Consider the following 144,179-nt stretch of genomic DNA (forward strand, 5'->3'; position numbering starts at 1 on the left):
CCTGTGATGATCCACCTTCTCAAGCACTACCTAGAGCACCACCCTACCACCATCCACCTGAAGTTAATCCCTCATAAAATCCAATCATTCTTCCCACCTTTTTTTCTTCTAACACTTATCCACATTCCAAGTATTTTCCAAAACCATTCATTTACTCCACGATCATTCACTTGGACTCCTTCTTATTCAACGAAGTTGCGTCAGTAGAAAGTTTTGGAGCTTGATTCTGTTTGGTGGTGCATTCCATGTTAACTATTTATGGAAAGATCCACAATTGTTTAGATTATTGATATATGGGAAACTGCATGTAAATACATATATATCACTTTAAGTCTAGGAATCGACTTTAAAAGACCCGTTTTAAAACAAATTTTTACAAACCTGTTTTCAAAAATTTGTTTGGGGAGGGGGGTGTTTGGTTTTTCCATGCTTGATCACTAAACTTCCTATTCTTATCCCCACCTCGCTCCCTTTAAGAGTATCTAGATTTCTCTTTGTTTGTTGTTTTGATGTTGTCTTTTATTATTTTTAGTAGATAGGATGTTACGTTGTTAAATTCGTAGTTAACTTTGAATTTGGTAGTTAAATGTTGTTTGAATTTCAATTTTAATATAATGTTGTTATTTTCAAATTGTGCATGGATTTTATTGTTAATCCCACCTTCCGAATTGTTTGGGGGTGGTATTATTTATTCTATCATGATTTGTAGAAGATCCTCCATTTTAGAGTTTGTTTTGGAGTGAAGGTTGAGAATATTGTCATAATTGGCATACCTATGATTAGATGTGGTGGTATGATGAAATCTAAGAGAGTTTAGAAGTTACTAGTCTAAATCCGGTGTAAAAGATATTAGGGTTGTTATAGAATCAAGAATATGAGTTGTTTCCGTTTTGGTTCGAAATTTTATTGTTTCCGGAAATTGCCTTAAAGCTTTTGGCAACTTACCGATTCGTTTTAACAATTCAAAACCTATAAAACTACATTCATTCTACACTCACAACCCACACTACACCTAACTTCCATTTTCACCTTTCACTCCCACGTTTCCCACGTTTGCGTGCATTTTTCACGAATCAACACCTCGGGCCGCTTCCCGGAGGAGCAGGCTTCGCCGCTCTACACTTTTGTCGAAATTTTGTTCAGAGCGCCCGCGCCAAGCCAAGGGTCCAGCGACTTCGCGGCTCAAACACTGGAATTCCAAATACACAGAGCGACGACTAGCGCCCTAGTAGCCTTCGGCGCCGACTTCCGTCGACCAAAAATTCCAGTTTTCCGCGGGGTTGTTCCTGTTCATTCACAGCTGTTCTAGAGCGTAGTTCGAGATGACATCTCCTATAATAATACCGAATAGTCTTTCAAAGATTTGTTTCAAAGCACTACTTATGGTGCTTGGTTTGTGAGGTGATCACACACGATGCTGGGAACCGCTTATGGTTCTTGCTAGCATTTGTTCTTGGACTTGCCATGCCCGCTGAAATACAAGACCCATGGTGCTATTGGGTAGATAATATGTATGTCTACACTTATGAGTTTTTGCATGAGTCGTATGGGGCAGGCATTTTCCGTATCGAGGACCAAGGGGAATATAACGTCGCCCTTGGTAGCCTGTCCATGAACATAGGAACTGTTATGTTTTGGATCATGCTAAACATTTTAGGGGAATGACATTTTTCTTCTGTGAATGATGCCACTTGCAGCGTCTTCCTTGCTTTAGCCACGGGACGTATGTGCCATGACCTTCCCAGAACTTTGATGTCTAGTTTAGCACGAGCCCATAGCATGAGGCATAAGTATCTTCTTATGCCTATATTAGTTTGCCGTATTATACTATGTTTCTTCCCTATTTTTTGTGCCCGTTTCACGGACTGGGTTGGGGTCGACATTGTGAGATCCACCAATTCTATTATTCGATCTTTCCGTGCAATGACTTGGCAAGGGTGGAGGATACAACCTCATCAGGTTGCACCTTACACCCCATCCGACCAAGTGGCGCTTAACAGGTTAGGATCCGTAGATGATAAATGGCGGCAAGCTTGGCAAATTATAATGGCATGGCAGGATGCGAAGGAACCTCACTTCTTTATAGAAGAGGAGGATGACGAGTAAACGCTGGAGTGGAGGTAAGTTTTTAGTTTCAGTTAGTGTCTGCTTATGTCCCAAGCAATTTAATTCTGTTAACCCCATAATGGGTGGAACTCTTATAGAGTTGCGTCAGTTTTTTTATTTCCTATATTAGTATATTCTAACCTTGTTTTGCAGATGTTCCGAATTTCACGATTTCCATGGTATTTTTTTCTACCCTCTTTATTTAAATGCTTTGAGGACAAAGCATTCTTCTTGTTTGGGGGGCATAGAAATACGTGTAATTAAGGCATCTGTTAGGATATAGATATGTATAATATGCATTTGTTTTCAAGTTAAAAATTTCAAAAATATAAATAAATAAGTTATGCTATACACTTAGGAATATTGGTATTGTTTTCTTTCTCTATGCTCTTAACAATCTAGAAGTCTCAATGTAGTTTTGCATCGAATAATTGTTATAAACTTAGGTTAATATGTAGGTAATAATCTTTGCATCTATCTATAAATATATTACATGAGTATCTATGATTGTTAGTAGTAAGTTTCTGAAATCTAGGCTAGAGTACTTATTCTACAAATCCTGTGAGAATATAGCCTAAAGCCTTATATGAGTTTTAAATATTTGAGAAATGACACAAAGGAGAAGTAAAATCCGGATAGAGAAACCACACGTCCACTTGCTTGATCACTATGCCATATCCTAAGCGAGAATTTAGGCCCTCTTTGGATCGATATAGCCAAAAATTCAAACCTATGAATTATTTTCCGCTAGTTAAGCCCCCTCGAGCCTTTCTTTAGCCTTCCATAAACCACAATTCCTTTACCCTGTTACAAAAACAAAACAAAATAAAAAATTCAACTTACCCAATCTAGAATAAGTCTGAGAATAGAATGAGTGAAGAAAGAAGAAGAGAAAAACCTGTGTAAACAAAAAAATTAGTTAGTTGCTTCAGAAAAAAAAAAGAAGTTTCCATCCAAAGAAAAGAAAAGAAAAAGAAAAATAGAAATAAATAAAAACTCCAAAAATAGAATAAAATGGAGTCAAAAGCCAAAGAAAAGAAAAAGAAAAATATGGCTAATGATGGAAACAAAGTATAGAAGCAAAAGAAAATAACAAAGTTTTCTCTAAGTTATATAATATGAAGACTCTATTATCTCGGACTTGTCCTTTTGTATATCCATTTCCTTCCTTCTTAAACCATCTCCTAATCCCCCTTGAACACCTAATAAAGACCTCTAGCTCAATTAGGAATAGGTTAGTGTGATAGTAAGTGGCAGTTGTGTTTGATCGACTCCGCTTCCTTTGTGTGTCATTGAGATTGTAAGGTAAAGTGTGCCCCTCGCGACAATCGGAGTAGCAAAATTTGAGCGGAAAAATCGAGAGTGATTTTTGTCTTGACTTTTATGTGAGGACCTACTTAAGGACGCTTATTCGAAGTTTTCAGAAACGGACCTGCTAAGCATTTCATAGCATTACTCATTGTATATATGTTTATTAAGTAGATGATTGATTATTATGCATATATTAGCTTAGGTTTCGACATGATTATTATTACGTATTCAATTGCTAGTGAGATGTATAGATAGTTGAGACATGAATGAGGAAACAATAGTTTTATTTCTTAGTCGTTGTAGTATAGATGAAGTTTGTGAGTACCTTCACTGGAAAACTCTCACGAGGCTATAACTCGGCCCACTAGGGAATTCCTAGTGGTTTTAAGGCCTTGTTGTGATATGGTCAATGCAATCGCACTCAAAAAACGAGTAGATAGAACTCCATTTTTGGTCACTTATTCTAATTTCTCATCTTTGCTTGAGGACAAGCAAAAAATGCTTTGGGGGTGGTTTGATAAGAGCCCAAAACTGTAGTTTTAACCCCTTAACAATCATACTTTTAGACCAATTATGTGAGTAATAATTAAGAGTTAATACCGATTCGTGTTTTATGCATTTCGGGCTTCAAAGTCTATTATGTGCAGAAATGTGCCACTTTAGCGAGATAAAGGAGCAAAGGTCGGTTGCTAAGGAGTTCTGTGAATAAAGGCCAAGATTCAAGGAGACAAAGCCTTTGTAAAGCCCGGTCAAAAGCTGAAAAGTCAACACGGGCAGAAAGAGTGCACAAGTCAGCAGAACTTCCGAAGGCCGTATCTTTGGACTCAGATCTTGGAATTGGGAGTAGCTTATGTCAAAACGACCGGCTCGAAAAGAGATTTCCAATGGTCTAAGCCTTGGCCCAATCAGAGGAGCAGAAGTGGACGAAACATCTGTCGAAGCCAACTGCAGCTAAAGAGCCCATTTTGGACTAAAGAAATTGGGTTTTGGGCCCGATTTTCCGGCCCAAAACATGGCTCCAAGCCCATGCACGATTTTTGGATCTGGAAGTATAAAAACAAAAGCTTGACTCTTTGTTAAGGGCAGTTAAGTTAGGAAGCTAATGTTAATGGAGTTTAGGGTTAGAAAAAAGTTAGATCTAGATTAGTTAATTACTTAGTTTTCATTCCATTAATTAGTTTCATTCTTTGTTTTAGCTTAGTTATTTAAATCATTGAATATCATTCATTAGATAAATAAAATAGTTGTTATTCATTCAATCATATCTTGTTCTTATTATTCTATTAGATAAATAAAGTTAATTAGTTCTCCATAATCTAGTTTCATTTTCATTTATTTATTAGCTTAAATCCTTAGATTTACTTATTTGTCATTATTAGTTTAATTCAATTATTGCATGAGTAGTTTCAAATTGAGTTTAAACAAAAAAAGTTCAAATCTTTATATTATGTCTTGTTTAGATTCAATTGTTGGGAATGGTAGAATAGAAAATTCACATCAAATCATTACTCTCACTATTGTTCCTTTTGGGTTTGATTAGTTAAATTCAATTTAAGTCTTGAGGGTTTAAGAGTGGAACGAATCCTGACTCTCTGATATTACTTCATTATTGAGAGTAGGAATATTGATATAAACACGTATTTACGTATTATGATTATTTGTGTTTATGCATAGATAGTTAGAATACGTAAAATAACTTTTATCATAAACTTTTAAAGTTAAAACAACTCCAATGTGGAAACTTGAGTTAAAGTTTGGATCTTTACTTCTAAAACACTCAAAAAATTAAATAAGCAATAGGTTACTCTGAAGAGGAACCACTAAAGTGTCTTCAGAGTATAAGTTCGTGCCATGAATGACTAACAGAAGCTTATAATGCTAGAGAGAGAATGAGTAAAGTGGAGGACAAGTAGTTATAACTTGAGATTAATGAGCCGCATGAATGACCCAATACCTCATTAATGAGGCTATGAATCACAAAGAATAAAGAATAATAGGATTACAATTTTGAATTTCAAGCACACCTTGTGAACAAGCTTCAAATCCAAAATATCTGGTTGGAGGAAAACTTTGTGAACTTTTGAGGAAGAAGATAAGTTTCCCTTGGGACGCGTGTAAACAGTAATTGAGAAGAACTGGAGAAACACAAACCATATACTAAGTTGAATTTTCAAATACTAGGTTAAATCGAAAGTCAGAACTAGGGAATCTCTCCCATGCATTTAATGCATGGAAGTGAGGTGTCATGTAGGGGTACAATGGGAATTTCAGTTCCTATAGGTTAAATGGGTGATTTCACTTTAATTTTGAATATTTTTTGGTTTTTAATTTAAGGGACTACATAGACAATTTACATAATCACTAAAGGTCAAATATGAGAATCTATATGGGCCCCAAAAGTGGGTCCGACGTCTTATTGTGGAATAAAATATGTGAGTACCGATTTTGGTATGTTTGCTAACTGGGGGTCCGATTTTTGAAGTTGGCCTTATCGATTTGCTAGAAACAGGGAACTCTGTAACAGCACGTTCATACAATAACCGAGTGAGAGCTGGATCACTAGAAGACTGCATTCGCAAATTTAATATGTCATAAGGTTAGAGTTTCTTTGGTAGGCCACAACAGATCGAATAGTGGTTTGCGGACGAAATTTGTTCTTCATGTTGAGCACAAGCCTTATACAACTCCATAGCCTTTCGATAAGCTGAGGAGACATAAGCAGGCATCCCATCAGAGTCATTTGAGCTAATTTTAGGTGTATTCCCTCGTTCAGACACCCAAGACTTGTAAGGAAGAAGAACATACCCTAATGCACAAAGTGTTACAGACATTTGCAGTTGATGATCCGTGTATTCAACCTTGATGTTAATTCAACGTTTGCTATTAGCGCTAGCTTTGTTTGTTTGATTATTTAATCACCTGGCCCACTGTGCTATGTGTTGGGTTTGTGGAACCGTCGAGCTTTGCTCTGGTGTCCGACTATGCTGCCTTCTCGTTTTTCAGTTTGGAGAAGAGGGCGCACATCGCGCTCTCCTATGCCTTGTTCAAGGTGTTCCCCGCGCTAATACGCCTAGAGGTTGGAAATGAAGAAGGCGCACATTACGCTCCACTATGCCTTATTCAAGGCGCACCCGCAGCTCCACCTTTTCGGAATTTCGTCAGCTTTATGAAATTTCGGCCCAAAGCCCATTTTCTCACCTTTTTCTATGTGTACCTATATAAAGGAAATATATTAGGGGACACTTTGAGAGATTCATTTCATGGGAATTGTGGGAGCTCTATTGAGCTAGGGTTTGAGTGAGGCCTCTTGTTCTTGATTCTAGTTACCTCTTGTAAACTCTCTAATCTTTACTATAAAGGAAATTCGGCTCTTGTGTGGACGTAGGTAACATTTACCGAACCACCTTAAATCTTTGTCTCTTTGCATTTACTTCCTTATTTATTGTTTGCTATGAATTGTAATGATAAATTAGTGGTTTTGCTTTGTTAAGTTTGTTGTGATAACTACCAAAGTCTTGGGTGGGTGATTTCCTTGGTGTGATCTCCAAGTTGAAGTCATTTGGGATTGAAAGTAACTAGGTTGAGGTGTGACTTCCTAGTGAAATCTCCCAACAAGTGGTCTCAGAGCTTCAGGTTGAATCATTGTATACAAGGTGTGTGAGGAAAGACTCCACCTTTAGCATTGAGAGCTAGGTGTTTGAAGAAATTCCTCTGAGAGGTTCTCCACCGTTGTTTTGGTTCAGTGGAAGTCATGACGACCGACAAAGAAAACTACAAGATAGAGAAGTTTGATGGAACAAACTTCGACTATTGGAAGATGCAAATTGAGGACGTACTCTATCAAAAGGATTTGTATGAACCTTTGATGGGAGAGAAGCCAACAAGTTACAAGCAAAGTGAATGAGATTTGCTAGATAGAAAAGCATTGGCGACAATTCGATTGAGTCTCTCAAAGTCGGTGGCCTTTAATATTAAAAATGAGAAGACGGCGACGTCTCTCATGAAGGCACTCACGTGCATGTATGAGCAACCTTCGGCCGCGAACAAGGTCTATTTGATTACCAAGCTCTTCTCCATGAGAATGTCAGAGAATGATTCCTTCAAGGAGCACTTAAATGAATTCAACCAAATGAAAGACCAATTGGAGTCGGTTGAGATTACATTTAGTGATGAAGTGAGAGCATTGGCGATAATAGGACAAATGCCTCCAAGTTGGAAGGCTGCGGTTGAGGCTATTAGTGGCTCGGCGGAAATGAATAAGTTGAAATTCGACGATATTGTTAGTATGATACTAGCAGAGGAAATTCGAAGGAGTTCGGATGGGCCTCGACATCGAGTTCGGCTTTGAGTATCGAGAGCGAAGAGATGCATGTGCATAAGGGTTGTGGTAGATCGAGAAATAGAAGGGGGAGAATGAACTCTCATGCCCCTAGCAATGAGCCTAGAGATGATAGAGACGATAATATCATTGTATGTTACAATTGTGGTTTGCCTGGCCACTATAGTAACCGATGCCAAGCACCAAGGAATGACAACTACAAGAAGAATCAAGAAGCTAATGTAGTTGAAGTGGAAGATGATGCTTTGATATGTTCGATGGAGAACAATAAGGAGTCTTGGGTTTTAGATTCCGGCGCATCCATGTGACCTCAAATCGAGAGTTCTTTGAGAACTACACCAAAGGTGACCATGGAAAGGTCTTTCTTGGTGATGGCCAATCTTGTGCCATTGTTGGCAAAGGTGATGTTCATGTCAAGTTGGAAGACAGGACATGGTTATTGAGGGATGTTCGACACATTCCGGATTTGAGGAAGAATTTGATTTCGGTGGGCCAATTGGCTAGTGAAGGATTTGTTACAATCTTCACGAGGGATACTTGGAAAGTCTCTAAGGGTTCTCAAAAAGTCGCTAAAGGCGACAAGGATGGTACTCTCTATATGACCGCACACGACAAGGATGGTACTCTCTATATGACCGCACATGGGTGTGGGTCGAATGTCGTGGCAAATGGCAAAGAGGATCCGAATGTTAATTGGCACTGCAGACTTAGCTACTACTACAAAATGACACGTATACCACGGTCAATAAGAACGTTTATACCACGGTTCTTCCAAAAACCGTGGGAAATACTTATATACCAAGGAGGAAACTTCTTTGGTCATTGGTTAACTAGTATATGCCACAGTTACATGAAAACCGTGGGATAAGTTGGGCCATATACCATGGTTAGTTTTTTTTTTTTTTTTTTTTTTTTTTTTTTTTTTTTCAGCATGAGAGTACTCCACATCCCTACTACCTTAAACAGAAACAGTGGTATATAAATTTTCCACTTTCTACCGTGGTTTATGCCAAATAGTCAAATACAAGAAAAAAAAAATACACGTACGAAACTCACTCAAATTGGATTCCCGCTATTCTCTCCCCACAACTTCTACAGTTCTACGACTCTTAACCTTTCCAACTTCTACCACTCTACCACTTTAAGTGGAAGACTGTTACTAGCATTATTATTAAAAAAATCTGGAGAAGACGAAAAACTTGTCTGATGGCTTTGGATCCACACTCCATCAACACGGTCCACCAGAGAACTCATCCCCCGAAGGTTTTCCATGGTACAAGGATCGCCACACAAGTGAAGCCGGTCCGAAACCGCCATCGTACAATTTTTTCTGGAATCGAGGATGTTGGAAGGACCCCGGATCTTTCAGTCCTTGGGTCGCATCGAAAGAGCTTTACAAGAAGTTAGCTAACATGTTTGGTATAGAAAGATCGAGAGATGCTCAGCCATGTGCTCTACAAGAATGCAAATGGTGCGCTATATTAATCGGAGATGAACCTTTTAGGTAAGGTGTCATTTTTATTTGCAATATATTGTTTATGTTTATGTGAATTCAATATCGAAGCCGCATTTCCATTGTGAATATGCATTCTCAACTCGACAAAGGTTATTTCACTTTGTATCATTGCAGCGAAGTTCGCAAAAACTACAAAAAAGATCGACGATTCTAATGGATTCAGGCAATGATAACAAAGGAAGGTAGTGAAAGAAAGCTCAATTGTTTAAATGTATAGTTGAATTATTCAGTACTCTGTACTGGATCATTCTTCTTCCTAGAGTAGTGGGACAAACCGTTTGATTCATTTTTGAATGTCTGAGATTACCTCTTAGGGTAGTTATGTTATGAAATTTCTAATGAAAGTCGAACTTTGAACTACTGCAATTTGAATTTGGCTATGTCATTGGCCATTTTATTCGAAGAATCCATCCAAATACGAGTCATTAAATATTTTGCAGAAGGTTGATCATAGGGTTGCAGACCGAGGGAAGTGGATTCAACTCTTCTTTTAAGAGGGGGGCTTTAAGCATTGTTGCTTAAGATGAGAAAAATTACTTTGTTATGGATTCCTTTTAATTTTTGTGGTATAATATAGAATTCCAATATGTTACATTATGAAACTCAGTATATACCGCACTCTGCTAGAATTGTTACTGTTTTTTCTCTTTTCTAATGGACACCTCACACTTAGCACATGCATGTACTGAATCCCCACTCCTTTGCTTGTTGTCAACTGCTTGAGCTTACTCTCTATTTGACCTGCACAGATCTAGGAGAGAGACCTTTTTAATTTAGGATGTGCAAGAGATGGAGGAAATAGAGTATTCCATTTTTGTTTGTTTTCATTAGCAAACTTATAGGCAGAGGGACTTCGACTAGGAATTGAGAAAAAAGCCGGCAAGCAGAAAGGAAGAATGGATACTTTAGCAAATTTTTAAGGGAATGAAATGTCGATCACATCCGAGTGAGGGGAGAAAATCAACCTAGTTTTGGTTTCTTTTAATTGGTGAAAAGGGAACATGTATGGCTCCGGCTCGAGCCTTCAATTGCACATCATTACTCATGTGATTGTATGGTATTAGAGTTGGTATCCTATAGTGGTAGAGTTGGTATCCGTGAAAATTTTAATGAGGATGAGTTTTAGCTATGTTGGACCCTCCGGTTTAATTTATGAGTCTTACCTTTTTAATTTATGAAAAAGAATTTGAAGTTTGTTTTCTTAGTGCACTCAAAAAATTAATTGAAGTTTTTTTATTTATTATTATTATCTTTTTTTGCAATGCTTGATAGTTTAATGTATATTTTGGAATTTGTTGGGAAGATGGAAATGTTGTACGTAGGCAGGCTGTGTAAATTTTGTTATGCAGGTTCAGTTTTTAAGTGGAAGACTGTTACTAGCATTATTATTAATGTATATATATATATATATATATATATATCCATGGTTTGGCATAAACCGTAGTGTTTAGTATAACCATATACCACGGTATTATAACACATACACTAGTATAAACCACGGTTTCAATAGCTTATATGCCACAGTTCTGTTGACAACCATGGTATATCAAGGCCATACAAACCACGGTTCTTTGAAAAACCGTGGTATCCGTTAAACATATATACCACAGTTTTGCTATTATTATATACCACACCACCTATTGTCACGGTTGCATAACAGTGGTAAATATATTTATACCACACTTCAAAACAGTGGTATAAGTGTCATTCTGTAGTAGCTATAGTCACATGAGTGAGAAAGGAATGAAAATCCTTCACTCCACTGGTAAACTCCTGTTAGAGTCGACAGACTTTGACTTCTGCAAGAATTGCATGTTTGAAAAGCAGAGAAGGGTGAGTTTTCAGGAAATGGGTCAAACTCTGAAAGCTAGGAAGCTTGAGTTGATTCATACAGATGTCTAGGAGCCAACTGATGCCTCTTCACTTGGCGGAAAGTTATATTGTGTGACTTTCATTGATGACCATACTAGGAAGGTATGGGTCTATTTCTTGAGACACAAGTCCAAGGTACTGGAAGTGTTCAAGACATGGAAGACCATGGTTGAGAATGAGACATGCTTCAAGGTGAAGAAGCTGAGATCCGATAATAGTGGAGAGTATATTGATTCAGGTTTTGAGAAGTATTGTGCTAATAGTGGCATCAAGATGGAAAGGACATTGCAAGGGACACTTCAGGAGAATGGGGTCGCAAAGCAGATGATTAGAACACTGACAGATATGGCTAGGTGTATGCGTACACTAGCAGGCTTGCCTGAGCAATTCTGGGCAGAGTGTTGTTAACAGTGCACCGCACGATCGGTGAGGACCGTCAGTACCTTTGGTTTTTAGGATTCCAGAGGAAGTATGGAGCAGGAAGGATGTGAACCTTTCCCATTTGAGAGTGTTTGGGTGTGAGTCCTATGTGCACAATAGTGACCAAGCTAGGAGTAAGCTTGATGTCAAGTGTACCTTTATTGGATATGGCGATGATGATCTTGGTTATTGTTTTTGGGATGACCAAAACCGGAAAATTATTCGAAGCAGAGATGCCTTGTTCAATGAGACAGTTTTGTACAGGGATAGAAAAGAAGCACAGCTCGTGGAGTCGGTTACAGATAGTGGCACTGAGTATGTTGAGTTGAAAGGTTCTGATGTGAGTCATGGTGTTGTGGAAGTTCCACAGTCAGATGATGATAGTAGTGACTCGGATGAGGAGACTACGCCACCAAGTCCATCTTTACCTCGTGCACTAAGGAGGATATCCAGGCAAACTGTACCGAGCATGAAGTATCCTCCCTCCACCTATTTATTTACTGATGATGGTGAACCTCATTGCGATGATACGGCATTGGAGGTTGGTGATGCTAGCGAGTGGGAGCTTGTTATGCATGATGAGACGAAGTCCGTCATCTTTAGTGTCACTTGGGAGTTGGCCAAATTACCCAAGGACATGACTCTACATAGCAAATGGGTGTATCGAGTCAAGAAGGAACATGATGGTTTCAAGAGATATATGGCAATGATATTCTCCCCAAATACTTTTCAGTTAGTGTTTAGTATTGTTGTAGCGGAAGGTTTAAATCTTAAGCAGTTAGATGTGAAAACTGCTCACCTCCATTGTGATCATGTTGAGGAGATTTACACGCGACAACTGTTGGGTTTCCTACGGAAGGATAGATAGAATATGGTGTGCAAGCTGAGAAAGAGCTTGCATGGTTTCCAACAAGCCCCTAGGCGATGGTACATGCTTTGCACGCACCCGGATATATCCCATGCAGTGGGAGTTGCTTGGAGGTTTATGGCTAACCTTGGCAAACATCATTGGGAAATGGTGAAATGGATATTATGTTATTCATGGAGTACCACAGAGACATGTCTATGTCATGGTAGGGTTGTTGTGAAGATGAAGTTGAAGTGTTCAACTTCGTCGGGTCTTCGTGCTTGAAACTCATGATGGATGAGCCGAGTGTTTCATTAGTAAATTGGATTTGGATTGAGTTGTTACAATTGAGATGTGATGTGCATGTAGAATCTTGAAGGTTCCAAGTGGGAGATTGTTGGGTTTGTGGAACCGTCGAGCTTTGCTCTGGTGTCCGACTATGCTGCCTTATAATTTTTCAATTTGTAGAAGAGGGCGCACATCGCGCTCATCTATGCCTTGTTCAAGGTGCGCCCCGCGTTAATGCGCCTGGAGGTTGGAAACAAAGAAGGTGCACACCGCACTCCACTATGCCTTATTCAAGGCGCGCCCCGTGCTCCACCTTTCCGGAATTTTGACAACTTTATGAAATTTCGGCCCAAAGCCCATTTTCTCACCTTTTTCTATATGTACCTATATAAAGGAAATAGATTAGGGTTTTGAGAAAACTTTGAGAGATTCATTTCATGGGAATTGTGGGAGCTCTATTGAGCTAGGGTTTGAGTGATGCCTCTTGTTCTTGATTCTAGTTATCTCTTATAAACTCTCCAATCTTTACTATAAAGGAAACTCGGCTCTTGTGTGGACATAGGTAACATTTACCGAACCACCTTAAATCTTTGTGTCTCTTTGCATTTACTTCCTTATTTATTGTTTGCTATGAATTGTGATGATAAATTAGTGGTTTTGCTTTGTTGAGTTTGTTGTGATAACTACTAAAGTCTTGGGTGGGTGATTTCCTTGGTGTGATCTCCAAATTGAAGTCATTTGGGATTGAAAGTAACTAGGTTGAGGTGCGACTTCCTAGTGAAATCTCCCAACACTATGAAGTTGGCTTACTGTTTTATAAATTGTGTTTCTCTATATATTCAATTGTCCATGGCCCACTAGTATGATACAAAGGTTACAAACTGTAAAACAGATGATGATGTTTAAAGTGATTTGCATATTAGTAGCTAATGTACTAATTATTTATTTGTATGATACATTTATGTAATATTGAACTTAGCATCTTTCTAAAAAATAGTTTGACACATTTCCTGCTTATATATGTGTTTCCAAGTGTTTCAAAAAATATAGTTTGGTTATCCAAAGAAAAAACAGAGAAAACGTAATTAAGTTTTATTATTGAAGATAAAAAGTAAGAATTTCAGTTTTGCATTTTAGTATATATATATATATATATATATATATATATATATATATTTCAAATTTGCCTATTAGCTATTCTTTTTTAACAAAAAATTGTGAGAGTTTAAAAATACAAATTTTCTTACAAAATGTATAAATCAATGTTGATTGACTTTGAATATTTGGGTGAAAATCCTGGGTTCGTCCCTAGACATTTGTCGATGAAATAAACTTCGAACTAGATAGACTTGTTTCTCTTTTGCCTCAGCGTGCATGTCATCAAATACTCAATGTTCAAAATTCCGAATGGAATGTTGGAATTATGTAGGATATTTCGGTTTTAAAAAAAATTGGAATATACAACATAGGGTCGAAATATTAATCATTCTGAAATCTTGTCGAAATCAATATTTCACATGGGTCAAAATATTGTCAATTTCGATTTTTAGATTTATCGGAATTCCGAGAATTCCAAAATCCCAAACTATGTCAATACTATCTATCTAGTATGGTTTGCTCGTATGCGTTCCAAATCCCATAGCCTTTACTCCTTTAGTAACACTAGTACCGACTTGATATATTATAATTTGATTTAAACATGATTTTATGAATTAGTGAATGAGCTAACACTCTTTGTATGTAATAAATGGTATCTCACATACTTACTTATTAATAAGGAAAATTCAAGTTCTCAACTAAATATTGAGCATGAATTCAGCTCAGTGAATGCATACCTTGTCGCAGTTGTGTAGACTAAAGCAGCAGTAACCCCAGCATTTTCAGCTGCAGGTGAGGGACATACAGTTACCACAGGAGATTTAGCTCCAGTGTCATTGCCTGATGCAGATGAAGGTACAATAGGAATGGATGGTTCCCCAGAAGTCACAACTTGGAGTGGATCGACAACAGCAGCGACATGTACTACAGGAACTGGACTTGATACTGCAGATATTGCAGAAGATAAGATAGGTGATGTCTCCTCCGGTGAGACAGTGACAAAAACTGGCTTGAGAAACACAAGAATTTCTCGGGTCGCCAAAGCTGAGTATCCCCTCTTTCGACTTGTTCATGAGCCAACTAAGCATTTTCAAATTCCAATTAGAGAGAGAGAGACCCCACGGTGGGGGTGGGTTAAGAAAAGAAGCTAAGGCCAAATTGCTCATTAAGATTTTCTTAAATACCTTCATTTCATCAGGCAAGCTCCATTTAGATTGTCTTGCAACCTTGTTGTAATAGTACCTGGAAATATCAACATATTAAAACCACGGATTTTTATGAATACAATAGGCTAAAGCACAATCCAAACCGTCACTTTAAGATGCTTCTATATTTTCTTCTTTTTCTTTTTTCTTTTTTCTTTTTTCTTTTTTTAGCGGAGAAAATGAAGATGATAGAACAAGACAAAATGGGAATTACATTCTAGCTTACCAAACCGGAAGAAAATTTATACATCTTATATATTTTTAGACCAAAAATGAAAGATGGAATATCACTCACCTTCTTCCATCTGGAGAAGTAACTTCCTTCCAATCAGTGGATGCATCTGCCCTCTGTCAAAACAACATAACCAAATAAGTAGAAATTATCATGCAAGATAAAGTCCACCACTATTAGTTCTAAACTTGAACCATCATTGACTTTCGTATCATCTTGTAGGAGTATATAAATGAATTGGAGAAGGAAGAATGTAACAAGACAAAAATCAACTACTGCAAAGAGAAAGAAATAATAAGCAAACACCAAACTCTGATCTCTAGTGCATTTTCTACTAAAGGAGTCATAATAACTACTAAAATATTAGTAAGTCTATTGTCTACAGCAGTTAAAGCAACAAATATTACAACATTCAGTCTCATTACTAATATCTATTCCAAGAAGGAAGTCAAGACTGTGATTGCCTCTCTTCATTAAATTTTTTAAAGCATACACAATGATACTTGAATACTTAACATGGTTTGTCTACCCTAATGAATCAATGATGCCTTACAAGGAGTAGAAGGGTATATTTTTGCTAACTGTTAGGCAGACAATGATCCGCCTGGCTCACATCAAAATTCTTTCTGAAGTATTATATAACCCATTTTTTATTTTTCTGCCCCAAATTGCCATCTCCAGACTTGACTCCAACACAATGAACTTCTTGTGGGATGATTCAGAGGACAATGTAGGGAGTGTGGGGCTTTGTTCGTCTCTAGATATAAACTTAGTTAACATACTGTTAATAGTAGAAAATGGCATAGGGACGGTCTATATTAGACTGTAATTTCCTCTGATTAGTTCTTAACCCCATATCTCTTTTTGAAAACAAAACAGAACATACAAACAAACAAACAAACAAACCGATCCTCTAAAATATTCAAATAAAATTAAATAAATGATTCCCAAATCAGTAAAATACTACTTAGTACAACCTGTGACATCTTTAGAATGGCCTCTCAACTCCTTGATGATTGAAGGTGGCTGGGAGATGCTACAAACTATCAAGGTTCCGTCAGATGCACCATATGCAAGTAAATCCGAACTCATGCGCCCAAACTTCAAGACCATCACTGAAAATAACACCATATTAGTTTGCATTGTTTGAAACAATAACTTGCCCGTCACATATGATCAAGCCTTAAGAAAAATCGACAATGAAAGAATTAACAGTTTCCAAATCAATCAAAAAACACCTGAAGATTTACAGGTGTCAAAAATACAGTGCATTCCCACAAAGGAATAAGCTGGTTCAACCTTCCGAAATAGATGATCAGAATCACTTAAACTCGAGCTGAAACTTGTACGGTGACTAGAAGCTTGGTTGAAGCCACGTAGATCCTGCATTGAGGGGCACAAAATTATTATATAGATGACAGAGGAAAATACAACTGCTATCCACAGATTCAAGGAAGACTAAAACAACATGTTAGTCAAAGTCTTGTCAATGGAAGGATTCTGATGAAAACACACGTACACGTAACAATGCATACATACCCTGCTAGAGCTCCAACTTTCTTCACCCCAAATGTGGTCGTCTTTGGAGCATGTGAGAAGCATTGTTTACACTTTATTAATAATAATCAAAATAACAAGCATAATATCTAATAATTACATGTGAGAAGCATTGTTTACACTTTACCTGTGTGCATGTGTCAAAGAAACAAGGGAGATTGTCGTACTAGCATTTCTCCCTCTAATAGGGCTTCAATAACTTCAAACTCAGCACCCTTATAGCTTACCTAGTAAGGAATCGAAACCTTGGCCGGCGCGGCAACACCACTCCATTGTTTTTTTTTTTTTTTTTTTTTTTCCTTTTCATTCACTTGTTATTGATTTCTCCTTTTTAGACCATCGGGGTTTAGATGAGCGGCTAGAGCAAAAAAAAATCCCACTTAAATTTTTGTTATTTCCCGCTTAAGTTTTCGTTATATTTTTAGCGAAGTGATTTTTGTTTTTGACAATTTAATTATTTTCCCTTTTTGTTTATCAACTCTGTAACATATACACAAGGGTTAGAAAATATACAAGAAACGTTACATAATATTTACCAACGGATACTTGTATTGCTAATGTTTGCTAAATGTTAGTCCATTAACTACCGGATGTATATGTGTTGGTAATGAAAAATCTCAATGGTTGCAAAATAGCCCAAATGGGAAGACCTCCTGGTCCTTAGCAAGATGCTAAGATAGGATTGCATAAGCCCATTACTAACCAAATCAATTCAAAGGCCTGCAACAACCGTGGGCACAAAAATTATCACTACTTTCCTTTATATCATGTAACTTAATGAACACTCCAGAGTGAGCTTTTAAGAACAATGCGCAACCAATCATCTATATTGATTAAGGAAGATAAGTATTAAGGAAAACACAATTTAGTATTAAATAGATCTAGAATATAAGAAACTTTAACAATTTTCAATCGTGCAACGCCTACACATAATGGACCCCTGCTAAGTTTGCCCCTACATATGAATTTCTAATTGAATTATTTAGCAACCAAGGAAACAATAAGCTCAAGTGCAAGACAAGTATATATGGATATATACCATGTCAGGCCATGATACATTGTAAATAATAAACAAACGCATCTCCGACCAATTGAACCCCAAACAATAAGTGAGCTTCGAAAACACTAGGCTTCACGGAGCAAAAGACAACGAGGACTTAGAAGTTGTTATAGAAACTCAAGTGCACTTGGCTTGGCTCGAGTTGAATTAGAAAGCAAAGAATTCACCATTTTGACTCGACACGTGGCAATCTTTTAGCCTTTAAAATTTCAAGATCCTGTGGTTGTCTGGATGAGTGATTTTGTATGTCAAACATATATGTCCCTAGAACCCATTAAAGTGTAAAAAATCCTCGGTAAATAGATATAACTTTGAGTTATCAATTAATCAAAAGTTTTGTATGCATGTAATATTTTCTAACAAGCAAACACACCAAACATGCAGAGTTTGGTAAAAAATATAAATAAAAATGAAAAATGAAAGGGCAAAAGGGATTGCAAATGATGCAACTTTCATCTTAACCATGCATATGGTAATAACTAAACTAGTGCACAGGGAAACTCATGAACAGGAAATGAGAATCTCTAGTAGCATTGCCGAATCAGATAACAATTTAACAATTATTTTCAGACTTCCCAAAGCATATCAATTGTCTTCCATGACAATAACTTAGGCAGTAAAATGTTGAATGTAAAATAGACATTGGTTATACCTTTTGGGAAGCTTTGCGGCTTCTTCACATTTAAGTAACTCTGCATACAAGCCATCGATGGCTAACAGTTCCTCATGGGTACCCATTTCAACAAGCTGTCCTTCCTCCATCACGGCTATATAGTCAACATTTCTTATTAGGCTAAGACGTCGAGCCATGATAATAGTTGATCGCCCCAACCTGAGAATATTTAGAGCCTCCTGAACAGCCCCTTTTGCTTCAAAGTCAAGGCCACCAGTCACCTCATCAAAAAGAAGAATAGATGTATTTGAAAGCACTGCTCTGGCAACAAAAGTTTAATCTTTTGTTTTTCCGTTAATGCCAACCCAGCTCTGCCCACCTAAAATGCATAAAAATAGAGGAATATCAACAAAAGAATAATTCTTCCATTAATAACTTAATTAATACCAAGCATTAAGATACATGACTTTGCTATGATAATAGTCATTATTTAAGATCTCCCCACTCAGAGGTTTTGGGGGTGTTCTTTGCGAGAGTTTTCGAGTTTTTTTTTATTGCACTCTTAACGAGATGGGAATATCTATAATTCTAGGACTTCACAAGTTGATACTTTGTATATTGTCAAGATGGAAAATGTGTCGTGGGTTGCATCTTTACTTTGTATATCACATATATTCTACCTATGTTTCATAGCCCTTCTCAAGGGAGTTGATAAATGTATGTGCATGCGTTGTTTTAGCAGCTTCCTCGATCTGATCGGGCGTGGCAGATTGTCCGTACGCAATGTTATCTCTAATGCTCAAACTAAGTAAAGCAGGCTCCTGTGTGACCAGTCCTACATGGCTTCTTAACCATTCTAGTTTAAGACTCTTAATATTCTCACCATCCAACAGGACTTCTCCTGAAAGCAGGCCAAAATGTATTCAATATCAAGTCTGATAGATGATATAGATGAAACATAACTAAAAATTAATAATAATAAAAATTAAATAAATAAAATATTAAATCAATGAAAAAAAACATGCCAACAATGTATGAGAAAATGTTCATCCAAATATACCTAATATAGGATCATAAAACCTCTCCATGAGAGGAATTATTCTACTTTTTCATGAACCATTGTGACCAACAAGTGCCACAATTTTTTTTAGCAGGCACAGTCAAGTAAAACCCATTTAAGATGGGAATTTCAGGACGAGAGAGGTATAAAAACTCCAATGTAGATGAGAACATTAAAAGCAACAGGCCAGCGAGACTTCCAACTCACTCGACATATCTTTTAATATTATTTGCCCAAGACATCTTCTGACCACTCATTCTCAACTAGATCTTGCACACATTTATAGAAAAAAAAAAAAGGGACACCTAAAATGGAAAATAAAAGGTCAGATCATATGAAATGTTTATAAGAAAATAAGGAAATTTCATAGCTACTCCATCAAGATATAATAACAATGTACTAAAGAGTCACTCATGCAGATGAATAATTTTCTTTTACTCACAAGGATTTCTAAATGCTTGAGGAGAGATTTTATATTATATTTTTCTTGTTATTTTTAACTTTGTCATTATTTTTTTTTTACTTTTAATTTTCTTGATAACACAGAGACAAACATGCAACCAACTTGAAATATATGAATGACTAATTCTAGTAAATATGGTTTTGACATTCAAGAGGTAGAAGTTAAGGTTGAGAAAGAATCGCTGCTGTGCTTCTGTGTTACCCTTTTCCCCCTATGTGAGAAACTTATTCACCTGTTCATGTTATTAAACATGAGTGGTTGAGAATCCTATGCACCGATACACCCCGCGTACCATAGCTTTTCTATTGGTATATAATAGAAGACTTTGTTTTGAATGAAAAGACTCTACTAGTACTGAAGCTATTCTATGAGATGAAGTTTTACAGTAATACACTGCTAACATTTGTCTATAAAATGCAAAGAGCTCAGAGCTAAAGTTGGAGTGTGGAACCACCATATTCATCACAAATATGCTTTTACTACCCAGAAGTATAAAAATCAGATAGAACATGCAAATCTTGCTGCTAAAAGCATAAGTGTCATTGTGTCAAAATAGCATTGAGCTGAGATGTCCTTGTTTCCAGCAAGATATGAAGCCTCTTATGGGAATGTAAATTTGCTAATAAAATATGGGATGGCTATTGAAATGGTTCAAGAATCTAGCAATACTTCACCAATTTTAACGAGGCTATATATCCTGAACTAAACAAACGAGTCTATTCACTTAACAACTATGAAAAGCAGTTGTCTTCCATTCAATGGTGGTGCTATGGAAACATAAGAATTCAATTATTTTTTCAGTAAGAAATTAAATGTTCAATTGAGTTTTGCCAGAGAATGATTTAATCTTTGTTAATTAGTAAAGTTTTCCTAGTTAAAGGGCATTCCAATAACTTGCTTATACACCGAGTTATATATAAGTCAAAGCTTGAGTGATATTAGGACAACTAGTAGAGCACCTATGCTCACAAATACTATCGGTGACCTCCAATCTAATGATAGGTTAAGTTTAAACTTTGACGACATATTGAGAAAAATTATTGAATTATTGGTTAAGGTATATATCAGTTTAAGATTATAATGTAATTTCATATTGGTTATCCAAACAAAAATTAAAGAGATATTAAACTTGTTCAAGCATCTTAAACATTCTGTTGTGAATAGGACAATGTGGAAACAACGTTACCCACAACAAATAGATCAATCCTACACAAGGATCGATCCTTCACATTAGACAAGACTTTAACACCCTCCAAAGTAATATCCCAACACTTCTCAATATCAAATGACAAGCATATAAAGTAAAACAATTAATATAAAGGAAGAACAAACCACAAGACGAGATATATCGTGGTTCGGCAATTTGCCTACGTCCACACTGCGAGTTCCAAGCTTTCCTTGATGTCCAGAGTAACAGATTACAAGTCTCTCAATTCACTCACAAAGAATGAACACTCCACTCACAAAGAATTGCTCACTTATAATCACTATCTTTTTTGGTTTTGGTTAAGTTAGGTTTCTACAGAAAAAACCTATATTTATACTATTTCAGAAAACTTCCGGAATAAGTCAAATTCGAGCTGAAATACGGTGGAGCGCGACTCGCGCCCTTGTCTAGGTAAGAGGGAGCGCAGGGTGCACTGAAGACTCTGGATGTCAACAAAGGCATGAGCATGACCCGCGCCCTTGTCAAGGCAAGAGGGAGTGCAGGGTGCGCCCTATATGAGAAAAGCAAAAAATCACCCTTTTTCTTTACATTCTCCACCTCGGTGAGGTTTTAACATATAAAACTGAGCCGAACACATCCAGCAAGAACACATCCAGTAGGAACACATCCAACAAGGAAGACTCGCAGTCAACTGCCCCGAAGGGCCATGCCCACAAAGGGCTCATTCAAGCATGTGGGATTTGGAGCAAGTCCAAACAGTGTTGGAACTTAACTCCGGTGACAACCTTTGTCAACATATCAACATGATTGTCATGGGTGTCCACTTTCTCAAGTGCGACATCACCATCCTCAACGACATCTAGTATAAAGTGATAACGGATATTAATATGCTTGGTCCGAGCATGATGAACCTGGTTCTTCACCAAATGAATAGCACTCTAACTATCACAATACAAAACAATACTGTTCTGCTCAATACCCATATCATCCAGAAGACCTCGAAGCCATAGTGCCTCTTTCACTACCTCTGCCACTGCCATATACTCTGCCTCAGTAGTGGATAGAGCAACTGTAGCCTGTAGCATAGACCTCCAACTAACCGGTGCAGCATGCATCATAAACACATAACCAGTAGTCGATCGTCGTCAATCTAGATCACTTGCATAATCTGAATCCACATACCCACTGACATAACAAGTGCCTCCACCTTAACTAATCCCACATCCAAGGTACCCTTCAAGTACCTTAGTACCTATTTCATTGCCTCCCAATGCTGCTTCCTAGGATTTGCCATATACCTGCTTACAACACTAACTGCCTGTGAAATGTCTGGGCGTGTGCACACCATAGCATACATCAAACTGCCCATAGCACTTGCATAAGGAACATTAGTCATATGCTTTTGTTCTTCCACCGAACTAGGTGAGAACTTAGTTGAAAGCATAAAATGCCCAGCTAAAGGTGTGGAAACCGACTTTGCATTCTCCATACCAAATCAAGAAATTACTTTCTGAAGATATTTCTTCTGAGATACAACTATCCGTCGCTTTTTCCTATCTCTGTCAATCTCCATGCCCAATATCTTCTTGGCTCCACCTAAGTCTTTCATCTCAAACTCAGAGCTAAGTTGAGATTTTAACTTGTCTATCTCCACCATGCTTTTGGAAGCAATAAGCATGTCATCCACATAAAGCAGGAGATAGATGAAGTCATTACCACGAAGTCTACGAAAGTAAACACAACAGTTATACTTACTTCGGGTGTACTCATGTTGCATTATGAATGTGTCAAAATGCTTGTACCATTGCCTGGGCGATTGCTTTAACCCATACAATGACCGATTCAATTTGCATACATGATCTTCTTTCTCAGCAACAACAAACCCTTCAGGTTGTCTCATAGAGATCTCTTCCTCCAAGTCCCCATGCAAGAAAGGAGTTTTCACATCAAGTTGCTCTAACTCCAAGTCAAAGTGAGTAACTAAACTCAATAACACACGAATGGAAGTATGTTTGACCACTGGGGAAAATACCTCATTGTAGTCGATTCTTTCCTTCTGTGAGAAACCCTTTGCTACTACTCTTGCCTTGTACCCAGTACTGTCGGACTCAAGAAAGACCTCTTTTTTTCTGAACACCCATTTACTGCCGATAGTCCTTTTGCCTTTTGGCAATAAAACTAGGTCCCATGTGTGATTTTTATCAAGAGATTCCATCTCTTCTTGCATAGCAACCAACCAATCTTTGTAATGAGCATCTCTAACAACTTCCTTGAAACTATCTAGCTCATCATCTTCGATATTCAGTGCATATGCCACTAAATCCACCTGACCATAGTGTTTCACCGGCTTCTCATGCCCAAACTTGTGCACTTCTTTAACTTGTCTCTTTGGCCTAGGGTCAGCCAATACAAGTTGCAGACGCTCTTGCTCTTCTTCCTGTTGTTGTGTGGTTCCATGATTTGGTACCTCATCATGAACCAACCAGTCATCTGCTGCATCAGACAACTTAAGCTCAGTGGCTTGAACTTCTATAGACTCACCATTCTACCCAGCTCTTTTCGGCTTACTGAAAGATAACACGGAAGTCTCATCAAACATAACATCTCTACTGACCAAGAACTTGTGGTCTTCTAGACGCCACAATCTGTATCCCTTTACCCCATTTGCGAAGCCTAAGAATATGACTTTCTTAGCTCTAGGATCTAGCTTGCCCTCCCTCACATAGTAGTAATTAGCAGTTGATCCAAACACTCGCAAAATACTATAATCAGCTGGGTTACTTGACCACACCTCATAAGGTGTCTTGCAATCTATAGTTGGAACTGGTGACCTATTATACAGGTAACACGCCATGGACACTACATCTGCCCAATACTCTTTGCCTAGAATGGCATTAGACAACAAACATCTCGCTCTTTCAAGCAAGGTTCTATTCATCCTCTCTGCCATTCCATTCTGCTGAGGTGAGCCCCTGACTATCCAGTGTATGGCAATTCCCTGTTGTGCACAAAACTCTTGGAAAGGCCCATAGGTATACTCAGTACTATTATCAGATCGTAGTGTCTTTACCTTCCTATCTGTGCGATTCTCAACCCTTGCCTTCCACTTCTTAAATGTCTCAAACACTTCATCTTTCGTTTTCATCATATACACCCACACATAGCGGGTATGATCATCAATGAATGAGACATAATGACGGTTACCTCCCTTTGAATCCACTCTGGAGAGTCCCCAAACATCCGTATGCACATAGTCAAGGATTCCTGTTGCCATGTGCTTACTTGACTTGAACTTGACTCTGCACTGCTTCTCATTGACGCAATGCTCACAGAACCCCATACTTGGTTTCTTCAAGTCTTTCAAGAACCCTCGCTTGCACAACTCAGACAAACCCTTTTTACTCATATGCCCTAGTCGCATATGCCACATCTTAGTGCATTCAGAATTATCACTACATGCAACCACTTCTACATCGCCTATCACCGTACTACCTGTCAAAGTATACAAGGTTCCATGTCTTTGACCCTTCATAATAACTACAAAGTACTACCTATCGCCTAAAAACTTGTGGCTTTTGCAATCCAAGGTACCAAGAGAAATAAGGTTTTTCTTCATCTCAGGAACATGTCTCACATCGGTTAATGTCCTCACTACACCATCATGCATCTTGACCTGTATAGTTCCAATTCCTACCGTCTTACAAGCAACGTTATTACCCATCAAAACAGAACCACCATCAATGCTCTTATAAGAAGTAAACCACTTTCTATTTGGGCACATATGGTAGGAACACCCGGAATCAAGAATCCACCTTTCGGCCATATAGTCTTGTGTGGACACACAGAGACTCAACTCGTCCCTTTCAGAGCCAGAAGCATAACTTGCCTCAATTTTTGCCTTACCTTTCTTCTTACCATCTCTCTTCTCTTTCTTCAGGTGAGGACAATTACTTGCGTAATGTCCCTTTTCATCACAATTATAGCACTTCACATGTGTCAAAGGCTTCTTTGACTTGGACCTATACTTCTCATTGCTTGTAGAAGCCTTTTCATACGACCTTCCTCTTGCCACTAGCCCTTGACCTGCATCAATGCTATTCTCTACACAAACCTTGTGTGTGACATCCTGGGAGCCATCTTTCAAGTTACACACAATAACCCAAAAAACAATTTCACTTCGGAATTTAATCGAACACCTTGTCTACTTAAATTTCGAGCATTAAACTCAAAATCCTAGGTCGTATACATACGCTTTGATACCAATTGTTGTGAATAGAACAATGCGGAAACAACGTTACCCACAACAAATAGATCAATCCTACACAAAGATCGATCCTTCACATTAGACAAGACTTTAACACCCTCCAAAGTAATATCCCAACACTTCTCAATATCAAATAACAAGCATATAAAGTAAAACAATTAATGTAAAGGAAGAACAAACCACAAGACGAGATATATCGTGGTTCGGCAATTTGCCTACGTCCACACTACGAGTTCCAAACTTTCCTTGATGTCTAGAGTAACAGATTACAAGTCTCTCAATTCACTCACAAAGAATGAACACTCAACTCACAAAGAATTGCTCACTTATAATCACTTTCTTTCTTGGTTTTGGTTAAGTTAGGTTTCTACAGAAAAAACCTATATTTATACTGTTTCAGAAAACTTCCGAAATAAGTCAAATTCGTGCTGAAATACGGTGGAGCGCGACGTGCCCTTATCCAGGCAAGAGGGAGCGCAGGGTGGGCTGAAGACTCTAGATGTCGACCAAGGCATGAGCGCGACCCACACCCTTCTCAAGGCAAGAGAGAGCGCAGGGTGCGCCCTATATGAGAAAAGCAAAAAATCACCCTTTTTCTCTACATTGGAGGTGACATCGAGATTTGATAGGACCTGGGCATACTTGCCAGGCCTGGGCCTCCATGGCCATGGGATAACTAGTACCGATATTGTCCCCACTTACCCACTCATTGGGCTTGGGCAACATCTTGACCATGGGTGTGGGGTTTTATCAGAAAAGGCCTCGGTACTAGTTAGTGATCTTCCCACTTTATCAACCCATGATGAACTCATTTCTTCTCCCATGTGGGACTATTAGATTTCAGGTTCACAATACCCAACATATTCAAAGAAGATGATCCTCGTAATATAACCTATTACAAATCCATACTTAAAACAACATAAACCACCAATAGGCATTTCAAATGCGGTTTCTCTACATCAGTGCAAAACACATTAAATAAGTTTGATCAATAATAATTACAAATCAACTCACTAACATATCCTCTATTCTACTATATTCATTTTTTCTGTGTGTATACACTCATTTGTTAAAGCTTTTCCAAATATTCATTTTTTTTATTTAACTATGCATCAAATAGTCGCATTCTAAATAGTCAAAGTTTCAAATAATTAATCAAATTAATACTGAGTAGCCACACCAATTCAAAAAAAAAGAAGATAAAATCAACTAACTAGAAGAAACACTAAATCACTAAATACTCCATAGTTCTTCCAACCATCCAATAGTTCTACCATCTAAAGAAGAAGAGGAAGAAGAAATCTCTGCATTACTTTACCAGACGCGAATCGAAGAGAAAACTCCCACTATAACTTTGTTATTCTCCTTGTATGATTTTCTGAAGTCATTCTGCGTTAAGAAAGGGCAAAGTTTTGGAAGTGGGACGTGAGAGTATATCTAATTCCTTTTTTCGCTAATAATAATCTGGAGTGATATACCTTTTTTACCCCTTCAATGAACACCTAAACAACCGGTTGTAAGTGGTAAAATGAGTGGCCAAAAAATGTGCGTAGCAAAACATCTTGCGCATTGAAGAAGCCCCCTTTTAAAATACGTATTGGAATTTGCAAGAAGCCCAAGAACCAAACTAGGTTGATGATTTATACTAGTATCGAGTTAGAGGAGCCGACTAACATTTATCTCCACTTAATCCTGTTCAACTCGGAATACTAGTATACTGCTATGCAGTGGGGGCTCGGAGAGGGAGAGTGGAGAGGGGAGAGAGAGGTTGAGAGAGCGTGGAGAGAGAGAGGGAGAGGAACGAAGAGGAGAGATGAGGAATGAGGACAGATAGAAACCAACCAAATCACTTTTTGTCCATATAGTCCCTGCCCAGAACGTTCGGCTTTCCTCACTTGATTATATTTGGCTAAATAAATAAGACTCAGCTGGCGCCGCGACCGATTAAAAAGTTTTGCATGGCAGATCTCGTGAAATCCCTAAAATACCCCTACATTTGGCCAAACATACCCAATTTTGGATAACCTTTTAGGAAAGTAAGTAGAAGTGTAGAGCCAACATGCCCCATATTGTGGCTACACATCCATGGAAGAACAAGTCCCACCTCAAGATTTTGGCAAGATGAAATATGGGTATATACCCCTCTTCTTCTTTTTTTGTCCTTTATAAAATTTGTAGAAGTGGGTTTTGATTTTCGGTTGATGGGTTTTTTTTCTTTTCTTTTTGTAGATGTAAGCATTATAAAAGAAGATATAAGATACGAGCTCCTTGTTGCAACAAAATCTTCCCTTGTCGACATTGTCACAATGAAGCCACGGTAATTTTAATACTATTAATGACCAAAAAATACATTGAACTTTGCACTTGGTTTCAAAATAGACAACGTACTTTTTTTTTATTCAAATAAACATTGTACTTTCACAAAGTTTCAATTTAGGCATTCCATCCAATTAATTGGATGTCCAGCCGTTAAAATTTTTTCCAATTCTAATTTGCCTATGTGGCAATTGTTTAGACCATGAGGTGACATTTATTCAACATTTCAACACGCCAACTCATCAAATTACAAATAATCGACATTTTGACACGCTAACATTTTGATATTTCGACATTTTGACACGCCAACTCATCAAATTACAACTGATATATCGGTCCAAATGCTGATATTTTGAATTGGTGTGTCAAAATATCGAAATGTTGGCGTGTCGAAATATCAAAATGTTGAAATGTTGGCGTGTCGAAATATCGAAATGTTGATCAGTTGTAATTTGATGAGTTGGTGTGTCGAAATGTTGAATGAATGCCACCTCATAATCTAAACAACTGCCACATAGGCAAATTAGAATTGGGGAAATTTTTAACGGCTAGACATCCAATTAATTGGACGGAATGCCTAAATTGAAACTTTGTGAAATTACAATGTTTATTTGAATAAAAAAAAAATATGTTGTCTCTTTTGAAACCAAGTGCAAAGTTCAATGTATTTTTTGGTCATTATCTCCTATTATTAATGATGTTTTAACTATACTTCATGTTTTGTGTATGCTTTATTTGGATATTTGATTGTATTAGAGTATGCTGGACAACCCCAAGGACATACATGAGATAGTAAGGACTGATGTTACCCAGGTGAGTTCTGTTTTTTCTTCATTGTTCTAAGTGTTTGAATAAACTTCTTAAGTTGTTGTAGTGTTAAGTTGTATAGAGCCATGTGTATATGAGCTACTCTTTACTGTATAAAGATGTGTATTACATCTTCTTCCATGTTTTGAAAATAAGAACGTAGGATTGTGGGACAATAGGAGAAGTTTCACTGGTTTAGGAAGGTCAAAGGTGGTTTGTGTATCCGAAAAGGTCTTAAGAACAAGATTGTTTCTTAGTAGGCTAGATGACGCTGAATTTACACTAATTAAACAATGAGCAAACTATGATTATTGAGAGACCTACCCTAATGCGAAAGCGGGTAGACTGGACGTGTGTGGGGCAGAATGTGTTCTTCTGAAACAGTTGTCACATACTTTTGTTGCTTTAGTATTACACTTATCATTTTTGATCTGGCCTTTTCGAAATCTAGAAAGAATCAAACAATCTCCTCATGACAATCAGAAACAGTCTAAAAAATGTCAACCAATAGTGGAGAGAACACAAATGAGGAAATGTTCCTGGCTTCCTGGACTGAATAGGTTTAACCTAGTTATATTTTATACACATTGAAAAAAGATGTGGTTGGTTAGTTAATTTATCTACATTTTATCATGAGAAGAAGGTCTAACAATAGTTTGGTGGAATTCTAGAATGAGTGGAGAGACTCTTTCTGAGACTTTGTGCTTACATGTTGTGTCCCAATTGCTAGAGTTAGTCAGTTGTTCGTAATTCAGAAGCTCTTTAAATTTATTGTTTGTTATATTGACTTGTGAATTGTGATGAAGTTTAATTGATGAAAGCTTTTTTCAGGTTATCTGTTCAGTTTGTGACACCGAGCAGCAGGTGCTTATTGAGGTCTGAGTAATTTGCCTCTTCATCTGTTCGTTCTATGATGTCTAAAGTTGATTTTCTAAAGCTCCTCTCATTTCCAGGTTGCTCATATTTGTACAAAGTGCGGTGTTTATATGGGGGAGTATTTCTGCGGAGTGTGCAAGTTCTATGATGATGAGCTACTCTGCCTAGCAACTTGCCATCCTTTTTTCTTTTAAGAATTTGACTTTGACCGTAACCTGGTTTGGTTATATTTGATTCTAACTGTAGCGGTTCCTCTCTCATTACAGACTACGAAAGGACAGTTTCATTGCAATGGGTGTGGGATTTGCAGGTTAGCCGAACAATGACTTGTTGATTTATTGCTTTTATATAGTTAATAGCCTGGCCTGATTTTTGGAACCTCTATCAGAGTCGGGGGTCGCGAGAATTTCTTTCATTGCGAGAAGTGTGGTATGAGCTCTATGCACTGAAAAATAAGCAAATCTTCTTGTTCTTTTGTTTGAAACATGTTTTAAGCATCTTATTTTGTTGAATAGCTTAATATGATTTATCTGTCACCACATGTTATGGCAAATTGATATCTCAAACTACCATATAGGAGAGTCAAAAATAGCATTTACGGCAGAATTGGTTAAGCTGCTGATAGAGTGATAGAGTTTAAGGGGAGATCCTGTTGCTTAAAGTAGGTAGTGGCCGACTTAGGATTGTACGAAATCGTTTATGATATGCATGTTCTTATGCTTTGTCGTGGTTCATAAGCTCCAAACCACTCTTCGGATTGGAATTTCTTTTCCTCTTCCCCTGATTAATATTTTGTACGAGTACACAGGATCTTGCTAAGCAACCAGTTTGCAGGATAACCACTCGTGCGTGGAAAATTCTATGCAGAATCACTGCCCTATCTGTTACGAGGTTCTAGTTTACTTTTGTTCACACCCATCCCATTGGCTTCTTCCTTTTTTCTTTTGGGTTCTTTGTTCTGTTTTGTATTGTTTTGTTTTCTTTCCTTCCGAAATCCTAACAACTCGTCCATATATCACAGTATCTTTTTGACTAATTGAAAGCAACAAGTGTTATGAAGTGTGGTCACACCATTAATATGGATTGTTTTAAAGAGATGGGGAAGCACAATCAGTGAGCTTTCCCTTTTGCATTCGAAATAAGTTTGACTTTTATTATTTATTTTTGAGAATGAGCCTGATTGTGATTCATTCCCCAGGTATTCTTGCCCCATATGCTCCAAATCAATCTTTGACATGTCTAGCTCTTGGAGGAGAATGGATGAGGAGGTATAAAACTTTCTCTTGATTGTTACATGGGAAAGGGATACATGTTAATTGCCAAAGTATTTGCATGCAGTGGAAACTAGGGAAGTTTGTCCGAGACAAGCTAGGTTTCTAGAACTCGTGGCTTATATGCCTTAACAGAAACTAGATTTCGTTCTCAATAACTACATATATAGATAGTCATGTTGATTTCAAGAAGCGGATATGATTTTATAGAACTAGTTTTCACTGAACTTTGTAATACCGTAGAAAACAAAACATATATCTTTAGGTCTTGCTACTCTCTGTTAACGCTGTACTACCGAGTTTTCTGTTTGCCCATTGTATATATAACAAGGGCTATTGACCTCATGTTTGGTGGTAAAATGTCCGTGTGAAATTTGCTATGTTATATTTATTATTGATTCAAATCCTTGATTACCCTCATAAATGTGAGCATGTCAATTGTTTCTTAAATTGTTTGTGTATATTGCATGTCTCTAGCTTATACGTGTTGCTATAATTCAATTGTGAACTTTTATGAAATTCCATTAACTTGGTGGTTAATTTCCATTCCTAATTGTTTGTATTAGGTATGCTTGATTCCTTTTCAATATTATCTTATTTCTACAATTGGTGGAACCAAGATTCAGATGAAAAGTCCTTGTACTGGAGTACCACTTCATCTTAATGGTCAGCAGATGAATCATTGAGTTGAAATTTTTAAGATATTCTCCATGTCTTTTTTGACCTGTAGAAAGCACATGATTAAGTTTTAGGGAGTTCATTTGTTGGTTATATAGAAAGAAACTAGTTTTCGAACCCGTCCTACGAACGGGTGCCACATTATCTAGGGAATTGGAAGGGATTATTGATCCATTCGTGCTTACAGTAGGGAAATTGTTTAAGTGTTTTGGCAATTGAACATAAGTAGTTAACATGTTTTCTGTTTATTTATTCCTTGTGCCTTTCCTATTTGTAATGTGTGAGGATCTGTATGTAGTCTATTCACATTCTTAGTGATGCATACACATGTACCATACACACCCGCTGGTGGCCATATCTAGGTCCATACAGTCCTAAAATGTTTGTGTTATCGATTGGGTTGGTGATGGGCTTTCTTTCGCATTACAACCCTCCAAACCACGTTTTTAGGCTATTCCCCTTATATCACCTACTTGTCGTTTCTTCTTTTTTCTCCTAATTTCTATTTTGACTGAATTGTATATTTTACGTTTGATTTGAGAGATTTAGTGTGTGGTTGTTGCAAACACATAAATGGATAGAAAAGTCCAAGGCTGAAGCATATATGCTGGCTACTGAGGTAGCTGTGGATATTGTTAAGAAATACCAACTGCTATTTTGTTAGTTTTAGAAAGTTGGTCTTAGTTTTTTTTGTTGTTGGAGGGCTTTTTTTTGTTTTGAATTGTAATATGTCTTGATATTTTGCAAGTTTGTGTGTTTCAGTTAGTTGAATTATTTTCTAGCTTATGGTTATCACAGTGTAATTTTTCCTGTCCTTTTTCTCTCTTTGAATATTCGTTTCCCTCTATTAGACCTCTCAGACTCAGTGAATAGTTATTTTGTTTTGATATTGTTCTGTTGCTCTGTAGTAGAATTGCAAACTCTTGACTGAAACACAAAAACCTCTTCAACTTGCTTCATTGGTTCCAACGGTGCCAGCTGCGGAATATGCTATTGAGTCAGCCATTTTAGTTATCACTTTTCGAGTCCGAGGGACTATTGCTGTAGAATTTATTAATAGCATTCAAGGTTAAACACGACTCCTAGAGAGTTACAAAATATGAAGTTCTATTCTCGTTTCATTCTCTTCTTTCTTTTTTTACTTGGCAGGGGCAGGGCCTTTGTTTATGCTATTCTATCTATTTGTGCATCAAGTTCGAAGAAAGTCTCAATCTATAATGAAGAAATGATAGTAGCTCGTCATTTTATAGGCTTTATCATATTAAGTCGGAAGAGTTTAGATAATACTTTCAAAGTGACTCTCGATAGTAGAATCGAGGTTATTCAGGAAGAATTGCAGCAATTCCCCAATCCTAACGAAGTCGTTCTTTGGAATCTAATGAACAACAACGACTACTTAGGATTAGCTTGCATATTTGTGGCACCGTAGTAGAATCATTACTAAGGGCACGCTGTGCGCCTAAGTGCATTTATGACGACCTTGAGGCTTCGAGCTGCCAGTCAGTTTTGTGGACTTATAAGGCTATGTTATTAGTCTATGGGCGATGTGGAAAGGCAACTGAAGTGGAAAGGCTTTTTAAGGAATTGGGATCCAAAGGCTTTTTGCCGAATGCAGTTACATATAATTCCCTGCTTAATTTATGCATTTGCAAGAGAAGGAAATGTTGGGAGGGTGAAAGAGATCGGTGAAGAGATGGTCCAGGAAGGTTTTGGGAGGGATGAGATGACTTATAACTTTATGATCTATATGTATGGGAAGCGAGGGCATCATGATCTTGCCTTCCATCTCTACAAAGACATGAAGACAGGAGGACGTAACCTCGACACAATTACTTACATTGTATTTATTGATTCACTTGGAAAAGCTGGTAAGATTACTGAGGCTGCAGATGTGATGTCAGGGATGTTGGATGCAGGAATTAAACCTACTTTGAGAACTTTCAGTGGTTTGACATGTGGGTATGCCAAGGCCGGGATGGGGGTTGATGTCGAGGAGACATTCAATTGTATGGTGAGGTTTGGAATTAAACCCACTCATCTGGCATACTCAGTTATGTTGGATATCTTGTTGAGATCTAATGAGACAAAAAAGTCCATGACATTGTACCGAGAGATGCTAAGTTGGGGTTTCAAACCATATCAAGGTCTCATAATTAGAATGTTAAGAACAAAATTCAATTCATAAACCAAGAACATAAATATCTCTAGTAGCAAACAATATGATAGAAAGTTCCTACTTCTAAACATCTTTGTGACTAACTTTCACATCATACTCAATTAAAAAAAAACAAAAAAAAACATGGTTGATTTTCAGAATGCTTTTAACATGGTTGATCGGACTACTATGTTGAGAGAGGTTCATATCCGTTGCCCAGCTATTTCCCCTTGGGTTGAGTACTTGTATTGTCAACCTGCGAGGTTATATATGGGGGATACCTACATATGGTCTGCTACTGGGGCAAGGCGACCCTTTGGGTCCCCTTCTATTTGCACTGGTGTTGCATCCCCTGATTCTGCGGATCTAGTCCAGTTGTTAGTTGTTGCTACATGCTTGGTATTTAGATGATGGGACTCTGATTGGAGATATAGAACAGGTGGCGACAGCTTTGAGTATGATTCAGGAAGAAGGACCTTCTTATGGGCTGGTTCTTAATGTGGCTAAAACTGAGCTATTTTGGCCATCATTGGATCCACGTCACTCCACCCCTGGTCTCTTTCCTTCAGATTTGTCCCGTCCTCAGCAGGGAGTCAGATTGCTTGGAGGTGCAGTCAGCATTGATCCATCCTTTGTCAGGGGCCTTGCTTGCAAGCGTGTTGAAAAGGTTGGGACTTTGATGGACCGTTTAGCTACATTAGACGATCCACAGTGTGAGTTAGGTCTCTTACGTGCTTGTGCTGGGCTCTCTAAGTTGGTATTTGCGATTCGTACTTGTCCACCATCCCTTTTTAGAGAGGCAGCTAAGATGTTTGATCGGCATCTCCGCAGTGTTCTCCAGGGCATTGTGGTTTCTGATGGTCCTAACTTCGGTGATTTGCAGTGGCGTTTATCGACACTCCCATTACGTCTGGGTGGGTTAGGTATTTATTGTGCCACTGATGTCTCTACTTTTGCTTTTGTGGCCTCCCGTTGTCAGACGTCTGAACTTCAGAACCACATTCTTAGGAGTTGTGGGTTAATGCCTTTGGATGAGATTCTTGATGTTGCTAGCAGTGCAATGAGTCTTTGTCTACCCGATTTTGACCTCAGTTCTATGGCTGGGAATGCTACCGTCCCCTCAAAACCACAAAAAGTTTTGGCAGAAGCGTTCTATAGTAAGATTGTTGTTGATCTTGAGAAGGAGCTTGTATTATCTGCTCGTCAGAAAGCAGTCATTGGATGCTTGCAGTCAGAACACGCAAAGGACTTCCTACTTGCTATTCCGATGGAGGGACTTGGACAGCATATGTCGTCAGTGGAGTATCATTCTATTCTCCAGTACCGTCTCATGATTCCTTTGTACTCTAATGGTGGTCTATGCCCTGTTTGCAAAAAGAGTAGACTAGATGCTTTTGGAGACCATGCAACACACTGTAGATATTTTCCAGGTTTCAAATACCAACATGATCATGTCAGAGATATTTTATGTGATGCATTTTGGAGGGCTTGGGTACAAGTGAAGAAGGAGGCTCCTGTGAATTTTCTCACTGATCCGAATGAGGGAAGATCCATACTTCGACCTGCGGATATATTGATATTCAGTTGGTTTGAGAGGAGACATGCATGTGTTGATGTAACTGGAGCCTCTCCGTTGGTAGGGCTTGGGAATGGAGTCTTTGAGGTGGGGGGAGCAGCTAAGAGAGCAGCGACAGGGAAGATGGAGAAGCATGAGGAAGCTTGCACGGCTAACCAGCATTGTTTCATTCCGTTTAGTTTCGACACTTTTGGTTTCTTGGAACAACAGTCTGTTGAGCTTCTCAAGAGACTTCAGAAAGTTATGGACAGTAATGTTATGACAGCTGGTTCTAACGAGTTTGTTTTTAGAAGAATATGATTTGTTATTTAGAAAGGACTTGCGGCGTAGCTTGTTGCACCCTTGTCCTAATTATTTGTAAAATTCTTTATCAGTATCAATAAAATTTCCACTAAAAAAAAAAAAAAAAAAAAAAAAAATGGCACTAAACCAGGATCCTAACAAAACCAAAGCAAATTATGTACTAATCCTCATGGTTTTCTTTTCTTTATTCTGAAACCATTCTTGTTCTCTTTGTTGCTTTTGTCCTTGTTTTGGTTTTTCTCCATGTCCTTCATTTCTTTTATTTTTTCTTCGAGACAATATATATTATCTTTGTTGTGTTTATCATCAACCAAACAATCTAGCATAATATTTCTGAGGATGTCAAGTTGATTTTGTTTCTCTTCAACCTCTTTTCTTTTCTTCATAAGTTCTTTGAAATTGAAGTCTTCAATTTCTATATCACGTTCATCCTTTATAAATTGTATTACATGAAAAGCTGCTGAATCCTCTGCTTTTGCAACAGAATATGTAGTGTTAGCTTCCATCAATTTCTTTAACTATGACGTCTTCATTGTTAAAAAATAAGTCTTTTGGTACCTTTAATGTTACAGTGCTTTTGAATCGTCCATTCTCTAATTCTGTGTTGTAGACCGGATCTTGTTGAACGTTAAGTCCTGCTTCTAAAATTTCCTTTAGCAATTTTTTTTTACATAAGTTGTAATTTTCATACACCATTATCTGCGAACAATATACAAAAAAAAAGTTAATATGTAATATGTAATAAAATATACCTGACATGCTGCTCTGAAAGTTGGATAAACTTTTCCATTAACAGTTTTAATATCTTCATAAGTCAAAGGACCTTTGACGATATTCAACAACAACCGCAGATAAAATCTCTCTCCTGAAGTGGGATGTGCATAGTAGACATGTCCAATTTTCTTCCCATTTTTTCTTGGCTTCCACTTCCTTTTCTTTTTATCCCATACGAATTTAGTAGGAAAATCTACATACGTAAGAGCCCTAGCTAATTTTGGATACTCAACATTTGCTTTAAACCACTTTGTGAACTTGGTTTTTGATGAAGATTTCCTCTTTACTACATCTCTTCATCATCTCTCTCACTATAATAAACCAAATGCTCACCTTCAAGATGGAATGGTAACCTTTCAACGCCTGGTCTTCTGTACTGAATATCAAATTTCAATACTCTCCAAACCGCTTCAAAAGCAAATAAGAATCGGCAGTGTAAGAAATTTGCAACTTCATCAACGTCGTTTACTATTTGATGATTACTATCTTTGTCTGTAACCATGTTTTCAACAATAATTGCAGTAGCTCTGTCCCTTCCATTGTTAATGTATTTGAAAAGGTATTTGATTGATCTTCCCTTGTTGCAGTGTTCCACATTAATATGAGCTTGGTACTTAACTATCAAATCAACATATGTGAGCGTGTGGTAAACCTCTCTTTTGGAATTCAATAGTGTATAATGCTGCAAAACATTAACAAAAACCGTGTTTATTAACATCTCATAAAATATTTTGACTTTTTAAATTATTTAAAATAGTATAGTATATAGGTTACCTGCCTAAGCCTTTCCAAATTTCTTGCGCTTTTGTAAATCAGTCATCAGTTCATGCAATTTCATCTAAAAAACTCTTGCAACAATATCGAGAAAGTCTTCTAGTTTATAACCAGGAGCTATTATGTCAATACATCTCTGGATTTCTGGCCATTTAGGGTTGCATGTAAAAGTAATGAAGAGATCTGGGGAACCTGTGAGTCTGCATATTGCAATGGCATCTTGATAGTTCTGTACCATGTACCGCGGACCACCTGCGAAAGATGAAGGAAGAACTAACCGTTTGCCTACAGTACCAGGCCTCGTGTCACCAGCAACAACTACATCTACTAATCCTTGAACAATTCTGCACGAATCGTTATTTCGAACCCAATCCATTTTATTTTGTTCAACAGCTGTATAAGCATCTACACAAAGTTGCTATCTCAATTTTTTCCCACGAACTATATATAGTCTGGCCTTCATTGCGTCTGAGTTGTAATCTAAAAGCATAGTATTCTCTCATGCTAATATTTTTTTCTTTTTCCAACTACTGCATTGTTTCTATATGGAATGTCAAGTCTGTATCCATCTTCAGCATGGAGGAACAAAAGTGGATACTGCATTGCCATGAAACTTGGAAGCAATTCATTGATTCTCTTCAAGCCAAATCCTTTCTTGTCCACAATAACATCTTTGTGCTCATTAAATTCATCACCATTGCCAACGATTAGACCAACTATCTCATTTTATGATGGCAAATTATAAAGTCTTCCATCTTTTTGTCTTCTATTAATCAATTGTATACTGACGTCAGCCACATGACATTCTTTAAATCTATCCCTTGCCATTCTATAAGTCTTGGTGAGTTCGTTGGTAACATTCAACATATTTATCAATCCTTGAACAATGCTAGAATCTAAAGCATATTTTGGATTCCTCTTAACAATTTTCTTACTAAGAGAGTTCAACCTGTGGGTGACTTCATTTTCAGTATTATGTATGTACAATTGTGCAAACCTTGGACGTACTCCTTCAGCTAGAAGCAATGTTCCAATTTTGTGGTGATTTTGCCCTTTTATTTTATAAACAAATGGTGCCTTTCCATCATTAACTGAGCTCTGAACTTGTCCACCAGTAGATGTGAACGCGAACATTGAGTTGTAAATGCTGATGTTTTCCATGTAATTTAACGATTTTGACCCTCCATTGCAATCCAAAAGATTCTTCAAAAATTCTGGAGTATCTTTTAGAAGAGGCAATTAAACCTTTCCATTCTGACAACATATGGAGAATTTGGGATTAATAGGTTTTTTGCTCCTATCATTCCTTTCTTCGTACCAGACAATAGCTCTACAATGAGAACATATGGATATTGGACATCCAAAATCTAAAGGCTCAAAACAACTTCCTGCAAGGCAAAATGTTAATTAAAATTAAAGATTTTTATTATAATAAGAATATAAAACATTGTTGTATGAAAATTACTTTTATGTGAGACATCTATTCCACGTGAAATGGAATCTTCAGTTTCATTGTCCACTTCAATGTTGGAATCAGATCCACTCATTTGTGATAGGTAATCATCATCACTTTCATCGTCAATGTAATTATCGTTTCCAATGCTCTTCAAATTCAGCATATCTTATCGTTTAGCTCTACTTATTTTAGCTTCTTCTTCACTTGTTCCGGGCATAAAGATTGTTTAAAAAATAATAATATGTCATTTAATAAAGTATTTTATGCTATAAGAACAATAAATTGAATACATAAGAAGAAAATATTTACCATTACGTTTCATTCTACTAAGATGATTAGATTTATAACTTCTCTTCTGTGTTTTTCTCCTCTGTTTTCTTTTGACTGGGGTAGACTTTGTAGTTGTTGTTCTTCTAACTGATACTTGATGCTGACCTACAATTTAAGAGTAATATTAGTATGATGAATATATAAAGTACTTGTCAGAATCATTGTAAGTTAAGACATACTTTCTTGTGAAGGAACAATGTCACCAGAAGTTTCTTCCATATTATTAGGCTTGCTGGTATTCTTTGGAGAAATTTGAATCTCTACTTGAATTTCATCCGAATCTTTCTTTGCATTAATTAGTGCTTTTCTTTTAAACTTAGCACGCATGTTGTGAAACCAAGTAACTATGTTTTTTTTTTTCTGAAACATTATCGTGTTGATTTAGTTCAGCTTTCAAATTGTTAATCATCTCTTTATTTGGACTTCCATTGAATTGATCAAATACTTGATGTTGTTTTTCAAGTTGGATTGTTGGTTGTGTCCATCGCTTTCTGCTGGATAAATTCTCGTCAACCGAAATCATGTAGAACATAATACTGTTGGAAGCCTAGAAAGAAAAGGAGTCAGTTAACTCAGAAGCAGCCAAATGTGTTGTGTTGGACCAAGTTTGAGTTGAACATTGTAAAACTCGATGCTATTTGGAGGTGTCAGTGTGGATAAATCTGGAATTGGTGGACTGGGGCGTATTAGTAATGGGGGTGGTCAAAGTGGTGAAGCAATAGAATCAGCAAAATCGCAGCTTGTGGAGAGTTTCTTCAACAGTGAGTAAAGCCAATTTGCTCAATCTTTATATAATACTTGACATATATTACTTTATAAGCAACTGACTTGTGTTTATTCTGATGTACTCAGCTGTTTGCACATATTGTTTCCGATTAAATCTGTGCTGAAACCCCTAGGCCACTTTGTAGAGTTCCCAGTAGCGACCAATTACCCATCTATATCTGCAGGAGAGTTTGTCGAGCTAGAACTTGCAGTGATCAATTTGAAAGGGAAAGCAGAAGGCGAATCCATTATGGCAAACAAATCCAGGATGAAGTAAAGGCTTTTCCTTTGCCATGCATGAGGTCGAAGCATGAGAAAACATTTTGTTTAAGTGTGTTTGTATTTCTTATGTACCAAAAAATATGTATTAACAATAAAAAAAATACTAACCTTTAGTGGAAGGAATTTGGAGTCCTTTCAAGGATGGTGTACCGGGAAAAACCTTCTCTCCAGGAAAAAAAACGAACCTTAAGGGAATATTGATGTGTTTTCTTATGATTTCTTTATGTATATTGGCGTATGCTTTCACTTGTTGAATGCTTCGTCAATATTGATGTCTTTATATATATTTTAATATGACAGCATTTGTGTAGCATAAGAATTCTGTTGTTGATACATTAACTAATCCATATCCATATCTATTAACAAATCCATATTCCTATCCAATAACTAATACATATCAATTAACTAATCCATTAAGAGTTGGACGGTTAGTGTTTTAATGTAATATGCTAAAAATACGGGTATAAGCAAATTTAAACAGGTATAACCAACTCAAAGCAATATGCAAACAATGTAGCATTGTTTAGCACTATAAGCTTTGCCAATATTGCTAGAGCAGTGACAAAGCAAAATTATGCATTTTTTATCGAACTTGTTCACGGGATACCCCAATGGCAACTGTAGACGATTGTATTACACGTATATTTGCTGAATTGCTGCTTGCATTTTTTGTATGTGAACATGGGTTTTAGAGAAATGAAGAATTGCGGGTTTGAGCCAGACCGTGATACATTCAATACTTTAATTAGTGCTTATGGTCGATGTGGCTCAGGGATTGTCGCATTAAAAATGTATGATGAGATAATCAGAGTGGGATTTAGACCTTCAGTTACTACTTACAATTCACTTCGAATGTCTTTGGACCACGAGGTGATTGGAGAGCAGCCAGGCGTGATTTTGGACATGAAGAGCAAGGGTTTCAAGCCTAATGAAACATCAACGTCCTTGATGCTTCATTGTTATGCAACGCCAGTGTGTGTGGATATTAGAGGGATAGAGGCAATTGAAGAAGAAATCTATAGTGGAGAGATCTTCCCAAGTTGGATGCTCTTGAGAACTCTCGTTCTTGCAAATTCCAAGTCGCGAGATAAGGGGGGCATGGAGAGAGCATTCAAAGAGTTAGGAAAGAAAGGATACAAACCTGACTTGGTCCTCTGCAATTCAATGCTTTCCATATTTGCAAAGAACAGGATGTATAACCAAGCACATGAAATGGTGCACGTAATCCGTGAAAGTGGTTTGGAAACCAGATCTTATTACCTACAACAGCTTGATGGACATGTATGCACGTGGCGGAGACTGTTGGAAAGCGAAGAGATCCTCAAGGGGCTCTGAGAAAGCTAAATTGAAACCAGACCTTGTATCTTACAACTCACGGGATCAAAGGGTTTTGCAAGGACCCAGGACCCATGAGGCTCTCGAGAACAATGTCGAGATGATAGCTATGGGAATCAGGCCTTGCATTTTTACGTACAATACTTTTGTTGTTGGATATGCTTGTAAGGGAATGTTTGTGGATGTGCATGATGTGATCAGTTATATGATGCAGCAGAACATTTGAAAAAGTTGCAACCACAATAAAAAAGATCTATCCAAATGAAACAACAACTAATATCTTTAATCATAGAAACATGTCTGAGAACCTTGTACAAAAAACATCAGAATTGTCCACAGGAGTAAAATTTTATACCAACAGCCAACCACATCCATTAATTAAACTGTTGACATTACCATTACATATTAATGACACCAGAAATCTTTCCTAACCATAAATATTTTCTCAAAGTTCATACTGTCAATTCCAAGTTGGTTCATTGCAGTGACAAACTGTTTATGGAGCTCAACTGACCACACTACACGTGGTTTCTTAGACGTAGAAAGGTTGTCGTTTTCCAATTCTCCTTCATCTTCTTCTTCTTTAGCATCTTTCCTCTTCTTCTGAATTTTCCAGTTGCCATCGGTTCCTTCATTAGCAGATGAAGCATATTCAACATCATCACCAGCTCATTTATGCCGATCAGTTTCCTCCATGCTAGCTGATTGTTCAGGATCTCTACTTCTACTCCACCTTTTTCTAATGACATGCTGCCATACATTTTTCAACTCTTCCAGTTTTACAGGCTTAATCAAATAATCACAGTTTCCATGCTTAACTCCTCTTATTACCGCACTTGTCCTCCGGTCAGCAGACATCACTGCAAAAAGAAAGTTTGAATTCGTCTATAAAGTGCAAGAGCTGACATCTTAATAATATGAAATGGTACTCACTGATAACAGGAAGGTCCATTTCCAGTCTAACGTGTTCAAGGAGTTTGAATCCGTCCATATCAGGCATATGAGCATCGCTTATTAACATTGAAATCTAACTTATAATGAGTAATGTTTTAAAGAAAGTCAGAAACAGAACAAAAAAAAAATAGAGAAAGAAAAGACATTTTTTCTTACACTGATAGCTCTTCTGCTCAAAAGCCTAGAGTAAGAGGGATCAGTTTTCCTAAGGACAAATGAAGCAATTGCTAGTGCTGCAGCAGTTTTAGTAGCTACATCTCTATTTCCACTCCACCTTTTTCTAACGATATGTTGCCATACATTTTTCAACTCTTCCAGTCTTACAGGCTTAATCAAATAATCACAGGCTCCATGCTTAACTCCTCTCATTACCGCACTTGTCCTCCCGTCACCAGACATCACTGCAAAAAGAAAGTTTGAATTCTTCTATAAAGTGCAAGAGCTGACATCTTAATAATAGGAAATGGTACTCACTGATAACAGGAAGGTCCAATTCCAGTCCAACGTGTTCAAGGAGTTTGAATCCGTCCATATCAAGCATATGAAAATTGCTTATTACTAAATCGAAACAACCTTCCCTTTCTTGGAGAAGATTCAAGGCAACAGTTGCCTGACAGCAAGTTGTAACTACTACCCAAGTAGAAAACTTTATTCAAGGCATATATTTGGTCTGAAACAGTTAATATTGGTACTTCCAAATTTTATCTAGTAGCAAAAGCTTTAACTTTCATAGCTAATAGGGTACTAACAAACTCCAACATCTTCATGGTGCTCTAAATTCTTGTAAGCCTCCAAAGGTGCAGAGTAACCATGGATCAATGAGAAAGTCCGGTAATGGGAGGCAGCTAGTATGAGACCAAGAACAACAAGTCTGAGGACCTTAGCAACTTGTTTCCACAAAGAGTGACACAATAAGCAACTATATATTGGGTTCAAAAGAAATATCTTCAAAATCTAGGCAAACCTCACCGTCATAGTCAGGGATGTCAAATTTTCTTACTTGCCACAAATGCAATTGAAGCACTCCTACATAATTTTCACCTGTAATTAATTTATGGTTTTTTATTTTCTTAACAATATGGGAATGAAGTTTAATAATATAACCAGTTCTAACTATAAAATGTTATGGTAGGTCAGTTGTCTTGCGCAATGACATCCATGAACCCCCTTATTTGGTTTGCCTAAATAGTATGAGGCTCTTATTATATTTCGTTAGTTAATTATCATACCTCATTCTTGGCATCCCAAATTCCAACACTTTTATGTGTCTTCCCTCTATGAGGTATCTTAGATTCGCGGGTTGATTTGAAACCTTAATTATTGGGAGATTGCTTGTGCAGTGTCCCTTTTACCTAGCCTTACTGATTTTCATCAACCCATCTGGTTGGATAGATGTGGGCGGCATGAGGGCAAGGGTGTAGATACTCCACTTAATCCTATAATTTATTCATCTTTTTAAAATTTATGTGTTTATTCTAGGCATCTGTGTGTGTGCGTGTGCATGCGTGCGTGAGTGCATGTCGATAAGGTTGTGGGGCTGTGGCTGTCGGTTTGCAGTGACTTACAACTTGTAAAGCACCTAAAGATTTCTATTAAGAAAGGCCTATATAACTTTGTATAGCGTTAGGGTAGTCTCTACCAGTTCCTCGAGCTCTCTGATAAGCAATACCTTAGAATTTGCAATAAATTTTTGACAATAAGAAAGAGCCCAATACCTTAAAACTCCTATAACCAAAATCCACCGAGCATATGCTCCTATGTTACACGGGTACGACTGAGACATGGCAGGGACACTCCAGAGACACGACATTTTTAGTTAAAATGCGGAGTGTCCGACACGGTACAACTTCAATTTTGAAGTACCTGCGCAACACAAAATTATGCTCCTATTGCACACAAACAAATGCAGAATAAACCACTTGCTATGTTAAGATTTCCTTCCCTTTGTCTTATGTAGAGGATTCAACCATCTCTCAAGAACAAATTTAAGTTTTTCCATGAAAATCTAAATTTTATCGACGTCCTGCTATTGGCATCAACATATTTCAAATAAAAAACAAATATGCATGTATAAGACATTTTATCCTATGTTTCATTACAACTCTTTGACTATATAATTTGTAATGGCTGAGTCTGCCCAATATGATCTATCTGAATCTATACAATCGATTGTAATTCTTCTTTTTGTATGTTTCAACACAATCATCATGGGGTTAACACCGTGACACTGCAATACATTATAGGATGCTAATCACACTACATGAAATATGTCAATTTGGATGATTAGACCGAAACAGTCTAAAAATTCACATGCACGTCACAGGATGAATCCACAGGAAGTTATAAATCTAGTTTAACCAGTGAAAACACAAAGATATCAATAGATGCCACAGGTCTATATAGTCAATCTGAGTTTTTAACCGGCCCAAAATTAGAGTTACCAAGTTATCAAAAAAATTGGTTGAAGTGTAAGAGACCAAGTGCAAGTTAGAAACAGCTAAAAAAAATGTCGATCACAGTGTGACGACTGTTTAAGTTGTCCATTTCCAAAAAAGAGAAACAAAAAACCCCGTAAAGGGGATTTATCCAAAAAAAAAAATCCCAATTGTCATAAAAAGTTGATCCTTATTAGATCAATGTTCAACTTAATACCTTCTCAATATGAGTAATGAATATACGTGCAATTTATTTTTTAACATTTCAAAGAGTTATGCAAGACATTTTTGGGTATCTACGGCTAATAAAGGTAAAATGTTGGAGTACCGAGGTCCATCATTTATTTTTTGTTTCATGTCATTTTTCAATAAGTTTAATTTCTATCTACGATGGAATTCCCTAAAACAACAAAACTTCAAAACACCCCAACTATCCAACAGGAAGTCAAAACCACACCTTAATAAGTTTCTTAGACAAATGAGAAAAAAGAACATACCTACCTCAACTGTTTGTTTTATTCTCTCCTATACGCAGACCACTTCAATAAGTTGGTATTGTATTCTGCACTTCCTCAACTCTGAAGTTGAGAAACCATCTGTTCATTGCCAGCTCTCAATATATTGCTATGAATCAGCATGAGTACCGCTAGCTAGGTGTAAGACATTTCAATATCTCCATAAATGGTGCCTTCATATTAAGATAGTGATTTGATCAAAAATAAAATGGAAAAAAGAAGAAGCAAACGTCAAATCATCCCTGTAATACTGTTGTAGGTCCAACATAGTAGATGCCATATACGCTCTCGTACGAGTAATGTAAAATTAACCCATCACAGAGAACTTTGAGCACCATTTTAAAAAAAAAAAAAAAAATAAAAAAAATCTCTACACCACCATCTTTATATATATAAAGATATCCCCTAATTAGAGAAATCAACCATCCACTGGATAGGATAAACCCCAATTATTTATACTAATGAGCTAAGAAAAAAATATATTGTAAAAACAAGGAAGAACTCATCACGTTTGTAAGAGGATGCAAGAACTTACAATAATGAATCCGTATATATGTTGGTGTTAGCTTTGAAAAAATGAACAATGACTAACATAAAACATTCAGGCCAGATTTTACAACACGGACCCAATTCGAACTACGGAATTAATAATTCTCGACAAATCAGCATTAACCATCTTAGTCCTTGGTAAAACATACCCCTTCTTCTTCTCGAAAGCCTTATCAAACGACCCATAAATCTAGTTTTGTAGCTATGAAAATGACTCAACGTGTGAATGAGTGAGAGGAGAAGTAAGAGGTTTTGGGGTTTTGAATGAGTTAGCGGAGAAGAAAGAGGACCTGGGGTTTTCGTTTTAATTTTGATTGACTCATCTTAGTTTTTGCAGACGCAGAAGAAAGAGGTTATGGGGTTTTCGATTTAATTTCGTCCTGATTTATCGTAATTAGTCTGGACACGTGGACACTCTAGCTAAGCTTCCTCAATTGAAGAGGGAGGAGCTATAATATATATATAAATATGTCTCCCAGTGATGCGTTAATATAGGGTATGAATGATAGAGTTAACCTTGTGTAAGAACAAATGGGGTGGTAGAGCATAGGCTTCCCCAAAGATCAACACTGAAACCCTGATTGTTTCCTTCAGTGATAATCAATGGCGAAAACATCCAATAGAGCAATTCTGGAGTGCCATATCAGCAATGATTTGTCAAACCTCCCTAAAGTCATAAATGAGTGACATAATACACAAGAAGCAAAAATAGGAAAGTTTAATCATTTTTTTAATCCATAGGAATGTTTATTAATGAAAATCGAATTATCATAGAAGAAATAGGAAAGCTAGAATGTTGGATTCCAAGGGATTTAGAGTCTCTGGAGCTTGACTTTGCCTAGAGTACAGTTATGTAATAATACAAATTGACAAGTTGGCCTCTTCTTTCTTCTTCATTGTCATATTAAAAAAATGAATGTCTGGTTTCTTGTTTGAGATATATGGTTTACTTACACTGATCTTACTTAATCTGTCAGGTTGAAGCAACTATCATGCCTGAGGAGTACCGCGATAAAAAGGTGCTTTCATCCTTGTGATTTCAAATTATAGGAAAGCTATATTTATGACACCTCATCCCCATGTTAAGGAAAAAGGTTCTATTAATTCTATAAATCTCTACTAGTAGCATATCTTATAATGATCGTGGCCTCTTAAATTCATCCGGTCTTTTTCTTACGCATAATGCCCCTGAATAAATAATTAAATCAAACACCTAAATACTATTAAGAATGACTATTTGGTCTTTTTACACCCATGTAAATTCTTAGTACCGATATTGTCCTTCAATTAAAGTGTTGTTTAACACTGTTTAATAGGGGTAATCGGTCATTTCATGAGGTGGTTAATTAAAAAACCAAATCCATGCCCATTTTAAATTGTACGCACACAATAAATACCCACTTAATATTAATTACGTGTCATTAATTACCATAAATACACAAAGCCCTTTCACTTTCCGTCTCCCTCTCAATCTCCACTCTACGTCTCTCCCACTTTCTTTTGCCAACAGTAAAAGATAACCAAATGAAAAAATTCATATTTTATCTTTTTTATACAAGCTATATTAACATTTTTTTTTTCTTCTCTTAGACGGTTCACTTTTCCTTTTTGCCCGGAAAGTATTGAGATACTTTCGGAAGGATGGCCATAACTAGTGGAAGAAAAAAGATGGAAAGACTGTCAAGGAAGCTCATGAGAGATTAAAGGTTAGTGTTTCTATTTTTTTTTTACAACAATATATCATAACATAAAAAGCTTTACTACTTCTTCCAAGATTCTAAATTCATGTTTACATTTCTTTTTATGTTGATAAATTGTGCTTCTTTTATATAAGTAAGGATAGACTTGATTGGAACCCGATTGCACCTTTCAGTTAGTCATAAACTGATTAAATATTTGTTTTGCAGTTTGTTTCACGTTGATTGATTAAACAACCAATCTTTGCATTTTTAGGCTGGAAGCATTGATGTGTTGCACTGCTACTATGCCCACGGTGAAGAGAATTAGAATTTTCAAAGACGCTGTTATTGGATGCTTGAAGAGTAAGAATGAGGTTCAATTTTTTCCTTTATTATTAGTCTTAGTTTTGTTTTAATTTTTTAAATTTCATTCTCTCTCCCCCCCTTCCAAGTTTTCGAATGCTTTCTTTTTGAAGTCCCTATTTTTTTACCTTAATTTGGAGAATACTACCCAAAAAAAAAACAAAGAAGTATATAGTGATGTCTTTTGTGAACCTTAACCACATGGCCTCATGAAGAATTCCCCCTTGTAACATTTTTTTCTATTTATTGAAATATTTGCAAAATGAAGAAAATAAGCCACCCTTTAGTAGTGAAGACAAATAAATATTAAATGCACAAGTTGTTTTCTTAAAATGTTGTGTTCCTTCATCTGATGGACATTCTGTTTTTAAATAGTGAGACTTTGTATCTCATCAATGAGTTTCCGTGTTATCGAGTAAGATTTTTGTAAATGTAGAACTAATGAAATATTTATTGTTAACTTGAGCGGTTATGTGGTGCCATCCATCTGATTGTTTTTTCAAGAATCGTATTGGTAATAAAATTTTGGGGAGTATAAATTTGATGAGATCTTGATATAGTCTAACCATTGTTTCTTCTTTCCCCTCAATCTCTCACAATGTCCCTTATGGTTTCTTCCCCTATCTTTTCGCTTTGAATGTGGCATCACCTTGAATCTCATGTAAGTTATTTATGATTTATGATTTATTTTTGATTAGTTTGATTTTTCTCCTTTCTCCATTGGCTAGCATCTTCAGGCCCAATTGAATCATTTGAAAGTATTGAATTTAACAAATTTCGGTTAATGATACTCACACTTTCTCTTCTCTCCCTCTTCTTTCTTTCTCGAGAATCAATTTCGATTTTTTTTATGTGAGTCTTCGGATATATTTTTTTATCCCTACATGTATCTTTATTGTTCTCTTCTTATATGTTTCTTTTCTCTTTAGCACATTGTGCCTCTAATTTGTTTGATGCTTCATATCTTCACTAATAATTGGTGTTCATTTGCAGCTCAGTAACTACTACTCCTTCGAGGTGGTTCTATACTGCAAGCCTCACTTTGATCAACTCTTTAAGAGGACTGGAATTGAAGTTTGGACAAAAGTTTTGAAAGTGTGTGGTACTCATCAATTCGTTGAATATGATGTTATTACTTATTAGTTTCATCTCATCACTGCTCATTTCCTTTCTCACTTTTTGTAGGTGCTCCTAAAGCTGTTAAATTTGACAAATATGTTGATGAGGTACTAAATTACAAGATTTATCCCTTGAATTACCCATTATCCTATATATAAAAAGCTATATGCAAACATTAAACATATTTTTGAGTTCATGCAAATTCTTTGTACGTACAACACTTTTTAAGTTGTTTCTGGTTGTGGATTGAATTGCACAAGGCCATGCCAATAGCAAAGTTTCAAATATGTTCGGTGGAACTCAAGATAAGTGTATTGCTTGCAAGAAAACCGTTTACCCAATTGAAAAGGTATTAGGAAAATGCTTATCAAGTTTTACTATCTTTATATGTATTGTTTAACTCAGTGGCAATAGTCGAAGCGTAGGTTCAAAAAACCAAATAAATTACACATTTGGGAAGAGACCTTGGTGTTATTACTATTACCTAAGCTTCAGGCTCCCCAAACTGATTACGCGAACAAGAAAAAAATGACCGTTTAGTACCATGAACTTTGGTGGTTTTATCAATTTGGGCCACGAACTTTTTTTTTGAGCAAATTGGGCCATGACCTTTGCAAAATCTATCACGTTAGGCCACCGGTGTGTTTCCGTTACTTCAAATGCTGATATGTACTAACGGATGCAAATGTGGCTTAACAGAAGCTTATGTGGCTCTGCTGTAATTGACACCTAGAAACAGCTGATGTGGCATGATGATGTCATAATGTCGTCATCGTAAAATCACGCTTTGAATTTTGAAATTGACCTAGAAACATCTGATGTGGCATGATGATGTCATAAGAGAGTCTTCATATGCTTAGCATCCCGCCTTTCTTTCATCCTTCTATGAAAAGGAGGGATAGACCTATGCAAATGCAGATAACAAAACCAACAACAACAACAAAAAGAGCATCAACAAAAGATAGACACTCAAAAGTAGAAGGAAGAGGAAGAAGGATACGTATGCCAGCAACATGTGCAGCAAGAATATTTCAGTTAACCAGAGAACTTGGTCATAAATGAGATGGTGAAACTATTAGATGGTTACTTGAACATGCTGAACTAGCTATTATTGCAGCAACTAGAACTGGAACCATTCCTGCTATAGCTATGTCTGTAGGTGGAACTTTAAAGATACCAACTACATTTCCAAGTCAAGAAACACCAACAACAGATATGAATAAGAAGAAAAGAAAACGTCCTGTTACTAGTGATTTCTTTGATCCTATTAACGATGGGGTTTCTGTTTCTTTTGGTTTAACACCTATTCAAGCAAGTGCAGTTTCAGCAACAGCATATCACCAGCATCAAGGGCTTGTTCCTATGTGGGCTTTAGGAACTGGGGGTAATGTTAACGTTAACATGGTCCCTTCAAACGAGAGGGAGATGCTGATGAGAAGCAGGTTGAGTAGTAGTTGTAAAAGCTTCTCTTGTGTTCCTTCTTCCTCGTATCTTTATCCTCTTTTCACAGCTAAGAAGATACCATTTCTCTCCACCAAATGGAACAAGTCTACAACTAGGACAACAATGGAGAGTGCCAGGAGCAACCGTTTTGGTGCCATTAGAGCCTCCTCAGCGGCTCAGCCTCTCCAGAATGCCGACGAGCTTATCGATTTCGTGGAGACATTCATATTTGATTGCGATGGGGTTATATGGAAAGGCGATAGTCTGATCGATGGAGTGCCCCAAACTCTTGATATGCTTCGTTCCAAGGGCAAGATATTAGTATTTGTTACAAACAACTCCACCAAATCTAGGAAACAATACGGAAAAAAGTTTGGACAGCTTGGCCTTACCGTCACTGAGGAAGAAATTTTCGCTTCATCTTTCGCAGCTGCTGCTTATCTCCAGTCCATTAATTTCCCCAAGGATAAAAAGGTCTACGTAATTGGTGAGGATGGCATATTGAAAGAGCTTGAACTTGCAGGATTTCAGTATCTTGGTGGTCCGGAGGATGGAGGGAAGAAAATAGAGCTGAAACCTGGTTATTTAATGGAGCATGATGAAAGTGTGGGTGCTGTTGTTGTTGGATTTGATCGTTATTTCAACTACTACAAAGTACAGTATGGAACCCTCTGTATACATGAAAACCCAGGTTGTCTTTTCATTGCTACAAATCGTGATGCTGTCACTCATTTGACAGATGCTCAAGAATGGGCAGGTGGTGGGTCCATGGTTGGTGCTATTAGTGGTTCCACTCAGCGTGAGCCACTTGTTGTATGGAAACAGTCAACTTTTATGATGGACTACTTAGCCACCAAGTTTGGTATTCTCAAGTCACAAATATGCATGGTTGGAGATAGATTGGATACAGATATTTTATTTGGACAGAATGGGGGAAGCAAAACCCTTCTTGTGCTATCAGGTGTGACGAGCCTTTTTATGCTTCAAAGTCCAAACAACTCAATACAAACCAATTTTTATGCCAACAAGATTTCAGATCTTTCCCTCAAAGCGGCAACCGTCTGAGATTTTCTGAATCTTTTATAACAAAGGGTTGGTACTTGATACTGTATATTAGGGTCATCATCCTATTGTTTATGAATGTGTTGTGTAAACCATTTTTGTATGAACTTTATAAAATGGGGTACCTTTTTAACCCCAATAAGGATGAAATGGATGATTACCTGGGAATTTATTCAGAATTAATTGATTAAGAATATGTTGCAGGTGCATATCTGAACTGAAACATGGTCCCTTCAAACGCAACTTTTTGGATGATACCACCACCAACATCTATTACTGGACCCTCAAATCAATGAGTGCTTACACCACAGGGACATTTTTTTTTTTTTTGAGACCAGCGGCGTAGCGCCCTCTCCTCATCAGTTGAGTGCTTTCACGACTGGACCTCCATTCTTCTTCGGAGGAAGTGTCGAGTGCGCACCAAGTAGCTCCTGCTTTGCGCCGCCGCTTCTTTTTTCTCCATTGCCTACGTTGATGACGATAGTGTTGTTGAGTGTTGACTACTGAATTGTTGTCCACATAAAATTTTAATCCCATGATTAAGGTATCAAGTAAATGGAAGGTGTGGAATCCTCATAATCCGGTGGTGGTGGTGGAGGCGTTGGTGAGGAAGATGAACAGTGATTTTTTTTTGGTTTTGTTGGGCTTGCGCCGAAATCAATATGTGGGCTTATGTGAATTTGAAATTTCGGTGAAATTTCGGTGAAACTTATGTGAAATTTCGGGTTTGAAACACTTTGAAATTTCGATGCCACGTCACCGGTGATTAGGTGTGCACTTCAATGGTGACACGTAAGCATTTGGTCAAACACATATACATCCGACACGCCACATAAGCATGTGAAGTAACGGAATGATAACGGTGGCCCAAACTGATACAAAAAAGAAAGGTCATGGCCCAATTTGCTCAAAAAAAAAGTTTGTGGCCCAAATTGATAAAACCACCAAAGTTCATGGTACTAAACGGTCATTTTTTCCGCGGACAATAATGCTAATAATTTACCTAAGCTTAAGGCTTCCCAAACTAATTACACGGGGCAATGCTAATAATTCTGTAGGTTGACTTGGTTCTAATATTATTTCATCAAATTTTACGACAATAAGAATGATCATACCAAGATAGAAACATCATAATTAATGCCTGCTCTTACAAATAATTGGTAAAGGTGAAAACATGGAAATGCCCACCAATACTTGACTTAAGTACTTCCAATTCACTTGGCACCAGTATCATGGGGATTTCCATTGTGTCGCCATGATACCATCAACTACTGATTCCCAACCTAAATATACTATTAGCAGTTGTACATTAGCAGTTCTTACATATACTAATATTAGTAGTTATATGGAAGAACTATTCATAACCTCGAGTGTATGAATTCTCTAATTGTATATATGGTAGTTCAACTTCTCTGGTTCACTACAAAACTTATAGTAAGAACCCTTTACAGGAATGATGTCAAAATGGTTGACATGATTCTTTTGAGGCGGTCAAGAAGGTTGGCACAACAGGATGCTTTTTGAGGTCATTCTAGGAACATCCTGAGTGCTTTGTTTGACTGGTTCATATGTTGATGGGCAGACGAACAAGCATTCCAATATATAAAAGTGCTTTCTTATTAAGTTGTACAAATTCTTATGCTATAATTTTTTATTTATTGGTGCCGAGTTATGAGCTATCCTTCTAGGGAATGATTTGTTCTTACTATTTCTAACTGAAATGTATAAATGTAGATGATGGACAAATTCAAGAAGAACATTTGTTGCAAATGTTATCTAGAATGATACAATGGATTGACCCACCTCATTAGATTTCAGCCACTATTGAAGATGGAAAAACTGAAAAGTTCTATGTTGGGGTCAATTTGAGTTGTCAGTCTTTGTACTATTTATTACCATGCTCACAATTTCTTCTGATTTATCTCAATGAAATGCTTGATGGTTGTCGTGCGTTGCTTTCTGTAGCCCCTCTAACTACTCCCTTAGTGTTTGTCAAGCTACTAAAATCATTAAGGTTCGGATCATCCTCCTCGATATAACACTACTACAACACTTCTCAATACCATTGCTACAGTAACGTGTATATATATACGCTTAAGAACCCGGAGGCGCCAAGCCTCTTAGAGCTTAAGGAGAGTGTCAAAGGTAATTGAGGTGTAAATGTGTAATCCTCAAAGTTTATCTATCTTCAAGGTATGATTATCCAACTGAATAGAGTCACCACCTATTTATATCCAACATTCAGATATTAAATCTCAGTGATAGCATTCAATTGCCCAAGTCTTTCTGTACAACAATCCTTTTATATTATTTTCTGTTGTTCTATAGAACGAAATGGTAGATTATGCAGACAGTGAAAGTTCTCATGAACGTGAAGTTAAGGTGGGAGGTGCATCGAAGATGGGAGTCAAGGACTCATGGATATGGAACTGTCATCTGGTGGCTAGTGCAGGTTGCGCAAAGCGAAATGGGGTAAGTCTCTTGGAATACTTATCAGATTTATGTTTTGCTTATAACTTCAGTCTACTGTTAATGAGACTCCATGTAGAGAATAACACTTACAATCAAGAGATATCTTCAGACTATTGGGTGATTTTTGTGTGTTTGGGTAACCATTATGCTATTCCAAGTTGTTATCACTTTCACCCACTTGGTTTGATGTTTTTAAATTCTGAACTTAAAATAAATCATTTGGAATTTGTACAGGATAACAGATCTAAGTGCAAAGCAACTGATGGAGAATTGCAGACATGTTCTATGGGTATGAGCCTATCTCGATCTCTCTTTTAAGTTTACATCATTTTGGCCTCTCTCTCTCTCTCTCATAATTAAAAAAAATAAAGGGATTTGAGATACCCCTGTTTTGCATTTTTTTTTAGATACCCTCCTGTTTTCAAATTCATTTGATATACGGCCCTACTTACATAGGAAATTGACGTGGTGGATGATACATGCCATATATCATCCTCTTACACAATGATACATGACATATATCACGATGATACAAGACATGTATCATCTGCCACGTCACTGTGTCGGATAAATGTGTCATCAGTAGGATATCAAATGAATTTGAAAACAGGGGGGTATCTAAAAAAAATGCAAAACAGGGGGGTATCTCAAATTATCCCAAAATTAAAAGATCTGGATAAGAAAACCATCAGTCTATTTATCTAAATTAGGTTTGGTTGTTACTTTCAATTCTCTAAATCATGCGAATTTCTTTTTATTCATTAATTCTTCAAATTTCTATTTTTTTTAGATCTCGATTGGTTGATTGTTTCATTTGAGTACTAATTATTTGATGAATTGATAACATATATATATATATATATATATATATATATATATATATATATATATATATATATATATATATATATATGAATTCATCTGTGCTTGGATTAATTCACTGCTCAAAAGTTATTTTTAATATGAAATAGGGTTGGTCATAGATTGTAATAAGGTAATCCACCAATTTAAGAATCATGTAAGAGTGCGTAATTGTAATCTCTTTGACTTGAATTTTAGATGTTTCAGTTAACTTCGTGTTGGTATCCTTTTTAAAGAAGTCGATTTGGGGATTTGATGAGATCTTTTTTGAAATTGGGATTTGCTTTATACGTTTAGTTTCTAAAATTGAGTTTTGGGTATTGCTTAGAACATGTAGTTTTTGAAATTAGGGTTTGGGATTGAATTAAGAAGTAGGAACTAAAATGGCTTTCAGATTTTTTTCCCCCAAACTTTATGTTTTTAGATTATATTATGAAATATTTTTTCATGTTTTCTATCTGATGTGGCTGTTCGCTTCTCATTTCTTGATTAGGAATTATTTTTCTTGGCCATGGAATATGATTGTTGTTGTTTGTGTTGTAAACCAGTAACTAAAAAAATCAATATTTACTTGCCGGCAAATGTTATTAAGTTTCTAATATTGTTGGAATATGATTGGAACATTTCATTCATTTTTTTCTTCAAATTTCACAGAGTTCTCTTTTTAGCTTGCAATAAACACTACCCTTTTGGTGGTGATCATGTTGATTCTTTACTGGATTCAATGTACTTTTATTGCGGCCTTGCAGGTTTCCTTCCATTTGGGGGCAACAAATTTTGCACTATTATATGTACTATTTTTCTAAGCTTCACTATTGTTTTTTTTCTTCTTTTATATACAACGTTCTACTTTATAGCATCCTATCCCATATTGATCTATGCTTGCTATTTGTAATGGAAACTACTCTCATAAGAACCTTTACAGCCTATTTTTGAAATACATTTAATATCTTATGCTTGCTCTTGCGTAAAATCTAAATGGGAGTCTAAATAGGTTTGATATCTACATAGGTTAGACTATAAAACCTTACCTCTATTTCTTAATGGGAGTCTAAATAGGTTATGGAGCATTGATCGTTTCATAACCATGTGAACTGATAGATTCTACTCCATGAACCCCTCTTGAATCTCCAGTACGCAGAGTTCCAGTAGCCCCTAGATCTGCGGTGACACGAGGAACTCAATTGAATTACCATAGGTTGTTAATGGCGAATATATAAAACAAAATAATAGTTGCTGCCTCTGCTACACTGACATATTCATACTATGCATTTTACAAGAATGGGCTAGGGGGAAAGGATAGTGTCACTAGCCATGAAATACCTATAACTCTATAAGGGCTTGTGCTATGGCGTTGCATAAGTTGGCGTACAACGTACTCCTCAGTCAAGAAAAAAATGACCTACAAGTAGCAATATAACACTTGAAGGCATGTAGTTACCATTACTGATTTACTTCACCCCCCATTTTTTGTGTTATTATTATATTGGATGTATGGTTTTATTGAGATGGGTTTTTGATATTTGCGGAAGCGTTGCAGTTGGTTATATCATAATGTAAACCTAGAGCGAGTGGATTTGTGCGAGAATAGCGATTCATTTATCATATAGTAAGCTTTTTTTTTTTTTTTTTTTGGCTTAATTGAATGCTTAGTACAATGGTTTAGTGTCTCACTGTTACTTCACAACTTTAAATCGTGTTAATCAATCCTTGGCGAGTTGGCGAGAATAATGTTGGAAGCCCATTGAGAGAACCTTAAGTTCCATAGTAATTGAGTACTTGGTCTGTTGGCCATTTGCATTGGTGCGTGCTGTAATATGACAATTGGGTATATCAATTCAATGGGCGCACCCAAAAAATTGCAATGGAATATTAATAATTTGCACTTAATGTTAATGTTGTCGGAGTTTGGCATTTTCTCTGTTTACCAGGATGATTCATGCTTTGGTAAATAGTCACATAGTACATAGTAACATGGCCAATTCTGCTAACATCAACCCATCTTACAACTCATCCCTCCTTGGGAACCGATGGTGAAGCCTTACATAATTTGGTCAAAGCTATTGAGATATCCCATAAATTTAGTCATTTACTTTATGCACATGACCTGATGATGCACAATCGATTGAGTGAGCAGAATATGATATTTGCTTCAATCAAGTTGTATATTTTGTCTGTGTGTGTAGCAATATAACACTTGAAGGTATGCATACTATTTAGGAACTTAGAAATCTGAATGTGCTATGCACATTTTCAGAATATTGCAACCAAGCAACTTCCCAGTATGAAGACATTTATTCCACTGCCATATTAGATGGTGGTGTAGTGCATAACTGCATATTTCTTGAATTTAAAGTTGTTTCTCATCTATTTTTTTGCGCCAAATTGTTTTGTAGGTAGTAATCATTCATTCATGGAGCAAACATACTTTGAATCCTTGAGAATTCTATAACATAAAAACATTAGAGCTTAGGTTGCCTTTTAAATCTATTTAAAGCATTGGAATTTTACACTCTTCGGTAAGTTTTGTTTGATATCGCGTGCATAGCACGTGCATCTTGCTAGTAATAATAAACATTAGATATGACTTGCCATCAGTACTTAGTAAACACAGAATTTTTTCATATTTATGTTTTTGTGACAATGAAAACTCTTGTTAAATAAAGTGTAGTCTTGTACTGATGAAGGCTTGCTTTTGTTCAAGATAACGCCTCCCAGCCATTCACAAAAAAATTTCATCTGAGTTGAACTTGTTTAGGATTTTTTTATCAAGTAATTCCTGCTCATGCATCTCGTCTTTGCAAAAGTTATTCAATTGACTTATTGCTATGTACCCCACTACGTACAACGCCAATTAGATTGAGTCTAGCGACTGCATTTTTTTCCTACTGTTATACAACAAACTTGACAACATTTATAGATGTCCCTGAAGTGGTTTATAGGAAAACAGGTGCTAACCACATGGTTAGGAGTATCACGCACCAGTGCATGTTATATGGTGGTTCTACGTCTTGCAGAATCTCAATTAAAGTGTCTTTGTCAAGCTCTACATCAAATTAATGATTTCCTCTTAATAAACATGCCTTGTCGTATGATGCAGGTCTGGATCCTCTGTAATGATTGCAATGCCACCTCTGAAGTCTTGTTTCACATATTGGGGCTGAAATGCAATCCCTACAGATTTTACAATACCCGGAAAACTGCTGGGACCAGTATCTCCTCGGTAACTGATACATGACATCCACTCCTGAAAATCTGAAAGAATTGGAGTGCACAAGTGTTATTCATTCATTTCGCTAGATAGGTGTTTCTTTGTAAAGCCTAATATAAATATGGGAACCCAATTTTAGTCCATCAGGGATCAGGCCTAATCATTCCTCTTTTAATTCATTCCGGACCATTGAGTTCTATTAACGTAGGGCCGTGGCAAATTTTGACTTGAATATCATTGAAACCTTGAATATGTTACTCATCCTTACTGTATGATATAACTGATATTTTGAAACAAACATATTGTTCATTTTAGATGGCGGGGGTGGGGTGGGGAAGGGAATGGGAATTGGTGATGGTGTAATCTATGAATGTTGTTATCTGTGGTGATCAACTGCATACATAGCTGCATGCCAGTATGCAAGTTCACATCCTGTTTGCATGTAACAGTTTCTTGTATATCACTATATCCACCAAGGTCCATATAATTGGTAATCTTTGGAAAGTGTCAGTATCACTATGCCATAAGTGACTAGCTTTTTAGTCTTTTACCCGCCTTTCTGAGTCTTGGAGTTGTACCTAAAGCAGGTTTGGGTCAAAAGACGTGTAATTAACACTAAACCACCGTTCCAAAGATTTATTACCTTCAAAACGGTTCTCAGTTTCTTTGGTTGCAACTTGTCGAGTCTTTGGAAGTCATAATGATGAGGTGTTACTGTCTTTCCAATAAAACTGAAAGACCTTCTCAGGAAAATTGAAAGAAATTACTTTAGAAACGGAAGTTAATCCAAGGTAGTTGCTCATGCTGGTAAGTGGTAACTCGGTACTTATTATTCAACCTTTTCAAAGTTGAATCTTCCCTAGATGCATCTATTCCCTATTGATAAACTGGCACGCCTAACAGCAATGGAAAGTTGTAGGCAAAGACAATGTCATCTTTATTAAGTTAGCAAAACAATACATCTTTATCTCAATTAGTAGAGTACACCATAATTAACCTGTAACTTTAAATTAGACCAGTCTTTTTTCTACCACTAAATACCCTTGATTACATATAAAAATAAATTATTCAATGCCTTTAAAAAAGACTACTCCATCATTTCAGTTTTTATTTCTATTTATACCCTTAAGTTATAACACACTCACAAAGGAGTTTTGTGTAAATTCAGGTGGAAAACTAAATGCACGCAATATATGAATATATGAATTGTACGCCTATATTTATTTAGTTATTTAATGGAGACTTTAATTACCATAAATATACCAATCCTTTCCCTTTCCCTTTCCTCTCAATCTCTACGTATCCCACATTCTTTTGCAAACAGCAAAAATGAACACCCCCCCCCCCTCCCAATCCCTCACTTTGTCTTCTCTTTCTCCACCTTTCTTATTTTCAGACTCTTAGATATAAGTTTCTGGGTTGTAAAAGATTTTTCCTCGAATTCCAATCCATCTCACTTCAATTTGATTCCATTTTGATATACAAGTAAGTACCTTTGCATTTTGTTTCTTTGTTACTATCAAACCCCAAATGTTATTTTTATTAGAAATACAATTGACTTGTTTCAGGTTGGATAAAATCCACTCAAGGATGTGAAACTACTATTTTTTGTAATGGAGCGCTATTTTGTCATGGGGTTTTTGAATTTAAGTACAGTAGTTCAACATGTGCGGTAACACTTAAGCTCAAAATTAGGACTTGGTTGCTGGGAAAGGCTTCAACAAAAAACAATACAGATGTTGGAACTTGGCAGCAATAAGGGAAGTAGGCTCTCCGCACTCATACCATTGCAACCAACATTGAATAAGCTCATAATAGTAAGATCTTATTTATTAAAACTTTAATTCAACCACACATGTATATAGAGTGTAGTGAGAGAATATTAACCAGATAAGTATTTTATCCAAACAAATAATATGAACAACCTCATCAAATATATGCAAAGAAACCCTAAAACTTACATCAAGAAGGAAGAATAGAGCTGTAAGCCAATTTCTTTCTCTTAACCAATCAAAGCATTTTTCAGAAACCAAGTCATTTGCTTCCTTGTAGGAAATACCGTGTGGCTGATAACTGAGATCTCCAAGAAATATGACCAAGTCTACTTCTGATAACTCAAGCTTCTGCAACATCATCTAGAGAACAAAAAACTACACATGCACTATGAAAATTAAGATTTACACATTTTGACCCTTTTTATTCCATCCAAAACAAAAAGGTATGGGAGAATATGGGAGTGATAAATAGAATATATAAAAATAGGAAAATCAAAATTGATCCTACTGATCCTACTGATTTATTGACACTAAAAGCATCAATTTAGCATACAGTGCACGGCATAACAATTTCAGTCCACCAAATCCACTACTAAACATATTCTTAGCAACCGATATATCCATTTGCTTATACACAATTACTAAGACCAATTTGAAATTTTTCACATTCACATGTGAAAGAATCTATCACATACTATTTGCAAAGAAAATCCAAATCTCACCTAAAAATAATAATTGCAAGAAACATAATGTATAGTTATAATGAATTTTTTTTTACCCGAATTGGTTAACTTAAGAGCTTGATTATGCACAATCAAATCTTGCTCTCAACCTGCAGTTTGCGGAGTCAAGTAGTAAGGAAGGATGTTGTTGAATTAAATAGGGAAAGCATGAAATTGAAGGAAAAAATACCCAAATTGGTAAACCTGCAGGAGAAGGTGGTATATTAGAATGGGAAAAGACTAACGACCACGAATGAAAAGACTTCTAATCAAACTAATAAGAAGCAATGTTTGTGGGGCTCCAGCAAAATAGGCAACAACAATGGAAAAGCTTATGGCGATATCATGTTAGTGTACGGTGTAGTAACCTAGAACCTTGCATTTGATGAGGATAGCCTTGAGATGCCTAGACTACTTGTAGTAAGGTAATCACCATTCCTTATACATGTTCCCATGCCTCAGTCCAACTAATGCTCCTAATTAAACACATAATAATAACATAATATTTTGAAGGAGAAAGTTTCCAAAATATAAGGTACTCATTTTTCTCAAACAATTGCTATCATAAGTTAAACACCAAGAATAAATGTATGGTATGACAAACAAACACACATGCAAGGGGAGAAACAAAATTTGGATTCTACATTAACCTAAAAACGATGGAAATTAACTTACAAAGCGAGGCATTTTTATCAAACAATGTGAGTATCTCAGCATATAACGTGTGAATGCAACCTTTAACTAGGATTCAGATACCAATATAATTTTATAATCATCAATGCTTTTATAATGGCAGCGAGAAGTAAACCATGAGCAAAACAAAACAACCTACTAAAACAACAACTCATGCCAGTTTAAAGAAGGTGCTGAATCGATGAGCCAACAGAATGGTACTCATTTAACTTACGTCCAAATTTCCAATAAAGGTGAAACAACCACAAAGAAAATATTGTTCCAAGTATAAAGGTAAAGTCGTCGTGCGCATAAATACCTCAAAGAAAAAAGCTCCATAGACCTCGCCGTAAATAAACCCGTTGGCTTACCACCAATGAGACCATGTCCATTACGTTTTGACGAAACTCTTAAGTAGGGTGTCGAGTTGACTACATGGCTGGTATCTTGAATCAGCCGAGTCTCCAAAGATATAGATTTCTTGAACTAAATCTTCCTAAACCACCACCAAAAAAGATGAAACAAAGACTACCCATTAAAGGATTTAAGTAAGGGGATGGACATTAATACTTATTTCTCTCATATAATATATTTGTTTTACCGCAAGGTGAACCCTTACAAAGGAATCATATTCTTCCCATACCAAGATCTGCTCATAAGTATCACCATGGCTTTTAATCATTGTTAGCAAGCTCCTTATAAGATTCCCATTGATGGCCTTCAATCTTTAAGAGATAAAAGTTCACATATGAGATTCTAATGTAAAAGACGACACAAAGGGTTTGAAAGCAGACAAATCACCTTAATTCATTTGTTTGCCCACTTTCTACATGCTATGGTTAGGGGGTGGTCTTACTCTTACAATAAACTTGCTTGGCTTGCAACTACATATTCCTACTACACAACCCCGTATGAAACCGTCATCAGTTTTTTGTTTGATGTACTTGGGCGAATGTCTATGCCAATGACATGTCAGATTCATTCAATGCAATAACACGAACTCATATCAGGTTCTACATGCTTTCTCTAGATTGAAGTTATACACAAAGAAAACCAAATTTATAGAAACATAGAGAGATAGGGCGGAGAGATCATAGCTTGAGCAGAGAGATTGAACTTCATTAGATGTCTTCACTTGCCAGAAAGGTATGACCATGTATGTGTGGAAGGTGCAGTGTGCATTGAAGATGATGTTTTGCAAATAGAATAAATAAGGTGCTAAGCCACTAAGGTCATTTACCAATTCAGCATACGCCAAAAATTATAACCACTTTGTTTGTTATGCTCAAGTAGGTTGCGCACGAAAGAACGTATCAAACGGATTAAGACAAATTAAATAAACAAAACATATGTTCAGCCACATTAACAAACAAATTATTAAAATGAAATAGAAAGTATTTCTATTGGTAAACCATTCTTTCCGAATATTTCCAATCAAATTGCACATAAACATTGCCCATAATAAAAAGATCAAACTACTTACCTGGTTCATAAAATTGAAGACAACCACTATTCATTCAACGATTCTTGCTATATACCATATGAAACTGCTGAACAAACTGTCATAGCACACCTAGCTAGCCATCCATCTGCATCCAAATGGAGAAGCTAAAACTCTATCAGTTCAACAGAAAAATAAAAATTGAAGAGAATAAAATTGAGTTTGAGCAGAGTATAAGTGTTCTATATAGCTCTAGCTATTAATGGTTTCCGGCAAGATGCCAAGATATATGGCGCTCTACCTCACTCAAAATAAAGTCTGTTAATTTTTTATAGTTGGTCATCATATCCAGTTATGTCCAAGACTCCAAGATCTCAAATATGATATCAAGTATACCCTCAAATGCATTGAAATATATGACAAAAGTCATATGAGCTACTCATCTTACCGAAATCAATTCATATTAGTACTCAGTCGTTACTAAAATTCCAAAGATCATCTCTATTCCATAACATAGTGCAGTTTGGTGTCACACTAAAGCATTCCATCTTAAGCAAAATTCTATTACAATTGATGCAAGCCCCGAGTTTTCACAATGAAATAGCTTATTATTATTGACGATAATGACTTACACAAAAATGTTAAGTGGAGAAGAAAGAGTCCACAAAAAGAAAACGTTAAAGATTGACGTTGAGAAACCAAAAGAGTGAAAGAATTATTCAAAGTAGGGTGAACACATACTGAACCTTCAGGGATACTTTAATTCAATAAGACATATGAAGTTCATTCATTTTACCTCTGTTTCTTTGAACTCTAGCAATGGGCATTTGGAATAAGATATGCTTGTGTCTTGGCTTGTCTTGCCTGATTTTTCAGATACTCCCTTCTAAAAGATATTTGTTGTTTCCAAGTTTAGAGATATGTCCAAGTTCAGAGCATTGCTTTAAACTTGGCCATAGTCGAAGGAGCTATAGATGCAAAGCAGATGACCTGATTCTCTTTTGAGGTTATCAAATGGCGTCCTATACACTTTTTGTAGTACCATGAAGAAGCTTTAGCAAACTCCCTAAAGTTGTTCTTTTTTTAGGCTAAAATGCAGACTCATTGGTCTTGAATCTTGATATCCTAACGAATGGTTCACCACCACCATACCATGTTTACACTACATTGACAAAGAAATTTTGCCAACCACAAACTGACTTGAATGCTTGTCACAGCCTTAAAATTAAACCCCACCACCATACAATTTTTTTAGCTTATGGTATCATGAATTTAAGACTCATATCTGCATGATTTTGGAGAAATTGGTCAAAAAATATGAATAAAAATAATGAATGCAATTTAAGATTACAATTTACAGAAAAGTTTTCTTAAATGTTTCTAGAGATGGAGCTAATATTGATGGATGCCAAAAAACAATGCACTATAAACACTTACTAATATACAAATGGATACTCCTACAGATCGTACACTATCACATGCACAACAATAGTTATTTTAACCATGACCGACATGGTTACTTTACCCACCATAAGTTGACACAATCCCATCACAACCAACAGAGAAATTACTCAAAAATTAGAATTAAAAGGATACAACGATAAGCATTGAAATGGATCAATTCTTAACGATCAATGAAGATAATAGTCATATACTTGTTTGTGGTTCACTTTAAACGGGAAGACAATGGAACAAAATAAACAGTGTTGAAATGAAAACAACGATATACAACATAAGAATAATACAAAACTCTTGAGTAGGTCAAGTAGTAAGTGAAGTTATAAAAACAACTATGGCATACAATGATACAACGCATACCTCCTTTAAGCACACCAGCAAATGAATACTGCATAAAACCCTATTGTTCATCGAGTCATCAAGCTAGCATTTAGTTAAATTTTCTTTGGAAAGATTAGTGAATTCATTCTTCGAAACAAAAGATATAAAGTATAAGTAAGGGTAAAATATGTGAACTTTCGGATGGAGAGAACCGCTGGCCAGTTATGAGATAAAAAAAATAAGAGTGTCAAGGTGATCAAGAAATTCTTTAGTACACATGAAAGACACGGTGTATACAATATGTATAATATTCTACTCTTCCCTGCTTCAAGTAAGGCGCCAAAAAGAATCAATGGTGAAACACATAGCTAGCTAGCTAGCTCATAAATAAGAAGAAACTAATGTATAGAAAGAGTATTTGATAGTAATCATTTCCTTTTACCTTTCTTAGGCCTTCACCCTTATCAACAAATGTGGAGGTATTCCCCTTCCCCCAGAAACTTCAACCAGAATTGTCACAAAAGTTGATAAGTAATAGCAGTTCATACAAACTGTAAAATATGTTACCATACGTAACAATTATTAGATCGACATCTTACCAGAGCTATCTCCTATGCTAAGGACCTACCATTTTGAGAAGCCGATCTTATGAGAAGTCTCACTGAATGATAATACAGAGTGAATTGTTAGATGGACAAAGAGACAACAAAAATAAGAAATAAATAGAGAGAGCTGAGAAGGCTGAAGAAGGCTGAAGAAGAATCTCAATGTCAAATTCAAGTAAGAGAACTAACTTTGTCTTGACTGAAAAAATGGGAAAATTACAGTTCAGAGAACGCGTCACACACCACTCATCTGCCCAAACATTTCCTTATATTTCTCTTTTATAACTTAAAATTCCAATCTACTTAATATGGTATAAAATCTGTCAAGTTTGGACTTTGGAGTACAACCCATATTCACATATATTCTCACATGGTCACATGTCCCTTCAAACCATCATCCATACTCTCTTCCACCAAATTAGGAGATCAGTGGCTGAAAATGGGAAGCAGGAGGTGTTGGGGTTATCGGCATACTCTCTTATAGTAAGTTATGGAGTGGATCCACAACGCACTCTTCAACAACGAAGTAACCTCTATTGCAAACAATCACACTATGAGCTATGCAAAGTCTGGCATATAAACGCCGTGCTTCAAAAAAGTTAATTAAATGACGCTTGTTGAATAAGGAAGAGTTTAAATATTAAACCTGATGACTTAACTATATTTCCGTATGTTAAATGACTAATTGCACTAATGAAGAAACTGAGACCTTTACAATTAAATAGAAAATTACTTCCAAACCTGAGAGTCCCATAACATACCCTAATATCGCGAACACCAAGTGGACTGGTTGCAATCTTTGGCCGAAATGCATTTGGATTACGCTCTAGAGTAGCTTCGATAGCCTCCTGCTTGGCAGCCTCATTCTCAACGTTGTTACAGCAATTTACACAGTTACACCCATCACAGTATATTCCTGAAGCAAAGCACTCACAAGTACTGCTTAGCAGTCATTAGTTTTCTTTTGAGTAAGAACCATAAGTTGGCAAAAAAAACAGAGAATAAAATACCAACTAAAGAAAGAAACAAAATAAGTTATCCGAGGAAAAAAACTGGTAGTCCCAAATTATATAGTGCTGAAGTATTGGCAATCGGTAGGAACTTTTAGTTGGGCAAGGCTCTGACTACACCAAATTTGGAATCATGGATCTCCTAATAATTTTGGTAATGGATAGACGACAAAGCTAAAATGCCAACTCATGATCAGATTAAGAAATTAAGGATATTTGTGTAAATCTGTAACTTCCACAAAATAGAAGATCACAAATGTTAATCCTTGCACAGATAATAGTTAAAATGAGAAACTCATCCAAGATGAATAGCTTTATTATATGCTCATCTGAGGGGATTGTTTTTTTCCTTTTGGGTAATCTGTCGCATTTCTATAGGAACGCCCTACCCCTCCCACCTCCTTTTCTTTAAAATAAACAGAGTTGTATCATTACTCATCACTACAACAACTAAAACCTACTGTTGTTTTGTCAGATTTGGTAGAGTCCTGATTCATCTAATTCTTTTAAAGCAAAATATGTTACCAATCTAGTCAGAGAGAGAGAGATTTTTCACTAAAAAGGAAAGTTTTAAATGCAAGACATCATATGACAGCTGAAAATTAAAGAAACCAACTAATACTCTCTTCGATCGTAGATTAAAACTAATCAAGTAACTGGTAAGAAAGAAAGATGACTTACTGCATATAATGCTTCGGAGTTGTTGTGAAGAATATCGAGAACAGTTATGTAGGATTCCAATTTTAACTTCAATTTTCTCCGTGAAAATGTGAGAAAATTGCTTAATAACTTCCTCTAAAAAACTAATGTTGACGTGCTGTCAAACAATACGGTACTGAATCAAACTGTACTTTGTAAATCTACCCTTATGGATATCCACACAAAGCTCTACGTACTTGAACATTATATGTTCAAGCGACTTGTTCCATGCCCGACCGATTTCTCCTTGACGTAATTACAACATGGAGTGATTGCAAGGCAGCTTGTTTCTGCCACCAATTTAAAATGTGATAATGACCCGATCAAGGCACTATCTAGTTTTTGGACACAATAACACATAATTTCAATACACCATAGAAGTAGTTCTTCTAGAGATGGAAATTGTGTTCCAGACTATACATAAGCTTTTTTCAAGTTGTAAAAGAAAGAAAGTGCTCGGTTTATTGCTCCCTTCTTTATCTTTATTAATTTATTGTATTATTATTTCTTTGATAGCCATTTTCCCCTGTCAACTACTTCTACATTCAGAGTTGTTCTTCTCTTACATATTCCAACTCGGCAATAATTTCCACCAAGTTCTTTAGACTACATACTCTGATACGCTCAATTATGTTCCGGTGTTTGTGCTATGTGATATTTTGGCAATGTGATAGAAAATGTAGTAATTGGCATGATATCTAAATTATAAGATTTCCAATTTGTTTTTTCCTTGCAGAAAGTGACTGAAGTGTTGCAATAGTTTGTCAGGAGCTTACTGGTTGGTTCGACATTTCCGAGTGCACCTAGCAGGCTAGACACAAGTGTTTGCTAAGAGTCCATAATCTCCACTTTGAGATGATCATTTGCATACTATTGCTTCATCAAATAACAACTTCTTTTACAATATAACATAGCATTCCCCTTGCCGATGATAGATGTAACGCCCGTATTTAAAAAACATATTTAGTTATTAATTTATTAATTAATTTATTTATTTAAAATTTAATTGGATTGGATTTGGAATATGTGGGCCTGATTTCTGGGCCCGAGTCTATATTGGGTTTGGGTTTCAAACCCAAGTATATAATCACATTGTTCTAGAGAATAGGGTTTTTAGAGAATAAAATAATAAAAATGGAGGCGGCTTGTTTGCGAGAGCGTTGGAGCGTGACGATTCGGACTAGGAGGAATTCGTCGAGCTGTTAATTAAGGTGAGTAGATTAGTTTTTCTATTTCACATATAATTTTACTGTTCAAAGTTTTCGCTCATTCTTCTGTCTATTGTTACTGCTCGTTATCCAGTTATTATTCGACGTCCTGTCAATCGTATTGTTAAAACTCGGTTGAAACTCGGAAGTTTGATGTTGAACTGCCGAAGCTTGGTTGGGCCGTTAATGGCGGCGCGAACCCAGACATACTGTACAACTTAAATACTGTTGTGGTTGTTGTTATTTTGAACTTTTGATTGACGGATGATTAGTCGTAGTGGGTGTTGGAGTATTGGAGAGTTGGGTGGGCTGTTAAAGCTTGGAGAAAGCTTGAACAGTTGTTAATGGCGCCCAGAGAATTGCCTAGTGGATTTGATTAAGTGGGGGTGTGTGAGGGTTGTCGAGTGGGGCTGTGGGAAGCCGTCGGACGGTGGTGAATGGAGGTCGATGGAATCCAGATCTAGATTAGAGGAAGAGTATTGATTTAAGGAGTTGGGGTTTTCACTTTTGTTAAAGTAGTGGGGGTTTTTCCCCTGAGCATTTTCGAGTAGGTTGGGAGGAGTGGCGATCGGAACATGCAGTGGCAGAATCGGTGGCTGCTGGTGGAGTGAGAAGATGACACTGTTGCTTAGTTGGGCTTGGGCCTGAATCTATTTGGTTTGGGCCAGTTTCAGTTTTTGGGTTTGAAGTTTTAGTTGTTGGGTCGGACCAGTTCAATTAAGTTTTAGACCAGTTTTAGTTTTAGTTTTTGGGCCCGACTTCAGTTGTTTGGTTGGGCCAGTTCTATTTTTTCTTTCTTTGGGCCGAACCACTTAACTGTTTTGGGCCAGTTTCTAATATTGTTTGGGGCCAGTCCTTAGGACATAATAGAGATCCAAATGGGTCTTTCAACATTTAGGCTTTTGGGGCCGGGTTCTAAGGTTTGGGCTTGGCCAGTTGGGTCTGAACCATTACCTTAGTCATGAGCCCATGAGCCATGCACATTGACCTTAGCCATGAACCATGGCTACGACCCTGAACCTGTTGAACATGGAAATGACAGTTTGACTTTGACAATGACGTGTTGACTTTGACTTTGACTGTTGACCATTGACCATTGACTTTGACCGTTGACCGTTGACTGTGGAATGTTGACTTTTTCCAATTTTTCACATATTTAAGAATATGGACAAATATAGTAATAAAATATTGTTGAAATTGTATAACCTTGTTTGTCATTATCTAATTAAGATTTCACGTAAGTAGTGTGTAAAGCATATAAATATTGGCATGTAACCAGAGGGGAATTCTGATAATAAGACTTAGATATATATGTTTTTATGAGTATTAAACTACATTCGGACTTACATTCATGGACTTTAGATTTTTGGGATTTGATTGTGGACTGTCGACTGTTTAATTGTGCTACGTTTTATGTTGTAAATTGTATGGACAAATCAAATGCTAAAATATTGTGGAAGCTTGTATAAATTTGGTTGTCATTATCTAAGAAATATTTGACGTTGATATTGGGTATATTTTGACACGTGACGAGATAGAAACTTTAGGAGATATAATATTCCTAAAACGCTATAAAAATGTTATGCGATACGTTTGAAGCAACTGTGACATTATATAATATGTTGGGATATATATATTAAATGCAATAGTTTTGGAGAAATAAATGTATAAACACTCCATTATTTTATCTGTGAGATACTAGTAGAGTATTTGTGGATATTTCCCACGGGATTGTGGCATAGTGCAATAATATATTGGCACGTGACAGAATGAAAATGGTTACGAGATATATTGAGATATTTCTAAATATTGTGGCTTAGTGCAATAAGGTATTTGACCTGCACGTGATATAGTGAAATGATTCTGAGATATAAATGTATGACACTTGAATAAATTACGTAATGAAAATCCTAGAACCTAGCTACCACAACTCATGTGATAAGATTGGCCCTTCTGGCATTTCAGTGAATCTGAATGACCCTTCTGGCATAAGTAATGTGATTGGCCCTTCTAGCGTTTCAGTGAAGCTGAATGGCCCTTCTAGCGTAGCCGAATGGTGACTTGATTATTCCGTTTACAAAATTAGAACGAGACGCGTGATATTTTATGCCGAATAGTGGCAGTACTCACATAATGGCTTTCGTGTGAGGGTTACCTGGTGTGCGGCATCCCGCTCAGGGTAGTTACGCACAGAGTGGTTCATTATGTGAGGGGAGGCATGTGGATGCACATGTTCGGCGTTGGGAAGCGATTGTGGTAGCCAGGGAAACTATATAAGACATATATACGATGTGATTTTAGGGACACGCAAAGAAAGCCTTAATTAATATAATTATGGTAATATGTTGTTTAATAATATATCTTTAGATAGATGATTGTATATGGTTTTGCAGACGGGTGGGTCAAACTAATTACTTGTGCAGAGACGACCCATTCTATAATTGAGCATGAAATGAGGTAAGTATAGAATATGCTTGGCTGGTTATTAGTTTGGTTAGAACCTAAGGTGCTTTGTGGAGGAACTAAATGCCTTTTTATTATGCGTATGGTTTGTTGTGTGGTTAGTAGGAAGTTAAGGCACCTCAGTGGAGGAACTACCTACCTTATTTATTGTAGTTAAGAATGTTGTATTAGTTGTTGGAAGTTAAGGCGCCTCAGTGGAGGAACTAACTGCCTTATGGATTGAGTATGTATATGTATAAGTATATGTTGTATTTTAGAGCTACTCACACCAGCATTTTTATAATGCTGACCCGATTTGCATGTTTGCTTATCGGGTGTGTTCATTAAATGAGCATAGTTGATAAGTCTTGACAAGTTTAGTGTTGAAGAAGGTTGGTTGCTGCTTGTGGTTTGCGTTAGCGTCGCATTTCAAGATAGGTTTTGTTTTCCCTTTAGGTGAAATAGATTTTCAGTTGAGACAATGTTATTTGTATTTTCATTTGTAAATTTTAAATAAAGAGTTATTGAAAAGAGATTGGTAACCTAATCTTATTTGTGAATTTTTGTAATGAAGAGGAATTTTGTTTAATTGAAATTTTTATTGGTTTTTAATTATCCGCATATATAAACTGTTTATGGGTTTTTGGGAGTTGAGAGTGCGTCACACCTCGAAGATCGAAGAGTCGGGAACAAATGTTGTTTTTCCGAATTCTGTCGAAATTCGGGGTGTGACAATAGAGCTCTGCACAAAATAGACAAGATTTTAGTTGGATACCAAGTATCAAATCCATTCTGGATCAAGTTGAAGTTCTATCTTTTCATGACGCTTGCTTTGATAAATTGTTGTGTAATCACTACAAGCCAGTTATAGTTCATTGCAAGCCAGAATATTGTATATCTGTCTTATTGGTTTTCTTCACTTAAATATCAGATGATGCCATGACCAGTGTCTGACCTGCATTATGTGTTGTTCCTTTTTGAATATGTAATCCTCAACTTATAATTCACCAGGAGGTTTCCGTATGAACTATATGTACATGTTTCTGCATTACAGTTGTACAGTTCATGTGTACACATATGAACTATATGTACAGGAGGTTTCCATGTTGTTAAACTTGAGTGGAACTTCGTTGGAACGCATGTGTTTCAATCAGTACTAATTCATTATACAGTGCACAATTATTTTTAACTTTCCATATCATCACAGCCTCACAGGGTATCATCGGCTTCATCACCATTAAAAACTTAACTATGTGTCTATGTTCACATACTCTTGAATGAGTTTTATATTTCATTCATGTGCAGAGCACGTGTTTTTTTGCTAGTTAAAATAAGTAAGATGTTAAGCAGAAAAAGTTTTCAACTAGACCTGATAATTAAAAATAGAGTATAAATGGCTTATAGATAAGCTTGACAATAAATATTCAACCAAGTTTAATTTGGGGGAAGGGATTGGTTTACTCTCTAATGTTTATTCACTTTTGTACTCTCAATAATAGCCATCAGATATCAGATGGTTGGAATCAACGTTTGAAAATCTGCTAATGTGTCCCTTTGAAACTAGATAATCTGACCCGGTTAGAACCGAGCCACTTCTACGGCTTATATGCGTCATCCAATTGATTCAGGTCAGTGGAAAATTTGTAAAGAAAAATGGCCAAACTTTGCTAATGAGCAGCGCAATGTTTGGCTTGCAATTGCAACCGATGGGTTTAATCAGCGTGGCATTCAGTCTACTAGTTATAGTTGTTGGCCTGTTATCACCGCGGCCTTACAATCTCCCCTTCTATGTGCATGAAAGCAGAGTTTCAGATGTTGTCTTTACTTATACCCGGTCTAAAGGCACCAAAAGGAGACATCGATGTTTTTCTTGAACCATTGTACGATGAGTTGAAAGAGTTGTGGGAAGGAGTGCCGGCTTATGACATGAACAAAAGAGAAAACTTCACTTTGAAGGCTATGCTAATGTGGGGTATCCATGATTTACCTGCATATGGAAACTTAGCGGGCTACGTAACACATGGTTACAAAGCTTGTCCTGTTTGTGGTGACAATACTTCTTCCATATATTTGAAGTCTAGTAGGAAAAATGTATACTTAGATTACCGTATATTCCTTAAAGGTAATCACCCGTTCAGGAACGGCAAGTACTTGGGACTAATGGGTAGCAAGAAAGAAGAGCGTAGAACTCCTCCTCAACGATTAAATGGCGATGTACTTTTGCAAACATTGAGTTATGTGAAGTATAAACCTAGTCAGAAGCGGAAGAGAGGTGGTCAAATTGTGGTTGATGACAATGAAGGTAATGAAGTTACATCGGCATGGTATAGAAAGTCCATATTATTTTTTCTTGTTTACTGGATCTATCACAAAGTTCGTCATGTTATTGATGTGATGCACATTGAAAAGAATGTTGCAGAGCACATACTAGACACGATCCTTAATAAGAAAGACAAATCGAAAAGATCTGATCCGTGCACGAGAGGATATGAGGGAACTTGACATACACCGGGATCAGTGGATGCAAACTGACCCTGCAAGTGGGAAACAAGTTAAACCTACAGCACCGTTCTTCCTAGATAAGGCAGAGAAGATGGATTTCCTTAATACTTTGAAAACTTTGAGGCTCCCTTCAGGTTTTTCATCTAATATGAGTAACATTTGTCAGTCTTGATCCGCCTGGTTCGCTTGTAATGAAGTCACATGACTATCATGTGAATATGCAATATCTTTTGCCCATGCTACTTCATCATGCTTTTCCAACTCATCCTGATTTGCGGAAAGCTCTTCATCAGATAAGCTTATTTTTTAACCTTTTGTGTTCGAAAGTTGTAATTCGGAAAGAAATCCAAGATGCCAAGTACATGGTTGCAGAGGCGTTGTGCGTGCTGGAAAAGTACTTTCCACCATCATTTTTTGATATTAGCATTCACCTTGTTGTGCATCTAGCTGATGAGGCATTGATGTGTGAACTAGCTCGAGATCGTTGGATGTATCCGTTTGAGCGGTAAATAATTCTTCTTTCAATCCCAATTTTTTTTCCTTGCTTTAAATAAAATTAATAAATGCATTCATGGGTTTATCACTTAATTAGGTCAATGAAGGAGTGCAAAGATATACCCAGTAACAAACGATTTGTTGAAGGATCGATTGCAGAGTCGTATCTTGTCTCAGAGTCTGTTAGGTATGCAAAGGAGTACATTCCAAATTCACAGCCCAAGAATCACAAAACCACTGGTCAAGTGTTTCTAGATGAAAATGATGAATATAGCGATGAGGGTTCTGTGCTTGAAGGTAAAGATGTGATTTTGTCGAAGGAGCAATTTGTACAAATCCGTAGATGGCAACTTTTCCGTTTGGAAGTCGATGGACTTGATGATCACTACAGGTGTTAGTTTTTGGCATGAATGTTTACTTCCCTATTAATAAATTCACACATATATACTAACTTCTTTGAATAAATTGTAGTGAGTATCGTGAGTCTTTGCAATCTAGTTCCCGAGGTAGCAGAAAAGGAATAGCAAAGACATAAGTAGAGATACAAACAGATTTTATTGACTGGTTATATAATAAGGTCTTTGTTAATTAGGATAGTAAGTTATGCTTTTATGTTATTTTCACTTTTTGAATTGTGGTATGTTCTCTCTGTAGTTGTTGGAGAATGGCGACACTTCATCTGAATTGTGGTTCTTTTCGAAAGTATCGCATCAATGGTTATGTATTTTCTACTAAGTCTCACGATGAAACCGTTCTTACGCAAGACTGTGGTGTTTGCATGAGTGCAATTACTGCATTTACATCAAGTAGGAAAGATAAAAATCCTATCGATGCGTCTGCTAGGTGGTATGGAGTCATCAAACAGATACTAGAGGTGAATTACACAAATTTCAAGGAAGTGGTGTTTTATTGTGACTGGGTTAGGGTGGAAGATAAGACCAATGGATGTAAGCTATGCCCAGACTCTAACTTGGTGGTGGTAAATTTTAATCGGCTCAAGAGTTCCGACAAAATGTTAGATGAGCCGGCCATTTGTGCTAAAGAAGCCCATAAAGTGTTCTATTCAAGGGATTTGAAATATCCTGATTGGTGGGTGGTCATACATTCACCAAGGAAGAATAATAACTAGCGAAGTGGACAAGCTAGAAGCACCGCAACCGAAGACTTCCAATCTACTCTTTGCAGAGAGCAACCTCATTTGAGATCACTGTTAGAACCACGTCGTTGATTGTAGTGTGCAATAATTTTGAAAATATGTTCAAATGCCTGCCTTCCTTTTTTGATGATCATCTTAAGATTTTCTAGTAGTTTGGAAAATTAATTTTGGATATTATGGTTACTTTGATAGTGCATATTCTTTTATTTCTTTTCGTTCTTTTTGAATAATTGGTTATGTCATATTTTAAGTGTTATGAAATCCTTAATAATTTATTTTCAAATGTTGTTGGAAATTGTTAGGCTATTTTTAAATAATGGAATCAGGTGGTACAACTGCACACCCTAGTGCATCAGATGCCTCTTCTCCCACAGGTCAATGTACTTCTCAGTCATCCAAGAAGACACAATTAATGGGTCCCTCTGGGAAAGTGCTTGTTGAGCTATGGCCTAATGACCAAATTGTTGGACAAAATGCAAGCAAGTTCAAAACTGCAATAGGGAACGAAGTGAGGCTTAATATCCCTATCAACACCAAGGATTGGAGACTAGTGGATGATGGCTTTAAGGATGCAATTTGGAAAGCCTTGACGGTAATTATTTTTATTTATTTATTTAATGTGTTAATTAAATAATCAACTTTACCATTTAGCTATGTATTAATATATTGTTTCTTATAAATTGTACTCATGATAGGAGGAATTCGAATTTAATGTCGAAAACTTTGAAGCTCGTCCATTGGTCGAGACAAATTATTCTCAAAAACTTAGGACACAGAAAGCGACATATAGGTCAAAGTTTTTGGGGAAAGCTGAAAACATTGAAGCAGACTAAGGCAAACGCCCCCACCGCTATTAATCCAGCTCTTTGGGTAGATTTTGTCGACTATGAGCTTCAAACTAAAGTAAAAGAAAGGAATGCGAAAAATGCGGCAAATAGGGCCATGAATACTATTGGTAGTACTAATGGTAGGAGAACCTTCTCCCAAAGGCATAATGATCTGGTACGTATCATTTTCTAAATTATTAAGCCTTTTGATTATGTATATAGATATGAATACTATTGTTGTCCTTTTTGAACCACTATTACTAAGCAATGATTATTTGCCTGTAGCAACAACAAAACCCTCAAGCAAAAATAACTCGAGTTGATGATTGGCTTAAGGGCCGTGAACGCAGTGATGGAACAATTTTGGAAAGTGCTCGGGAAAAATATGTGAGTAGAAGTTTTACTGCTATCTATTTGGTAACTTCAGTTTTTGATTGCTACCGGGTATATTTTAGGCTATTTGATTGCCCTTTTTTTAAAAAAAACAAATAAATGCAGGATCAAGTGAAAGCAGTTAAAGAAAGAAGACTAGCATCTGGAGAGACTGACACGGGAGACATCGACTCCGATGCATTGGCTGAAGTACTTGGCAAGGATAAGAAGAACCGTGTTCGTGGAGTTGGTTCTAATATCACTAGGAAGCAGCTACAACATGCTGCTGTCGCAAGCGCTTTACTCAACCAAATGGCTACTACATCAGTTGCAAAGGTTGAGGCCGATGTGGCTACATTTAAATCGAAGGTCGAGACAGACATGTCTGAGGTCAAATCAATGCTCAAGGTCAGTTTTTTCTTGGCAATTACGGTTAATGGTTAGAGTTAGTAATATGTAATCCACACTTTAAAATTATCATGTCATCATCTATACCCACACAGGTTCTCCTTCAACAACAACTAGGCAATACTACAACAGGTAATAATGTGACAGCCAATGTCGAACCACATATGGATGTGGCTACACCCAGAACTGAAATTGGTTCTAGTTCCGCTCAACACCATTCTCCAGCAACCCCTCAGAACTTGACTCCTGCTTTTGGGTTGCTTGAACAGCCTAGAGTCACATTACTAGATAAGTTTGGTACAGAAGTTGCTAAAGGGTCTATTGATGTAAGTGCAAAAATTTGTCATGGCAGAATTCTGGTTGGTGGAGAGAGAAGAGTGTATATTGATGAAGTAATGGTTCCCGATGCTGCTGTTTATGATGGTCCACAAGATGGTAATGAAACTTTGAATGCTTGGCTTGAAGGAGGGTATATAGCTTGGTATATAGCTTGGCTTGATGGGCGATTGAAGTATGATTGATGTTTGTAGGATTGATGTTTGTAGGTTTTAGACCTTTTGTGGATTTCTCTACTTTTTGCTCTTCCTGCTTTAGTTTAAGCTCAAGACATATATTTTTATGTGGTTGTGGTTGCCATGACTTGGAACTTTTTGGGTGCGTTGTCATGCCTTGAAATTTTTATGTGGTTAGTCTTGGGTAGTTGTAATAATATAACAAACTCTTTAGCTGTCAAATCTTTTTATTGGTTTTATGTCATGACTTGCCTTGTTGTAAACAAACCAAGGCATTTTGTGTATTTAAGTTTCTGGTGCAGATGGCAGATGTCGAGATACTTAGAGCAATTAGTAGTCAGCCGGGGGATGCGTAAACCCCTGGTTAGTTTTTGTTTATTTTCTTCTTTTTCTTTCTATTAGCTATTTTAATATGAAGTTCTTATTTCATTTATATCACTAATAAATGTGTAATTTTTTGATGCATGCGAGGTTCATAATGTTGGAGAAATGCTGTTGAGTGTCAACCTTCCAACACAAGTAATAGTTTTTTAGCGGGTAGTGAAGGCACGCAGAATAGGCAGCCCACCTTCTCCCTCTCCCTCCATCTCGAACTAATACCCTTCCTCCATCTCGAACTGAATATTGTTTGGGAGGGTCAGGTGATGATGTTGGTCACTAACAATAACAGTTTTGATCTCTAGCAAAAGGATGTTTTCTTCTCTGCTGCCGAGGAGGTCCAACAATCCGTTGATATGTATGTTCCGCCAATCTTGTTTTTCATGTCTCTCTTTTTGTTGATTTAATTGCATATTGTTTCATTCATTAGTTTCTGTCCTTTGGGTTTTGCGAATGTTTCTAGCTTAGCTTCCAACTTCTTTGGATGCAAAAGTATATAACATGAAATTTTATTTGGCCCGATTTTAATATTTTAGGACCAAAAAGTAAGCTCGTCATTTCGAAATTCTTAGCCTTGTCAACTTCCTTGCAATTTTCAATAACTATATGTATCTTAAGCCGCCCACCGTTCTAAATGCAATTTTCAACTGTGATGATGAAACGTACTGATTTTTCAATAACTGATATTCGGGGTTTCAATTAGCAATAATCTTTTGGGGTCATTAATTTAATTTGTTTTCTTGGTCTAGAATGGAATCCATGTATAGGATGTGGTTACGCGGAGGAAGGGAAGGACAAGAACTTGATTATTCAGTCGACTTACGTGGGGAGCTTCAAATGGCCTTAGGAACTGCAAAATGGCAGGTTAATCTTACACCTCAAGTCTCTTTGTTCTTAGAATTGTTGTGATATCTTAATTTCTTTGTACTAATTTTAATATGGTTGATGAATTAGTTGGAGGAATTTGAGAGAGCCGTTCGATTGAGTCATGGATATCGCTCCCAGGACAATACAACAAACAGCACGAGGCAATTTGTTGATGCCATGGAAGATCAAATATATCGAGTTGAAAAAGCCTTAAGAGAATCACTCAACCAGGAGAAACAATCACTTCAATGGGTACATTTAGATGAAGACGAAAGAGATGATCTTGCAGCATTTCTTTCTGGAACGCCAGGGACCTCCCAAAGTATTTCCGAATTTTTGAATCTCCTTTACAATTACCCTCCAGTTGAAGCCGTTCTGTTCAGTGGGTTCCACTTGGTTATCATTTTCAACTGGTCGATTTTCATTATCTCCCTGATTCTCATCTCCAGGTTATCCCTCAGCTTGAGCAGCGTTTTCACCATCTGGCCTAGCAGCACCAAGAGCATTCTCAGCCCTAACAGGAGGTTGTGGTTGTGGAGGTGCCGCTGCCCTATGCATGCCTTGTGAAAGCCACTATATCAAAGGAGTGAGAGCTCCAGTCTGATAGAAATAAACCAGTGCTACGAAAACCAGAAGCAGGGCAAGTCTCTGTTTTGATCCATCTTGGTTGAACACAAAAATGACAACAGCCAACTTCAGTATCAGCAGCAAGTCAAGTTGGAATGCGAAGTGAAATCTCCTTACAACAACTTGTCTTTGTGGTGCATGTTGTTGCCGCCCCTCTTATCCATGCTCGTCAGTAATCGCTCCACCCTCAGCAGTAGTTCTCCTTGTGGGTACAGTGTAGTTAAGAGGAATTAGTGTGTTGGAAGGAATTCCAGACATCGGAGGCATAAATGGGAAAGTGGGCACAACATAAAGACTAGCACCAAGGTTAGTCTGTTTTTCTTGATTTTGCATAGGAATTAAACCTGGCACAAATGCAGGGCACATGATTGGAAACATCATTTTGATATCACCATTAGGAGATGTCGAGAAACTAGCTGGCACCTGAGACTGCTTCGTTGATTTGGGTATTGAGGACGAAGAATTTGCACTACACCAGATATTCGAAAAAAAGACAAGACTACCGACGCCGTTCTTTAGTCTGTTATGAGCACGCACCACGTGTGTCGTTGAAGTCCCCATGAGGCGTTGGATCAGAACCCATAGATAAAAAGCAGGAGAGGACAAAAAGAAAAAAAAAATCACTTTTCACTTACCATCTCTCAAACCCTCGCTCTCAAATCTCTCTCGAATTGCAAATCATTCTCGAATCTCAAATCGCTTTCAAATCACTCTCTTCTCAATCACATAGCATCTCTCTTCAGGTAATTTTGATCACTTAAATTGATCTTTTGATTTCGATCCCAAATAAATGATTTCAGTTTTAATTTCGATCACTTCAATTGATGTTTTGATTGATATCGATCACTTCTTAATCATTACAGATTGTTCACTTTCAGCTGTTTGATCATTGTTTTAATATCATCAGTAAGTAAACAAACCTTGCTATCGTAGCCCTAAATTTTTGTATAAATGTTAAATGTTTATTTTGGATATGTTTTTAGCTTATTATTGATTGGTATTGGTTTTTTGTGATGTGAAGATATGAAATAAAGCTTGAAATGACTTGAAATGTGTTGTCTCCTTATTAGAAAACATTAATGTTATGGTGGAAATGACTAGTAATGGTTACAAAAGTATAAGTTAGTTATAATTCAATTGCATTTTGTCAGTTGTTTGTTGTATTGTAAGGTTTAGGTTCTGGAAAAAAAATTAACGAATTTTAGTTGAACTTTCAGTGTGTGTTTAGGAATTTTGGAGCTTCTCGAAATTTGGAAATTGAATTCCAATGCTCCAATACAATTAACGACTCGAATTAAGCTTGTTAATACACTTCTGTCAGTTGTTTAAGATCTACTTCCGGGAGATACTGAAAACACACAAACTATTTTGTCTATAGACTGCAGCAGGAGAGCGTTGTCTTGATTCTTGAAAGTTTTTTTCTCATCACCTGTAAAACAGCAAGTTTGTTGTAATATCTCATTTCTGTTTTTGGTATTTATTCTTTTGTTTAATTTTTTTCTTCCTTCAAAGTGAAAAATGGAGATCTAATTAGTACAGTTCTTTTTATAATGAATATTCGTTGACTTACAGAATCTTTGCAACTATTTGTATATCATCAAGGTGTTTGCTTAGTCTAATTGTTGATTCTTGAAGTTTTTATATTATCAAGTTTGTAAATCAGACACTTCGATATCTAATGAAGCTTCACTTAAGTTGTGCTATTTCAGCAGGGTATTGTGGGATTATAAGAAGATTAGGTGCTCATTGTGGGATTATAAGAAGATCAGGTGATATCTTTATGGGTTGATGCATCTAAAAACAAACTAGTTTTTTACTTTATCCCATTGAATAGCTAAAGATTTAGGGGGCGCTTTTCATTGATGGTTTCTTCTTCTTCTTTATGTAATTAGTACCAAGGTGGAATTCAAACATCAAGGGAGTTGTATTGCTAAAGTTTTAATTGAAGAAGAAAAGAAAGTCAAGTTGATTATTGGCAGATTTGAAATTGATTTCGACTAGACTTGATTCAGGTGAGTTGATTCTCATGTTTTCTCTGCTAAAATTATTTGGGGTTGATATGTTTCTAAAAGTTAGAAACTTGGGTTTGTAGAGTTTGAAATTATGACAAATAGGATAACTTAGTTTTGTTTGTCTTTCCTTTTTGTGGTCTATTGTGCTAACTTGTGTGGATTTATGTGTAGGAACTAGGTTTTGAGGTTCAAATAGAAGTTGTAGAACTCTTACTTAACTTTGATATCCAATTGGATTTGTTTTAATCCAATATATATAGAAAAAGATACAACTGTTTTAGCACAGCTATGTTAACTAGGATTTTCCAGCTCATGTTCTATGTTTAGTCAGCTTCCTTAAAATATTTATGTGGAATTTGCTTGATTGGTCTGAACAGAAGCTGTAGAATTTCGAGTGCAGTTTTATATCCATTTTGGTTTGTTCCATTCTAAGTTATATAGTGATAGTTATGACTGTTTTACTTCAGAGTGATGAATTAGTTCTTGTGCTGACAGTTCAGCAAGTTCTGTCAACGTCTGTGATTTTCTGAATAAAATTTAGCTTTCAAGGTCTGAAGGTAAGTTGTAGTTCTGTGAGTCTAGTTTCAAACCCAATTGGATTTGTCTCTTTCCAAGCTATATTGAGAAATATACGTCTGTTTTCGTTCAGGGTGGTTGATGAGAAATTTTCTGATTATGTAGCATGTTTAATTGTGTTGTGGATTTTTAGGTATTAGTTTGTAAAGTTATTATTTATGTGAACATATTTATTAGTTTCTTATGTGTCGAGAAACTAATTGGCCTCTTGACGAGAGGAACTATAAGATGGTTGAGTTTGAGTTTTCATTACTATTGGGCCGGGGGATCATCTCACGAGTCATGTCCTTGTTGGTTGTGCTTTAAAGCATGACCTGATTTTGACCAAAACAACTGACAGCGCACTATGTAGAATTATAGAACAAAAAATAAAAGAAGAAACCACCTTGAAAATTCAGATCCTCCAGTTACCACCACAACAATTACGCTTCAAAAATTCTTGATGGCTTTTGAAGAGCATGTTGTTGGTTTGGTCAAGGTGGCTTTCTATTGTTTTTAGAATTTTTTTGAATCATTTTTGGTGTTTGATGTTAAAATTGTAACTCTACTGTGATTTTATAGATGGACAGGATGGTATATTTTTTAATATCGAGCTTTGGAAGGATTGGGTGGTGGATTTTTTTGTTTGGTGTTAGGAACTGTGTTGTTGTGTGCAAAAGAATGAACATGTACTGCAGTTGACGATTTCTTTGTAATTGCTTATAAAATCTGTTCTTTTGTGTATTCTATATTATGCAATGGGTGGTGTTTGTTTATTTTCAGGTTATGGGTGGATTTGGTTGTAGAATTTCCAGATTCCTTTTATTTTCCGCTAGGTAAGCAGGAGATTTGTATTAAAAATAAATGAAGGTAGAGTTTACATAGTTTGTTACCAAAAGGTAGGATAGTGTATCCTCCTCATGGCGCTTGCCAAACCTAAGTACTATAGGGGGCCTCCCATTTATTTATCCATGGGGGCCTTCCGTTATACAAAATTTTCTCAGCAGTACTCGTTCTTACTCTTGTCCATGAATGGACACTCCTCCTGATAGCTAGTAGACTAGTGTCGTTTTCCATTGCGAGTAGAGTCCGGTTCTCTGAATTCTCTGAATTGCGAAACACAGTACCTAAACCTGCTAGTCTTGGGTTTCCTCTTGAAGCACCATCATAATTAAATTTGATAATCTGAGGATCTGGTGGATACCACTTACTCTCTCTTATTCTTGCATCTCTTCTTAGCCTAGTGTTAACACTCCATGCAGTAATGATATTCATGTCTGCAGTAACAAAGTTCATCGATTCCTTAACTAGTAGATTTGAGTGATAGACATGTTTTTTTCATCTCTTAAGTACAGCCATACAGACTAGGCTATTCTAATAAAAAATACACTTCTCTCTGTGAAGCCATAAAGTCCACGATTTGTTATGCTTGACACAGAAACAAAGCTATTCCTACTGTGAATCCTTGAAACTGAGGCTCAGAGCAGAACTCAATGGAAGATTGGTGATGACCTGCATACAGATTTGTGGAGGGACTATTACTTTAGCCAATGAAACATGGAAGCCTCAATTTTTTTACTAACTAACACGGATTCAGAAGTATGAAAAGAAGCTTGCATGAGGGCCAAGAATCACATGGCAGACATTTATAAAAGAGTTATGGAAAGCTTGCGCTAAAGAAGCAAACATTTTATAAATTATGGTGAGCTTTTTTTAGCTTTTCAATTAACTTGTTATAAAGATTTGATGTTTTTTGTATGGTTTAGTTGTTTTGTTAGAATTAAAGTTTATTCTATTGTCATCCCAAAATAGAGACGAGATTTATTGTCATTCCCGATTTATTGTCGGAAATGGAAGGCCGATAAAGACTTTGTGAAGTAGACTAAATATCAGTCCACTGTTTGTTATTTTATTGTAGTGATGTGAAAGCTATGGTTTGCAGGCTCAAGAAGATGGTTATGATTGGAGATGGTGCTACTGACCTCGAGGTAAGAGAATTCTTCGAAACCTCCTTTATACCCATTTGATGTTTGTTATAAAAGTAAAATACAGGCTACCTTGCACATCTTCAAATTTTGGATACTAGGGAAATGAAATAAACAAACTTCTCAGTGGAAGTGGACTCTGACAAAAAATTGAAAAAAAAAAAGAGAAGGAACAATAGTCATTAGTGGCATGCATGCTAGTCTGAATTCTCTCAATACTAAAGCCCCATGCTACAAACACTAAGTGGTAGAAATAGTTCCTTGTTAAGCAAAATATAGGAGAATGTATAACAAGGGGGGGTGGGGGGGAGGGCTGGTCTTATCTATATTTTTATTTTGAAGTACTTTATGGTTCTAAGTCGCGTTTTAGTCTTAATGCTCGACTTGCTTTAACAGGTTGTGGTTTCTGTGTTAAACCAACTGGATTGTTGTTAGATTCATTCAACAACCAACCATCTATAATTAACTTCACAATTATCTAACCTATAATGTTTTAAGCAATCTTGTTATTCATTTGTTTAGTGTTTGTAGTATGTAAGTTCCAGAACCGTTCACGTGATTATCTTGAGCTTGAGTTGATCCAAAGTTGCTAGTGTCGGGCCGAAATGACATAATGCCTTCTACTTCAATAATCTTGTAAACCTTTTAGCATCATATGGTATGTCTATTTAACTCAATTTTTTTCATCTTTTTCCCTTAATTTAATATTGGTTTACTTTGTGCAATCCTAATTATAAAAGAAGGTACATGCGTAGCTCTTTCTTTTAAAGTACTGTAATTATGAAACTACTATAGTCTTAACTGTTCTTTTGAAGCATAAAAAACTACGAAGATATAAATGAGACATGCAAAACTTGCTTTACTTACATGTTCAATTCTTACTGATCTCTCACTAAACTCTCTCCTCCATCCTCTATTTTTCTATTGACAATTTTTTGATTCCCCCTTCACACGTCATGCAGAACCGATATTAAGATATCTGGTATGAACACAGGATTGAGTAACTATAGCTTGTGCGGTATGGTAATGAATATTTTTCAGTAGGTAATGAATATTGTTTGCAATAATGCTACAGGAGCCCATCTACCTTCCAACAAGTTTAAGTGGATTTTGCTAATCTTAGAGGAGATGATGACCCTGATCAGGAGGAATAACTAAGTCATTATGGTTATGAATTTGGTTTTGTGTATCTATTTCGTACAGTATCTTGAGCTTTACTGGTATGATATTTTTGGAACTTGAACACTTTCTTCTTGCCAAGGCATTTCCGCGGTAATTTATCATTTAATTGTTTTTTTTTTCTTTTCTAATTGGGATATATTTCTAATTATTTTTTTGTGTTACAGGAGAAGATACTTGAAATTGAGTATATAAAAGCTGCTGTCCCTAGGAAACAGGAAGACCCTTGTTTACATGATGATTGGGTCAGTGCGGTCAACGGTAGTAATCCTAGGTAACTACATACATACATACATGGGTTGTTACTATGGTTTTTCACATTGATATCTGCTCTTGCATTGGTATATGATAACAGTAATGTGATTCCAATATATTTGCCAGTCTTGCACTTTTTTCATTTCAACTTCAAGTTGATACTGAATTTTCTTAAAAAGTTGCACTGACACATCCTCTGTCAGGTTCATCTTGATTGGGAGCTACGACAGTTTTGCAAGGTGTTTACAATATTATTTTAAGCTGCTCTTCTGTCTTTCTAATTCTTTTAATGGCTAGTTGTATCATTTGGGGCAAACTCAAATTGTGAGAGATTATCAATGTGTTATTTCTCTTTTTGCCAGAGTATGGAAATCTGATGGATTGTGTACACATGTATTGGAAGGGCACAAGGATGCTATTACTTCTGTTTCTCTTGTCAATTCCAAAGGTACACAGGAGAGATATTTATCATTTCATACTTGTAAATCTCTTAAGTGACATTGGCGCAAGTACGTCCTATAGGCATCATTGTAACTCTGGTTTAACATTTCAGATCAGGAAGATGAAGGGATTGAAGCAGAAGAAGGTCCATCTGATGGAAATTCAAGTGAATGGTGGAACTATTATTCACTTTGTTATAGTTTGGGCTTCTACAGAGATTTTGTGTTAGGATATAAATTGATCCAATTGAATGGGCATGTACTGGGCTTTATCTATATTTAGGCTTTGTTCTTATTTGGGTTTTTATAGAGATTTTAGGCTAAGGAAGAATTGGGATCAATTGACCTGGATTGGGCTTTGTCTGTATGTAGTAGACTTTGTTCTGATTTGGGCTTCTATAGAGATTTTGGGCTAAGAAAGAATTGGGCTCAATTGACTTGAACTGGGTTTTGTCTGTATGTAGTAGGCTTTGTTAGGCCATGATTTAGTAGATTTTGGGCTAGGGGCATTTTTTGGCCCTGATTTGGCATTTTTTTTTTAAATGAAAAAATAAAAAATGACACTTGTCAAGTGTTGTAGAAAAAAAAAAACTGCAAAAAAAATGGGTCACCATTTGACACCGAAAAGTGTCTTTTTTTCGGAAAAACGACTCAACTGTCTTGTCTTTTTTCAATAGATATGGTGTAGTGTTGCTTCCATCGTCACCATTATTATTGCTGATTCAATTGATGCTTACCATTTTTTCAGATTCAGTACTGGAGTTTCTGGGACACATTCAGTTGCTACAGAGACTCCCTAGTTCATCTATCAAGAAGATGTTACTTCATATGGGATGGAGAGGTAACATGTTGTTTATTGATGTAACTGTTCAAGTTTATTGATGTTGCTAAATCAATGATCTTGTAGGTATTGTAACTCCTGTTCATGAGGCAGATGTAATTGTTTTGTCTAAGGTATTTACTTTCTTCAATACCAGTGTTATTATGTCAATTTTAGCATATTTACACCCCCCACCAACACATGCACACACCGAAAAGCAAGGACGAGATAGATTAGATTCTGATGCATTGTAATTTGATGATGGCAGCTCACCTGCTTGGTGCTGCCTAATAATAGATACAGTTCTTTAATGAAGCCAAAATCGATATGGAATGTTGATGATACACTATGCTCAATGTTGGAACATTTACTGCAGTTGGAGCCAATAGACGTAAGTTTCATTATTCGATTCTTTTACCATCTCGGTATTAGGAGAGGATACAAAAAAAACCACAATCTAATTAATTTATATATTAGATGAACACAACTTTTTCATGAGTAAGATATAATTTACCAGTATTGTGATTTGTACTCATCCTTTTTGTTTCTGTCTTTTTAAGGTCAACACTTTTCATGGATTCACTTTGCGAGATGCTCCGAGGTTTGCACAAGTTTTTGGAGGACAACCGGTTGGGCGGTCCGTTTCTAGTCTTCGTTTTTGTTACTTCAGGTTTGTCTCAACTCAGTATATATCTCTTTTCAATCTTATCTTTTGGAGTATAGTCGATCGAGAAGAAACTTCGATATTAAAATTTAAAAACATGCAAGTAGCTTTCAAAATCTAACAAAGAAAATAATCCATTTTCCATCTAAGAACCGAAAATTTTGATATAAAAATACTTAAACTTGTTGAAGAGTTAACTTTCACAAGAATGACTACTTCAGCGCTTGAATGGACACAATAAGATTCTTTTTGAACCTTCCTTTAGAGTGCGTGCCTCCCATTTCTTTCAAATCCTAGATCAGGAACAACTACAAATGCAACAAACTCTTTTTTTGCTTTTATCTGCAACAAAATCCATTTTAGATCATCTGCCAAAGATCTGTGGCAGAAACAAAGATCCTTAAAATAAAAGAAGAATACTATACAGATCTAGTAAACTATAGTGAGCCAATAGTAGATTTAGTGATTCTTTGCATAAGGTGCACATGGCAGCGATAATTTCTCAAATGAATTTGCCTAAGTGATCAACGCTACCAATACATTAATATCTAGTTGATGTTTTATTAATAGATAGTTTTTTTCGCAGAATTCTTAATGCACTGTATCTCTAAAATGTTCTGCGATTTGCAGGCCTTGGCTGCAGCATCAAAGACTGTTGATTGCCTTAAGTTTGTCCATAGTTTGTAGAGTCGTTTTCTTCTTGCTGGGGATATTAAAGGTGAGTGCATTTTCTATGCCTTAGATTAAATAGTCACCAGGGACGCCGTCACCAGCCGGTGAGATAGCATCAGTAGCTATTTATGATGGACCATAGTATCTTATTGCTTTCCTAAGCCACGTTTTATAAGCAAAAATGACCTCATCAGCGTGGTCCTTTTCAAGATATTGCTTTCAACACTATTATTGGAGCTACCAGTGCACCATTCAAATCAGAGTACGTGCTTTCAGTGACAATAATGAGATTATAGGTTATAATCCCAGTGCAAAAAAATTGGTCGGCATAAGTAGGTGTCTACTTGTAACCCTTGTGTGGTTCATGAATAAACCTTTATTAATTTGTATCCTTAACATAATCTTGACTTATTTCTTTCACTTGCAGTCAAAATTGGACGGCCTGGCTACCGGGTAACTAAGCAATTTGATGTGGAGACAAAGCAGCGGTCTCTTCTCTTCTAGGTGTTTATCTTTGTTTAATACTATCCGTTTAGTTAACTTCTATGACATTTTTTTACCAGTATTCCATCCTAATGCCTTTGTCAAAAAACATTTTACTAGAGCTAGTAAAGTCACAAAAACCATTGTGGGTCAGCTTGAAGTGATTTGTATGGACTTAAAGTATGCCTTCGTCCATAGAAATTAGTTGTTCTTATCCATAAGCTTTATTCAAATAGTGGTCTAATAGTTGAGGAAGTGCTACTGCAAGAGCTGACATTAGCCCACCACACTAACCTACTCATAATTTCTTCAGTTCTCACAACCCGATGAAAAGTTTCTTAAGAAATTTTGTAATGTTTCTCTCACTTTTTTCAGTTCTTGCCAGGCTTTGTCAAATAAGTGGTGATATCGTGGGAGAAGTTATGGGAATTGCAGATGTGCACCCCTGAAACTGATGGGGGAACACTTGAGAGAGCAATAACAGGCGAGCAGTGACGACCAATACAATGGGATATTCTATGACGGCATATTAGACATCCCAAGATTAGGTTAGGTGAAGTCATTTCTATATAAGTTTGATTTGTATTGGTGTCTATATTTTTATACTAATTAATGTTTAATTGATTAGTGGTTTTGTTTTTTGTTATTATATGTTGATTAAGTTTGTGGAATGTGATATCTCTATAAGATGGAATATTCATATGTGCTAGAGTTAGATGTGGGGGTGAATTTTTTAGACATTTTGATCTGCAAAATAAATAAATATATATTTTTTTACTAACAAAACTTTAGTAACAGATATATCGTTACAAACATCGATATAAATAGCAAGTGGCACATCTATTACTAACGGATATATCCGTTACAAATATCGATATAAATAGTAAGTTGCACATCTATTACTAACGGATATATCCGTTACACTAATCGATATTAATAGCAAGTGGCACACCTATTACTAACGGATATATCCGTGACATATGAAAATTGATTTCCGCTAGAAAAAAGTAACTAAAGAAGCCAAACGTTACTAACACTTACATCCGTTATAAATGAATAGATTCAACAATTGGCTATCCGTTACAAAGAATTATAGTAACGGATATAAGTGTTACTAAGATTACTTTAAGTAACGGTTATATCCGTTACTAAATTTAGCCTAAGTGACTGTAACACCCCAGAGCTAACAGATATAAGCGTTAGTAAAAATATAAGTAACGGATATAGCTGTTAGTAAACACCTTTTCTAGTGTAGTGCCTATTAGGAAGTACTCCTTGATGTTGCTCTCGGTAATACATTGAATGGCTGACCGAGCTTACATAAAAAAAAATAAGATATTAATAGCATAAACATAGGAATAATCTTAAGTAGAATTAATTGTTAACGATGTTTCGTCCAAAAGGGCATCGATACTCGCTCGATTACCTAATTGTAGTCTACTTGTAAGAACAGAAGCAGAAGGTCATATATCAAAAGTATTAGTGGATTCTAATCTCTTGAATTCCCTCTCTTATAAATTCTCAATAGTTTAGTTAGTTTAGTTTAGTTTAGCATTAGAATCTAAAATCTCTAAAATCATAGTTTTTAATCCCTCAAACCCCATTTCCAGTCCTGTTCTTCACATAACATACACTTAAAAGTGGAATGATACCCTACTCATCTTTTACTTATTGAGGGATAATTAGGTTTTGATACGTTTCTATTTTGTTGAACGACCATCATCCATCTACATCATCTATATACCATCTCAATAACACAAAAAGAAGCAAAGTCAGTAAGTCAGAAACGTTTCAGCTGTTTTATCGGGAGTGGATTGTCTCAGTGGAGCAGTAGGAACAAGTTCACGGTTATTGTTTACGGGTTGATTTTGATAGCCATAACCTGGATTAGCGGGAACAAGGTTGCGGTTGTTTTGGTACCCTATATTGGTGGTGTTGGGAAACTAACTTTGCCCTTTGATCATTCACATTAATAGAAAGAGCATCGACCTTTTTGGTTAGGGACTCGATCAGAGTTTTTAATTTTGGATCGGGTTTGACCTCGAACATAGACGTAACTTTGGTAGGAGTGTCTTTAGAAGATATAGAAGAATCAGTGTTACCCCAATGGTTGTTTTGTGAAGCCTGTTTCTCAAGAAAAGTGTATGCTTCAATAGCGCCATTATCCATGAAACAGTCGATGTTCATGATATCTAATGTTTCCTTTTGATGGTCAGAGAGACCATTAAAGAATGACCGGACTAAGACAGCAGTGTCGAGTTGATGATGGGGACATTCGAGAAGCAGATCAGTAAATCTGCTCCATACTTCCGTAAAGGATTTCTGGGGATGCTGGCAAAAGAATTGAATCTTCTGAAGCATCTCTGTAGTTTTGTTCTACGTATAGAAGTTTATCATGAATGTTTGTACGAGCTTGGCCCATGTGTCAAGGGATTGCGGTGCTTCGCCCGAGAGCCAAAGTGAAGCTTTGTTAGCTAAGGTGAAGGGAAACAACCTAAGCAAGACTTGTTCGTTGGTAACGGTCGGATGAATTGGTGGAAAGTGGTGGCCACTTGCTGAATCCGACGAAGGTGATTGTATGGTTTTTCATGGTCTAGACCATGGTAAACAGGTAACAAACCGAAAACGTTTGGCGGAATGCGAAAATCACTTGCAATCTCATCGAGTTTAATGCAGGAAGCAGGTCCTTCATGTAAGGCAATATAAAAGTCCAAAAGGGGCTTTTCTACTGTGGGATTTTCCTAGGCCATAACTATGGGAGGTAATGGCAACTGAGATACTTGACGAGGTTGATTTACGGAGGAAGAATTCTGTCTAGGGGATAACTTATGCAGTTGTTTATCGTATTTCCGACGATGATATGTAAGTTCTAATTCCTTACTTGTACCAGACCGTAGTCTCATGCAAACACAAATTTTAATTCAAGTCTCATAAGGAGCGAATTATGACATGATGATTAGTTATTACGGAAAGAGGGTGGTGAACCACGTTTTCCTGAGCTATTGCTATTGTGAGCAGGGCAGATAAGGATGAATATGTGAATATTCCTCAGTCACATGAGAGAATTGAGGGAGATTTTCCGTGCTAGCACGTTCCTTAATTAGGTAACCTCAATTTTTTACATTTGCTAGTACGTAGTCTCATGCAAACACAAATTTTAATTCAAGTCTCATAAGGAGCGAATTATGACATGATGATTAGTTATTACGGAAAGAGGGTGGTGAACCACGTTTTCCTGAGCTATTGCTATTGTGAGCAGGTACGCTAGGATAACATGTGAATATTCCAGCAGCCAGGTCACATGAGAGAATTGAGGGAGATTTTCCGTGCTAGCACGTTCCTTAATTAGGTAACCTCAATTTTTTACATTTGCTAGACACTGATGGAATAGGATGATGATTTATGATGATGTATTATGCCATTATTATTAATATGATTATGATGAAATTTTATTATTAGGAATTATTATTATTATTATTATTATTATTATTATTATTTTTTTTTTTTCAAGTTTACGTAATTAATGTATTGTGGAGAAGTCGGGAAAACACAGGTAATATATTCGTGCAACCGTATATGTAGCCTAAACATGTGATTACGAAACATGCAAATAAAGACTAGAGATGCCAAAATAGATGACTAAACATGCAATTAGCACATGCTAGTTTTACATAGGAAGTCTACACATGCAACTCTATATTACTTATATGTGAATAGAAACACGTCCTACGCATGCAATAATATATAGCTATGCATAAATAAAATAAAAAAACCTACACGTGCAACTATATGCGAGCTAGAGGAATATCAAGAACGAACTCAGGCAAAGTAATGCCACGTACGTGAATGGATGTAATATACACATACAAAAATAATCTAAGCAGGTGGTTTGAAATCACATAGACATCCAAATATATTCGAATCATATTAATCGTGTTAACGTCAATATGTTCTGACGAACAACACATACTCAGGAAACATTCTATACATGCAAAGAGTTCTCATGCAAATATGCAATGTAAAACAGGTTATAGCAATCAACCAAATAATTTCCTTGACAAAGATTGGAGAGAGGAAGAATGCGAAACCTGGAGATTCACGGAATTCCACCTATTATAATTAAGTGACTGAAATACTCCTGAAATGAATTTAACTCGTGCACTTACTAGAAAGTAGTTAAACAGGTCTAGAGAGTCCAAAATATCACTGAGAAGGGAAGTGACTTGGGCCTGAAAGCTGGAGTGCTCATACTCCAAGTAAGTCTCGCGCGCTACCCTTGAATGTCTCATCCGAGACTATGAGATCAATGCAGTACTTCAACTTCCTACGAAATTCTTAGAATGTGCTAATGATGGTAATTCCGATATGGTCCACAGATACCTGATAGTTAGTAAATTGATTCTTAATTATCTAAAGATGAATATAAACAACTAATGATCAACTACCTTATTAATATTATTCCTACTCTCAATTCATTATGCAATAATACATAAAGAGTACGGATTCGTTCCACTCCAAAACTACCAAGACTAAATAGAATCCAATTAATCAAACACAAAGAAATAATGGTGAGAGTAATATAATGTTGAGAATTTTTACTATGAGATAATACTATCAATTGATCTTATACTAATATTTACTAAAGTAATTATTTATAGGTGAATCAAATATGGAGAAAACTAGAGAGAGATTGAAACCTACTTTTGTAGAGATTTGTAGAGCTTCTTACACAGTCTCAGCTCAATCTCCAGCAATCTCAGGCAAGTCAATGTTCTAGAATGGAGTCTCTAGAAGCTAAGGTCGACCAACTCACTACTACTTTGTCTGTAAAGACACAAGCCATTCAACCTAGCTTATTGGAACCAATATTAAAGAGTGAAAATGTATGCCGCATTGGGACAACTTTTAGTATTGATCACCTCCATGATCATGTTAGCTCAGTTACTACTCTCAGATCAGGATTGAAGATAGACAACAAGGTTGACTTACCTTCTCATGATGACATTGCTAAAGAGCAATCGGTCAAGATTTCAAATGAAGTTCGAAAGGAAGTGGTAGAAATCCTTTCAACTCCCATTTGTCAAGACAAGATATGCAAGAATGCCAAAGAGAAAGAAGAGCAGACACATGCTGATGTGTTTGTACTGAAGGAACCTTTTCCTATGTTTTTTGCTCAAAGCAAAAAGGACAAGCAATTTTTAGAGATGAAGGAGGCATTTGAGAAAGATAACATTAATATCCCCTTTCTCAAAGCGATCAAGCAGTTGCCATCATATGCCAAATTCTTGAAGGATGCATGCAACATAAAGAGAAGTACTCATGTTCCAAAGCAAGCGTTTCTAGCTGGACAAACAACATCTATTATCCATCAGCAAGCTCCAGTCAAGCTCAAAGATCCAGGAAGTCCTACAATATCATGCAAGATAGGAGAAAAATTCACGGGTAATGCTCTTTTAGACCTTGGTGCTAGTGTTAATCTCTTGCCATATCATGTGTACCAAGCATTGGGCCTGGAGAACCTAAAGCCTACACAAGTCAAATTGAAGTTAGCTGACCATTCTACCAAGATTCCCAGAGGCATAGTTGAGGATGTTCTTGTTTAAGTAGCCGATTTCTACTATCCAGTGGATTTCATTGTGATAGACACCCAGGAGGCCTTTGATAAAATTCTAATTATTTTAGGCCGACCTTTCCTCGCTACCGCAAAGGCTTTGATAAATTGTTACAATGGTGAAATGAAGATCAACTTTGGTAAGATGTCCATGGACATAAATATCTTTCACCTGTTGCATAAGGATTGTGATGACGCTGAAAGTGGAGAGGTGAACTTCCTTGATAGCATGATAAAAGAATTCGTCCCATTCGAAGATACAATTGAAAGTGCTCAATCTACAGAAAACTGTGATGAACCTGAGAACCCCACCACGGAGGCGTTGCTAGCCATGTTCTTGGAATCTCTACAGAAAATTCAGGATTTCAGTGAGCAGAATGGAAAATTGACAGAGAGAATATCATATCTGGAGAAGATGAACTCTACATTTAAGGATGAACAACAGACTTCTACCCAGAAAAATTAGTTGCTAGAGAATCAACTTAAAGAAGTTTTGGAAGAACAACAGAATCTAGAAACTGAAATGAGTCTTCTGAAGCAGAAAGTGGACCATATTGATAAGAAGCATTGCACTGTTGAAGCCTCTTCTACACCATCATTGTCAGCTAGACATCCATTATCATCACTGTGGTGGTAAAGGGCACATCAGATACTATTGTCCTGTTAAAAAGAAAGATTTTCGTCAATCTTCTGCATAGAGGAACCACAAGGCCTATCACACAATCATCAGACCTGAAATAGTCAAGGTAGAGAAGCAACTCCACCAGCAATATTTTCGGCATATCAAGGAGTATTTTTGACAACCCACAAGGTGAGACCTCTTCGTCCTCCAAACATTCGTCAGATTTGGGTAAGAAAATCTGATCTCCTCACTCCAAATTGATAATGCATGATATATAGTCTTAGGGATCTGACTTAAAATGACCTAACAAAAAAAAATCTTGGTAAAAGGAAATGTTCTTATTTTTGGGATTAATTTTGATATTTGGCATCAATGGTAACATCTTCCCTTTTTCTTATTCATTTCATTTACTTAATTTCTATACATTGAGGACAATGCATATATTAAGTTGGGGGAGGGTGTACTTGAGAAGTACTTGAGAAATGAATTTCGAAACTTAGTTTTCAAATACAAAAATATTTTTGTTTCTATATCAGTAGCATGAGAAAAATGAATTTTAATGATGAGTCTGGGATATAGATTCTATACTGCTTTGTGTTGAGTTTGATAAATAGTTGATATTATTGATTTCATTACCGCTTAGACTATTTATTATGCTCGGACATAGTTCTTGTTGATAGAATTATTTATCAATGCACCACCACCATAATACTTGGTCAGTTTTGTGTACTTTTGCTAGAAGAGAGATTTAAACCCCTAGTAAACTGGAAGTAGAATTTTTTAGACTTAGCATGTGAAACTTGAGCTTTATACCCATTCTTTGGAGAGTTCTTACGAAAAATCCGAGTCTTAGTGACTAAACATCTTTCAGTTCTTTATGTCCTTGTAATATAGTCTCATTATTTGTTGATTTGGTTAATCATGAAGTGACATCAACTGGGGAGATAGCCATGTTCTTGAGAATGAAGGTACTCCAATGGGGACCAGTTATAGGGAGACTGGGTGTAACATAACGTAAGAAGCCTTTATGATCCTATACTCCAAATATTTTGCCGCTTTTAGTTAAAAAAAAATTTGGTGAGCGTATTCTATCCTCTGTACCTTCTTCTTTCCCACCATTTCGGGTAAAATCCTCCTCTGAGCAACAGTGAGAGTTCCGGCAAAGGTGGGTCATCTCTCTCTCTCTCTCTCTTCAGGTGAAATCCTCCACAGCCAAACTGTGGGAGTTCTGAAGCTAGAGGAGACTCTTTTCCTAACCAGGCAAAATCCTACACTGACTTATAGTGATAGTTCTGCAAAGGAAAATAGATACAAGCATGGATCTATATGAACTTGAGAATCCAAGTATTCCAAACAGTGAAAAGCAAAAATAGCTAAACCAAGCTAGCCTCAATGGAAATAGTGATGCAACTTCAGCGCAAAGAGTAATCTCTAATGAACGCTTGGCTGAGGGAACGGGTCAAGGGAGTATTGAGACTTCTCCTAGTGGCAGGGGAAACCCAACTAGGAAGTCGTATGCAGCAGCTGCAGCAAAACCAAAGTATGGTAGGAGTATTGACGCATCCTCACTTCCAACTCCAGGAATGCAAGGGGAGTACCCAACAATATGTCTGATAGAAGAAGAAGTGGATAGAGGTATTCAATACTGCTTGAAATCGCTGGTTGGAAGGCTAGACTTAGTTAAAATGGACTTGAACAAGGTCAAAGCTTTAGTGATCGAAAAATGGGCGCTATCAGGAGAATGCCTAGTAACTCCCCTGGGGAAGGGATACTTGATGTTTAAATTTGATAAGGAAGAGGATTACACAAAGGTCTGGGAACAAGGGTCTTGGTTGTTTGACTCTCAAGGTTCTACGACTGAGCAAATGGACTCCAAATTTCACCACAGAGAAGGAGACCCAGTCACATGCGATGGTCTGGGTAAGATTCCCGGGGCTGAGCCTGGAATATTGGGAAGTTAAGAACCTCCTAGCAATGGGGAAAACACTAGGACGTCCAATGCATGTGGACGAAACCACAGCAATGCGAAAGCTGGGGTACTTTGCGAGTGTATTGGTCGACATCGATCTCTAAAAAAAATCCCGACAAAATTTGGGTCGAATCAAAGAAGCATGGAGTTGCCTTCTGGCAAGAAGTGCGCCTGGGAAAACTTCCGGACTATTACACCCATTGCAAAGGAGTTGGTCACTTGGTCAGCTCCTGTCGATTCTTGAAAAAGGACCTGGCTCAAACAGGGAAAACAGTGGTAGCTCAGTCGTTGGGTGAAACTGAGGTGGTCAACTCTTCCCAAGGTGAAGGGCTGAGGGCGAAACCCATGACGAGAAATCAGAAAAAGAAATGGCGGAAAAAAAACAAAACTGCGAATGAGGAAGCTCCTAACTCAGAACTTCATCCTTTGCTTGTGGAGGAGCATGAGCCAAGGCAGCAAGAAGCCGAAAGAGTAGAGGTAAACAGAAGGGAAACGGATGTTGTAGTAGAAGAGGCTGACCGGCAAAGCCAGGAGGTTTCGGAGAGTGAAGGGGGTAATCAAACACAAACTTGCGAGGCGCTGGGAACTGAATCTGAAGTAGAAACAGCAGTGGGGATAACCTTAGAATCTAATCCTGAGGTTTTGGGGCGGTCTGAACCACAAGTACACAGACAGGAGATGTTTGAAGTGCAAATGGAGTTGAATAAGGGCCCAAATATAGAGGATGGAAAGGAGAGGCACAATATGGAAATGGATGGGAATGCAGAAAATGAACAGGGGGATGCAGATGGCACGAGCCAACACAACTCACCTGCAGAACGCAACACAGGCCCACAAGGTAACAGATTCCAGGCTCTAGTAGAAGCAGAAAAGATTTTGGAGTCAGGTAACTGGGGGGAACAGATGGAAAAGGAAGAAGAGCAAGTAAAGAACAAGAAAGGGTACAAGCCTATGTGGCAGGTGCAGGTCCTTACCCCACCTTCTACTAGGGCCAGGATCTCCAAATAAAATCATCCCATGAATACACTATTCTGGAATATGAGAGGAATAAGAAGACAAAATCCTTGGATGTACCTTGAGGATATTGTTAAGGAATATCAACCAGAATTTGTGTGTATTGCGGAGCCTCTAATAAGACCGCTGCTTTCGGCTACCTACGGAAAAACAGCGATGGGTTTTGACTCTATGTTTTTGCATAATGACTCTCCTAGTAAAGTGGGGAATATTTGGGTTTGTTGGAGGGAGGGAAAGGTAGTGACATTGTATGCTCTCTCACAACAGCATATCACAATGAAAACTGGTAATCTCTTTTTGTCCTTCGTCCACGCAAATAGTGCATATGGCATCGTAAAGAGCACTTTTAAGGCGAGTATCACAGCTAGGATTGGCCGCAGAGCCATGGGCTGTGGTAGGGGATTTCAATATAGTCTCTGAAATAAGCGAGCGCAAAGGAGGAGGAACGCCTTGTTTAGCAGCAATGTCAAACTTTAATTCTTTTATACACTCAAATGCTCTGACTGACTCAACAACCATGGGTTTCAAATACTCCTGGTGCAATAAAAGAATGGGGCATAGAAGAATGTACCAAAAGATTGATAGAATGCTAGTAAACCAAAGGTGGTTGGATGTCGATGATGGTCGGAGAAGCGAGAATTCAAACGAAGACACTCGATCATCAATACGATTGTGGGTTGGAACACTAAAATTACAAAGCCTTCGAACATCCCTTTTAGATTTAAGCAAGCATGGGTTCAACATGAAAATCTAAGAGAGGTGGTTGAAAGGAGCTGGAAGGAACCTTTGCACGATGCGCCCATAAGAAAAGTGGTTAAAAAGCTAAAGCGCCTCAAAATTGTTCTTAAGGAATGGAGTTGGAGGGTATTCGGAAATACAAAACAACATTTGAAGGAGCTAGAGGGAGAGCTTGAGTCCATACTTAAAGAGCAGGAACAGGATCCTTTCAACTCTGAGCTACAGAATCAAGAAGTAGAAAAGGCTATGGCGATTCAAGCTCTTAAAGATGCAGAAATCCTGACTCTGAGACAGAAAGCAAGAGTTACTGAGGCTCTGGAAGGGGAGAGAAACTCAAAGTACTTCCACGCCATAACAAAGATGCGATTGGCGAAATCCCAAATTGTGGAGATACAAGATGGCCAGGGAAACAAGCTGACGCAACAGGCAGAAATTAAGAAATTCATTGTGGAGGCATACGAGGAAAAATACAAGTACTCAGAAGTCAACATCACTCCCTTCCTGCTAAATCTCATCCCCAAACTGGTTACTGACGAGGAAAATGCTTCTCTCACAGCCATACCCACAATGGTAGAAGTCAAAGATGCGGTTTTTGCCATGGAAGCTAACAGTGCCCCAGGTCCTGATGGATTTCAGGGATGCTTTTATCACTCTTACTGGAGTATTATTGAAGAAGATGTATGTAATGCTATCATATCCTTCTTTAGGGATAACACACTCCCTCAAGGTATGAATTCTAGCTTCCTCGTCCTAGTGCCGAAGAAAGACAACTCCAGGGCAGTTAACCACTTCAGGCCGATATGTTTGAGCAACTTCCTCTTCAAGATCATCACCAAAATCCTCTCTCTGAGAATTAAGCAGATCCTAAACCACCTTATAAGCGGCGAGCAATTAGCTTTCATTAAAGGCAGAACAGGCACTACAGGAATAGCTTTGGCCTCGGAGATGATGAATGAGCTGGACCTAAAGAAAAGAGGTGGGAATTTGGCAATGAAACTGGATATTACTCAAGCGTTTGATTCGCTCAGTTGGGAGTTCCTACTTGAAGTACTATCACGATTTGGGTTCAATAATACTTGGTGCTCATGGATCTATTTCGCTGCTAAAAAGTGCGCATATCTCTGTTATGATAAATGGGGGTCCTTGTGGCTTTTTTGGAGCTAGTCGAGGATTGAGGCAAGGTGATCCACTCTCTCCTATACTGTTCGACATAGCTGAAGATGTTCTAAGCAGAGGTATAAACTGGCTCTTCCATATGGGGAAGATAAAGCATATGACGGTAGCTGGAAATTGTCTGAGCCCGACGCACATACTCTTTGCCGATGATATTTTCATCTTTGCGAACGGAGACATACGAGGCCTCAAACTGCTTAAGGAGATGCTCTATCTTTACCAGTTTTCAGCAGGGTAGTTTTTTAATCCATCAAAGAGCAAGCTCTTCTTGGGCGCCATGTCTGAATCCAAGAGGAATCGAGTTGCTTCCCTGTTTGAATTCCAGCTCGGCCAATCGCCGGAGAGATACCTTGGAGCACCCATTTTCCAAGGCAGAGTAACTCGTGCAAGAATACAAGCTTTGGTGGATAAAATCAGGAGGAGAGCTAGCGGATGGGCTGGTAGGATGCTGTCTTTCCAAGGGCGCGTCGTTCTGGCACAGTCAATATTAAGCAGTCTTCCGGTATACAACATGTCGGTGTATAAATGGCCAGATAAATGCATAAAGGAATGTGAACTCGCCATAAGAAACTTCATCTGGTCTGGGGATCCAATGGTGAGAAAGGCAGTCACTCTAAAATGGGAAAAAGTCTGTAAGCCGCTCGAGGAAGGGGGACTCGGCATTAGAAGGCTCAAGGAGCTGAACCTAGCACTCCTTATGAAGTTAGCATGGAGCTTTCTGCATGAGGAGACAGAGTGGAGCAGATTCATGAAGCAAAAATGCACAATGAGAGATGGCAATTACCTAACATACCACAAGCATTCATCAGTATGGCAGGGACTGAAATGGGCATTAAAGGAAATGAAGCCTTTCCTAGGATGGATTGTGGGGCAGGGCAGAAGCATCAATTTGTGGCTAGAACCTTGGGCAGGAACAGCTATGGCAGAAGTGGTTCAGGGAATAAACTGGAGAGACTTCTCGGCAAAGGTCTCAGACCTCATCATCAACAACAAATGGCATATCGCAGCACCTATCCAAGAAGTGCTGTTGAAAGCGGGCATCGATGTCCATCACCTCAACCCACCAACGGGAGAAGCGCCGCGATACCAGAATCTGGAAACCCTCTCATGATGGGATGTTCACAAATGAAACAAGGGTTCGAGGTGATTAGAAAAAAGAAAACAAGATCATTTGGTATAAGTGGGTGTGGGCTCGACATATCCACCCCGCATAAGCCGGTCTAGCTTGAAACCGATACATCGAAAGTGGTCCCAACCGATGACAGAGTGCAAAGAAAAGGAGTCCATCTTGCTTCGCGATGTAGGCTCTGTGGGAAGGAATCAGAAAGCGTGAAGCATATGCTCTGGGAGTGTGAAGAGGCTACGGCACTGTGGCAATGGGGATCGTCTTACTTTGGAGTAAAACCCGCAGGCACCACCTTAAAAGCAATCATGGAGGCGGGGAAGAGGAGGACCCGGATCACGGAGGCGGCTCACGGAATGTTGCGGCTATCCATATCATAGTCCAACTATGGAAAGCTCGTAATAGCATTTTCTGGGATGATGGGAAGCTAAACCAGCAAAGGCTAAAAAGCGAAGTCATCAAAGGGGTAAGAGCAGCTGGCATCCTATTATCAGGGACGATGAGCAATTCTGCCTTCGATCTTCAGATTCTACACCACCTGAACATCAACCGAAGAGTGCGACCAGTGAGTAAAATCAGGGAAGTGTCTTGGATCCCTCCTGATATAGGAGTAGTCAAGGCTAACACAGATGGTTCGGCATTCGGAAACCCAGGAAACGGGGGTGCGGGAGTCATTTTTAGGAGCTATACGGCTGAAGTTCTGGGTACATTGGTACAAGGTCTAGGGGTCACTACAAACTATGAGGCTGAAAGTTTGGCAGTGGTATTGGCGGCCGAAACAGCGGTGGAAAAAGGATGGCAGAAAATCTGGATAGAGAGTGACTCTATGGCAGTTGTTTTAGCTTTCCAAAAAGGAGAAGTCCCATGGTGGCTGAGAGCACGGTGGTATAGAGCATTAAGGATTACTGACTGGAAAATCTCACATACACTCAGAGAAGCAAACTTTGGGGCAGATGCAGCCGCAAAACATGGTGCAACTTTGCAAAAAGGAGAGATCTATTGGAGTCCCAATAGACCCCCTTTCATTAGGTCCCTAGAATGTCCTCACCGGACTTACTACAGATTTGATTTTTAGAGTCTGTTGTAAATCCATTTTGACTGAGGTGTATTCTTTTTTACCAATTAATAAAACATCCTACTTGCATGCAAAAAAAAACTGGGGAGATAGCCATTAGGTCTTGTAGTCTATTCGAAACAGAGTATCATACTGATAAGTCAAGTAGTGAACCCATTCAGCCTTTATTCCTTTTTGAGCCTTACAATAAGCCATTTTCTTTCATAAAACCCTTTACCCTTTACCCAACTCCAGACAAGGAGTATAACCAAAATATTTATCAGCCATACCCATATGTTTTTGAGAATACGAGGGGCACAAAGCGAAAACAATAGCACAAAAGGAAGATTACAAGGAAATACCTAAAAGATACAATGAAGACCATCATTATGTTCTAAGTGAAAGAAGCTAGTGGAAAACAAGCATATCCAGTACTAATCAAGGATATACCACTGAGCTAAAAAAAAAAAAAAAAAAGTTGACAGAATGGATGGAAAAGCTAAGACAAAGGAAGAATTTTCTCTGCAATACATAATTTGAAGAAATCTTCCAAATAATGAAGCAAAACCCTTAGTGTTTTTCAGAAACAACCTTTGAATCCTTTTTACATTTCCTTCATAAACCAATACCCAAGCCAAGTTACAACTCATGACTTATCACTACAGTATGGTACGAAGTCTAGAATAGGTGAGAGGATGCAAAAGTGAAGGACCTGATACTTCATATGTGATTGACATTCTTTCCATGAGACTACTGTCACCTAGAAGTCTGTTTTTCAAGGTAGTATGTGGGATGTTCATATGCATTATTCTTTTCCCCACATATATGAGGTAAAATAGTATACCATCTTCTAAGATATTCTTTTCTAAGAGTATGACCAGTGAGGATTGAAAGTCGAGATTATATGTCTAAAGGTCAACTAGGGATTCCGTTTCTTGGATAGGAGAGTATAGGAGATTGACTAAGTACACACATAAGCCTTGATTGAGAATTTTGTCAATATTTACTATCTCCCATCATAATCTATGAGTCTTTGCAGCAATGTAGTTAGCAATGGAGACTGTCTATTAGAGTAAGCACTAAGTGGGTAAGGAATTTATCTCTCTGAAAAATAATATCATTCTTGAACATGTTATTGATTGATTTTGTGGGTATATCACCTGAAAACCCTCACGAGACTATAACTCGTCCTTTTTGGGGAACTTAAAGGTTTAAAGCCTCGTTACATATGGTAAATGCAATCATGATGCCTGGGAAAGTGAGTTAGGATTTTATTTTTATTATTAGGATGTGATTTTGATCACTTATCTCTTTTTATCTTATTTGCTAAGAGACTAGCAAAAGGCTAGTTGAGAGTTGTGATAAGTGCTCAAAAAGGGCATTTTAACCCTCGATTATACCTCTTGTCTAGCCATCTTAGTGGACTAATAGTACTTGTAAGTCGTGTTTTATGATTCTACAAGTGAAAAAGAGAGTTTTGTAGAATATTAGCGAAAAAGGGGTAAAACAAAGCAATTCGGAGCAATAAGGATCACATGGGAAGCCCGTGGACAATCATGGAGAATGCCAAGGAATTGGAGCTATTAAATATGTGACTTGGACCTATTTTAAAGCCTATTTGGAAGCCCAAGGCCAAAGGATTCGTTGCTTGGACCAAAGCCCACAAAACAGGATAGACACTACAACAAATATGACATATGACATCACTAATTTTAGATCACTTTCAGTGAAGTGATGTCATATGAAAACTATGACATCACTTTTCTCAACATGTGATGTAATAATTATCACAATCTTTTTTTAACATCACTTATTTAAAAGACTGATTTAGTAGAGTTGTATAACATCATTTTAATAAGTGATGTCATGATAGTGATATAGTAACACTTTTTACGTCCTTTCGCCATTATCACTTATAAAGTGATGTAATATCTATGTATTCAACATCACTTTAAAAGTGTTGTTACTCACCGTGTCACTTATAAAGTGATGTAATATCTATGTATTCAACATCACTTTAAGAATGATTTTGCCAAGTTTTTGAAATCACTTGTGATGTGACTTCCAGAAGTGTTATTAATGATATACCTATTAATTATTAAGTTAATTAGTTAGAAAAACAATCGAAAAAAAAATTAGGTTAAATAGAAATGAAATAGGCGCGTGATTGGTTTGCTAGACCAAGATCCAAAATATTGAATTCGGTGAATATTTCGATGTACCTAAAAACCGATATATATCGAATATATCAAAAATATCAGAGATATCTATTTTTTTGTTGACCAGTCAAAATTTTGTTTTGTATGTTGATATATCGAAAATATCGTCGATTATATCGGAAATACCGTCACAATATATCGGTCAAAGTCAATACTTTATATCGAAAATATCGTATATATCGGTCGATATATATCATTATATCGGAAATTGCGATATATATTGGGAAAAAAATAATTCAATATTCAGTTGAGATATATCGAATATTTCTATATCGGTGTACCAAAAAAACGAGATATATCGGATATATCTCCGATATATGGGCGATATTTTGGGCATTGTCCTAGACTAGCCGAGAAATAAAAAAATAAAAGAGACCGCGGTTTTTTCTAGTTAATATATTTTGGTTTCCCTTTTGAATAGAAAAACCATCGAAAAATTAGTTTAAATAGAAATTAAACAGCCACTGGTTTGCTCGACTACCCTTAAACCAAAATTAGAAATAAAAAACCGCCAATTCGATACTGAAAATTTTGGTTTCGCGCTAGAACTTGGTATAAGTTATACTTAGGGCAAACTATTATGGGAAAAATCAGAAAGTCGGCTGAAAATTATTGCGAAGCAGGTTTGTTTCTTCCTCCTTTCTTCCTCCCCTCTTGATTTTCTTCTCATATACCAGTTTGAAATTAACTAATTTATACCTTGTTTTCATGATTTCTTCAAAAAAAAGAATCTTCTTTTTCAGTTACACGTGAGCGAGGGAAGAACGCAAACAGGTTCCTATTTTTTTTCTCTCCCTCTCTCCATACTCGATTTCCCGATATTTTTTTGTGTCATTAAGTAGTTTTTTTTGTGTGTGTGGAATTGGGCATGATGATACTGCAATGGTGATACTTGATGTCTAGATGGTAGTCATGGAGTCCGGTTTTACAAGTTACAAGATAACTCATGGTTTGGGTTTGAGGTCTATTATTGAAGTATTCCCTTAATTAGATGAGGTCTATCGATGTTATTTAGTAGTCTGCATGGTGCGTTTCTGGCTGGTCGTATTTCCGACCTGCCTCTCTATATGAAAAGGGAAATTACGCTGAGTGCCAAGGAAACGATAAGCCTTGGGCTAAATTCGTGACCTTGGGAGCTAATTAAAACCATAGTCTGTGACTGAAGTGAGCTATCATGTAAAAGAACACAGAAGTCGCCATAACATCCAACTAAATATTATTCTTCATAAATTAGCATCAAACTGCCCGACCTTTATTATATAACCTTGTCCTTTAAAATGATTTTTTTTTCTTGCTTTTTGATAATGGGTGTTGTTCTTTGAGGTTGTAACACATACTACTGCCTTCTTAAAAAGGTCACTATCTTGGACCATTTATCCTTAAAATTGAGTGTTGTTACAGACAAATGTAGATAATTACACTCTAAATTGGCCATGTCCAGATAGAAAAAGGATAATAATTAAGGCTATATGTCGTGATCAGTGCAACAAATCCAGTATAGTATCAGAAGATTTATATATCATGATTGGACATCCAACTAGGTTTGGCACCCTAGAGCATGCAACATGATTAACACAATTTCCTTGGAAATATAACCTCTAGACAAACTAAAAATACTAGTGTTACCAAGGGGATACTACCCTGTTGGTGGAGTTCCAAGAATAAATACAAATTTCATACTGAAACAATTGTAAAAAAAAATATTCCGGGCAGTTCATCTAAACACTATGTATAATGTGTTGAGGATCTTAAGTACAAATATCAGTTTTTCTTAATATTTACGGAATATATGGTTAATAGGACTACTAAGATAAAAAATTAAAAGTTGAAATCGAACTCACCAAAGGCTAGGGTGGCTCCTGGAAGTGCGCCAAGGATACGGAATTTAAAAGTTGAAATCGAACTCACCAAAGGCTAGGGTGGCGCCTGGAAGTGCGCCAAGGATACGGAATGCGCTGGCTCCAACGATACCTGGTCCGAGTTGGCTGAGGATTATTTCACTTCCAACTGCAACATAATTGTTCCCAAGGTATAGCAGGTAATACAGAACAACAAGAAGCAGCTGTCCCCAAAGATTCTTCGCACAAGGCAAGACTTCATATAATGGTTCATGATAAGAGTGAAAATTATTGTTTATTATCACGACGAAATGAACGAAGAATCCACAACGTAAGTAAACTAAACTTATAACCTTTACGTGTCTATTATCAAAGCTTCTACTCTCAATGCGAATTGCACTAAATGGAGTACGAAGTTCGTTCCACTCCTAGTTCCCTAGCATGGATTGTTTTCTAAGTCTAACTAGTCACTCTTAAGTCAATGAGAGCTTTACGAAATATTATACTACGATGCTTAATTAAGATGATTACTAGAAATTAACTACAAATGCTATGGAAATACTATTGTTTGACTCTAGATAAAGGAATTAGAGGGGAATCGAATCCACCTCGAATCCAACTTAATGACCTAGTACAGATTGTGGTATCTCGATTCTTACGTTTTCACGGCAAGAATTCCGAGTCTAATCCCTAGTGTTCATGGCATTTCTACCAAGTACTAACTAGCATGTGAGGTCGCCCACCCATTCTCATGGCGAAACGCGACCTTCTAGAGTGGAATAGATGCTACAACGTTTCTATACTAAACAACTAAGGTTTCATCAAGGCTTCATCAACCCCTCTAATGGAGGTTTAGCCTTGAGTCATCAATCTAACATTTACCATTGAATCTAAACTAAGCATAATGTGAGAATTTGAGACTTACTTAATTTAGCAATAATGAATCTAATTTAATGGCTGGAATAAAACAATGACAAGAATTGAATTTAGATCTAAAATGGAAATGACAAATTCGAACTTGATAAAAAATACTACTTTATTTATCTAATCTATCAAGAACAATGATTCAAGGATTTAATCTAAAACAAGAATTTAAATGGAACTAAAACTTAATTTAATTAATAAAACTAGATCTATAATTCTATATCTTAATTTAGGTCTAACTAGCTACATTTAACAAAGAGCTAAGCTTTTGTTTTTATACATCCAGATCCAAAATTCGTGCATGGGCTTGGAGCCATGGGTTGGGCGGAGAATCGGGCCCAAAACCATTCTTCGATCCAAAAGGCCTCTTCAGCTGCAGTTAGCTTCCACAGACTTTTCGTCCACTTCTGCTCCTCTGATTGGGTCAAGACTTGGACCATTGCAAAGCTCTTTCCGAGCCGGTCGTTTTGACATAAGGTAGGCCTCAATCCGAGGTCTGAGTCCAAAGATATGGCATTCGGAAGTTCTCAGCGACTTTTGCTCCTTTATCTCGCTAAAGTGGCACATTTACAAGCATAATGGACTTTGAAGCCTGAAATGCATAAAAACACGTAATCAGTATTAACTCTTACTTATTATTCACATAATTGGTCTAACAGTATGATTATTAAGGGGTTAAAACTACAGTTTTGGGCTCTTATCAAACCACCCCCAAACAGCATTTTGCTTGTCCTCAAGCAAATATGAGAAATTAGAATAAGTGACCAAAAATGGAGTTCTACCTAATCTCGTTTCGCTGAGTGCGATTGCATTGACCATATGCAACAAGGCCTTAAACCACTAGGAATTCCCTAGTGGACGAGTTATAGCCTCGTGAGAGTTTTCCAGTGAAGGTACTCACAAACTTCATCTATACTACAACGACTAAGAAATAAAACTATTGTTTTCTCCTTCATGTCTCAACTATCTATACATCTCACTAGCAATTACCTAAGAATAACCCAGTCAGAACCCTAAGCTAATATATGCATAATAATCAATCATCTAAAATAAACATATAACAATGAGTAATACCATGAAATGTAATAGCAGGTCCGTTTCTGAAAACTCGGAATAGCGTCCTTAAGTAGGTCCTCACATAAATGTCAAGACAAAAACCACTCTGATTTTTCCACTCAAGTTTCGCTACTCCAGTGTGCAGTGGGCACACTTTACCTTACAATCTCAATGACAACAAGGAAGCCGGGGTCGATCAAACACATCTGCCACTTACTATCACACTAACCTATTCCTAATTGAGCTAGAGGTCTTTATTAGGTGTTGCGGGGATTAGGAGATGGTTTAAGAAGGAAGGAAATGGATATTCTAGAGAACAAGTCTGAGATAATAGAGTCTTCATATTATGTAACTAGAGAAAACCTTGTTATTTACTTTTGCTTCTACACTTTGTTTCCATCCTTAGCCATATTTTTCTTTTCTTTGGCCTTTGACTCCCTTTTTTATTCTATTTTTTTGGAGTTTTTATTTATTTCTATATACTTTTTTTTTTCTTTTTTTTTTTTTTTTTTTTTTTTTTTTTTTTTTTTTTTTCTTTTTCTTTGGATGGAAACTTCTTTTCTTTATTTTATGAAGCAACTAACTAATTTTTGTTTACACAGGTTTTTCTCTTCTTCTTTCTTCCTCATTCTACTCTCAGACTTATTCTAAATTGGGTAGGTTGATTTTTTTTTATTTTGTTTTGTTTTTGTAACAGGGTAAAGGAATTGTGGTTTATGGAAGGCTAAAGAAAGGGCTCAGAGTGGCGACTAGCGGAAAATAATTCATAGGTTTGAATTTCTGGCTATATCGATCCAAAGAGCGGCCTAAATTCTCGCTTAGGATATGGCATAGTGATCAAGCAAGTGGACGTGTGATTTCTCTATCCGGATTTTACTTCTCCCTTGTGTCATTTCTCAAATGTTTCACTCATATAAGGCTTTAGGATATATTCTCACAGGATTTGTAGCATAAGTACTCTAGCCTAGATTTCAGAAACTTACTGCCAAACAATCATAGATACTCATGTAATATATTTATAGATAGATGCAAAGATTATTACCTACATATTAACCTAAGTTTCTAACTATTATTCTGATGCAAAAGCTATGAGACTTCTAGATTGTTAAGAGCATGGAGAAAGAAAACAATACCAATATTCCTAAGTGTATAGCATGGACTTATTTATTTATATTTTTAATTTTTTGAAAGCATATTATATCTATCTATATCCTAACAGATGCCTTAATTACACGAGTTTCTATGCCCCCTAAACAAAAGCATGCTTTGTCCTCAAAGCATTTAAATAAAGAGGGTAGAAAAATACCATGGAAACGCGTGAAATTCAGAAACATCTGCAAAACAAATTTAGAACGTACTAATATAGGAAATAAAAACTGACGCAACACTATAAGAGTTCCACCCATTATGGGGTTAACAGAATTAAATTGCTTGGGACATAAGCAGATACTAACTTAACTAAAAACTTACCTGCACTTCAGCATTTACTCGTCATCTTCCTCTTCTATAAGAGGTTCTTTCGCATCCTGCCATGCCATAACAACTTGCCACGCCTTCCGTCGTGTATCATCAACTAGTGCTAACCTTTCTAGTGTTATTTGGTCTGATGGGGTGTAAGGGGCAACCAAATGTGGTTGCACCTGCCATCCCGGCCAAGTCATGGCTCGGAATGATCTTACCACACGATTGGTGGGTCTCATGATTTCGACCCTTTCCCAATCTGTGTACTGTGTACAGAATACGGGTAGGCACGCGCGCATAAGGCGGCAAACCAAGACAGGCATAAGAAGGTACTTATGCCTCAAGGTATGGCCTCGCTTCAACGTAGCAACTAAAACTCGGGGAATGTCATACCGACGACGTCCCCTCGGCTAAAGCAAGGAAAACGCGTCACCGGTATTATTATTGGCGTATAAACTGCCTGCCGTTCCCTAGAATGTTCATCATGATGAACAACATGGTTGTGCCTACATTCGGTGATAGGCTACTTTCGAGGCGATGTTATATTGGTCTTGGTCCATGATCTGAAATACCCCTCCCCATAATACTCATGGAAATAGGCATATTCATATAGGTATGAGTTATCATCGTCATATATCCCCACGTGTGCATAGGGTGGGGTAATGGCAATCGAAACCAAAGCTATCAAGTGTTTATTGAATTCCATAGTCATTACCATCAATAGTAAGGGAAAATTTTTGTTCTCCTTCTTGGGTACAAAAGAAAGTAATATTATTATAGAAGAATTCCGTTAGCTTAGGTGAAAAAGAATCGTCATCATCTCACCGAGGAAGATGTCGCCATCCTAAGCGCCGCGATCATTTCGTGAACGATGCTCCATAGGTATAAGTTCCCATCAAGTCTTCAAAAGACTGTTCGGGGAATGACTATAGGTGGTGTCATCTCAACACTACTTTGTAGAATAGCTGCGAAAACCTGGAAGAACCTCGGAAAATCTAAAATTTCTGTGTTTACTAGAGAGCTGGTGGCTTCTATCTTGAAGCGCTGGCGCTCTTGGGTTTTGGAATTACAGTGTTTGAGCTGGTCGCGCTCTACTTGAAGCGTTGGCGCTCTAGTGATTTTTCAGTTTGATAAAAAGTAGCGAGTCTAGTGATTCGGTTCTGATAAAGTAGCGGCGCGTGAGTCTTCGTGAGAAATTGAGTTTCTAGAAAAACAAGAAAAACAAGAAAAAGGGCTGGAGTGAAAAGTGAAAGATGATTGTGGGGTGTAGTGTGGGTTGTGAGTGTAGTATGATGGAAGTTTAAATAGGTTACGGGTTTCCAAAAGCGAATCGGCAAGTTGCCAAATTGTTTTAAGGCCATTTCAGAAATAGAAAGCGCCAAACCCAAAACGGAACTAACCATGTCTTTGATTTCCTAACAACCACGGTATCTTTTAAACTTGGTTTAGAATAGTAACTTCTAAACTCTCCTACATATCATGCTACCGCTACAAAAAATCATAGATATGCGGTATCGGCCTAATTTTCAACTTTTACTCCAAGACAACTATACGAAAGATAATCAAAATAAATTATATTAAAATAATATGAAATCCAAGCAATCTAAAACAAACAACTTAATACTCAAATCTAACTACTGAAAATAAATTCCACTAACAAAACAATAAAAACAATGTAATTAAAGGACACAACTGATGGTGCACACCTAGGCGTGTGAAGAAGATGGTCCCTGAGATGGAGACTGGCTCTGTGGTGTCGAATGGGTTGAGCCATCTGGCCTGCGGCGACGACGCTCATGCCTCTCAGACTCAGCTGAGACAGACTCATCTATGAGTGGCATGCGTCGTAGCATCTCTATCCTGAACAAACGCTGTGCTTCCATCTCAGTCTTGAGTACGGCATACTGGGCTTGGTGGTTATTGTGGATAACCTCCATGTTAGACAAGATATCATCCTGACCCTTTACGAGCATTTCAACTGTCGTCTGAAGGTCCGTTTGCTTATTTCGAATCACGATTTGTCTATGTCTAATATCTTCACAGATATGATAACTGCATCGCAAACCAGTTTGCAGCATTATCATTCGGTCTAAATTAGAAATATGACTATCAAAATTATCCTCAACCAACCATGTCATATCTTCCCCTTCATTATCCGACTCAACTTCCTTCTCTGCAGACAACGGCCAAGTCTTTTGAATGCATTCTTTATAAATACTTGCATTAGAAGGCAATTTGATCTTAATAGGAGCAGATCTAGCGACGGCTCTAAATGAGAGCATGATCTTAGTGATCAATACGGGGAAGAGGCGAGGCTCTTTTCCCACTCCTCTAATCACATTCAAAATTAAATCAAGGATGCAGAAATTATACTCCTTCGTTTGCAAATTCGGAGAACGCGTCACGGAATCTGAAGTCCGATGTCGTGACTTTGTCTTTCAGGGGCGTTCTTACCAATCCAGCGGCGGCGGCCGGTTGATTGGTTCTCGTGGTCGTCTGGCGAACGCAATGAGATATCGTATTGTATTCACCCTCTATGACCGTATCTTTCATCAAACACAGAGGCTGCAGTATTCTTGGATTCTGAATGGTCGTTATCTAGGTTGGTTCTGAGGGTGATTCCTAATAGCTCGACCAACAACCGTCTCGTAACTTCCCTCCGCGTTCTGCTATCCTAATGAAAATCCTATTTCCCTCCACTTTCGTTTCTTATAAAACTGTTCTACCAATTCATAGTGATAGAAATCCTCGTCGAATACCCAGTCCGTTCAATGTCTCTTTAACATCTCCAGCGTCATAAAAAATGGCTAAATCGGAAGCAAACGCGTTTTCCGGCAGAATTCTACGTCGTTGCGCCATTGAATCTATTTACTGATTTGGGGTTTGTAGATGGTGGTGGATGCGAGTTTGATGAAAACTAACCAAACCAACGGTGGTGGTTATGGTAGGTCGGTGGCGGAGTTGAAACTTCGAATTGGTTGGTGGTTTCGATGGTGGGATCGGTTGGAGATTGTGGAAGATTGGTGTTGAGTTTCTATTATGGGCGTGGGTGGTGTTTCTATTTGGATATATTCTATTATTTATTATTATTATTATTATTTTTTTAAAATGGGTTGCTAGGGTTTGGATTTATACTTTGTGACAATTTTTGGAGAAGAAGAAGATCGCGATCTGGTTTTGAAAAGTGGCTTCATTATTAGCTGTGAGTCGCGCTCTTTGGATTTTGGACTTACAGAGTTTGGGCGCGGGTCGCATCTGATTAGGATCGCGCTTCGGTGGCCTTGAGCGAGTCGGCCCAAGCCAGTCGTATTTTTCGACTCTTTGTCGATTTTTAAGCGCATAATTTCAAACTAGATTTCCCGCTTCGTTATCGGTCCGATTCTTGCGAATGAGATATGGAAATGATCAGGAGAGAATTTCCAATCCAATGATCCATAAAACACTCGATTCCAACCGGGGGTGACGAATAAGATAGTGGAAAACGCCTCGTAGTGCGTGCATGACGTAAGTTATGCGAACGAATGAACACTAAATTTGATAACGTCAACCCAAATGAACTATACTAATGGACCTAAACAACACAACTAGAAAGTTCGAGCAATCCGGATGGAAAGACTGATTTCCCACCCCCAAACAAATTTTTAACCAAAAAATTTGTTTACAACGTGGGTCGTTTAAAGTCAGATTCCCAAGACTTGTTGGATTGCTATGTCTATGATTTTTATGAATTTTACTTTATTTTTATTTGTTTACTATAAGAAACACGAAAAACAATAAATACATAATTCACTCCATAGAGGAACATGACTCAAAATCGAGAAAAACATCACGAAAGTGGAAAGCGTGAATTATGTGAGCTGTGGACTTAGGATCCGGTACTTACAGCCACACACTCCATAAGGAGGGCCGGTTACTGAATGGTGTACTTATCAAGTATATGGAAATGAAAGTAAGTACACCAAATGACAAGGTCGATCCTCATAGGCGAGTGGTCCTGTAAAAGGACTTCCTCCACATCGGGGGACAAAAGTTCGTGAAAATGTTTTAACCGTTGACCATTAACTTGAAAGATGCTTGTTGTCATTGGGATTTACCAAGGTAATTGCCCCGTAAGGGGTGACTTGATAACGAGAAAAGGACCGGACCAACGGGTTTTAGTTTCCACAGGAAAATATGTAGGCGGGAGTTGTAAAGCAAAACCTTTTGTCCGACCACAAACTCTTTACGCGGGATATGCTTATCATGAACACGTTTCATGTTGGCTTTATAATCCTTGGCGAGATCGTAAGAATCATTGCGGATTTCTTCAAGCTCATTTAATTGTAACTTGCGTTTGACACCGCCTCATCAATATTGAAGTTAAGGCTTTTTATAGCCCACGAGCCGGTGCTCTAATTCGACGGGCAAATGACATGGTTTCCCAAATACAAGTCTAAAGGGAGACATACCTATAGGAGTTTTGAAAGCAGTTCTATATGCCCATAAGGCATCCGATAGGCGCCGACCCGATCTTTCCTATCGGGGTTTTTGTTGTTTCTAAAATCTTTTGATTTCCCTATTAGAAACTTCTACTTGTCCGCTAGTTTGTGGATGATAAGGAGTTGCTATTTTATGTGTAACTCCATACTTTTTAACTAGGGATGCCACAACTCTGTTGCAAAAATGTGTTCCACCATCACTAATGATGGCTTTAGGAATGCCAAATCGACTGAAAATATATTCTTTAATAAAAAATACAACGGTCTTATGGTCATTGCTACGACAAGCTAGGGCCTCTATCCATTTAGACACATAGTCCACGGCAACTAGAATATAAATATAACCGTGGGAAACAGGGAAAGGGCCCATGAAATCAATACCCCAAACATCGAAAATTTCTACTATCAAGATTGGATTTAAAGGCATCATATTACGCCGTGATTAAGCCCAAGTTGTTGGCAGCGAATACCGTCTTGCAATGCACTTGGGCATCCTTAAAAGGGTAGGCCAATAAAATCCACATTGAAGAACTTTAGCGGCTGTTTTCATTCCGCTTAAAGTGGCCACCACACTCTTTGTCATGGCGAGCGATAGGACTTCATTATATTCCCACCGGGAATGCAGCGACGAATAATCGATCCGCACAATACTTAAAAAGGTAGGGCTCATCCCAATAGTATAACTTGACTCGGCCAAGAATTTCTTACGTTCATTTCTTGACCAATTATGAGGCATAACATCAGCCGCTAAATAATTTCACGATGTCCATACCATGGTGATGAAAAATAGCATACAGATGTTCATCGGGGAAAAGAGTCAGGTATGGACTCGGAATCACTACTATCGTCATTTGTAAGTCTAGATAAGTGGTCGGCAACTACGTTTTCGACCCTCTTTTTGTCCTTTATTTCTAATGTGAACTCTTGCGGGAGGAGAAGAATCCATCGGATTAATCTCGCTTAGCATCCTTCTTTGCAAGAAGGTACCTAAAGCTGCATGGTCGTGTAAACTAAAGTTTTAGAACCAACCAAATAAGGGCCGAAATTTATCTAAAGCATAAATGACAGACTAAGAATTCTTTTTTCAGTAGTTGTATAATTCCGTTGAGCATCGTTTAAAGTTTTACTAGCATAATAAATAACGGTGGACTTATTATCTAGTTTTACGTCCTAAGACAAACACCAACTGCATAGTCACTAGCATCACACATGAGTTGAATGGTTTAGACCAATCGGAGGCTGTATAATAGGTGCGATGGTTAGAAGCGGCTTTTAAGGTTTCAAAAGCCATTTTACAGTTAAAATTAAAATCAAAGATTGCATCTTTCAAAGGAGGTTAGTTAAAGGCCTAGCTATTTTGAAAAATCTTTGATGAAACGCCTATAAAACCCTGCATGGCCTAGAAAGGCTCTAATCTCGCGGACAGTCCGTGGTTTAGGTAGAATTAAGCTATCTTATCTAGTTTGGCTTTATCTACCCGATGCCATCACTAGATACAATATGACCTAGTACTATGCCCTTTTGACCATGAAATGACACTTTTCCCAATTTAAAAGCGAGGCTCTTTTCTTCTTCACACGTGTCAAAACCTTAGGCAGGTTAGACAAAACGATGCGTGAAGGAGTCTCCATAGATAGAAAAATCATCCATGAAAACTTCCATAAAGCTCTACCATGTCACTAAATATATGAAGCATACAATCATTTGGAAGGTTCGGGGAGCATTACAAAGGCCAAAAGGCATTCGTTTATAGGCATATGTTCGAAGGGACATGTGAAAGTTATCTTTTCTTGGTCATCAATATCAATAATAATCTGAAAATAGCGAGTAGCCATCCAAGAAACAATAAAAGGCATGACCAGCTAGGCGTTCTAGCATCGATCTATAAATGGTAAGGGAAAGTGATCCTTTTCGTGTCATAGCATTTAAACGCGTCGTAATCAATCTGATTCTCCATTTCATAGGACCTGAGTGACAACATAGTCACCCTTCCCGTTACGCATACCATGGTAATTCCGACTTCTTAGGAACTACATGAATGGGACTTACCCATTCGCTATCGGAGATTGGGTATATAATACCCGCATCCGATGTCGCAACACTTCTTCCCTAACCACCTCTTTCATGGCGGGGTTCAAGCGGCGAGGTTCGCGAGAAGTCTTGGCGTTATCCTCCAAATGTATACGATGAGTGCGGACATTAGGGTCGATGCCCTTAATGTCAGCTAAGGACCAACCAATCGCAGGACCGATGTTCCCTAATCACCCTTATTAAAGATGTCTCTTCATCTTTAGATAACAAAGAAGATATAATTACCGGATGACTACCATCGGATCAAGTTAATATATATTTTAATTCGGGGAAGAGGTTTAAGCACCGGGGTGGGTGGAAAATCAATAGATATTTCGTCCGGGTCCTCATTTTGCATAATGAATACCTTTCGGTAGCAAGTCTTCATAATCGTGTATGGAGCAACCAGCCGGGTCTACAATTGGTGTGGACTCTAGGATGGTGTTGACTTCCTCTAAGTAGGAGTCATTTACAAAATCAGAAGTTCAAAAGAAAGGAATTTGTACATATTGTTTTCGTGAGCGTGTTGTTAAAATAATCTTGAGCTAAACTCTCGATCATGCTAACCTCCCCATCTATAGGCGAAATCGTAAGCTGTTTCATCATTTTAAAACATTTACCTCGGCGGAAAAGATGGCCAAAAGATAAGGACATCTTTCCATCGCGACAATTTATAAGTGCATTGGCAGTTGCCAAGAAGGAAGCGCCCTAAGATGATCGGGCATGCGAGTCATTAGCGACTTACGTATCGAGGATAACAAAATCAGCGGGATAGTAGAAATCGAACCTTAACAAGCACGTTTTCCACTACACCTTTAGGATACTTAATTGACTGTCCGCTAATTGCAACGCGTTATTTTTGTAGGTTGCATTTCCTGTAGACCTATTTGTTTATACAAGTAATACGGGAGTAAGTTAACACTCGCCCCGTGTCTAATAAAGCGCGTCGTCGTGTGAGAATCTCCTAAGGTGCATTTTCTGATGGGGCGACCGGGGTCCTTGTACTTAACAATTCCATTATTTTCGGATAAAGTTGGGAACCGTTCGGTTAAAAAGCGTCTTTAGGTATATTGGTCTTACGCCTAGTAGTGCACAACTCTTTAAGAAACTTAAGCGTGGTTAGGGAGCTTTTTAATAGCTTCGAGAAAAGGAAGGTTTATCGTTAGATTCTTGAAAACGTTCCTAATCTCCTCAAAGTTTGTATCCCCTGGTTAGCATGGCTAATTTTTGAGGGAACGGTGGTTTAAGCTCTATATTTAGTGTATGGCTCGACTTGAAGTGTAACCTTGGCTTTTCTGTTTCTTAGGTTGTGGTTTAACCTGGGACCTCTACGGTGGTAGGTTCTTCGGTTTCTATTTCGTATCTAGTTCGATATCCGGTGTAGAGAATCTTGATGGGGTAACTATAGGCATAGTTACTTTGTTATCAACCACTCTTCCCAGAGCGGAGAGTGGTGATGGCATTTAGGTCACCTACGATTGTAGTTTTCGTTACTAGAATTACCGTTTACCTCAAAGTTTGTGTTTCTTTGTTTTAGGGTTTGGTATTGCTTGTCCCGAAACACGCCTTTTGGTTGGGCTTTCGCTTGGGCTAACTGTTGTATGCCCCGATTTATGGATTGTAAAATCTGTTGGTTTGATTGAGTCATTATGCGGAAAAGTTGTTGGATAACTTGTATAAAGGCGTCGATACGATCCGGTTGTGTAGGTGTAGTAGTCACGGGTGGTGTATTTGGAACTATCTCGTTGATTATTTATGGGTGGGTTGTGATAGTTATTATTATTACCGGAACGATACCTCTATTATTGGTATTATAATTATTATAATTATTTCGACCTTGTGCTTGACCTTGTGCGGGTCAGCGCTTTGGTTGTTATAATTATTATAATTCCTTGACCTTGTCCTTGTCCTTGTCTAGGTGGAGCTTGGTTATAATTGTTTGCTTGCCTAACGTTTTGATTATTGTACCCTGGAGGTGTTACTTGTTGATTATTTCTCCAACTGAAGTTGGGATGTTGTCTCCACGGGGCGTTAGGAATAGGATAGTTATTAATAGAGTAAACATTATCATGTTCTGGTGGTTGTTGTTCATAAGCTAGAGGACAATAATTGTCAGGGTGCTCTGGACTCAAACAGAAATTACATGGGTTGGAGTTTACATTCATGACGGGGATAGGCTTTTCTTTGAACGAAATAGCCTCTACTTTTTAGTTAGAGATTCCGGTAAATTTTTAAGTTACGGATCGGTTTTATTCTCAAATATACCGTGGCCTTTCTTGTTGAAGAAGAACTAGCGGAGCGGGGGATATCATCACTCCCCAATTGTTATTCCGTTTAGTTTGGTCTTCTAAAAATTTGTAAGCCTCAGGCTCCTTTACTTAGGAAACTACCCCAGTCATTATGTCAAGGACTTCTTTATGGTGATGTTGAAGTCCTTTGAAAAAGGCACGAACTAACGTGTCTTTTGCTAGGTTATGGTGTGGACACTCTATAAGGAGATCGGTGAACGATTCCATGCCTCGAGAAAATGATTCATGAGGGTTACGCCGGAAGAAATGAATCTTGGAAAGCATTTCATCCGTCTTTAGGGGTGGGTAAAATGTTCCATAAACAAATTTGAACAAGTTTAGCCCACGAGTCCACGCAATTAGAGCTTGGGCAGTTAACCAAGACGCCTTTATCGGCTAATGTGAAAGGAAATACCCTTAGTTTAATCATTTCATTACCAACCGTAGGATGGTGGAATGTTGTAAGGACTTGTTCAATCCTACGCGATGTGTTGGTAAGGTTTTCATGGTCTAGACCATGGAAAACGGGTAATGCAATTAAATATGTTTGGGGAATCGAAAATCCCCAATCGGTCTGCTAGAACGATGCAAGACTTAGGGCTATCGCTCAAAGCTTTGTAGAAGTCGGAGAGAGGAGTCTCTTTCTTCACCATTATGTCGGGGTATGGTGTGTGTGATAGTAGTTAGAGGTGTAGGTGGGTGGTGTACTAGATAGATTTGTTTGTTGGCGTATAATTACGTTTGTTGTTTTGTTCGACCGGACCTTAATCTCATGCAAGACTAAGTTGCTTAACTAAACATGCAACACTCTAAACAATTCGATATACTAGTAGAAAACCTCTAACTGGAAATGCGAGGTATGGAAGGAAAGGAATGCCCGCTTATGAATGGCGTCCTTGCGTGTTCGTTTTAATGAATAGAACACGAAAAAACTTGACAATTCGAAGTTTAAATCAAACTGTGGAAATCCCGGAATTTCGAGAGGGAGGCTGGCTATCTTTATCTTTCGATTAAGTGTAAAGTCGAGCTCGAGTAAGATAAGCTGGTCGCGCTCTCTTTGAAGCGTGGCCTTCAATGTATAAGCGAAAGTTTAAGAAGATAAGATAGCCGGTCGCGCTCTCTTTGAAGCGCTGGGCTTCCTTCGCGTTTTTCTCGCGGAATTTTTCCAAAACTGAAACGGCAACCACAGTATGAATCAAACAAGGGTGGGTGGGTGAAATGGGACTTAAAAATAACTAATTATATTATGAAAATAATGCTAAAGTGCAACTAAGATGGCAGCGGCGCCATTTGATAAGAGTGAAAATTATTGTTTATTATCACGACGAAATGAACGAAGAATCCACAACGTAAGTAAACTAAACTTATAACCTTTACGTGTCTATTATCAAAGCTTCTACTCTCAATGCGAATTGCACTAAATGGAGTACGAAGTTCGTTCCACTCCTAGTTCCCTAGCATGGATTGTTTTCTAAGTCTAACTAGTCACTCTTAAGTCAATGAGAGCTTTACGAAATATTATACTACGATGCTTAATTAAGATGATTACTAGAAATTAACTACAAATGCTATGGAAATACTATTGTTTGACTCTAGATAAAGGAATTAGAGGGAATCGAATCCACCTCGAATCCAACTTAATGACCTAGTACAGATTGTGGTATCTCGATTCTTACGTTTTCCACGGCAAGAATTCGAAGTCTAATCCCTAGTGTTCATGGCATTTCTACCAAGTACTAACTAGCATGTGAGGTCGCCCACCCATTCTCATGGCTAAACGCCGACCTTCTAGAGTGGAATAGATGCTACAACGCGTTTCTATACTAAACAACTAAGGTTTCATCAAGGCTTCATCAACCCCTCTAATGGAGGTTTAGCCTTGAGTCATCAATCTAACATTTACCATTGAATCTAAACTAAGCATAATGTGAGAATTTGAGACTTACTTAATTTAGCAATAATGAATCTAATTTAATGGCTGGAATAAAACAATGACAAGAATTGAATTTAGATCTAAAATGGAAATGACAAATTCGAACTTGATAAAAAATACTACTTTATTTATCTAATCTATCAAGAACAATGATTCAAGGATTTAATCTAAAACAAGAATTTAAATGGAACTAAAACTTAATTTAATTAATAAAACTAGATCTATAATTCTATATCTTAATTTAGGTCTAACTAGCTACATTTAACAAAGAGCTAAGCTTTTGTTTTTATACATCCAGATCCAAAATTCGTGCATGGGCTTGGAGCCATGGGTTGGGCCAGAGAATCAGGCCCAAAACCCAATTCTTTCAGTCCAAAAAGGCCTCTTCAGCTGCAGTTAGCTTCCACAGACTTTTCGTCCACTTCTGCTCCTCTGATTGGGTCAAGACTTGGACCATTGCAAAGCTCTTTCCGAGCCGGTCGTTTTGACATAAGGTAGGCCTCAATCCGAGGTCTGAGTCCAAAGATATGGCATTCGGAAGTGCTGCTGACTTTTGCTCCTTTATCTCGCTAAAGTGGCACATTTCTGCGCATAATGGACTTTGAAGCCTGAAATGCATAAAAACACGTAATCAGTATTAACTCTTACTTATTATTCACATAATTGGTCTAACAGTATGATTATTAAGGGGTTAAAACTACAGTTTTGGGCTCTTATCAGTTCACAAGTCACTTAGGAAGTTGTGGGATTTAATAAGCTGTTAGGAGAATGGTTAACATGATTAAGCCCATTAGAGACCAATTCAGAAGAAGATTTTGTTTGGACAAGATCACTGGATCCCATGCCTATTACTAGGAAGAGAACCATAATGAACGAAATGAATTTCTCCATCTTCTGAGCCGACAGGAGATAGAATTTTGGACACTGCAGTTCTATAGGAAAGTGGAACTTATAAATAAGAACATGATCATTAAATACTAGGAATTTAGAAGTTTAAGAAAGTTCAACGTCAAAGAATTATAAAATATAGCATTTCTCAAGATTCAATTCACATTAATGTAATGCCAATAAGATAGATCTTGTACGTAATGAGGAGGCTGGTCGCTACATAAGAACAAAGGTGTAACTGTTAGTGGTTATAGAATGTGCCATTGTATGCTCCTTCTATTTTAAATTACCAAGTCGCCTTGAATTGCTGAAATTCGGGTAATTTCGTTGGTTGAAGATTCTTGACTATAATAGGTGAAACTTCAAAATTAGTAGAATATCAAGACCTCAAGTATGGTGGGGCTTGCCTTGTGTTCATACGTACCAAACAAACTTATGGATGTTTAACACTTTCTACTTCATAAGTTTTTGTAGTACTACATTTTTTCTGTATTCTTTCTTTTTTGCTGAAATGTGGCTCTGTGCCTTAAGTTCTGGTCATTGATTTTGGTTGAATGGTAGTATAATCTGATAGAATTCCTACCATTAAGTGACCTGTTCACCATGACCAGGTCATCACAGCTGTCAATAGATCCAGTTTTAGTTGTAACTATATCTCAAGATTTATGCAACAACATCTCAGCTGTAATATACCTCTTAACTGGTACACTCAAGAGTCAAGAGTGTGTAGACATTTGAGATCTACATATTTGTGGGAACTGCATCCCACGATTGCACCACTTAATTTCTCACCTGATTTGTTAGGATTGACTACTGCTAATGTTGTTCTGATTCTTATACATCTAGGTGCTCCTCTTCGATATAGTATGTTCAATATAAGCAACGTTATGGACAAGACTTAAGTATGTATTGTCACCAGAAAATTATAGATTAATGAGTAACATGCAATGTGTTCTCATTAGAATTAAACATGGTAAGGTGCAAGATGGCCTCAGCTTCCCTTAAAGATAAGTTTCTTTGATGTTCTTCAAAGATGCAAACCATTGTAAGAAAAAGGTGTATCCTTGCGTAAAGGTGTGGTTTGAAAGATTCACCCTGTGCCGAAACTAAGTTTACGAGCCTCCAATAAGTATGTTTCTAGGAATTTGAATTTTAAGATGAGCTGTTTTTCGGCGAGGAATTCTTTATAATATAAGTTAGTGACTTAATATAGATAAATGTCAGCACATGTTTGCTACTGTATATAGCAGTAGGATGCATATGTTTTCTGACCTGGTTATATATTATATATATATATATATTTTTTGGTATTGGTGAAATTACATGGATATACATGGATATACGACTAAAAAAAGTTATAGCCATAGTCTTCAAAGCATATATTGACGCTAGACAGAGTATAGGATAATGAGTAAAATTCGATGTTTTCTCTTTGAAATTAAACATGGTGATGGGTGAGGTGTTGGATGGCATTAGCTTCCATTAATGATAAGTTTCTTTGATGTTCTTCAAAGATGCAAACCATTGTAGGAAAAGGGCATATCCTTGCTTCCGTGATATGGTTTCTAGGAACTTGAACTCTATTATGAGTTGGTTTTTGGTGAAGAATTTCTTATGCAAGTTGTGACTTCTAGAAATAAGTTTTAACTCATTTTAAATGAAAAGAAGCAAAAGTGCAGAGCTAAAATTGAATTGGTCAGTATCTTCTTGATGGATAGATATTGCCTAATTGTCCAAAACCAATATGAAGAGTTTTGTTCTCAGATAAAACTTTTTCCTACATATTGTGTTGTTCTAAAGTTGAGACATTTATGCACTTAAGCTGTGTCGTAGCTTAATAAGGCAATTTTAATTTTCATTATGGCTTTTCCTATATGAACTGCACCCCTATACTTGGCTTGGAGAGAAAATTTGGAAAATGTAATAGAATTATATTTGTTGTAAGTGCAAGTCATTAATTTCACTATTCCATTTGAACAACTGGAAGGTCCAAACCGTGCTTTTGGAGACCTGATTGCAGCAGCCGGAATAACAGATGCCATGCTAGACAGTTTGATCGCTCTGAAGGATTTAGAAGGAGTGGAGGGATTGTCCCCTCTAAGTGAAATTGAAGACACTAATTCTGAGAAAAGTCAGAAGAGTTGTACAAGAGCTGAAATAGAACGCCGGAAGCAGGAGGAAATTGACAAATCACGAGTGAGGCGGGTCGATGAGAAAGGAAGAGCTTATGGAACTTGAAGAAGGAAGTGCAGTGTAGCTCGTGTTTGGATTGAACCTGGTGAGGGAAAATTTCTTGTGAACGATAAGCAATTTGATGTTTACTTTCCGATTATCGATCATCGTGCCGACCTGCTTCGACCTTTTTGTGAGACGAAAACTTTGGGTCTTTGGGATGTCAAGTGTACTGTGAAAGGAGGTGGTATCTCAGGTGAGGTTTATTTATTTATTGCTTTTACAATTTGTCATACATATAGAGGTTAAAGTCACAAAATTCTGCATAGGCAGCCTTCTGGAAGGTTCAGGGGGTGTTTGTTTTTTTTATCGATAGCAGATATCAAATTGATACAAAGAGAGTTACATCAACACCTATAGAATTAGCCAGTAGCTAATAGGGCATAAATGCCCACGATCCTAAACCCCACATACATGCAATGATGCAAAACTCAACACTCACAAGACCAACAAACCACCATGGTCAGCATAGGCAACCTTCAGACAAAAAAGTACAAACAAAAGCGGGTAGAAAAAGAAGCATTAAAAACAAGCAAACTGCTAAGGATGACCACCAAGGCAACACCAGTACTGCAGTTGCCATCAGACTTCTCCACCAGAAACCGTGAACGATCCACCCAATCACACATGACCCTGATCTATCCCGATCATCAATTGTCCCTGTCCCACTCCTCTTCCAACCGTTCTCCAGAGTACTCCAAGTCGGGCTTTTTTTTGTTCTAGAAATGTATGGTCTCTAAGATGTGTAATGTTGTTCCAGAGATTAAAACTGTATTTCATTGTTTTTAGTAGGCGTATAGTTTAGTACACTAATTGGACGAGTAGCTCAAGATTCATGTTGTGCATTAGGAAAGTGAGAATTGGAATCATTTAATCATTGTAGGAGATACAAAGCTGGAACTTGAACTGGTTTCTATACCCTGTTTTTTACCACCTTTAGCTAATTGGATTCTTGTATTTTTGTTACATTGAGTGGATTACATGCAAGCAAGGTCTAAGAAAGTGCATTGATGCTTAAGCCTCAAGGTGCTGATTTGGCAAAATGACCACAAAATGAATTCCCTCTGGAAATATATGCATCTCCACTTCTTTTCTTTCTTTTTTATTTTTATTTAAAAAAAAATATATATTTCCAATGAACATATATATATCTCCTCGAGTCTTAGTGCTTTCAGCATCTTTTCTCTTAATATAATTCTGCTTGACTTCACTACAACGAACTGATGTTTTACGAAAATGTCTTAGGAAAAGCCAAAATCGTCCTCGAACTCAAGTGTAGCTCCAGACCCAGCCGCAAACATGGGCACTTATTCCTTGCACTGTTTAATTTTGTGCATTGACAGGTTCTAATCTTTGACGAGCGTCATAATTAATCTTGATTATTAAGCTAGAATTTGGACCATTTTCATAGGGTCATTTAGAAGAAGGTCGATCTTAGCTGGTAAATAGGACTTGGATTGAGTTTAATAAGCTCCATAAATAGAAACATGCACCTTAAACATGTTGACATGCAAATCATTTTATGTAACATTACTGTTTCCAGTTTTCCAGTCGTATATATTGGATATGGTTATATAGTTCAGTGCCCGAGTTTCAAGTTTTTTGCTCCAAGTGTGAACAACTAAGATTTTTTGAAAGTAGTGAATATGATATAGAACTCATCTCGTGTTTATATCCATTTCCTTTTGTGGTTTGCCTGTTTCCTAGGTAGTTTCTTTTGTAGGTCAAGTTTTAGAAGTGGGATTTCCAAGTCGTATGGACTCTTCTTTTGGAAAACTTAATCTTGTCGAATCTTTCAACTGACGTTTTAGTCTGCACATACTGATTAAAAGGGGCAAAATTATCTATTTTTTCATAAACACCTTCTATCTAATTAAGTTGTTTTTGCACAGGACAAGTTGGAGCAGTGCGTTTGGGAATCAGTAGAGCGCTGCAAAACTGGGAACCTGGGCTATGCTCAGATCTCAAAGTAGGTACTGCTTTACACTGTATATTTAAAAGAACTTCATCAAATGAAACTATCTCAAATGAGTATAGCAGACAATTAGATAAAAGAAAATTCATCAAAACATCAATAAGAAGTTGGTTTCCTATTGCGAGTGGCAGTGCATCAATGTGTGTCACGTGGGCTTAATATTGATAAACACAGTGCCTCCCATTGGTTCTTAAACTTTGCCACCTGTCTTACCCTTAATTTGATTAAACATTTCCAAAGAAATATTGAAATTTTATTATTAAGAAGTTGCACCTTCCTTTGCATAAATAAATAGTTATTTTGAAAATCCGAGTCCTAATTTTGGGAGTGTGGTTTTCCTAATTTCGATAACATAGACATTATTATTAATATTATTATTATTTGATCGGTAAAGTAAAACTACATGAAAGTGGACATTAGTTGTTAGCAAATTTTGTCGCACCTATTTTCTCCAGAATTTTATTTTATTCCTGTGATACATAAAAGCTAATTATATATAGAAGTGTGATATATATAAAGCAGTAATGCAAGTGAGAGAGAGATTCAGTTGTAAGTAGATACACAATGAGTTTACACTTTACAATTAGCTGATAACTAGAGGGAGAGGTGGTGTACAAGTAGAAAGGGCTCCATCATCTGTCAGACCAAAATCTTATGGTGTCCAAGATTACACATGATATTGGTTCTTAAAGATTGGGAGAACCTCTATAATGCCATTCCATCCTCCAGACCCTTGTGGTTGGTTCACCTGTTTAAGGCTTTAGGCCTCCATGCATGTTCAGATTTAGTGACCACAAAGTATCGTGCTCCTGGTCTTATCTCCATAACCCATTATCCTAGAAGAAGTTGGTTCATAGGCTCTATCTTCTAAGGCCAAGTCCACTCTCCGTCGGTGCTCTTTATTTCTCCCACACCACTAAGTGAATTTTCTTGTTCTCTTTGGTTAAACCATATAAGAAGTCCCTCATATTTCTTTCTGTTGTCTCGGGTATTTTTATTGGAATAGTGTAGAGGAACATGTAGTGGATGCGTAGATTTGCAAGGGTGCTCTTCACATTGGATCAATCTTGTACCTTTAGACAGCAGTTTCGTTTGCCAAACTCCTAACCTAGTTTCTAATGATCTGACCATGCGGCTCCACATAGACTTGAGCTTGAAGGAAACACCAAGGGAGAGGCCCGAGTATCTAGAAGGGAAATACCAACCTCATGACGTATGATCCTTGCAATGGTTTAGAAAAATTAACTCTCAATTCAGAAATGCTTCAATAATTAGGAGAGTACACTTGAGCATGAGCACCTTGACTTGTTGATCCATGAAATTGAGTGTCTTGGGCATTGGGTGTTTTGAAACAGTGGAAGAGTAAGGTTCATAGCTTTAGTGATCAAGCGACTAAAAGTCTCCATTGCAATGGCGAACAACTAGGTTGATGGTCAACGATCACCCAAAAGAATGTTGTTGAAATACAATGGTCAATATATTTTTTATGCAAGGCTTAACATATCCCATGTGGGACATCTTAACATACTTATTCATGTTTTCAATATTCTGTTAGTCCTAATAAATCTTGTTTGTAGAATTTAGTTGACCTAGCTGGTTCGAGAGCGTCTTTGCTAAGACTAGTCTTTGAAGAATGCGCTTGAAAGAGGGATCTCATATAAATAAAAGCCTGATGACACTTGGAACTGTGATAAAGAAGCTAAGTGAAGGTGTTGAGAGCCAAGGGTAGGTTTTATTCAGTTGTTCTAACACATAGATTTATTGGGATTTATCTTCTATTTCCTTACATTCTTTACCATCTGATGTAGGGGACATGTCCCATATCGTGACAAAGAAGTCGACGCCAAGATTTTGCAACCTTCCCTTGGTGGAAATGCAAACACTTTGCAATCATATGTAATATAACCCTTGCACAGGTAGTCTTCTCTAAATTTACTATGGTTCTTACTAGTTTCCCTGCATAATGTAAGATAAATATATTTGGGCAACTCTATGCTTATACTATTTGCCATGTGATTGCAGATTCATCTTTGATGAAACAAAAAGTAGTCTTCGTTTGCAAGTAGAAGCGTTACGTGTTACAAACTGTGCACGTGTGAATGAGGTCTTTCTGCACTTTATCTTTTATTGTTTGCATTTTCTTCTTTTCTTTGGGACCTCTTAAAGTCTCCAACTCTTATTCTTATGAATTTCGCTCTCAAAATATAATAGAGATAGAACATGTGCATGGCGCTTGAGTTGGTGTGGTGAGATTTTATAGTGATTTTAGTAACAACTCCTATCATTCTTTTCTTTTGCAGATTTTGACAGATGCAGCTTTGCTGAAGCGTCAAAAGAAAGAGATTGAAGAGCTTCGAGCAAGACTGTAGGTTTGTAGGAATGCTGGGAATGTACTTGGAGCTGAAGATAACAAGCCAATTCCTAAATGGGAGGCAATCATTCGCAGAACTTTGAACAAATCTTTGCAACCAGAAGTAAAATATAAAAGTTATAGTTGCCCTTCTTTGTAGTCAAGCTGTGGTTGACATGGTAAGTGAGCTCTTTACATTTATTTTTATCCTCGTTCTAAATCTGCCCCTGCAACTTAATATTTGTTCGATATTGTCCCCTTTAGTTTATGTGTATACACATTTAAGTTTGTAGCTATAGCTTGCAGATAAGAACGATCCAGTTTGGAAAGGTGGACAAATATCTTCACCTACAAGAACAGTAGGCAAACCCAATTTAAAAGGAAAAGCAAAAGAAAATGAAACAACGAAAACAAACAATAGGCATAGGAAAAAGAGAAAAATGTTCAACACCATTAACTTCCATATCTGTTCATCATAAAAATTTAGTTGTCGCTTTATTAACTTCAGAAAATGTTAAATAAAAGTTATGTCCAGGTATAGTATATAGATATAGAGTTGACTACTTAAGAGTTACATATGGCTTTATTATCTTGGAGGCTGTCTTCTTTAATAGACCATCTACACCATGAATCAGCACACAACTCATTTTATGTTGGCTGATACATGAAATTGTTTCATTCTTGTGAATGTTGAACTCAATTGTTTGAATGATACTTGACACAAAATAAAAGCTTAATTAATGATTTTCTTGTTCAAGCCTAATCATTGATCTGCATAGCCATAGTATCGATGGTACCTTTTCTTCCATAAGCAGGTAGCATGGTTCCTTTTGCAGTAATCTGTCGATTCTGACTGTTCTTGAATACAACATGCCTTGATGTTGTGGTAGAGGAAATAGGTTGGTTGCTTTACTGAATGAGAACAAGCTGCCTAGACTTCTGGAATCTATTTGAATACATTTAAGGACTTACTAGTTAGAAGAGTTTTAAGCCTCCCAAAATTTAGTCATACTCAATGTGGCAATGAGATGGAGAAGTTTGTATTCTCTGTATCCAGTTCTTTATCAAATGGGAACCTAATTGAACAAGGAGAACTTGAGGTATTTTTAACATCTTCTGGAATATGGACTGGAACTGGAACTAAATCATCTTCATGTTAGTTTTTTCACTTTAATTGTTGTCTCATTCATTTGAAGGGTGGTAGACATTATGTTCTCTCGGGAGGACCCATTCAAGAAACCTTGCTACTTGTTTTGCGTTAGTTCTTTGGAAATTTGGAAAGCCTGAGATGAAACATTTGTCACTCACTCAGGTCGGAAGGTTTCCCTTTATCAATTATATGGTTCTGCGTAGAAAGGATATGATACACTTGGATGGTATCATGAATATGGAAACTCATTTTTGTACTTTTATGTTTTGCAGCACTTGGAGGCAGTTATTAGGGCACGCATACCAAATATCACATCATTGATTAACAAAACCATTGATGAACTTGAATCTGAGATGGACCACCTTGGCAGGCCTATTGCTCTTGACGCAAGGGTATGAACAATGTTATCTCATGTTTGTCTTGTAGTGACTTTTGCGTTCACTGATCTAGCTATCTGTATAATAGAGTTTTGAGTTCTTAGATCTAGCTATATCAATGAGAGTTCAAGTTCATAACCAAATTTGCTACAACTTTACCTTGCAGGCTCATTTATATACTATCTTGGAACTTTGTCGGGCATTTGACCAAATTTTCAAAGAACATCTAGATGGAGGGTAAGCCCTTCTCAAAAGCTTTGATCTTCCCTCTATTTAACCTAGCCCCATTCCCCACTGCTGATTTTCGTAGACCAAATAAGAGTTTTTAATTTTTTTTCATTAATCAAACTTTTCTTTATGATGCAAAGTAGAAGGAAGACGAGTTCATATTTCCAAATATATTTGAGAGACCAATTCCATCTATCTTAAGGGACTACAGTGCACCTATTTGTCTTGATTCTGATCTCACTCAAAGTGACCTGCTTTTTCTACTTAGCATGATTAGGATGAATTTAATCGGTATGTCTTGTCTATTACCCTTTTCTTGATATTGTCGGAAATACATAATATGTTAAAACAAAGCACATTGTGATGGGTATATATGTGTTATATAGTTGGGAGGCGGGACAAGTGATGGCCGGGAAGCTTATGCTTAACTTAGTCGTGACTTTCAAAGAAAACAAATCACCGGTTTTGAACCCAAAATTTTTACATGGACTCAAAAGTCTTCTATCTGACTCCAGCTTGGATAAAGTCAGAGCTGTAACGATTACTTGAGATTTAATAGAGTTTTTGTCAAACCCATATATATTTACTAGCATTGTGGAACATCTCCCTCGGGGCGGACTGGGCCTTCCTCTTAGAATTCTAACAATTGTATAGTTGCATACCAATGACTGAGGCATCGTATATCTATTTCTCTGGGTAGTTTATTCTTCATAAACTGGATTGTTTCAAGTTGATTCTTGCCAAACAGATGAATGAACTAAATCCACTAAAAATTTCTACATCATGAAACTTTTTGTGTATAAAACAGATGATATTGGCTCCCCATTCTACATCGTCGAGAGTTGTTAGTCATGGTGTTTTATGCTTTAGGAGATGGGAAACATCCTTTTTTCTCGACAAAGCATGGGTGCTATCTACGAATGCCTTCTTGGATTGGCTTTTTGTGTCCGTGTTACGCCTTGGCGACGAGGACCGGTATGATACATTTTTACTTGATGGGGGCATTGAGAGCCTATTGTGTGAAGTTGTGTTAGTATATTTAGAGTCCTAACGAAGTCACTTTCACTGTTAAGGCACTTTCTACATCTTTGGTTACTTCTTTGTCAGCTTTGGCACTCTTCACTCTCCTCTCAAGAAAACTTAACCAAGTTGGACCTGCAGGACTGTTCGACGCGACAGCACTGGTTCGCCCTCTCTTGCATAGAAGGTTACTGCTAAAATAGGTAGATCCATATTGATTTCTCATCAAAACAAAGTACATCTTTGTCAGTCTTACAAGCTGGAATAAGTTACAATGCAGGAATGTTACTCATTAGTTCTAACTACTACTCGATAATTTTTAGGAATTCATCGCAAAGGTGCTTACTCTTCCTGGAGATGGGGAGATCATGGATATGATGGAGGTTGCAAATCCCGATGTTGTTCATGCTGTCAGCTCTTTCATCAAGAAACTTCTTGCTTCGGAAATGAAAGCTGAATTTCTTAGCACAGTATGACATCTTCAAATATAAATATATGTTAAATCAAAATAGTATTTGCTTTTATTGTTCTTATTCTCTATTCATTTGGTCTTCCTCGCTTCATTTAACGCATCACATGTTCTAGGTTGAAAATAATAGGAGTATTGAGCCTTACATCTTTGACCATGTTAATATCTCCAGACGTGCTTTGAAGAATATTTCTCTTGGTGACTCTCCAAGGGTTTTGTTTGTGTAAGATGGATGCAGGAAAACTTGTTATGCTATCAAGTACATTATCTGACTGCGTGGTTTTGTTCCTTGTATAGCCTATCTTGCTTCTCATGAAGATCCAGACATTGTCAAACTATTCTTGCATGAGTACAAGTCTGCATTGATTTTCTAGTACAATGTTTCGTACTGTAGAAAAAAGAAAACAGAGTGGTTTGTTAGGCTATGATAGGTTCTTGCATTAAATTGATTGTATCAAGTCAGGCTGTGATAGGTTCTTGGTTGGGTGATTGTGTTCTCTTTGGCTCAGTTCGGTACTACAGATTGGATTTTGTTGGTATATGTTGGCTCGTTACAATTTTTTGTATTTAGTGTAATATTTGTAACTGGAGATGATATTTGTGTGATGAATGTGATTTTAAGATACGTTTCATCTTTATTTGATGATAAATGACTAGGAAAATGGTATTATATTTGGATAATATTGGCAATTTTATTTTATTTTTATTATTTTTTTTATTTTTTTTTTAATTATTTTGATAAATGGGACATCACTTTTAAAGTGATGTATAGAGTTATTTCACATCACTTTACAAGTAATTTAAAATCTGAATGAGACGTCACTTTCTAAGTGATGTTAATCGGCCTTATTGATTTCACTTAAAAAGTGATGTTAAACGTTATAACATCACTTGTGGACATCGATTAAAAAGTGATGTAACGTTATAACATCACTTGTGGACATCGATTAAAAAGTGATGCAAAATTATAACATCACTTGTGGACATCAATTAAAAAGTGATGTGAAGTAACATCACTTATGGACATCGTTTAAAAAGTGATGTGGAAAACCCTGACTTTTCACGTCGCCACCAGTTACATCACTTGCAAAAGTGACGTCGTATATTTTTTACATCACTTATAGAGTGATTTTAAATGTCTTTTCTGTTGTAGTGAGAAGGATAGAGCAGAAAAGACAAAATAGGTTTACGCGTCTGGGACGCATGGATCAAGCGTCCAGATGTATTGATCGCGTCTGGGACGCATGAATAGTGTGTCCAAACGCATGGATCGACACTGTAGGCAATTCTTTCTCAGTTTTGGAGACGAAGTTGGACTCTGAAAGAAGTCTATTTGTATTTGGAAACAAATGACGGTTTGGAATGCTCCTAGAGCTCATTGTAACCTCTATAAATAGAGGACCTAAGTGCCTCATGTAATTTGCCAATTCACTTATACTCTTGTCTCCAGAACTTGAGGCAGAGAGAGATTAATAATAAAAGATCGGTTTTAACTAGCTGAGTCTTAATAAATTAGTCTTTCTAGTTTTATGTTCTTTGACTCTTCTTCTTCTCGTTCTTCGTGTTCTTCTTTTTTTATAGAAGGCTAATCTTCTCCTTCAAGGGAGAAGATAAAGCCGGTGTTTAAGGTTTAATGATTCTTCTGGTTCATGGTGTTCTTCAATCAGGTTAGTTCTTTGTGTTTTTAGTTATTAGTTCTATTGCCCAGATCAAGGGATGGAAGTATAGATTAAGGTTTTTATTTATTGCAATCGAATATCATGCTAGTTTAGGGTTTTCTTTATTGCAATTGAATATTTGCTAGTAACATGTTTTTATTTATTGCAATTGAATATAATGCTAGTATAGGGTTCTATTTATTGTAATTGAATATTATACTATTATTCTCTACTTTTCTTCTAGTTGTGTAGTATTTTAGAGTAAGGGAATTATTCCTTGTGTTTGCCTTAGATGGTGATTCATTGAATAGCTGCCCAAGCTCACATAAAAGGAAAGAAGATACTAGTAACATGAACATAGGAACAACCTTAAGTAGAGTTATTTGTTAACGATGTTTCATCCAAGAGGGAATCGACACTCGCTCGATTGCCTAATTGTAGTCTACTTGTGAGAACAACCATAAAGCAAAAGGTCATAAATCAAAAATATTGGTGGATTCTAATCTCTTGAATTCCCTTTCTTATAAATTCTCAATAGTTTAGTTTAGTTTAGTTTAGTTTAGTTTAAGAATCTATAATATCTATAATCATAGTTTTTAATCCCTCAAACCCCCTTTCCAGTCCTGTCCTTCATATAAACATACACTTAAAAGTGGAACGGTACCCTACTTATCCTTTACTTATTAAGGGATAATTAGGTTTTGATACACTTCTATTTTCTTCAACGACCATCATCCATCTACATCATCTACCTATATCATCCATATACCATCTCATCTCACACACAAAAAGAGGCAAGGTCATCTACCTGGACACGCTAAGTTTCTAAAAGAGTTGTGCACCAAGAAGAGGAAAACCAACATACCCCACGAAGCCTTCTTAACTAAACAATATCCCTCTTTATCTAAACATAACGGAATTGTTAAGTACAAGGACCCTGGTCATCCTACTGTACAATGCACCATAGGTGATACCTTCATAACAACTGCTTTATTAGACCTAGGGGCGAGTGTTAACTTACTCCCTTTTTATTTATATAAACAACTAGGTCTAACAAAACTTCAACCAACCAAAATGACTTTGCAGTTAGTTGATCGTTCTATTAAGTATTCCAAAGGCGTAGTTGAAAATATTCTCGTTAAAGTTCAAGATTTTTACTACCCAGTTGACTTTGTTATTCTCAACATAGAAATTGCTCATGATTCTATTACTATCATCTTAGGGTGTCCTTTCTTGGCAATCGCCAATGCCCAAATGAATTGTCGGGATGGCTCAATGACTCTATCTTTTGGAAATCTTTCTGTGGAGGTTAACATGTTTAGACTTAAGCAAGGACAACTAGGTTTGCCTATAGAAGGAGAAGTGAAGTCTATTGAGAGTTTTGTATCTCGCATTAGTGTGGCCGATGCTTTCGTCCCCACACTAGTAGATACCCTTCTTATGGAAGAAGACAAAGATCATAATTTCGACTCCTTGGACGAGATTGATGACTTTTTCAAAGATGCAGATGAATACCATAATTATGTAGATGCGACCAAGCTAGATGAGGAATTCTATGAGTTTCTAAGAGCCTATGATGATCCACCCTCTCAAAAACTACCTAGAGCACCACCCGACCACTATCCACCTGAGCTAATCTCTCATAGAATCCAATCATTCTTTCCATCCTTTTGTTCTAACACTTATCCACATTCCAAGTATTTTTCACAACCATTCTTTTTTCACGATCATTCACTTGGACACCCTTTCGTTCAAAAAAGAAGAGAGTACACGCTCGATTAGGTTCTAGGTCCATCAGATCTCACTCTCATTCCACTAAGTTGCATCGTAGAAAGGCTTGGTGCTTGATTATGTTTGGTGGTGCATTACGTGTTAACTATTTATGGAAAGATCCATAATTATTTAGATTATTGATATATGGTAAACTGCATGCTAATACATATATATCACATTAAATCTAGGGAATCTGACTTAAAAAGACCCATATAATTTTTTGTAACATACCACCTTTCTGGAGTATAGGCCAAACAAACATTTTCAAACTTAAAAAGAGTTTTCCAATTTTGTTTGGGGGTGGCGTATTTTGGTATTTCATTTCAAATCTTTTTGCCACCCTTTGCCTATCATGTTTACTCCAGTAGAGTTTGTGTTAGTTAGTACGTAACAGTTTAATTGTGCTTTATGTTATCATATCATCTTTACAATATTTCTATTACAGGTATTGCCAATTATTGCCACGTTTTTATGGTAAATTCTTTCCTTATCTCTTTACACTTTGAGGACAAAATGTTCGATTGTTTGGGGGTGGGATAGAAACATTTGCAAATATTAGGCACTTTTTGGATGTAAATTACGCACTTTTCTTTATAAAAAATTAAAAATCATAAATATTGTTTATACTAGGCACTTAGTGATAATAGTATTGTTCCCGTATCCATGATGATATTAGTCTAGAAATCTCTTGTAGTACTTGAATTAGGATTTAATTTTTGAAACATAGATTAATACGTAGGTAATAGTCATTGCATCTTTTCACGAACATCTTGCATGAGCATCTTTGATTGTACTTGGCAGTATTTTTCTGAGACCTAGGTTAGAGTACTTAATACATATCCTGTGAGCATCTAGCCTAAAAGCCTTATAAGAGTGAAATATCTGAGTGATGACACAAGGGAGAAATCAAATCCGAGTAGAGAAATCACACATCCACTTGCTTGATCACCACACCATATCCTAAGCGAGAATTTAGGCCCTCTTTGGATCGATATAGCCAGAAATTCACACCTATATGAAATTTATTATCCACTAGTAGCCCCACTAAGCCTTTCATTAGCCTTTTCACAAACCACAAATCATTTAGCCAATAAAACAAAATAAAAAAATAAAATCAGCCTACCTATCTGGATAAGTATGAGAAATAGGATGAGTGAAGAAAAGAGAAAAGAAAAACTTGTGTAAACAAAAATTAGTTAGTTGTTTCAGAAAAGAAAAAGAAAAGAAGTTTACATCCAAAGGAAATAAAATAAAAACTCCAAAAATAGAATAAAAGGAGTCAAAAAGCCAAAATAAAAAAGCTAAGGATGGAAACAAAGTGTAGAAGCAAAAGAACAAGGTTTTCTCTAGTTACATAATATGAAGACCCTATTTTCTCAGACTTGTCTTTTTGAATATCTATTTTCTTCCTTCTTTAACCAATACCTACGCCCCGTATCACCTAATAAAGACCTCTAGCTCAATTAGGAATAGGTTGGTGTGATAGTAAGTGGTAGATGTGTTTGATCGACCTCGGCTTCCTTAGATTGTCATTGAGATTGTGAGGAAATGTGTGCCAACTGCACACTGGAGTTAGCAAACTTAAGTGGAAAAATCAGAGTGTTATGTGTTTTGACACATTCCTTGTGATAACCTACTTAGGCACGCTACCCAAAAGTTTCAGAAACGGGCCTGCCATTGCATTTCATATCATAGTTCATTATATAGTTGTTTATCTTAAGATGATTTGATTATTATTCATATATTAGCTTAGGTTTCGCCTTGATTATTCTGTATTCATTGCTAGTGAGATGTATAGATATTTGAGAATAAATAAGGAAACAACAGTTTTATTTCTTAGTCATTGTAGTATAGATAAAGTTGCTGAGTACCTTCACTGGAAAACTCTCAAGAGGCTATAACTCGTCCACTAGGGAATTCCTAGTGGTTTAAGGCCTTGTTGCATATGGTCAATGCAATCGCACTCGGCGAAACGAGATTAGTTAGAACTCCATTTTTGGTCACTTATTCTAATTTCTCATATTTGCTTGAGGACAAGCAAAATGATGTTTGGGATGGTTTGATAAGAGCCCAAAACTGTAGTTTTAACCCCTTAACATTATTACTTTTAGACTAATTATGTGATTAATAAGTAAAAGTTAGTACTGTTATCGTGTTCTTATGTATTTCAGGCATTAGAGTCGAATACGTGTAAAAATGCGTCTCTTTTGCGAGATAAAAAAGCAAAGGTTGGTTGCTAAGAAGTTCTATGATTAAAGGCCAAGATTCAAGGTGAAAAAGCCTTTTTAAAGCTCGATCAAATCTGAAAAGTCAAAGTCAACACGGGCAGAAATAGCGCACAAAAGTCAGCTGAAATTCCGAAGGCCGTATCTTTGGACTCAGACCTTGGAATTAGGCCTATTTTATGTCAAAACGACCAGCTCGGGAAGAGATTTCTAATGGTTTCAGCCTTGACCCAATCAGAGGAGTAGAAGTGGACGAAAAGACTGTTGAAGTAATTTCTAGTTGAAAACCCATTTGTGGACTAAAGTAATGAGGTTTTGGGCTCGATTTTCCAGCCTAAAATATGGCTCCACATCCCATGAACGAATTTGTGGATCTTGTCTCCTCTATTTGAAGAGAGAAAGACTTAGCTCTTAAAATACTTAGTTTTTAGTTAGTCAATAATCCAATAGTTAGTTTTTACTTAGCTTTACTTAGTCTAGATCCAATAGATAGTTTTAGATCTAGTTAATTAGCATCAAATTAGTGTTTAGAACAAGATTTAGTTTTTAGAATCAATAATTAGTTTATATTTCAAGTTTTAGTTTTTAATTCAATATTTGATTCATAGATTTAGTTTATCTTAAATTGATAATTAGTTATTCACAATCTTAGTTCTAAATTAGTTTTAAATTTAGTTTTAATTCATTCTGAATCTTAAACTATTGTTCAAATTTAGATTTATAAAGTTTAAATTACTTATATCAAATGACTTGCTCTTATTGTTATTGTTTAAGTAATTTCAGTCCAATGAATCAAAGCTAAACTCCCATTAGAGGGAGGTTAATGAAGCCTTGAGAGGACTTGATTTGTTTAGCATAGATTTGTTGATTAAGATTTAAAGTTTGGATTTTTCTTGACTTAGAGATAAGAAGAGAAAAATCTAAACTAGAGGATTGTGAGTTTTTCCATGAGAATGGAAAACAAACCTTCCTTTCATGCTAATTTGATTATGACTAGAGATGGTATAATTGAAATAGGGATCATAAAAGTCAAAGATATATATTTAACCTTTTAGTGAGAATATAAAGATTAGGGTTTCTTAACAATCTATTCTAACACTTCTAGGAATTGAAAAGTACATTTAATTCTCTCTCTAACATTCTCTATCTTTGATTCACATCATTATATTGTTAGTTAATTTAGTATAAATTTGTAGTATCATCATAATAGTTAATTTCTTATTCAAATTATTACTCTCATCATTGTTCCTTTTGTTTGATTAGTTGAATTCTATTTATGTCTTGATGGTTTATGAGTGGAACGAATCCGTACTCTTATCTATATTGCTTCATTATTATTTGGGAGAGTAAGGAAGTAGAATTGATAACATAAAAATGGTAATATTACATGTTAGTGTTGTTAACATTAATATTAGTGTTTAACTATTTTTATGTTTATCATGTAGTTTGCTCTATTCAGACTAATCATGCGAGTGTTCATAGAATGGTCCATCTCTACAAGTTATTTTAACTCAAACCTTCTCTCAGGAATTTCGTCAAACACCTTCCGAGAAAGATTTGGATAGCAACCTATGTTAATCTAACCTGGCTCTGATACCACTTTTTGGGGTTAATACCGATACCAATCGATCCCCACTACACAGATAACTTGTAATATGAAACACTACAACTCCCAACAAATTCTAAATATCAACTACAACATAGCTAGCTTGCCTAACTCTCTAAACAACTATCAACAACAAATAATAATGTAAAGAGAAGAACAAGCATACTACAACACAAAGATGTACCGTGGTTCGGCCAATGGTGCCTACTTTCACAACAGTTAATCATTTTATAAAATGGAAAGAAAGATTGCGATCACTCCTCTCAAGTCTCTCCACCTTACTAGATCACTTTTCTCTTTACAGGCTTTTCTCTCTGTAAATGTTCTCTCTCAATCTTGATAGCTTTCGAAATTGGGTTTCTTTAAGACTTAGGTTTTCCAAAACCTTGTTTCTGTTTATATACAATCCTTTCAAATGCGTGGTTACTGTAGCGAATTAGAATTCAAATATAGACATGGGCATGGGCGCGCTCTCAGTAAGGCCAATGTCGAGCACGCGCGCCCTCAACAACCTGTTTGTGACTTCCAGTACCAAGGGTGCGGGCACGCCTTGGGTTTAGCCCAATCTGAGCGCGCGCGCGCTCAGACCTTTTCACTCAAACATTGCTGATTTCTCCTTCTTCCTCATGTGAAAAATAACTCCAACATATCCTTGGCTATCCCCTTGGAAAATATGCTTGATTGAAATTTTTATTAGGTTTTGCCTTTTTTTATTTTAGTGAACCTTTATTATATTTGTATTGATTAGGAATTACAATTCTAACATTTAAACAAAAATGGTTACAAGGTTGGCTAAAAACAACGTTTAGTGCTTAACGTGATGGAGTTACTTGACCTTAGGCTATAGTGCTACACAGGAAGAAAGAAATATGAACGCAATACAAAACATTTATTTAGAATATCACCAAGGGTCTCACAGCTGCAACCATGGGATGATCCCCTGATATTCTCAGCCAAACTATATCCTGGATTTAGAGAACCACTTAAGTCTGATATTCTGAAACTTCTATTTTGTAATCCCTATTGTCTATGACCTCCTATCAATATCCACAATAATTTGATCACACTTGAAGACATTGCCTCTAAATATTATATCACTACGTTTGGACCATATTACCACAGCACTGCAGAAGAAATGATTATCAAAAGTTTCTTCCTAACAGAACTACCGCAAGCTTTCAGCCATTGCGGGAGAAAGTGCTAGAGAGATGTTGAAATAGCTAACATGTTTGAGATATCCGAAACTCCATTAAGGATCTGAAGCCAAACTTGCTTGGATTAAGGACACTGTAGTAATAGGTGGGATGCTGCTTTAGCGGAGAGAGCTGCAAAGGAAACAATCAGAAAGAACATTCAAGCCCGTCTTGATCAGGTGATCTAGTGTTTAGATTTTTCATTTTTCCATGTAGCCCAAACTCCATTATTCATCTTGTAGTTACCTCTTATTAGAAGGACGACATTCCTCATCCATTTGTTCTTAATCAAAATATGCTCGGTCTCACTCGGAGAACTTTTGAATTGTTTTTGCGGTTTTAAATTACTTTAAGTGTTGATGCCTTGCTGGTTAAGTGTAGTTGGTGTTTATTTTGAATGTGGAAACTATGTGTAGTTGGTATTTTGTTATTAAGCCTCTTACTGAAAATTAAAATAGCTTTTGTGTGTCATTATACAATTTCTATCTCTTCATCTCTTAGTAGATTTTGTTTGTCCTGCAGAAACGGGTGGGATTTTACCTAGTTATTAAAATCTAGTTTGTTTTAGAGGTGTAATATCTTAACTACCTATCTGTAATTTATCGATATCCTTTATGCATGAGTGGGATTTTACCTAGTTATTAAAATCTAGTTTGTTTCAGAGGTGTAATATATGAACTAGTATATCTATCTGTAATTTATCGATCTCCTTTATGCTAGGAATAGTTTAAACTTATTCCCAAGGAACAAGGGTTTAGACTTGGAAGAAAGGATACAGAAATTCTTGAAATCCTTGATAGAAGAACTTTGATTATTTTCCAATAGTATATGGCACGACGACTAACTCTAAGTATACTGGTTTGGGTGAATTTTTGAAGATGATATTTTTTCTTGTTTGTGTTAGTTAGTGTTGTGTGGAAGCGTTTTTTTTAATGGTGGATGGTGGATCGATGTCTAAATAAGAATCTAGAAATTGAGGCTCTGATACCAATTGATGGAGAACAAAGGTTTAGAAAGTGATGAAAGGATGCGGAGATCCTCAAAAAAGAGAATGGAATCAAGAAGAAGAATTGAAGTTTGAAGAATTGTAGAAGTTAGGGAGAAAAGTATAATAGGGTTTTGCAGATTTAATAATTGATAATTGGTTTATTAATTGAATCTAAACAAACTACATTAGCCTTTTTATATAGATAAGTCATACTTGATAACCAAAAAAGAAAAATACGTACTGATTCTAATTAAACTCAAATAAGAAACTACTAATTAGATAGTCCTCCTAATTCCTAGTTCTATAGATACCATCCTTATTGTCCTACATCACCCTTATATTGGTTTTTCTTGTTTAGGATTATAGCTAACAGGAAATGTAAAACTCACTAATTAAAAGTAATATAACTTGCTCTGTGGGATTTCGACAGCACCTAATATGAGGTATGATTCCACTTTAACCATAACTATCTTCAACAACGACAAAAAGTGGAGGACTGTGAATGGAGGTGCCAGGTATAAACCAAAATTCACAAGCTTTTGACTGAGATATGTGGTATTGATAATGAGGTATCCGCCTATCAGATGGCCTACTTGTCAAGCGTTGGGAGGTGGTGCAGCACAAGTGGTGTTGCAAGGGTCGGGGAGAGAGAGAGAATTTTTTTTTTTTTTTTTTTTTTGTCTTCTTTGATAATGGATATTTCATTAAACATAAATTAAGGGTCCTATTATTGACAGATCCCATTTTGTGTTGGGCAGACCCTGGCCCAATTTGGGGCCTGTATTTATGTTGGGCGTGATAAGAGCCCAAAACTTTAGTTTTAACCCCTTAATAATCATACTGTTAGACCAATCATGTGAATAATAAGTAAGAGTTAATACTGATCACGTGTTTTTATGCATTTTAGGCTTCAAAGTCCATTATGTGCGTAAATGTGCCACTTTTAGCGAAATAAAGGAGCAAAAGTCAGCGGAACTTCCGAATGCCATATCTTTGGACTCAGACCTCGGAATGAGGCCTACCTTATGTCAAAACGACCGGCGCGGAAAGAGCTTTGCAATGGTCCAAGCCTTGATCCAATCAGAGGAGCAGAAGTGGACGAAAAGTCTGTGGAAGCCAGCTGCAGCTGAAAAGGCCTTTTTGGACTGAAAGAATTGGGTTTTGGGCCTGATTCTCTGGCCCAAAACATGGCTCCAAGCCCATGCACGTTTTTTGGATCTGAATGTATAAAAACAAAAGCTTAGCTCTTCATTAATGGTAGCCAGTAGTTAGAAAATAGTAGATAGCTTAGAATAGAAAGTAGCCATTAAAATAGCTTCTAGATCTAGTTTTATTTAATTGTTTTTGATTAAGTATAGTTTCAATCTAATTCATTTCATTAGATTAAACCTTGAATCTTGTTCTTCATTTGATTAGATCAATAAAGTAGTATTCTTTACCCATTTCGATTTTGTCAATTCCAATTCTAGATCTAAATTCAATTCCTGTCCTTATTTCAATTTAGTCATTAAATTAGATTTCATTATTGTTAAATTAAGTAAATTTCAATGCTTTATATTATGTTTAGTTTTAATCTAAATGGAAATGATTGCGGAATGATTCAAGGCTAAACCTCCATTAGAGGGGGTTGTGAAGCCTTGATGAAAGCTTGAGTCCGATTATCGTAGAGTAGTCGTATTTTCTATTCCACTCTAGAAATGATTAGTTCACCATGAGAATGGGTTTAATTGTTCACATGCTAGTTATAATAGGTAGAAATGCCATGTATAATTAGGGATTAGGAATAACCAATTGTTTCTTGGGGCGATTCAATTCGGATTACGATTAAATCGCCGTTAGTGGATTAAGTTGAGTTAAGGTGGAATCAATCCCCCTCTAGCTCCTTATCATAGAATCAACGTAGCCTTCCCATAATTATTTAGATAATCGACTAGTTGCATCTTGTGGGTAGTTGCATCGTAGTATAATTCCCTTCGTAAAACTCTCATAGACTTAAAAACGACTAGTTAGATTAGAAAACATCCATGCTAGAGCACTAGGAGTGGAACTAACTCGCATCTCCATTCTATTTCGATAGATTCGAGAGTTGAAGATTTGATAACTTAGGCACGTAAAAGTAGAAGTTTAGTTTACTTACGTTGTGGATTCATCGTTCATTTCGTAGGTAGAATATTCATTTATAGTAATCAAATGGCGCCGCTGCCATCTTAGTTGCACTTTAGCATTGTTTTCATAATAGAATTAGTAATTTTAAGTCCCATTAAACCCACCCACCCTTGTTTGATTCATACCGTCGTTGCCGGTTCAGTTTTGGAAAAATTCGCGATCAATACACCGAAGGCCGCAAAGAGAGCGACCCGCTTATGTTACCGAATTTGATCAATAACCGAAGCGCCGCTTCAAAAAGAGAAGCGACAGCGCTAAGTTATTGGACTTTCGAATTAACATAGCGCCCGCCTTTAGTTGAAATTTCCGGATTTCCACAGGTTGATTCAAACTTCGAGTTGTCAAGTTTTCAGTGTTCTACTCTCTTATATACACTGAACACGCGTACACAAGACGCTATTCATAAGCGAAGCAAGGACGCAATCAGGTATTCCTTTCTTCCACACCTCGCATCTCCTGTTAGAGGTTTATACTAGTACATCGAATTGTTTGGAGTGTTGCATGTTTAGTTAAGCTCGACTTAGCCTTGCATGAGATTAAGGTCTGGCCGAACAAAAACACCTAACGTAAATACACAACAACATCAACAAACAAGTCTATCTAGTATACCACAAACTACACCTCTAGCTACTATATCACACACACCACCTGATATAATGGGGAAGAAAAGAGACTCCTCTCTCGACTTCTACAAAGCCTTGAGCGATAGCCCCAAATCTTGCATCGTTCTAGCAGACCCAACCGGGGATTTCAGAATCCCTCCAAATATTTTTAATTTGTTACCCGTTTTTCATGGTTTAGACCATGAAAAACCTTACCAGCACATGCGTAGGATTGAACAAGTCCTAACAACATTCCACCATCCTACGGTTGGTTCGGAACAAATTAAATTAAGGGTATTCCCTTTCACCTTAGCCGATAAGGCGGCGTCTTGGTTAACTGCCCAAGCGCCTAATTCTGTGGACTCGTGGGCTAAACTTGTTCAGCTGTTTATGGAACATTTTTACCCACCCCTAAAGACGGATGAGATGCTTTCCAAGATTCATTTCTTTCGACAAAATCCTCATGAATCATTTTCAGAGGCTTGGAATCGTTTCACCGATCTGCTTATAGAGTGTCCACACCATAACTTAGCAAAAGACACGTTAGTTCGTGCCTTTTTCAAAGGACTTCAACATCACCATAAAGAAGTCCTTGACATAATGAATGGGGTAGTTTCTTAAGTAAAGGAGCCTCGAGGCTTATAAATTTTAGAGGATCAAACTGCTTTTAAATAACAACCGGGGGTAGTGATGATATCCCCCGCCCGCTAGTTCTTCTTCCACGCTTAAGGCTACCAAGATGTTTGAGGTTAAATCAGATCCCGAGCTTAAAACTCTAATTGAATCCCTCACACTAAAAAGGTAGGTGCCATTTCTGTACAACAAAAGCCAATCCCCGCCATGAATGTAAATTCAAATCCATGTAGTTTTTCGTTGAGTCCCGAGCATCCCGATTCACATCGCCCCTATAGCCTATGAAAGGCTTGTTCCATTAATAGTGAACCTAACGCCCCTTGGAGACAAAATCCCAACTTCGGTTGGAGAAATAACCAACAAGTCACACCTCAAGGGTACAATAATCAATATGTTAGGCCAGACACGCCTTTAACCAAGCCCCACCAAGACAAGGGTGGTCGGGGTAATTTTAATAATTATAACAACCAAGTGCAACCTCGACAAGGTCAAGCACAAGGTCAAGCACAAGGTCAAGGTAATTATAATAATTATAATGCTAATAGAGGTATCGTTCCGGGTAAATAATAACTATCAAAATCCCAATTAATAAATAATTCACGGAAATAGTTCCAAAGAATAACACCACCCGTGACCACTACACCCACACAAACGGATCGTCTTGACACCTTTATACAAGTGAGCCAAAACTTTTCCAAACCATGGCTCAATCCAACCAACAGCTTCTACAATCCGTAAATAATTTAACCCAACAATTGGCTCAAGATAAAGCCCAACCCAAAGGTGTGTTTCCAGGTAACGCAATACCTAATCCTAAAACAACAAACACACCTTTGAGGTCACCGATAATACTAGTAATGAATATGAAAATGTAGGTGAGATAAATGCCATCACCACTCTCCGTTCTGGCAGAGTGGTTGATAACAAAGTAACTATGCCTATAGTTACCCCACCAAGAGCTCCCTACACCGCTATTTTACTAGATACCAAATAGAAACCAAGAGCCTACCACCGTAGAGGTACCCGTTACAACACAACCTAAGAAACAGAAAGCCACGGTTAAACATCCGGTGATACCATTGCTAAATATAGACGTAAACCACCGTTTCCACAAAAATTAGCCATGTTAACTAGGGATACAAATTACGAGGAGATTAGGGGACGTTTTCAAGAATCTAACTATAAACCTTCGTTTCCTCGAAGCTATAAAAAGCTACCACACCATGCTAAGTTTCTTAAGGAATTGTGTACTACTAGGCGAAGACAAATATACCGAAAGACGATTTTTTAACGTAACAATTCCCAACCTTATCCTGAACATAATGGAATTGTTAAGTACAAGGACCCCGGTCGCCCTATCAGACAATGCACCTTAGGAGATTCCTATCGACCACCGCATTATTAGACACGGGGCTAGTGTTAACTTACTCCCATTTTATTTGTATAGACAAATAGGTCTAGACAAAATGCAACCCACTAAAATGACGTTGCAATTAGCGGATCGGTCTATTAAGTATCCTAAGGGTGTAGTCGAAAATGTGTTGGTAAAAGTTCAGGATTTCTACTATCCGGCTGATTTTTGTAGTCCTCGAGACGTAAGTCGCTAACGACTCTGTTCCGATTATTTTAGGGCGCCCTTTCTTGGCAACCGCCAATGCGCTCATTAATTGCCGCGGATGGTTCAATGTCCATGTCTTTTGGCCATCTTCTTTGTTGAAGTCAATGTTTTTAAA

General features: G+C 37.1%; 4 protein-coding genes, 4 long non-coding RNA genes and 3 pseudogenes across 11 annotated transcripts; 9 read left to right on the top strand and 2 right to left on the bottom strand.

Moving 5' to 3' along the window:
- Positions 1-14,491: 14,491 nt before the first annotated feature.
- Positions 14,492-16,836, bottom strand: LOC147474341 (uncharacterized). Its single transcript, XM_086583546.1, has 5 exons — positions 16,774-16,836; positions 16,473-16,617; positions 16,241-16,349; positions 15,298-15,350; positions 14,492-14,742 (listed from the first exon to the last, which is right to left on the bottom strand). The coding sequence occupies exons 1-5, from the start codon at positions 16,834-16,836 to the stop codon at positions 14,492-14,494; spliced, it is 621 nt and encodes a 206-aa protein (XP_086439672.1).
- Positions 16,837-27,504: 10,668 nt separating this feature from the next.
- LOC147474342 (E3 ubiquitin-protein ligase MIEL1-like) lies at positions 27,505-58,069 on the top strand (annotated as a pseudogene). The gene is made up of 12 exons (XR_015208382.1): positions 27,505-27,551; positions 27,649-27,736; positions 28,492-28,548; positions 29,374-29,406; positions 29,496-29,585; positions 29,685-29,728; positions 29,807-29,847; positions 30,227-30,309; positions 30,440-30,531; positions 30,617-30,686; positions 46,548-46,589; positions 57,670-58,069. The product of XR_015208382.1 is annotated as an E3 ubiquitin-protein ligase MIEL1-like (transcript).
- LOC147474343 (phosphoglycolate phosphatase 1A, chloroplastic pseudogene) lies at positions 50,148-51,445 on the top strand (annotated as a pseudogene).
- Positions 58,070-71,927: 13,858 nt separating the features above from the next.
- Positions 71,928-74,259, top strand: LOC147474344 (uncharacterized). The gene is made up of 4 exons (XM_086583547.1): positions 71,928-72,457; positions 72,802-73,140; positions 73,228-73,521; positions 73,785-74,259. Exons 1-4 carry the CDS (start codon positions 71,928-71,930, stop codon positions 74,257-74,259), a joined length of 1,638 nt encoding a protein of 545 aa, XP_086439673.1.
- Positions 74,260-75,143: 884 nt separating this feature from the next.
- On the top strand, positions 75,144-76,414 carry LOC147474345 (uncharacterized). The gene is made up of 4 exons (XM_086583548.1): positions 75,144-75,288; positions 75,399-75,500; positions 75,612-75,893; positions 75,989-76,414. Exons 1-4 carry the CDS (start codon positions 75,229-75,231, stop codon positions 76,412-76,414), a joined length of 870 nt encoding a protein of 289 aa, XP_086439674.1. The 5' UTR covers positions 75,144-75,228.
- A 591-nt stretch (positions 76,415-77,005) lies between these two features.
- LOC147474346 (uncharacterized) lies at positions 77,006-77,975 on the top strand. Its single transcript, XR_015209291.1, has 3 exons — positions 77,006-77,141; positions 77,533-77,647; positions 77,738-77,975. It is a non-coding gene; the product is annotated as an uncharacterized LOC147474346 (long non-coding RNA).
- A 14-nt stretch (positions 77,976-77,989) lies between these two features.
- Positions 77,990-78,838, bottom strand: LOC147474347 (uncharacterized; annotated as a pseudogene).
- Positions 78,160-87,991, top strand: LOC147474348 (acyl-CoA hydrolase 2-like). The gene is made up of 7 exons (XM_086584704.1): positions 78,160-78,583; positions 85,458-85,544; positions 85,611-85,657; positions 85,792-85,914; positions 86,818-87,195; positions 87,287-87,363; positions 87,728-87,991. Exons 2-5 carry the CDS (start codon positions 85,520-85,522, stop codon positions 86,872-86,874), a joined length of 252 nt encoding a protein of 83 aa, XP_086440830.1. The 5' UTR covers positions 78,160-78,583; positions 85,458-85,519; the 3' UTR covers positions 86,875-87,195; positions 87,287-87,363; positions 87,728-87,991.
- LOC147474349 (uncharacterized) lies at positions 84,062-85,224 on the top strand. Of its 2 annotated transcripts, none has more exons than XR_015208956.1 (5): positions 84,062-84,090; positions 84,176-84,282; positions 84,467-84,502; positions 84,626-84,711; positions 84,817-85,224. It is a non-coding gene; the product is annotated as an uncharacterized LOC147474349 (long non-coding RNA). The 2 variants fall into 2 exon arrangements; XR_015208955.1 differs by having other exon boundaries at positions 84,062-84,101; positions 84,817-85,052.
- A 37,438-nt stretch (positions 87,992-125,429) lies between the features above and the next one.
- Positions 125,430-127,491, top strand: LOC147474350 (uncharacterized). Its single transcript, XR_015208072.1, has 5 exons — positions 125,430-125,733; positions 125,817-125,924; positions 126,031-126,112; positions 126,309-126,537; positions 127,174-127,491. It is a non-coding gene; the product is annotated as an uncharacterized LOC147474350 (long non-coding RNA).
- Positions 127,492-129,191: 1,700 nt separating this feature from the next.
- On the top strand, positions 129,192-130,259 carry LOC147474351 (uncharacterized). Of its 2 annotated transcripts, XR_015208930.1 has the most exons (3): positions 129,192-129,336; positions 129,457-129,603; positions 129,719-130,259. It is a non-coding gene; the product is annotated as an uncharacterized LOC147474351 (long non-coding RNA). The 2 variants fall into 2 exon arrangements; XR_015208929.1 differs by lacking the exon at positions 129,719-130,259 and having other exon boundaries at positions 129,457-129,675.
- Positions 130,260-144,179: the final 13,920 nt, after the last annotated feature.

This window comes from Coptis chinensis, chromosome 9 (assembly GCF_015680905.1).
Source record: "Coptis chinensis isolate HL-2020 chromosome 9, ASM1568090v1, whole genome shotgun sequence".
Lineage (NCBI taxonomy): Eukaryota > Viridiplantae > Streptophyta > Magnoliopsida > Ranunculales > Ranunculaceae > Coptis > Coptis chinensis.

Bases quoted from the DNA above. Each gene is read 5' to 3' on its own strand.
- LOC147474341 (XM_086583546.1), bottom strand. From the start codon at position 16,836: ATGCTTCTCACATGCTCCAAAGACGACCACATTTGGGGTGAAGAAAGT. The intron at 16,618-16,773 runs GTATGTATGCAT...CCCTCAATGCAG, and splicing joins AAAGTTGGAGCTCTAGCAGG to GATCTACGTGGCTTCAACCA. The intron at 16,350-16,472 runs GTGTTTTTTGAT...TGTTATTTTCAG, and splicing joins TGACACCTGTAAATCTTCAG to TGATGGTCTTGAAGTTTGGG.
- LOC147474344 (XM_086583547.1), top strand. From the start codon at position 71,928: ATGAAAGCAGAGTTTCAGATGTTGTCTTTACTTATACCCGGTCTAAAG. The intron at 73,141-73,227 runs GTAAATAATTCT...TCACTTAATTAG, and splicing joins TGGATGTATCCGTTTGAGCG to GTCAATGAAGGAGTGCAAAG. The intron at 73,522-73,784 runs GTGTTAGTTTTT...TTCTCTCTGTAG, and splicing joins GGACTTGATGATCACTACAG to TTGTTGGAGAATGGCGACAC.
- LOC147474345 (XM_086583548.1), top strand. From the start codon at position 75,229: ATGAATACTATTGGTAGTACTAATGGTAGGAGAACCTTCTCCCAAAGG. The intron at 75,289-75,398 runs GTACGTATCATT...ATTTGCCTGTAG, and splicing joins CCCAAAGGCATAATGATCTG to CAACAACAAAACCCTCAAGC. The intron at 75,894-75,988 runs GTCAGTTTTTTC...ATACCCACACAG, and splicing joins AGGTCAAATCAATGCTCAAG to GTTCTCCTTCAACAACAACT.
- LOC147474348 (XM_086584704.1), top strand. From the start codon at position 85,520: ATGTTACTTCATATGGGATGGAGAG. The intron at 85,658-85,791 runs GTATTTACTTTC...TGATGATGGCAG, and splicing joins ATGTAATTGTTTTGTCTAAG to CTCACCTGCTTGGTGCTGCC. The intron at 85,915-86,817 runs GTAAGTTTCATT...TGCGATTTGCAG, and splicing joins TGCAGTTGGAGCCAATAGAC to GCCTTGGCTGCAGCATCAAA.